Raw genomic sequence first — 144179 nt, 5'->3', positions numbered from 1 at the left:
ACTGTCAAACCACCGAACAGAGACATAAAGTTGTTGGCCTTGATATTGTTTTTGTTGTTTTGACATAGCCTCATTATGCCTTTATCGCTAACTTCACTTAGCCCCAGCCCTCTCTGTATTTTTTAATGATTTTTAACAAGATCTATTTTATGTCTTCTTGGTGCCAATCTTGAATAGACCCCCACAGCCACCTCTCTATTTAGACAATAGCAGGATTTGGGAGATACGGTTGCACTCAGTCCAGTTTTTATGCTCCTTCAGTCAAAGCAGAGTAGTGTTGACCTCGGCATTGCTGTGCTCGCACTCGACACTGGCCTCAATACAACAGGACACTCAAATATGAAACACCCCGCTGTGTACAAGACGTCTCTGTCCCCTTCGTCTGTCACTTCCACCTCTTCCCTTTCTGTCCTTTGTCTCAGTATTTACAGTGGATTTAAAGCAAAGCTACCACTCATTCTGAAATGTGTTGGTTGCCATCATTTAAATTTTGCTTCAGGGAGAGCTCCGGGCAAAACACAGTTTCGATATGGCACTGATTATACGCCTGTCAGTTATAATTATTATGAGCTGGAAAGGTGTCATTAACTTGTTTGTAATAACTGACTTACTGACTTACTTTGCATGTTTTCACCAGAGCAGTTTAGCACAACAAACAAGCATGACGAAGGGTAACAACGACTCAAAGTTACATAGAAGTCTGGAATCTCCAATAAAAACCAGTGGTATTGTTGTTGTTTATTTGCCTGACAGTGATTCAGCAGTTAGAGTCTTTGTTTATTAACCACAGCTACACTGATCACAGCGTTAATGACAAAGAAATCGAGTGCGGCGGAGGATTTACTGACAGAGCAGTTTGTCAATGCTCAGATAAATCAGAAGTCTTCGTAACATAAGACTCATAGCTCTTGTTTACTTCTTCCTCGTAACTATAGCCCAAAATACAAATTCTCCCCTTCCGAAAAAGACAAAAGAGCCACATGAATTCAATTTAATAGAAAGCAAAGCAACATGGAAATGAATCATTGATTATGTTCTAGCTATCCTTGTGTAACGTTGTGGACATTTCAGCTAAAAGGGGACAACATCTAAGCAACAGTAAGACCTGGAGGTTAGCTCCGGTGCTCAGCAAGATCTAATAATAGATACTCATCTCAATAAATACTAAAGTGCATTCTGGGTGTGGCGCAATTCACCGTGGCTTTGACGCTATTGGCTGAGGTATGCCAATCCCCTAGATAGTACGATGGGTAGGACGTCAATGGGCGGATTCAGAGTTCACATGAAGGCTAAGGCCCCTAATTCACCACAGACACCGCTTATTGTCTCCAGTAATGACAATATAATTATAGTGTGTTAGATAGAGTGTCGTCTGCGTCCAGGGAGAACAGTCACATGGCAGCTATTCGGCTATTTACACCCTGCCAAGTTACTTAATATAGCAATAGTTAACCAACCAAAAGGCTTTTAAGATTTAGTAGAGTAGTGAAAAAGTAGATATAAAGAGTAGGTTGTGGTGCAGGATTTGGGTCAAACTCAGGACTTTCACCCAGGAGACTTGGGTTGGAGTCCTGTGAGAAGCTTATTTTTACACTAAATTGCCTTTTTCTGTATTATTATTTCTGAACATAGCTCATTGTTCTGATTTGATAGGCAGTAACTTTTCTTTTTTGGTTCACTCACAGTCTCATTTCCGTCAGAAAGGCTCTAAAATCCCACTGTGCACTACCTGCTCAGTACCAAACAGCAGACCAAATTAACTTGTGAATTTAGCAGCTAAAGAGCCATAAAGTGGGCCTCCAACATCGACACCATCAGGAAAAAGGCCCAGCAGAGGTTGTACTTCCTGCGCCAGCTCAGGAAGTTCAACCTGCCTCAGGAGCTGCTGATCCTGTTTTACTCCTCTAGCATCCAGTCTGTTCCTCTATCACTGTGTGGTTTAGATCGGCCACCAAACAGGCCAGAAACAGACTACAACGGACTGTCAGGTCTGCAGAGAGGATCATTGTTGCCAGCCTGCACTCCATCCTGGACTTGTACACCTCCAGAGTCAGGAAACGGGCAGGGAAGATCACTGCAGACCATCACACCCTGGACACAAGCTGTTCCCACTCCTCCCCTCTGGTAGGCCTACAGAGCTCTGTACGCCAAAACCACCAGACACAGGAACAGCTTCTTTCTGCTGTACATCACTCTGATGAACACTTAATCAGACATTCTGCACTAATACCTTTTTAATATATATTTATATTTATATTGTGCATAGTCCTTAAATGTTTATGCTTACATCTGTTCTACTTTTTTTGTTGTCCTTGTTTTTATTTTTTATATTTTTCTTGTTTATTTGTATATTCTGCGTATGTACGTGGAGAGTCAAATTCTTTGTATGTGTACGCATACATGGCCAGTAAAGCTGATTCTGATTCTGATATATTTGGAGGAGCTGGTGGAGACCAAACACAGAACTAAAACTAAAAGAGAGTGAATATTGGACTCATGTTCATCATAATGTTGCTCTGTGTCTATTAGATGTGTAAATATCTATTCGCTAACATGTAAGCCATAAACAAGTTTTTAAGATAACAGTTTCAAATTCAGTTTTATCAAAAGCCAATGATTTAATAGTTTATTGTATGTATTTGTCCTTCTGCTGTGTCTGTTCATGTGTTTTTTTGTCCTCTCTGCTTTCTCATGCAAAAGAGATCTTGAACTCGGTGCGATTACCTGATTAAATAAAGGTTATATTCAGTCTCACAGCATTTCGAGAAGGCACTGAATACACAACTACTCCCACTCGTTTTGTCCTTTTCTAATCTCCGAGTTTCACATGACACCTTTTCAAAAATACCACATCACATTGGAACACGTTGTACCCAGTGAGAACTACCACATCACGAGCAATATCAGTATGCCGTCTTATACAATCAGCTTTGCAGGTGCTGACAGCTGCATGACAACTGCATGAGTTTATATAACTGCTTGTTTTGTTTTATAAGGTCATCTAAAAAGGGTTCACAAACTCCACCCAACCCAGAAGTTTCTCAATCCATCAGGGAGCTAAAAAAGAGAAATCATCAAGCTGGCGTTTTGCCCGGCACCAACATTATTCATAACTAACTACTTCAGACTTTCCAGGCTGCACCAAAGTGTGTGATTGCATCCATAAGCGGCCATGCCGCTGGTTCGTGTTCTCATCTCCATGCGCAGCAATGTCCTCGACACACCTGGAAGTAATTTGCGAGCAATGTGGGCTCTGATGAATCCGGAACACAGATTTAGATTTAATAATCCAAATTGGAGGGATTACAGGAGTGGAAAGACAAGTGCGCCTCCTTGCCAGGCTTTGCCTCGTCTTCGTTTTTTACCCCCCTCCCCTGCACTACCACCACCACCATCATCATCATCATCACCACCATCCCTCCACTCCCCTTCCTCCCCACTACACTCTTCATTGACCCTGTGGCCCCTCCCCCACATCACTCACGGGTCATCAGTAAGAAGAAAGGGGGATTTAACGGCTAACTTGGCTCGGGAGGGCCCATGGAGGTGGGGGCCAAACACGTCTCAGAGAATTCCAATCTTCAGCTGACTACCCCCCCCCCCCCCCTTCCCCTCCCTTCCCTTCCCACTGCGCTTTTCTGTTCCCACTTAGCAGCCGAGAGAAAACATCTACCCTCATTTTTTGGGGGTTGATTATTGGGGCTGGAGAGCACGTCTGTCAGGAGTCCACTGATGAGGAACAGAGGCGCCAACTCTCTTGTAGACACATGGCGAATGATCTGTGGGGGGAAAATTACTTAAAGCAACAGTTTGACATTTTTGGGAAATACGCTTATTCACTTTGTTGCTCAGGGTTAGATGAGAACTTTGATACAGCTTTCATGTATGCAGACCGGGGTGGTGGTTCCCTTTTTTAAAAAGGGGGATCGAAGGATGTGCTCCAGTTTTTGGGCTATCGCATGCTCAGCCTCCTCGATAAAGTGTATTCTAGGGTTCTGTAAAGAAGGCTCGGACTGAAAGTCCAACCTCAGGTACAGGAGGAGCAATGTGGACTCCCTCCTGGCCATAGAACAGTGGACCAGCTCTGCTCTGGATGGGTCCTGGGAGTTTGCCCATCCAGTCTACATGGGTTTTGTGGACTTGGAGAAGGTTTACGACTGCGACCATGAGGTGAATGGATGAATCATGAATCAACGACATGAAAAGTGTTCTACAGGCCAACCTACACACTAAAGTTTATGCTACCACAGCTATCAAAATGTGCTGCTGAGACTCCAGGAAGTTACTGGTATCGGCCAAGAAATAGCCAAGAAATGCCTCTTGATTACTACACATTTTCACTATACAAACAAAAAATAATGTGTTCATTTGTGAGCTTCAGAGGTGCTGGAGGTGGTTTTGTTACCTTTGGGCAGACCCAAGCTAGCCTTCTCCCCCTGTTCCCAGTCGTTATGCTAAACTAAAGAGCCCCTGTCTCTAGCTGCATATTTTTGGAAAGACATAGTGATATCAATCCTCTCATCTAACGCTCAGCCAAAACCCAAATAAGCATATTCCTAAAAATGTCGATGTCGTCGTCTAACTGCCTAGTTAAAGGTGCCATCGGAAAATCAACAAGTGACAATACTGGCTGGGCAGAATAAGGATTTGAGGAGTGAAATTAGGTTTTGTTGTCAAAGAAAAGAGACTAAAGGATTAAAGGATCAAGCAGGAAATCACAAATGCAATCCCATCTTTTCTCTCAAGAGCCTCGTATCATCCATTGAGAGGGAAAGTCATTGGTGGGTATTTGTTCCTTCCAGGACTCCTCAACTCACTGCTTCACTTCTGAGGCAGCGCTTACAAGGCCGAGGCGGGGGATGAAACGAGAGAGGGTCTTGTAGAGTTATTCTTTCCTGATCAATAACGCTTTTAAACACTAATGCATGCAGTGGAGGCGGACTCAATTTGATTGTGAAGCTGTATTTGAACATGGCAGGAAGCAGCATCAGCACATCAAAGAGAGGCTTTGTGAGGAGAGGACAAGATTAGGACCTCTGACGCAAGGATGGACCCAGCCAAGAGGAGGCCATGAATACACACACACACACACACACACACACACAGGAAAACTGCTCCGACACACAAGCCAACACACTGCGAAGGCATTCAATCTAATTCCACATTTTCCGTTAAGCTTTCATTGGACGTATACAGGCACAACTATGCAGTGTCTATGTCTGAAAGATGGATGATGGAGTCATAAATCACTCATCACTTTGTTAAAGGAATAGTTCAACGTCTTTTTATATGCTCAGTCATTTTCCTAAAACATTACTCGAACACTATTTTCTGCTGAGGATTTATACAAATTGAGTAGTTTCTGGCCAACAATGGAGCTCACACAAAGCGATGAGCTAAAGTAATGCAGAAAAACAAATATCTAAATATTTTTGACCAAATACCTCAATATCAATTTTGCGACAATATTGTAGGGTTGACTATTAGTGTTTTCACAAAATATTTACCTACAACTTTTGATAAATATTCATCAGTAATGTGGGTAGAGTAAACTTTATTCAATTACACAACAATGAAGATCATTTTGTGAGAAATACTGCAACATAGACACATTTAGACACTAAAGAATTGGGACATTCCACCTTTTGATAGTTTTTTTTTGTCATCAAGGACATCGCTACATTATGAGGTCTTTATGAAACAGCGTGTATCTCCGCTTCACACAGTTAGTGAGGTTACACCTACGTTTAACAAGGCTGATGTTGTCATTTGATTTGCATCTGTCATGCCACTGAAACTGTGTCAGAGAAAAAAGAAGAAGAGTAAAAAAAGCACCTGGCTGAACAAAGAAACACAGCCCCAGGCAGGTTAATGTAGTGATGTATCACTGCTTAATATTCATTTCATACAGAGAAGTGAAAATATATGCTCTGCTAAAACAAAACAGAAACTATCCACACTCCAACACATTATAGGCACTTCTCCTCTCCTACTTACCCTCCACCCCCACCTCCTACTTTTACGATGCCCTGCTTCCTAATAAACTTTTGTGGTGTTTGGAATCCATTAGGAGCAATATCCCACTTCTCAAAACATCCTGGCTCATTCTGGGGGAGTGGAGCAAGGAGACGGGGGAGCCGCGGGAGGGGAGGGCCTCAAATTTCCATTTCTATTGAAGGCAGACTGAGGGGGGATTTGAGCACGGAGAGCAGGGCTGCAGGGCCGCTGAGCGTAAAGTCCGATGGTAAAGAGAAAGAATGTCATAAGGGAGGATCTCAGAGGAGAAAACACACTGCTAGCAAGAAATGTTTCTGGAAAAGTAACCATTGGGTACAAAAGTATCGGTTTTTTTTTAGTAAACAGAAGCTCCATTATCTTTGTTTTTGCCTAAAAACACAGTGAAATGTCTCTAAATTAAACAGTAAAGACAGAAACTATGATTAAGATATACTCATAGACAGGATCAATGATACTGGCTTGTTGCAAAAGCATACACTTATAACACTACAACACCAAACTGTTGAAAGTATTTTCAGACTAACAGAAGCCACATGGAACAATGAAATGTTCCTCAAATAAAACAAATGAACCGTGTAAGTGTTGAACCAGTCATTCAGTTAGTAGTCATAAATCTGTTTAGCACCAGTTAGCCAGGGAACCTTTGTTTTTCAGCGTAGAGAGGGTTGTTGCGTTTCTCAGTAAAGGACAATGAAAAGTGTCTGATTTCAGAACAAAAACAAGATGTAAGTACAACTTCATTGCCAGGGACACTTGCTTTAAACAGTTTTTAAGGATCTGAGAACGTATGCTTGAAAGAACTTTTACTTTCAATTCTTCCCTTTATCATCTGCCTCTCTTTCCATCTTCCAATCTACAGGTGTTGTCATCGTCAGCTATTACTCATATGTATTCCCCCCCATATCAGTTCTAGTGGGTGTTATCCAGCTCCAAACAAACCTTTAATCCAATTCAGATAGCAGGCACTCAAGTGTCGCAACAATTGTTCCCACAGTGTGAAAGTAAGCCACTATCTGAAAGACACAAGAGCGGCAAGACAAATGTGTGGCCGAGTGCCAGCCGGGGGAGGTACTGGAGCGAGGGGCCTGAGATTACAGACAAAGCAGGAGTAAACAGTGCCGTCAGATAAAAAAACACCGTCGGGTACTGTTAACAATAGTTCTTTCCTGGCAGGGAGCGTCAACAAAGCGCCTTCCTGTATGCAAGCCCCCTTGCATGCGGCCTCACTTCCTGTGGATGCTTCGACATGTGGCTCGCCGCAGACGCATCAGCGCTGACCGACCCCACATGCCATCCGACCTCTGACCCCCTGGGCGTCTCGCTCTCACACCACGCGGGGTGGAAGAAGCGTTCAGATCCTTTAGCAATACAGCTAGTTCTGCAGAAAAAACGCCCCCTGGGAGTGTTATATTGTCACATCAACCCATCTCCTAGGAATGTGTGAGATTCATGAGATGATTAAGAAAAAACACAAAAATATCTTACTTTTTTTTGTAAAATACTGGATAATTTAACTTTTTTGAGCCTCAAAAAAGACATTCAAAGCTCATAGACATCTGAAACATGATACGGAGCTCCAGTTAGACACTGCTTATTAGCTTCTCAAGATTTTTAAAAATACAATCTTAACTTTATCGGGGCTGTATTAGACATTCTGTACATTAACATAGCTCCAATACTGCGGTTTAAAGCTGATAACCTCGCTCCGATCGACAGCCTCGTCACTGAAGCATAGCACCAACCCTCCGGCTCCCAGTCAGGTAAACCCTGTGAGCTCTTTAAGCACTGTAGTTTGCATTGTTAGCACTGTTAGCATCGTTAGCTATGAGCTGCCGGCTCTTTGTCGACATGTTGAGAAGCATTCTGAGTAGTTTCCGTAGTTGTCAGAATAACGTTGAGTAAAAGGTGCAATACTTGCCTTTGACATGTAGTCGAACAGAAGTATAAAGTAGCATAAAATGGAAACTTAAGTACTATTACCTGAAATTTAAACTAGAGTGAATGTACTGTAGTTATTTTCCACAGCTGGAAAACAAACACAAACATTCCCACGAGACGTCTATATCATCGGGAATTGTCCTCATTCCCACACCCACTCATTGAATCCTGCGTTACTCAGCTGCTTCAAAACAGCACAAACATCTCGAGGGGGCAAACAACAATCGAGAGAAGAAATTACGGTTCAAACTGGGTAACTGATTCATTATGTTTGTCTTGCTTTTATAAGTTCTGGCAACACACACTTGGCTGAGGAAAAAGCATATTTCTGGATGGCACATCTCTGTGGACACCAGAAAGCCTCCTTCCTTTTAAATCAAGACTATAAATGACGTTTGTGTGCTCCACGCTTTTATGATTTCAGCTGGGGAGGGGGCTGAGGATCATAAAAAGAAAAGGAGAACACAGGGCTTGTGGGTAATTACGGCGCAGAGTGGTAGGAGAAGGGAGCGTTTGGGAAAGACTCGGGGGCCAGATGTGTGAGGAATGTTCTGGCTGCTGCAGCGTGCAGAGGTGGGTGGATGGATGGCTGGGTGGGTGGGTGGGTGGGGGGAGTGAAGACCAGTCGAATAACACAGCCTGCAGATCGTTAAAGAGCTGTCAAGCCGCCAGCGTTCTACTGTGTATTTCACATCATCTCGCCGAGCGGCTCCAGCCTCACCTTTCTGCCTGGAAGCGGTGGAAAGAAACTAAGCACATGTACCCAAGTACTGTAGTCAAGTATCTATTTCATACTCCTTCACTACATTTTAGAGTAAAATATTGCACTTTTTTAGCCAAGCTAGTGGTGCTGATCTAGGGATGGCAGTCAGTCTGTCCAGACTGAAATATCTCAACAACTGCTGGATGGATTAAACTGAGATTTTCTAAGAAAGGTCATGGTCCTCAGAGGATGATCCTCTTACCTAGCATCACCATGAGGTTGACATTTTAATTTGTACCACGAATTTTGAGCAGTTTCACCAAAGAGACATTTCATCTAAAACCTTCTCAAATGGTTTCATTTACATAACTGGTACCACAGGAGTAAAATAAGCCTGTAGTAAAATAAATGTGTACAAATTTGTGTAGAACTCCATTAACCATCCCACGACCCCTCAGATGTGTATGGTGACCCTCTGCTGGGGGTCCGGACCATAGGATGGGAACCACTGAACTAAATTACTGAGTTCTATTTAAAGCAGTTCACACTAGCTCCACCACGAGCAGCTTCATCAGTAAAATTCACATTGATGTATTGTATTTAGAGTTAATCTAAAAATGGCGTAAATAGTAATATACCACTCACAGGGGACATTTTACTGAGTACTTCTACTTTTGATACTTTAAGTACATTTTGCTGGTAATACATCTGTTATTCTCTTTACGTAGCATTTCGGTATTTTTTACCAAAGTGAATGATCTGCATATACTTCGGCAGACAGCTGCATCACCGCAGCCAGTCCTCCTCAATCAATTTGAAGCCACAAGAAGCTGGGCATGCATTCATACAAGTTACCCACAATGCACCTGGACAGCTCAACCTGCGTCACAGGCAGATAGTAAGAAAAAAGGGAAAAAAACCACCCTCCATCTGCTTCTCATCATCCTCATCCATCTCCTCTTCCACCACCCCCCCCCCCCCCACCCCCTGTCATACAGACTCTTTCTCCCTCTCTCTGTTTCATGCTCTGCCTCTCTAACTCATCCAACACTCCACCGCAACCTCTGGTGCTGTGGAATGGATAAATAGGCCACAACAGCTGGGTCTGACTCCTGACCAGGACCACCCCTCCAGACCTGACCAACACCACTCCCTCTTCTTCCCCACCACCACCACCTCCACCTCTCTGAGTCTGTGCCCACAAGGACAGAACTGAGGGAAGTTTTCCCCATTACTGGCTCTGTTTACGTAATTATTTATTTGCCTTTTATATTCATTAAAATTCATTACCGGAGTTTTGATAAATGAGCGTTCAACCGCTTCGACCTGAGCTCATGAAAGGTTTTGTTTACAACTGCAGTGAAAAAAAAAAATCCAGGTTTTGAGTTATGACAGCTCTACAAAAATCTTTTTTCCATGTTCCTACTCCAGTGCTTCAGGGCTATACACAAATATACCCAAAACGTACATGGTTCAAATAAATTCCTGATTGCGCCTTTAAGTTGGGAACGTGTTGTTTGTTCAGCTGCTGAGGGCCTCAGAGAGAAACCCGGGGAGGCCGCGGAGAATTCATACCTTCCATTCATCACAGAGGAGAGGGAGCGGGGGGGGAGGGCAAAGAAAGAGCGAGGAAATGAAGAGACAAGAGTGTGTTTTTTTTTTCTGCTCTGCTGAGTAAGGAGAGAGGAAAGCTCAGCTTTCTGACAGCTGGGCTGTGAGACCTCTGCTCGACTGATTGACTGCTTATGCCTCATTCATGTGACCGTTTTGTACAAAATCACCCTAGATTTCCAGCAGCATTGTTTTCGAATCATTTCAGTTGAACCCTCTCAGTGAAGATGTGTCGTTTTCATTTGTCGAACACTATTCAGGGCGATTCGCACATGCAACAACGATTTGTTTCTTTCTAATATAATTTACCTGGGAAAGACGCTCATTTGCATTCTTAGAGTTGGATTAGAAGATCGATACCACTGTCATGTCGGTGAACAAAGTACAAAACTGGTAAGTAATTAGCTTAGCTTAGCACAAAGACTGGAAGCAGGGGGAACAGCTAGCCTGGCTCAGTTTCAAATAATATGCCAACCAACATCTTTAAATCTCACTTATAATCACATTATTAGTGATCACATATAGTTTGGGTTTTAGGAGTTACTTGATGGAACAATTTTGGGTGCGGTGACTTCCTGGAGTCTCGTTATTACAGTGAGGTTGCTAGCCAGAGCCGGTCTCGTAGTTGCCTCCAAGCTCCGCCTCCATATCTAAAATGTGCCCTGTGGGGATTTCTTGTAAATGTTCTGCATACATTCAGTGTTACTCAGCAAACACATTGTGTGCACCTGCATCGTTTACGTCCATGTTCCCTCATTGGCAGTCTTCTTCTCGTCTGCCTTTGTTGGGGCATTGCTGCGTTTCTTGGCACAGTGTGAAATCAATGGCGAGATTGTGTATCGCTTCACGCATGTTCATGTGCATACGTGTGCCTCTTCATGCACGTACGACACAAACAAAACAAACAAAATGACGGCATAAGTCATAAAAACACTACACCATAGACGCTACTAGCTGTCAGGAACTCTACGGAGCGCCATCAACACAAAGATATGGGAGCAATATTGATCTTCAAATCAAACTTTTATGGAAGAAAGTGAGGGTTCTAATTGTTGATTGAATGATGACTTGTTCAAATTCTCACATTTGAGAAGATGGAACCTGAAAACATTTGGCATATTTGCTTGATAAATGACTTCATCATTTAACTTGTTTATTATTATTTTTGTCAATCCTCATTTCAATTAAATGACAAATCAAATGTCAGTACTAACTAAAGCTGTATGTGCGAAAGAAAATGTCCCAGAATAAACAGAAACAGGAAGCTGTGAGGTCTGAGTAACGTCTGGTTATGGAGTCATGCTAACGTGATGTACATGGACCATCTGGGTACTTACGGGAACCATGCAGTCTTCTTTACCGTCTCTCTGACAGCTGTTATCATCAGAAAGTAGTCATGGTATGTTTTACGGTTTGTTACACGTCAGGTTGTTATAGTGCAACCAGAACATACAAAACCAGAGGTCTTCTTGCGATGGGATCACACCAGCCACGAAGCCAAATCGGTTAATAAGGGGCGTAAAGTGTTCCACAACATGTACGTAATGACAAAATCTGTCCACAGACAGACAGACATGTCACCTGACACCTGGCAAAGTACTCAAAACAGCTTCTGTGGTAGTTCCCGGTACAGTAGGTGTATCCAGGACAACGTTTTGCCACAATGACACACACACACACACACACACACACACACACACACACACACACACACACAACAATGAAGACAATACAGTCGTGTTATTGCAGATGGTAAACTGTCAATGCACACAAGCGGTGGATGACTAAACCAGGCTGACTATAGCTTTACTGTCGCTATGAATCAGCCTGAGCTGCATCTCCACTCTGCTCCCACTTCCCCAGTCATGTCCGAGGCCATGCCAGAGCCTTGCTTCATCCTGTTGTTACTCACTTCAGTTGCACCAGCGCTGCTACACACAACTGTCTCATCAGCACTTCTCACTTCCTCAAAAGTTTGAAAAACACGGCTGGATGGCTGACTTCGGATCAGGAAGAGCGCAGGCTTTTGCGGTCAAGGAATAATCCCAACCACGTGAACCACGCTGTGCCTAGAACAGCTGTGAGCTCTGCTGATTCAACATAATACTAACGCTGTGGAGGGATTTTTATTTTATTTTTACCATTTGACTCTGTCTGGAGTAAAATATTTTGACATAATCACATTTGCCATCATACCAGCACCCGTCAGAGTACCGTTGGTACAGGAAAAATAAGGAAAGGGCGGGAAAAGAAACCAGGAGAGGTTGATTTGAGAGCCCCAATAGTTTATTTCCCTCCATTTTCAGGGGCTGAAATTTCAGCCTCGCTGTGAGGAGAAACTCGAACCGGTGGTCCAGCTGTCTACAGACTGCCGAGAAAAAAGCCTCAGCCGCACACGCTCTCCCAGAGCCGCTCTCCCACCCTTCCCCTCCTGTCTCAGGTAATCAATGGGAAACGCACACCCAAACACAACATAGCATTGAGAGGGATTGGGACGAGCTGTTGTGACAGAGGCCCCGCAAACAAATCTGTCACTTGGCTGGAAAAACCATGTCCCCGGTTGTATGTTTTCTGTTCCTTTGCTTGTTCTCACTCCACAGCTAGAAAACACTGATAGAAGGCCAAACAAAAAAAAAGTTGGTGTACCTTCACTGTAATCATTGCGCCATTTATTTTCAAGTTCAAGTGATGACATATCGTCTTCATTTTCCGTGTAACTGATTTTACATTGGACACCCAAAAAGACACCTAAAGGACTAAAAACCTTAATATGCAATACAAATAAATATTGCAGAGTTGAGTGTTTGAAATGGGTCAAACCGTCCATTTGGGGGTGGAAACAGACTTCTTGGATTTTCAAACTTGACGCAACAGTTTATTCAAGCCTAAATCAAGAAACCGACTTCTGAGAAACATCTGTTTCAATACTTTTCTTTTTAGTTTGTCTCACACCCCCCTGAATGAAAAGTATCAGGCCAGGAATCTTCTCTTCCTTTAAAACCCCGATAAACCTGCCAACAAGCCGAACTAAACTTATACAGCTTTTATCAAAACTCCTGCTCCTCCACACGGAGCATTTTCAACAACTACTTTCTCTGCTTTGTTTTAAAAGTAATGGCCTGAGCAACTCTCCTTTCGTTCCTGTATCTCGCACAGAAGGAAGGAAGGCCACTCTGACCGCACAGTGACTCACTATCGACGTCTCGGTCACACACAGGGAATTAGTGACCTTGGGCACCGGACAATGAGGAGTTGTCTAAACTTGCTCGTCTTATCAGTCCCCTCTAGCAGTCTCGTAGTCGTTATCTGGGACACTTATCAACAGGCTAACTCTCCCACAGCCTTGTACTCTCCTCCGCTGACAGTGTTCTGGAATCTTGAATTCATGGTGCTGTAGATCGAGTCGAGTCGACTCTTTCATTTATGCCACGCTATTTATCTTCCTACACTTCTCACATAGGAGAACTGTACACCTGCATTTTTTCCTTCTTGTAAATACAGATGGTCTTTTAGTCTGGCCGAGTACAGTCTGTACTTTCCTTCAAACTAAACATCACAGAGGTGCAGGACATGTGCAGAGTTTAAACCTGCATTTAAAGATTTTTTGGGCCATTTGGGGGGGGGGGGGGGGGGCACTGAAAGCTGTAAACACAATGAAGAGATATTATTAGCTTAACAAGTTGTTATGGCAAAGATGTACACATCCAGCAGTCATGGAGCACAATAGCATTCATTTGGAGTTGTGTTTGTGCCCAACTGATGATTATTAGTCCGATATTCACTTTGTGTTGGTCTCCCTAACAACCCCTCAGTGAAATATCTGGCACTTTAGCTGATAAATGCTCCACTGTGTTCACAAGTTTCCAATAGCGTGTTCACACCAAACACCCAAAAAGTTTTGGCGAGGCCCAACGCAAACACATGGACGCAAACACATTCATCCACTTGAGTTGAAATATTGAAGGTTCATTGTTCAGCTCTAGGGTGGGGGGGGGGGGTTGCTGCCTGGATGCTGTTGTTGTTATTGTTGTTGTTATGGACCTCAGTGGTGGTAAGTGATCAACAAGTGCCAGAGCAGAGTGAAGGGCGGAAGAGCGTTCAGGGGAGGAGGAACAGGGCTCATGGGCCAGCAGATGTTTCAGCTTTTGGGTTTTGGCTAGAAAAGGGCAATTAAGAGCTGCTCTTAATGAGGCTGGCAGCCACCCCATAAACTGTCTGCTTCAGTGAAAGAGTTGCTCATTAGACGGAGCTGCCCAGAAAAACGCCCACCTCCCCCCACCACCTCCACACTTACTGGAACAGGAAGTGATGGATCACACATTTGAAAAATTGTATGCTAGCAATGAACAAAGTTACTTTATTCCACGTCTGGCTTTGCTGACAAAATCCTATGTGTGTGTGTGTGTTTGCTTGAATGTGTGTCCCTGTGTGCCAGCATGTTTGTTGTGCGCCAGGCCGAGTGTGGTAATGATGCACATTTTCCATGAGGTGGGTTGCTGCGTACCCTCCGGCATTAAGATCCCAGAGAGGCCGGCTGAACATAACTGATGAGAATGGCGACATTTAAATAGCAAAACGTCCAAAATAGACCCCCTTATGATCCAAAGATCTCGTTTTTCCCACCCTCAATTTTTGTGCACCATGTATTTCTAATTTGACTAACAAAGAGCCTGATGCAGACCACGGACAACTGGAGTTGTTGGCTTACGGCACAGCTGCTCCGCATAGCAGTAAGACACAAATACAGTGATCGTTTTATCTCTGGTCATCCTCACGCTTCCAAATCACATGCAGGGACTTACACAATGGTGGAAAGTAACCAAGAACATTTACTCAAGTACGGTACTTAAGTACAAATTAAATTTCCACTCCAATTACTATTCGGGGGGCAATATTGAATATTTTTAACTCCCCTACATGTATTTGGCATTGCAAGCTGTAGTTACTAGTCAAGATTTTGCATACAAAACATATGAAGAGCTTAAAAATATGATGTATTTTTACAGATCAAACTACCCAACCCTTGTATAAAATTAGAGCTGAATCAAAACTCAATAGGCCGAAAAGGAAAACTAGATATTTTTCATATACAAATGCCCAGAAATGTCATGTTCCAGCTTCTCAAAAGTGAAGATTTGTTGATTTTCCGTGTCTTAAATTCGATTTTTTTTTTTTTTTTAAATAACTTTGAGGTCTGACTGTTGATCAAACAAACCGAGCAATTTGAAGGTGTCACTTTGGAATCCGAATGAAAAAAGTCTTAAGTTGAGTACTTTTACTTTTATCATCTTAAGTACATTTCAATGCAGGACTTTTACTTGTTAAGGAGTAATTAGTACTTTTATTTAGGCAAAGGATCTAGACACTGAGACATCCTCCACTCTCACGCTAACTGGCGTGGCTCGTCCCCAGACCTGTCTGGCATCGGGAGCGCTCGGCACAACCATTCCTATTGAGTCTTGACAAAAAAAAACTAGGTCATTCGCAAAGCTCTCGCTGGACACGCGCAGTGGAAAGAAAATAAACGGGGAGGTGAATGGAGCTCGACTGGAGGTGGACGAGCTTCCTGCGCAGGCCAGAGAGGGATGCTGAGAGGGAGGTTAAGATCGTGCCAAGTTGTGATGAAGTATTGCTGTTTCTGTTATTCGCTATAGCTGTGGAGATAATCTTGCGTCTGATATTCATCGTCTTTTCACTGTTCCATATTTTGCGTGTGATGTGGCTCTCCGAGTTTCCTTCTGGTGAGTTTAATAACATTTATCTCTTCTTATAAATCATGCAGGAATTCCAAATCCCATATCTCTTTCATAACGCACCCCCCCCCCCCCCCCCCCCAATGATCTCCATAGTTCTTGCAAGTAGGCCCTGGATAAAGTCTGATAGAAATTAGGCTTCAGAGGACTTTATTAAAAAAAGTCAGTCACAACACATATGATCTGTTGTTCGCTTCACGCTGAAGCCTAAATTAAGTTTGCAGCACACATGTTGTTGTCATCACCACTAAGACCGAGCTTGTAGAAATACCAGCCGAGCAGGAAGTGAAAAGAAAAACCCTCAGATGAGAGACAGAGGAAATCAGGTGACTGGAGCTTTGTTGTTTTTTTGCCTCCCTCATAATGCTACAGTAGAAAAAGACTCTGGCTTCGAGATAGCTTATTAGTTCCGAACAAAACGGCACCAGAAAGCTCACGCTCACACCTGAAAGAGACGTATCTCTCTTTACTGAAGCTCTCAGTCAACAGTCCGTAGAGTTATGGAATCGATCCCTGCCCCCACATCCTCCCTGCGCATGAGCCCGAGGCGTATGTCTGCCAGATGTCCGAAGCAAAGAGGGGGGATATGAAAGGGCTGAAGACTGCCAGAGGTGTCTTATATCGGAGGAATTATTATCCTAATGATATAACATAACACATGCCGTCAGTCCCTCCAGGAGTAACAAACCCCGATATATATATTAGAGCCACGTACCTTTCATTTAGCCGACCCTTTTTGGGAAAGCAGGAGGAGGAGGATGACGAGGATTTTCCTTTTCCAACCAGGACTAACACACCGTCAGTCTGTACCGGAAAGTACAAAAAAGATAACTTTTGAATCAAATTTTTCCATATACAAAGTAGTATTTTCAACATGAAGTTTACAGACATACAGAGATATAGAGCGTTAGAGAGAGACTGAGAGATATAGTGAGAGGGATAGAGATAGAGAGATAGATGGATCACAAAAACGAGTGCAAGTAAGACGAGGAGTTGTTGTAGATGATAGTAAATGTAATGTCTTTGTATGGTAAGGTGCTGCGATCCATACAAATACAACACATTTACTACCATAGTGTGGTTAACTATGTCAATTAGTTAAAATTGTAAATTAGATAGATATGAATGCAATATTGTAGCCAGTAAAAAACAAAACAAAGAGCAAAAGGGGAACAGCAGTCAGCTGATAACTCTCTGTAGTTTCGTCACACACAGTGATTTGACACACTGTTATAAAATATTGATTATTGACGCTTTAAATGCCGCACCTCTGATTTAGGTACGAATGAAACTTGTGAAGCTGGGAGCTAAGTTTTACCAAGAAGGATAAATTGTGTTTCTGTGCAATCGGAGTCAAACTAAATGATCCTCCCAACAGACTTACACAGGATGAGCTTCATTAAATGATTATTTTCACTATCAATTAATCTTCCAATTATATACTTGATTTCTTGATTGATCGTATGGTTTAGAAAATGTCCGAAAATATGAAGAAATGGCGATGACAGTTTTAGTCTACGGCGGCATCTGGAAGTGTCTTGTTTTGTCTGTCCAGCAGTCCAAACCCAAACATAGTCAGTTTATTATTATACAATATCATGAGAACCAACTCATTTTCAAAATTTGAACCAGAACAGAAGGTGTCGCGTGTGAAGTTTTGGCATTTCAACTCAACTAATTGATTACTTTTGAGAATGAGACCAAGGGGTCTCAATGAGAGTACTTCTCTAAATAAAGGTTATATGATAATAATCAGCTAATCATTTCAACTCCAAACAGGACTTTACTTGGGGCAGCCATGTCAGGCCCCAGGCTCAGAATTTCACTCTGGGTTAGTCTGATAATTGCCCAATAAAGCAATACGTTTGGGCCCAAGAAAAGCCTCCACAAACCCTTCTTATTCAGCTCACACAAGCTGAAAACCTCACTGATAACATCAAATAAAAGATGCCTGAAATCTGTCCTAGGCCTTGTGTGAGTTCTTGTAAACTATATACATGTGGAGAAACCCGATCCAGTAACCTGACTGGAGTTGTACCATGTAGCACATATGTATACAGACCCTGCTAGATGGATATCTAGCCCTCAGCCCCCAGAGCATTTCAGTGAATAGATGAGGAGGAGGGTAGACAGTACCTGACATTTACTTAGTACTGCAGGATAGACAGGCCATTGTCTTTCCTGAAATGAGAAACTCTGCTGAAGAAGGGCGAACGGGGGAGAAAGAGGGTGGTGTCAGACAACCTGATATCAATCTAATGAAATAATAGCGTGCTCTGATGTGGATATCTGGGATATCTAGACTTTATACCCCATTGACGAAGTCTTTCACAACCTTGGGAAGCGTAGAGACACAAAGAGGGTGAAATAGTGAAACGATGCAATGGAGTCTTGTGCACAGACTCACTCTCACTGCCTCAAAAAGGAGATGACACATGTCAAAACATTTAAAAAATAAATCCCCTGAAAGTCCCGTAGATGTGACCACAGATAGAGGTTTCAAAGGTCTGACCTAAGTGGCACTGATGAACTTTGCGGGCCTAAATGCCACTCTTCCTGGGGGTTGTTTTTCTGATTGTCTGTCGATAACTAATAGAAATGTAAACAGCCAAAGACAGAGGGAGAGAGAGAGAGAGAGAGAGACAAACGTATAAGGGTAAAGCCAACAACACAAGCTGTCCTCCTGATCCGTCCCTGCAGTGTCAACAGCCTGGATCACTTTCCCGCGTCCCTGCAGTCAGCCAGACCAACAAAAAAACAAAAAAACAGAGCACAAACCACTCAGCATCCATCAGAGAGAAAGAGGAAGGGAAAGAAGAAGTCGAGAGCTGCTGAAAGGAAGTGAGACTGAGGCCAACGGAGCATCTGCTCCAGATCCTTTTTAGTGCAGTTCGTCCCCTTCTGTTTGTCCATGGGTTCAGGAACACAAGCCAAACAAACAAACACACAGACACACAAAGGGACGCTCAGAGATGTGTGTACACCCAGAGAGAAGTTAAGAAGTCAATAGGACACCGCTTCATATCGTATTGGGGATTGTCTTAGCGGCTCGTCCAGGACAAATAATAAACGGGACTGACACAAATCAATGTTATCTTTTCACTCGGGGGGGAGGAAGGAGCGAGCCAAAAGAGCCAAAAAAAGAACAAAGGAACAAAAAGGAGGAGAAAAAAGGAGGGAAGGGGAAATGAAAAGCCCCCTTCTGACTCGCAGTGACCCACATACATTTGCCCAGCTTTTCAGTGGCTCTCTCTCTCTTGGCAACCGGCAGCCTCTGTGAAAGAATCCCAGCGTTCAGCCAAAGGCAAAGCCCATGTGAGGGGAGGGAGGGGAGGAAAGGATGGCAGAGAGAGCGAGAGACAGAGAGAGAGAGAGAGAGGGAGAGGGAGAGGGAGGTGTGGACGGGTGGACACAAGACCCCTCCTCCTCCCACCCTCCACCTCCTCCTCCTCCTCCTCCCGAAGGCCTGTTGCTCCTGGCGACCGGCGCTCAATGGATTCCTCCAGATCCAAGAGGCCGAAAACGCACAGCATGCAGTGCTGGAAGAAGACTCTTTATTCAAATCCAAGTACTGACCCGACACTTTAGAAATCCTGTGTTCTGTGTTCAACATCTAACAAGTGTTATCAGCAAAATGTACACAAAGTATCAAAAGTAACTTCTTAAGTTCTGCAGAAAAGCGTAGAGCGTCGATGAGCTCGCCAGTGGGACACACACACCTCGGTATCGATATCACTTTAAGGGCACTGGTACTAGTATCGTCGTTTTTTAAACAATACCCAGCCCTAGCTGTAATTTATGCTTATTTATATATTACATTAATAGATAGTGAACTCTAATGCATAAGCAGCATTTTATTCTTGCAGCTGGTTGGGAATAGAACAGTGGTTCCCAAAGTAAAAGCTGAAATCTGGGGGGTTCTGAGATGATTCGTGGGATAAGAAACTTGTACCCTCACTACAACTTGAGATTGTTGGACAATATTTCCTTCTAAACGAGTTCTGGAGTAAACGTAAAAAGTGGCACGGAGTGGAAATACGTAATGCCAAACTGTAGGTTGGCAGAATAGTAAAAACGTGACACTCAACTTCGACTTTCATCACTTATTCTGTACATTTCTACACTTCACCTTCATTTGATCCACGAGGAAGAGATTGTTTGGCACACTGGTTGTCTTGGTGCCGAGCAGCAGCTGCAACCAGCGAACAAACTGAAAGAGACCAGTAGAAGGTTTTTAATAGGGTGTTTGATTGGGGTGTCCAGACTTGTAGCCTAATGATGGATGAATGCAGAGCCTTCTAAGCGACAGTGACATAATCAGAGAGCTGTAGGTCAGCGAGTGACAGCTGAGTGGCTGTGGCCGAGCGGGAGAAAGAGCCCTTTCAGCCCCAACGCTCACGGACGCCGATCCAAGTTCATTAGCAGTCAGACCGGCTACAGGGCCCGCTGCAGGCTTCTCCAAGCCACACACACACACACACACACACACACACACACACACACACACACACACACACGTATCAGCATGCAAAGACACACCGAACATCACATAACAAGCAGCTTTTTCTTCTTAAAGAATCAGTTTTTGTTCTTAATGGTCCAAGGCTGTGATTTTTCTCCCCTTCGCTCGCTTTTTTTTTTTTTTTTTTTAATGGTTCTGGCAAAGCGTTTTATCTATAAACAATAAAAGGTTGGGGCTAAAACATTTTTCTCTGGTTTGGCCCCTTCACTACTAATCATCTATACACTCTCCCCTCTTTTCCTGCCATTTAGCGGCGATGGAGCCAAACCCGCAGCCCAACCAAAGAACCTGATAGTCGTGGAACCCATGCAGCTCCCCCCCACCTTGGAATGCATTTCTGCTGCGCTGCACTTTTCACCATCCAGCAGGGAATGGATGCAAGATTCCCCCCCTCCCAAAAAAACCCACCCGCACCCACCCACCTACTCAGACACAAACACACCACCACTGGCATTTAAAGAAAATGCCCTCCAGACCTCCTCAGGCCTACAGTTCATTCCCACACAAACCCACTGACACCCAGTGGTGGAAAGTAACTGAGTACATTTACTCAAGTATTTTACTTTGTATGATACTACTTGTACTTCACTACATTTCAGTGGGAAATATTGTACTTTTTACTCAGCGACATCTATCTGACAGCTGTAATTACTTGTTACTTTACATGAGAAACAAAATAAACAAACAACATATTGTAAAAGATTAAACTGGTGGTTTCCAACTGTTTCGTCTTGGGACTTCTAACATAAAGCTGTGTTTAGTTGTTTCAGCCGTCTTCAGTGTTGTTATTTCTTCTTTCCTGTCTGACTAATCATCTCGTGACCCTGCAGATTTGGATTGGCATAACTCCTAGTTTGGGAACCACTAGTCTCGACTAAGCGCATATAAAGCAGCTAAAACTAGTTCCACCTCGACTAACTACAACTGAAAAATGCTGCTTACCGATTGTTGCATCAGTGTTAACGATCTGATAATGTAATATATCACACACTTTTACTGAAGTAGTATTTTTGAATGGAGGACTGACTCTTACTTGTAATTAGTTTTTTCGTTGTTGTATTGGTACTTTCACTTAATAAAAGCATTTAAGTGCTTCTGCCACTATACTGCTGACATCCAGTCTCAGGGTTTAATAGTGCACATTAAACACACTCATACAAAGCACCACAAACACTCACACCCTTCTCCTCATGAATGACCACAACTGAACAGGAGACAAATTCCTCCCCCATCACACTTTTCAGCTTCCCCCCTAAACCGCAGCAGCGCTCATGGAGAAAACGACAACTTTGGCCAGACATCGGTTCTGGCCGTTCCCCCTCAGCATGTGATCTTGTGTTTCAAAGTCAACACAATGTGGAGGCCGCTTCGCCTACAACCCACACACACACTCTCCCACCAAATGCAGCAGATCCTCTCCGGTGCATCTTGTTTGATTCACTCCTCCCACCTTATACTGTACTCGACTCACTTCTTCCATCCGCCGCCTCTGACCCCCACACCTCTCTCTGCGAGTGGGCTCGCAAGCACGTGCAGTAAATTGGTGAGCAGCGGAGGACTCTGGAGGTGTCGGCGCTGAAAATAACTCAACTGAGCGAGCTAACTGTCGGAGCTTTGAGAATGGAAAATGGGAAAGCGGGGAGGGAAGAGAAAGGAGGGAGGGTGAGGAGGATTAGAGGAAACGAGATGAGAGGAAGAAAAAGAAAAAGATAGACGAAGAAAGAGGAAGGAAACAAGGAAGATAACTAGAGTGTGACCTGCATCCTGACAGTGAAGCCCCCCAGTTCCTGTGGGAACTATTCTACTGCCCCCTGGTGGTGCACAACAACAATCCCCCCCCCCCCCATTGACCCCCCTTTAAACACACCTCTTTCCCACACTACAGTAACACCATGCTCTCCTTCATTCACTCTCTCTGTGATGACTCAAATTATACACCGCACTCGCTCTGTAATTACATAGACCCTAATGTGTATCCTTTACACAAAAGAGACAACTCGCCCACGCTCAGGTTCGAGTCGCAGGAGCTGCAGTGTCCCGGCCGCGACCAACGATGACGACGACGGGTTTCCACACCCTGCCACTCTATACGCTTCACGTGCTCTCGCCTGCAGTGCAGCAGATTGTTTCATAAAGACATCAACTAGGTTACGACCTGATTATACGATGCAATGAATGTGGAGGCAGAGAAAATATGACACCCAATCTACCTGAGACTGTTCTGGGGTCTGGGGCCCTGGGGCCTGCCATTGTGCCATGGGTGTGCATGTGTTGTACAGTCACTTGAGTGTGCGTCTTGGATGTAAATATGTGAGAAGTATTTGCAGTGGTGTATTTTAACAGGATATAATGTAAATGTATCCAAACAGGAATCACACTGGAAATGGTTGAAAGTCTTTATAAAATCTGCCACTGAAGACGTTTTTTGTCCGTCACAAACCTGAACTTCACTTTATCTTTTATCTTTTACTTAACTGTGGCAGAACCCAACATCACATCTCAATAAGTTGGATGTTACAACATGTTTAACTCATCAGAATCTAGAGCCAGTGGAAACAGACAGAATATTTTACTGTAACCTTTGCCACTCAGCAAACATGCAACTGTTCCGTTTGGTTAGCTTACAGCTACAGGCTAGTGGTGTCGCTGTAGAGATAGCAATGCAGAGCAACACTTTGGTCCAGAGTGAAATATGTCGTCAACTATTGGATTGATTGTAATTGAATTTGTTAGACATTCTTGCTGCCCAGAGGATGAATCCTAATGCTGATCTCCTGCTGACAGACAATCTATACCTTATGACTTGAATGCTAACTTATTCACATGTTAGCTGTGAGCACATTAGCATTAAGCTCAAAAGCCTAAACACAGCTGCCGTCCCAACAAGGGGGTGCAACAACTGTGTTTGGTCGGTATGAGCTGCTTGTGACAATTGAAAAAAGCTCAGTTATGTTCTCCTTTCAGGTATTAAACATTAAGCAAAGTTATGTCCACTTTAAACTGTTTGCTGAGTGCATGTAAACACAGTGACTATGAGAAATGTAGCATGATGCAACGATACGGTCTGATTTGTTTGGCGTTGCAGAATCAGAATCAGGTGTATTGTTTTGCACATACAAGGAACTTGCCTTGGTGTTTTGGTGCAGTGGTGCAACCTGAGGCTGAACTATGAATCAGGAATCGACATCAATCTGCCTCAAGCTTAAATCCAGCTTGAGGCTTTGAGAAGCCGAGGAAAGCGAGTGTGTGCTGAGGCAGAAAAGTCAACCAGATGTACGTTTGCCAAACCAACCAGTTAGTCGTCCTCTTTGAAGCCTTCGCTCTTGCAAAACCAAAACACGCTGATTAAAAACACGTCCAACAAGGCATGGTTCTCATCTTTGCGCAGCTTGTCCAAAACCGGTCGGTTTGGCAAAAAGTAGGTCTGGTCAACTTCCCAACCTCAGAAAAAAAAAAAAAAGAAGAGAACACGTTTTAATGGAAATCGAGTGCAGTGGATGAGTGTGTACAAAGCGTAGACCTCTGTCTTTTCCTTTGGTGCCACCCTCAGGCCAGAATTTACATTTGTCGCCCTACTGGTGGTAAAAATCTAACTTAGAAACAGAATTTGTCCATCTAGTCTGTAGCAACCATCAACAGCCTTACTCTACATTACTATACAACTTTTGACACAAAACTCTGAAACTTGGTGTGTGTGTGTGTGTGTGAGTGTGTGTAAAGTGTGTCCGTCTACGTACAGTAGGTGTATCTCATAGGTGCTGGTGTGCTTAAACAAGTGCGTGTGCTTCCTCTGGGCCCATAAGCACGGTGAGTTGTGCAGGTTACGGGCTCTGGCTGCTGTTGGGGGAACATAATGGTCTTATTGACTCAATCCCAAGCTCTGAACTGCCAGCCCGCCAGCTTTGTGAGCGAGCTGCGTGAGCATTATTGTAAAAAGGCCTTTAAAACCGCGTGTGTGTGTGTGTGTGTGTGTGTGTGTGTGTGTGTGTGTGTGTGTGTGTGTGTGTGTGTGTGCGTGTGCGTGTGTGCGGTGGTGATGAGGGATTTGTAAAAGGAGGGTGTTTGTTTTTACACCTTTTCTGAGGAAAATTAAAAACACTGGAAAAAGCTTGGAATATACTGTGGGTTTATTCACTTGTTGTATAAAACCAAGACAAAAGAAACATTTTGCTAGCAGGCTTAATGGAAAACCTAATGAGGAATTACAGTTTGTATTCCCTGTGTGGTTGCTTGTTTAATTGGTTGCTGCTGATGTAACTCTCGGGACTCTGCAGAGGTCAGAGAGAAACACACATCCACTGCTATGCAGATCGATGTTTTCATTGTGTTGCTTCACAAGAGGAATATTTACTGACATGTAAAAAAAACATTCCTGGTACATTACTTCTTTAATCTTCTGTATCTGTGCTGTCAATCAAAGACGTAAAAATCGTAGAATCCTTCCTTTGTATTTCTTATGAATGGTGTTCAGTGTTTTCCCATGTGATAAGCCTCAAATCTCATTGACTCAAACTAGACTGTCTGGATTACATTTCTAACCGTTTCACAAGTACCTGAAACAACACACCTCTGCGAACATCACCCCCGTGTATTTTTTATTACGCTGGGACTTTTTTTTTTTTACGGTCTAAACACCTACTGAACTGGCTCAGCGGTCGACGCAGCACATGGTCACATTTTCTCCCGGCAAAGTGCAGCACTGGCCAATAAAATACATCTAAGCACACATTCCTGGTAGATTATTTGTTTTCTTGCATGCCGTGTTTCTAGTGTTTACCCGGCAATCACCTCAATGAAAGATTAAAATGCCATGACAACTTTCCAGAGTTGTAAAATCCTGCCTCATAAGATTACAAAACCACCGCGGTGTTTTCTTCACTTCAAACTCACGGTTCTGTTAATCAAAACCCAACATGTGCCAGCGATGCCACCAAATGAACCAGATGACGCACAAAGCACAACCACAACAAAAATACAATGGCAGACAGAGTCTCACAGACAATGACCTCTGACTCATATCAACACACACTCATAAAATGTCTAGTTTATGTGCGCGAGATAATACACGGTCTTAGTGTTCTTCCTAGAATTGTCATGGATGTGTTTGGCGGCAGGGCCCGCCAAATATAAGCTGATCAAGAGTTTATAAAAGTTATATTTTCCTTCCTTAATTTCATTGTCTTCTGTCTTGATTTCCAGGTGATGTGGTGGGTCACTTTTACACCGATCTGTAGGCTTTCGCCTCTATCTTCACATTTTCAACTTGTTTTCGCTGCTGAATCAGTTTGACGTCCTGGATACATCCTTCATACACATACTCTAGTCCCTTCTTTCTGCTTCTCTCAGAAATCTCTTTTTTTGTTTTTCCAAAAGTAGCTCTGACAGTTTGACGGAGTTGTAGCGGGCGGTGGTCAAACACGACCACTTTAGAATGAGTCACCCATATATGAAGGGTGTACATAATGTAACCTTGTTGCTTTACAAGCGGTTAAACAATAACTTACTCACGCTTTACAGATCAGTTGTGCAGAAAACAACTTCTGAGTTGCCAGGTTGTAAAAAAAAACACTTTTTAGCTCTTTAATACATCAAGTAGAGCCCTCCATTCTATGATGGGAATGGTCAGAAACCAAAGTATTTGACGAATAACAATTTGGAGTTAATGGGTCACCAAAGGTCAACACTTCATCCTGTGGTCAACATTTCATGGAAAACAATTCTATAGTTTTGGAGGCATTTTGTATTAAACCACAATAGTCGACATCATGGATTCATCATTATGCTTTGTTCACACAAATGTTGAGACCAGCTCAACTTTGATTTGTAGCGTGTCACGCCCGTCATAAAAGCGACAAGTGGCGGGCGTCAGTTCGAGCTTCGTGTCACCGGCCTCCATTGAAAATGACTTGAAGCCTGTTGCTGCGTCGCTAGTAGTGTGAATACAGCATTAGTCATCATGATTCATCTTCTGGGGAACATGAATGTCTGTACAACATTCAGACTAGAGGTAAACCACGCCACTAATGTGGCTAAAAAAATGTCAAACACAAGCTTCTCAAATGTGAGGATTTGCTGTTTTTGGACTTTTCTCAATTTCCTGCTGTTTAAAGATTAAACACACAATTGGTCCCACATTAGTCAATAACGATCTTTAGTTGCGCGCGTTAAACCACAAAAAAAGATCAAATAGATTTATTCAACACTGCCTCCCTTTTTCTGTCCTATGGTGTAAGCGTAATAATGTGCTCTGTGATGTGCCGCTATTGAAAGCAATGAAAGGACTTTGCAAACTTCCTCACAAGAACTGTCATGTCACGTCCTGCCAGTAGTCTCACACATACACGCCGTACACACGACACACTGACACAGACAGGTGCACGACCCAAACAGTCAGGGTTGGTTGTCTCCCCGCCATCCTCTCTGCCTTATCTGCTTTTCTTTTATCTACGTGTTTAACAGCTCTTAACATTTCACATCTGCTCCGACAAACTCCCATAAACGCTATCAAATGCATTCCGTATCAAAGACAATCACCCGCCGTTGGTCTGAATAAACAACAGGGCGAGAAGACTTTGGTCTGAATGAGTAACGGTGAACTGAGGTTAAAGTACTCCAAACTAAGTCCCAGGAAAAATCCGGGGAAAGTACCTTTAACCTGCTGAAACTAATCCATCAACAACCTATTCTTCTGTTGTGTGCCGAATATGAAACACGGGGGAAAAAATCCTTGATCTCATCGTAGTGAACATGTATCTTGAGTTGCATGAATTCCTTGTCATACTAGACAAGTGTAAATCAATCTCCGAGGCATTTATCGACTTCATAGTGAGCACATGTGAATTTCTTTAGCTGTTATTGAGACTTTGGAATTAGCTTACAGAGGCTCTCAAACTGTCCCCAATGACGGGGCCACACACCCAAAACGCATACAGACTGCAATCATCGCAGGGTTTCCCAGGTTAGGAGGGGTCCAGATGGGCTGGGGGAAGCTCAGATGGGCCGCATTCTTGAGAAAACTTAAACCTGGCAGAACATTTTTTTCAGATACGGGTGGTCTGCCAGTGTATTGGGGGACCGGCGAGGACGTAGAAAGGCACCAACTGTCGGCGGGCAGCGATGAGCAGACATCAAAAGGTGTCAGGCGTGCGGTGGAAAGTGACCCGCGGTCCGGTCTGGCTCAGTCTGTCGCCCTCAGTACCCCCCGGCCTGCCGAGATCACAGCCGCGCTGTCACAGATCCGCCTCGCGTTGTCCCGGAGGACCCGCGCTCGTATACATTCACATTCCCAGCATCCCCAGCCAAGGCCACATTGTGGCACCTGCTGGATGGGAGCGTGAGGCGTGTGTGTGAACCCCTGACCCCGTGACCCTTGTAGCTCCAGTCTGGCCCTGTCCCTCCACAGCTACAGGGGGGGGGGGGCAAGCGATGGAGACAGAGCGCAATTCAGGGCCTACAAGCTGCTGTGAGGTCCGATAGTGAAGCTCCGGTTAGCCCTGCACTGAGATTATTAATTATTATTCTCTATATATTTACCGTTGACCGATACGGAAAACAGAAACAATATCTACGAGCTGTAATTGGTCGTTCCTCGTCACATGACATGCAGCGTGCCACAGTTATCATTGTAAACTGCTTTACTATATGTGCCACCAAATGACATTTAAAAAAAACTTGGAAACCTGCTGTGGACTTGCAGTGGAAGTTTGTATTCCACTGACGCTCCACTGATTTATTTTTATTCTTTAGAATAATAAATCAAAATTAGAGGCTGACACGAGAACAGGATTCTGTCCAATCAGCGTTCCCACTCGGTCCTGCTGGCTTCACAGTCATTGTCTAGACCTGGTAATCTTGGTTCCATGTGAGCCATGTGACCAAGTTGTTTTTCAGGGAAATTAAAGAATGAGCTCACTGATGAACTCCCAGACAATGAGACAAACCTGCTACCTCATCATCATCCAACCCTCAGACGGCCATTCACACAACTCACTGCCGCTTTTGTTGAAAACCTGCAATTCCAGTTTGCACAACCTCTTTTCCAACTCTGTCACTTGTCAAAGTCTATGTGTGTGTGTGTGTGTGTGTGTGTGTGTGTGTGTGTACAGAAGAAAGCAATCACTGAACGTAAAGCATGCTGACTAAGAGAGGTCAAAAGCAGCTCAGGAGAGACAAAAGGGAAGCCCTCAGGTAGCGTTTCCACTGTTACATCACAATGGCTGTGAACTCTGTGTGCTGTCTGGCCACTGGCTCTCAGCCAATCAGTGAGCAGGAGGGGAGGAAGGGCCTGCCAAGATGATGGATGAGTATTAAGACTATTAGGAACTGGCACTGATTCAGAGAAAGAAAGAAAAAACAACACACCACACACACTCACCTAACAGGTTAGATCATGCCTCTTGGAGATTTCACGGCATTTTCCAGTCGTACTGCGCGTCATGAGAGAATGTGACACAGATAAAATACAGGAATGAGTCGGAAATAGGCTTTTAATGATTTACTGGCAGCTGCAGTAGTAAAGAGTGCCCTTGTCTTTTAGTATGTTTCATGGTCATAATGTCAGCCATAACACAGAGTATTAAAGTTGTGAGTTTAAGTGTTATGTTGCCTCGGTGTCCCCGGCTCTGGACCACTAAATATATCAAACTTAAGTTTTGGAGTATTACGTTTGGAGCTACATTCAGGGTACAAAAGTTCAGGAGATTTTAACAGGATCTGTGGGTATCAAGTTGGAGCTTTATCGAGCTATAGACTCTATAAAGCTGATCATTTATTAAATCAATGAGTGTTTTACTGTTCTTATGGATATTTGTGTTTATGCTATGGGTGCATCATTTTTACACTAAATAAAGAAAAATATATCATGACAGTAGCAGAAATAAGAAATGAGCTGGAGACAATACCATTATTATATATTATCATTAAATCAAGGTACTAAAATACGTCTATCCATTACCCAGACTGCAGCATTTTTCATGAGCCGATGATGGAGAACAGAAGTATAGAATACATTATACAATCCGTACTTGCATTTGTATTGATTTTCGGGGCTTTTTCCAAGCACACCTGAGCTATGACACCGGCCGTTTGTCATAATTACACCTGACGGTGGAAAACTTTTGCTGTCAAACTCAAAACTATCCAGCAACTTGTGCTGCAGTCACCTGCGAGCGATCACTCATCTCCCTTCTCCCGTTCCATGAAACACACACCTTTACGCACACTTCTGAACACACCGTAGCAAACTCCCCGTCCACAGAGGGGCCATTCTATCGCCAGACGCTGGCGTGCAAAGCTGCAGCAGAGCACTATTTTCATAATGACTAGAGAGATTCGTAGAAAGGGGGGAGGTTGTTGTGGGGAGCAGACATGATGTAAAATAACTTAACTGCTTCATAAAGTGCAACGGGGGAGGAGGGAGGCAGGCGAGGAAGGGGGTAAGAGGAAGGAGAAGCTCCCATGAGGACCTCAGTCGGACTACACAAACCACGCTGAGCTCTGCGCCAAAATCAACATGACACAACCGAGCAGATGTTGTTTTTGTTGCTGCCATTTTTGCTACTTGACCCTCTTTGTAAACGGGCAACCATGTCCAATCATTTTTAGCCTGATATTGTTGCTATTAGTCATACGTTAAACCCCCTATTTAGCATTTATAAGCAGTATAAAGATATTTAAGAAATAGCCTATAACACATTATAATGCAGTTTTAAACATCATATTATTAAGCGTTTATAATTATATTCATTCATAAATGGTAAATGAATAAATGGCATTTAACTAGCGGCTTTCTAGTCTTCCTACTAGTGCTCAAAGCGCTGTACACTACATGTCAACATTCACCCATTCACACCTACATTCACACACTGTTGGCAGAGGCTGCCATGCAAGGTGCCACCTGCCCATCAGGATCTAAACTAATCCACATTCAAACACCGATGGCTCGGCCTCTGGGAGGAATGTGGTGTTCATTATCATTGCACAAGGACACCTCCACATGCAGCGGGGAGGAGCCGCCGATCTTTCAATTAGAGAACGACCCCAATGAAGCCAGGAAGTATTGTTTAGTTAATTATCGAGGCTGTCCTCAACCAAAGAAATGCTTAGTCGGCTAACACTCATTTGATTTTGTTGACTCATCGATCAGTTGATTTAATCGACGGATCTGTAAAACTGACTTTCGCCACAAAGAATCACAGAAAAGCACCATTTTGCAAATATAGCCTGCAAATACATATCAAAACTATTCATCGCTGCTGCAATGCGAATTTGCTAAAATAATTCAATAGAAAGGTCAAATAGATCTGTGCAGCGAGAGGACAAACTACTGGGAACCTCTGCGTCTGTCAGCATCTGTCAGTCTGTCTGAGGTAAACTGTTGTTTAGCCTGTAAGCTATTCTATCGAGTTTCCTTTTAGCCAGTGAACTTGTGTTCCTTCTGGTTACTTAGACTGTATGTCTAGGGCTCTTATTGTGAAAGGTAAGTTGGTAACTTGGTTGAAAGTAACAAAGTTTGCAGTCTTGGTTTGGACCACGGAGCCTCCGTGTTGTTATAGTGTACATTTCAAATACGTCCGCTCCTCACAACGTGATTGGTTGATGCATTTATTCACGATACACATTCCGGAGAAAAATAAATAAATCACACCAGATTTTTTTTCCACGTAGTGTTTGCATTCTGTGTGAACGTTCTCATGACAAAAGAAAACGTTTGAAAAAAATGAATTCACATGTGAATTTATGAGAAAAACGCCCCCGGTGTGTAAAGGCCTTAACGGCTCACCACCGGCTGTATGAAGGGGGGGGTTACACAAAGCATTACACCCCACAGCGCCCCACGTCAAACAAAGACGTCTCCGTCTGTGACGAACATGACGAGTGACAGCTCAGTATACTGGCCTGATGCCAGCTACAGTACAAGCTGGGAGAGCAGGAATAACCAGGCAGCGCTCACAGGTGGCTCTCTGCAGAGGTCAGAGGGGGCCCGCAGCTTAATGTTGTAAATATCAGCTGTCAGTCCACACATCAAAGTAGCCTCTCTATAAATAAACGCTGAGTGTGCCCCTTATGCTTTCTGCTTCACCAGCTTGAGAGGGTGGGGGAGGCGGAGCGGTCGGGGGGGTGGGGGGGCTAAACCACAGAGTAGACCCGAGCCGGAAATCACACTGTTTTCCTTGACTCTCAAATGGGGGCTTTTTTTTTTTTTAAACACACCAAATGGTTGGAAAAACAAAGGCTACGAAGGTGCAGCATATTTCATAATAAGACGTCATACTGCAGCCCACCTGCACAAACAGCAGCCGCACTGTAGCCTCCTGTACAGCGGCTCGCCATGCACACGGCAAACGAGCCCCTCGGCGGTTGGTGCAGCGGGCCGCACCGTGTTTGGGCTAACGCACGTTTCGCATATAAAACTGAAGTTTAAACACTGACAACTGAAAGAAGCAGTTGGCCCGGCTACGAGGTGCAACGCTCACCCACCGAGTTAAAGGCACCGGCTGAAACGGCTGGAGTGGTGCGGTTGAGATGTTGATGCAAAGTCTCAGACACGTGTGCCTGTGCTCAGTGGTGGAAGACACATTCAGACCTGTTGCTAAAGTAAAAAGTACCAATACCACAAGACTACTTAGGGCAATGGATTTTACTTTTGATACTTTAAAGCTATAACCAATATTTGTTTCTGTCCAGCCCGAAACTTTAATGTTTTGGTTCACTCTCATAGTATCGTTTTGGGCCACAGCAGGCAGCTGTTTTCATAAAAAAAAGATTAAAAAAACAACTGTACACCACCTGCTGAGCTCCAAACAGCAGACAGAAACATTTGTAGACTAGCTGGGGAACAAAGTGAAGCATTTAGCTGCTAAAGAGAGAGAGATATCCCACGGGAGGTGGTGGAGACCAAAACAGAGCTTAAAGAGAGTGAATATTGGACATAAATGTATCAGGTGCTTAGAAACTGGACAATACATCAAACATCTCATCGATATTGTGATACGAGACTAGATATCAGCTTAGATTTTGGATATGTAATATCATAACATGGTATGAGTGTTGTCTTTTCCTGGTGTTAAAGGCTGTATTACAGGACTGTGATGTCATTTCCCAAATTACCAGATTATTTTATCTGTTCCATTATTTGCCACATTCTGATAATTATTTATCAAAAATGTCATTGTGTTAATATTGCACCAATTGTCAACCCAACAATATTTTCACAACATCGATAACGAGTTATTTGGTCGTAAATATTGTGATAATTGATTTTCTCCATATCTAATAGAAACACGATAACGATAACGTTGCTCTGTGTCTGCTCGGTGTGGACAGTGAATCCTGTATCATGGTCCACAAATCCCGGTATCATGTCTTTGTTTCCACCGCCCCCAAGTAGTCAATAAAGTCAGTAAGGGCAGGTTTAAACACCTTACTTGAGGAGATGTACTGAGGTACCCTCCACCACTGTGCCCATATTGTATCCACAGCTGAAGTAACAGAGCTGGAAGTCTATTTCTATATCAAAAGCACCATCAGGTGTTGCTACACCTGGGTAACATAAAATTGGTAGGTACAGAGGCAATGAGCCAATGAGAGCAAACAGAGACTCAAACACACACACACACACACACACACACACACACACACACACACACACACACACAGGGCCAGTCACTCAACCTAATGGCATCCTGAAGTTCCTCAGGAGGCCTGTGTCAGACTCGGTCACCGCCGCCGCCACCGCTGGCCGCTTTGGAAGCTTCACATGGAAAACACAAACACTTCCCTCTACAGGCGAGTCATTCTCCCACAGGCGGGAAACATGACGAGCGGGTGATGACCGGGGTCGGCTTATGCAACAAGAAACCCCTGTAGTTCAGCCCGAGGGGGTGAGCGGTGCAGTTAGATTCTTATCTGTGCTTGTTTGAATTATGAAACACTGTGTGTGCACACATTACACGTGCGCACCCGCAGCTGTCATCAGTGTAAACAGAGAGGCGATGTGACAGTAATACCGTTAATTACAGTTCGGCAGTAACTTAAAGATGACAGTTTGCTTGTAGCTGAAGCTTATTTGTTCCCAGTGCTCCTGACAGACCTTAGTTACACACAGAGGTAGGAATGAGCGGGAAAAAAACGCCCCTTCTGGCTGCTGTCAGTTGAACTCTTTGAACTCCATTCAGTCTATAACATCGTTCACACATAACCGGGACAAACAGTATCTACAGTATGTGATTGATCACTCTGCGTTTCTTTTGTTCTCTCACAGAGATAAACAAGTGCCGAACTGTTTTTATTAATGTGGGCAGATTAAATAAGGCAACACATCCAATAGTTATCTAAAGATGCCGACCTCATGGTGGTAAAAGAGAAGATAAAAGTGTATAATCACAAAGGTCAGGTGTTTTTCATCTGGGAATAGTTAATGTGGGCACCTACTGTACATCTGTGCTGATCCGTCGAGTAGACGTTAACTTAAAACTAACTTTTTAAACGTGCTGAGATGAAATCACACACATCAAAGTGTGGAGTTTGAGTTACATACTGTTAAATGTTCCCATCCTACCTCAGCCAGCAGATAATTAAATAGGACTAACGGCTTTTAATGCGAATAGACATAAAGACGCATCGGTAGCATCGCAAGCCAGTCACTGCAGCGTAGGTGGTCAAATAAACATCCAGGGTCATGTTTACTGCGGAGAAACAGCAGGAATGAAATGTGTCGTTCAGAAGGAGCCAGTTTAACAGAGCCAGCCTCGGCATTTGGATCCCATCAAAACCAAACTATGATGACGTTAGAATGTGTTGAGAGCAAGGATTCCCACTTCAAAGTAGGGAGCGGGGCTCCAGTACAGTGTGGCGTCTGTTTGAAGCCTAGCGGACCATGTTAAGACGCAACGCAGACTGGGGCCCTCGGGCCTGATGGACTGAGGGGAAGCTGGCATCAGCTACGCTGGATAAATAAGACACTCTGATCATTGCCCAAAAACTTGCATCTGAAAAGGCCAAATGGAAAGGAGGCTGGACTTGAGATTAAGTGGGAATGACACGTGTGCACACACACACACACACACACACACACACACTGAAGCCCTCTGAAGGAGAGGAAGGAAAGAGGTTGAATGGGCCCAGGGCACCGAAAACCCAGTTCAAGCTCCTCCTGCATCCGTACCCCTGGACCGCAAGACGAGCAGCAGCACATTCATTTGAATAACTGCTCTTATTTTCTCCCCTGCCAGCAGCCATTACTGTAATTCAAGCTCTGCCGCGTACCTGGAGAGCAGAGCGGCTGTTAATAGTCCTGCAGGAAACGACACGAGGAAGGGGACAGGAAGGATAGTCAGTGGTGGAAAAAGTACCAGGATCCTTTACTCTACGTTACAACACATTACAGTACATGTAAAAAATACTCGGTTCGTGGTAGAAGTCCCCCATTGTGTGCATGTAACTCCAACTTAAAAGTCCAGAAGAATTACCAACAAAATGTACAAAAAGTACCAGTTTTAACTACTTTATTAATCAGTTTGGTAGCATGGTTGTAGCCAGGGATTAAATTAGTGAGGTCCAGAATTTATTTTTCTTTTAATGGATAATATTAAGTGGGGGGACAGGAGCGTAAAACACTTCATGTCCTGCATTCTGGTGAATTTTCATACACCAATTTATGGTGGAAATGTCAAATTCGTTCTTCCATCCACTTGGGTGTCGTGAATATTCCGGGTTGGGTGCGTTGATAAACAGCTGGCGACGCCAATTAAATACAGACGCAAAAAGCACCAGAAATATTTGCCTATCGTCTGATACGCTGAAATATACAGGATGTTATAACGTCATTATTTACAGTGCAAACAAGGAATATGGAAAACAGGGAGCACATACATGGGCGGGGCGCTGGAACGTTTGCTTTTCTTGGCAGGTTCTACATTTTGACCGCGATCCGTTGTGCTTGAATGCGGCATGATTAGAAAAACACTTCTCTACCAGAGCTCTCGACTGATATTGTACAAAAAAAAGGGGTCTTTGAAGCTGTAATGTTGTTGGTGTTGCACTATCCCTCCGAAGTCCTCTGAATCAGACTGAGACTCAATATTCAATAACAGCTCAATCAAGGGATTGGTAACTCTTTATCTTCCGTGGATAACTGCTTAACTGATACTGCGTTAGAGGCAGCTGTGACAGCTCCTGCGTCAACACACTTCTATTTCAAACAATTACTCCCGCAACAAAGTACACGTCGAGCAGCGTGGGAAAGTGTCGCTCCTTCTCGTTATGCAAAGCCTCGTATAGGAGATAAGCCGTGACCGTTTTCTGGAGCGCCACAGCTGGCCACAGGTTCAAACTGTCAACATGAAAATGGGCACAAACCTGCTGCCTGTTGTTGTGTTGCTTTACATAAGAGCCCTGCCTGATAAGGTGTGTCATTTTACTAACTGGCGGGTTGAAAGCCAGACTGAGAGGTATCCAATATATGGACGATTTCCATTCGGGATCACGCACCTCAGAGCATCTCATCGTCTCGTGATTTGAGACAGGAAGTGGCTAACAGTTACCTCGGGGGAAACACCTGGCCAGAAGAAAAGGTCGCTTTTCAGTTCTGATTTGTCGTAACACAAGCAGTGCAGAGAGTCGTATAAAACGATTTAGGTAATAGATTTATTTCTATTTTCTCAAAAGACTTTTACTTTGGTGATTTTCTACTTCTCTGTAATTGTGCATTTGATAATAAAGAACTTGGAACTTGACTTTAGTCCTGTGTGTGTTTTCCCTGTTGAAGAATCTTCAGGTAATGGCATGTATATACTGTATATAAACTGTGTCAAGATACAGTTAATGAGCGTCACATGAGAGGACTTACCAGCAAATACAAAGTGAAGCTCATCACGGGGCACCCTGCTGGGACAGGGAAGCTATTCCTCCAATGTCTGTCTTCCTGTGTTTCCTGTCTCTGTCAAAATAAAGGCATGAAGCACAATTTTTTTTTAAATCAATATCATGATCAGGAAACAAGATTACAATTTTCATTACCGACCCCCTCCAGACATGTTTTGCGACAAATAAAAGCACGGAATAATATGATTAAATAATATGATGACTTGGTTTTTTGGGGTTCCACAGAGTTCAATTAACTGGTTATAATTAGCTAAAAAAAAAACATAAAATTACATCTACACTTTCACCCTCATTTAAAGTAAAGTTCAGCTGTATACAAGGTGTCTCAAGTGTCTTGATCACACTGGACCAGTTGGATTTGATGTAACGTCTGGTACATACGGTGGATGTCTAAAACTCAGATTTAAGGAGAACACAGAGAAACTTTCCCTCTTCTGCAGATAAATCTGAAAACCTTCGTGTCAAACTCTGCACATATACAATATTCTGCACAGTCAAACATCACAGTCATGTAACCAAAACAAAAATGCTTTTTTTGAGTGGAAGGGGATTTAAATTCAACCCATGTAGAAACAAATTGTTTATATTATATCATTCTAGCGTTGGCTACTTTGATGGGTAGGCCTGGCATGAATTTACGTCAAATAAGATGAGCTAACTCCATTCTGGAAAAATAGTTTGCCAAAAGTGGATTTAGGTGGGTTTAACGTTGTTCGTCATCCTTGGTTCAAAGGGGTTTCAGAAGATTTGCCTCACCAGCACAGTACGGTCAGGAGGAGGAAGAATAGCGCGTGATCAGCGAGCCACTCTCCCTCCGCTGCTGGTTCAAACCCTGACTGCCAAAGCAGCCTACATGGGGGGAAAAAGTGACGGAAAAAAAAAGGCCGGTGTTTTCCAGCGGGATCCGAGCAAAAGACCCAGACTCTGTCCAAAGCTGTGAACGCATGGATGTGTTTCGGCAAAGGGCCTGACGCATTCGCTCATTCACACGTCAAGCAAGTTTCCCCTCAATGGAGGGCTCTCTGCTCGCTGGCTCCGATTCAGTGGAAATGCAAATGTTAAGGTCTTGCCTTGATTTGATGGAACAATTCATTTTGTCAGCCCCCCCCCCCCCCCCCCACCATGACGCTGTCACTCGCCCCGCCACTCTCCAATGCCAACCTGATATTCATCTGTCCGACAGACTTAAAAAACACATACATCGATCCCTCACACCTGCACACTCAGTATCACAGTACAAATATATCAAATTGTACTAGAGTTCAAGGACATAATAGTACGTCTTTCATTCTGTATGCCAGGGCCACGCATGTACAGGCGTCGTTCGGCTGGTGTACAACTCCTCCTTCCTGCAGTAAATGCAACCTTTGCTGCCATTGTTTTTTTATCTTTTAATCCATGGACGTCTATACATTAGTACTTCCTGTTAAGGAAACTGTAAACCTGACACTGAGAACAATGAGGTCAAACAAGAAAGGCCTTGTGAAACTTAAGCTTAACACACATTTCCCACACACACCCAGAAGATAGTTTAACACACACAACAACACAACGCACTCGCAGAACAGGCCCTTAAATCGGCCTTGGGGAGGACACTTGTCATCTCCACAGCCCAGATTACAGGTTGCGAGTCTCCATACTTGGGAGTGCGAGTGACTTGATTGGAGGAGGCGCGACGGAGACACCGTGCCAAATGAGGCAGGGCCACAGCAGGTCCATGCCATTAGTGCAGCTGAGCGCGTTGAGTGGACACACCCTCACACAGGTAGGTATAGGCAACGCTTCTGTGGAGGGGGCCCCGGGGCTGCAGGGAACTCACAGCCAATTAAAGGATTTGCAGAGACACGTAAATGACCGAGATTCTCCCTACCTGACGAAAGGTGCGGCAGCAAGACAGGGAGGTGGTGGAAAGTTCTGCTTGAGGCTTCTGCTGAAAACAAATGGAAATCTGTCATCAAAGCATTATTCAAAATAAATGAGTTGCTTTTTTTATTATGCTTAGGCTGTCATAATGCTGTCATAATTGCATGACAAAACTTTAAATATTGACTAAAATGAGAGGGCATGTTGGTTCACATGAAACCGTACAACTGGCCGGCATATTAAGTTATACTTTAAACCAATCTTTGTCCCATCTTAGAAAGCCTGGTCATAAAAACAGCTTACTTAACAAATACATCTGTAAACACTGACTGATGACTCAGGATCAACTCGTGTCCTCGTGCTGTATAAACACAGCTGCTTTGTCTTTTCTGGTGAAGAAGAGCCATCATGTGGCCAAATGAAAGTCCTGCAGCTGTAGATAGAACTGCCCGTGTGTTTCTCTGCAGGAGCAGCATTTCATCATGTCCAATGGACGGATTTGAGGGAAGCTTCATGCGAGTATTACGAGATGTTAATATGCATGTACATCTAGCGCTATCATCAGTTCAAAATGTGTCCAATACTTTGGTTTTTGATCAAATGAGTTACCAATAAAACTAATGACATTCATATCAGCCACAGCTGTACTTTGGGTTTGGTGCTTTAGCGCAGGTAAGCACGCCAAGAATGAGCATTTGTTTCAAAGCAGCACTGTGACTAAATCTCAATATTTCTGCTCAGAATAACAAGTGCGAGGGCACACCAGCAGTCTAATTATTTGTCAGTGTGTATTTGTAATGTTCATCAACTAGTGATGTCTAACTCCTGAGGTCTGTTCCTCTAACAGATAGGCTGTTTAAAACACTTACCTCTGCTCTGACTTTAGTTTCAGACTCATTGAAGACTTTTCGAACCATTTGGATGAAAATATTTGCGTGTTTTTGTTGCGAGTTTCCAAATTGCAACTCTTGTTTCCAAGCAAGGTAGCCGACGGGCCGCCATCTTTGTTTTGATGAGGAAATAAGGGAGCACTTGGGGAAACTCATTAAAACTTTAAAAAAATACTTATTTTTAGAATGAAGTATCTTCTGCTGGTTACCCCTGTAAGTCAAATGTTTGCTACTATTGAAGGCAAGTAATTTAATCATAAAATAAGATACAGACATAATAGGTGTAAATATAAAGCCATCAATTCAGTGATGTTCGTTTGTCTGAGGTAACATATACAGTATATATACACACGTTTATACATATACATATATACATCTTGCCCAGTGACAAACCTCATAAGGTAGTAGCCTACGGTGTTTTACAGCGAAAAGTTTAAATGGTAAAAGTTTTTAAGGTAAATTTAATAAAAGTAAAAGTTTTAAAAGTAAATGTTTACAGTGAAAAGTTTAAATGGTAAAATGTTTCAAGGTGTCGTGTAAAACGTTCTCAAAGCTGTGTAAAATGTTAATAACTATTAAACATTAACGATCACGCATTTAGGTATTATTTTGTCATTATACAGACTGACCAGTGATCAGCGTCCCTGCTTAGTGATGCAAGTGGGTCTGTATCTTTCATAGGACACTAATAAATGGGCTGAAATGTGTCTCTGTAAAACTCCTCATTGCCCCCGAACACTTACCAAACTTATTTTGCATGTTCGTTGCTCTTCGTCTCATCAGAGTAGTAGGATGAATTAAAGACATCGGCTGCACACCAGTTCTCATAATATAGTTTATTTGCTTTTTAAAGAGAAAAGTTAACGGCCTTGAGCTTGATAATCATTGCTGGGTCAGAAGCCTCTATTGCTTTTAAGCCTGTTGATTCACGTGTGAAATAAAAACACAGTAATAATAAAAAACACAAACATGTCCTTCTGATTTTGATCCTGAAAAGGATTCTTGCCCTTTTGTGTGTCGTATTTGTTGTCCAAGTTCAATAAAACTTTTGTTTTCCAGCTGCAGTTTCCAATGTATCCACTGGGTGGCGGCAATTCATCTGTCACGTGGAACAGCTTCCTGCCGTCCACCCTCTGGACCTGCAGGGGAGGCAGTGAGGTGGAAACACTGCACGGCCATCGCAGCAACAATCATGAAGGTCACACCTTTACGTCGTCTAGTAGTGTTGTGGAAACATGGATTTGGATGTTTCTGTTTTTTGGGCGGTTTTGTTGCATAATTTCACACAAAAATGGGGAAAAGCTGAACAATTGTCAGCACAAAATGTTGTGATTGAGTCAAACAACATAAACGGTCGTCCTGAGGAATCAGTCCATGTATTAAATCGATCCTCTGGTACCTTGGAATCACTGCAAAGAAGGATGTCTCCGACCTGTTTTAAGCTTGATCCAGTAGCACCAGCGATTTATGCATGAGGGTGAGCGTACAGTCCATGATCTTTCTCCTCACGCAGCACAGGAAGTCTCAGGATCAACATTAAGGAAATGAGCATTATTTGCGTTACACGTTTCCACCTGCTTGGAGTACCAGATGCCTGAAGTTAAGACAAGTTAAAAATGCAGTCACAGTTTATCGAACACTACCTGAACTGTTACAGTTACACTTGTGGATTGTGTCAGATGTCAGTCAAATATCACAGAGGTCATTATTCACCAAGGAAACAAAAAATGTTGTGACTCACAAATCACTGGGGGGGGGAGGAAGAAATGAGCAGCAAAGTCTGATAATTGTGTCAGGAGAAATGTTCGGGTTTCCTTTAATTAATTCATCACAATATGCTGCATATTTCCTTCACTCACTTGTTAAACTAACTGGGATGCTAATAAAGAGAAGGGTCATGGAAATTCTGCTGAAAACCTGACGGCCAACAACAATTTTTTCCACAATGTGACGTTTGCAAGAAACTTCAAATCAAGAAACCTGACGTGACACCTAAACAATTTCTCATTCTGTGTCACTCAAAATGCAGTATTGCTACTTAGACGTGAAAAGCTTTTCTAAATTATTATTTTTTAAATCTGAGATTTTTGGTGCTTCATGCTGATGCTCACGACTCATGATCATTACTAACAGAGAAGCGCCCCTGCTATTATGGCAAATGGACCGCATCTATTCAGCGCCTTAAAAATCCCTCACATTAGACTATACACACACACACACACACACACACACACACACACACACACATTCATACGCAGATGGTGGAGAAGCTGCCATGCAGTTTGGAGTTCGGTGTCTTGCTCAAAGACACCTCAACATGCCGTCAGGAGGAGACGACCGGGAATCGACCATGATAACATGGCGGACCGGCTCTGCTTCCTGAGCTACAGGCTATATTATATTGGAAGACAACTTTTTTTTCATGCATTTGTTTTACCAGGCATTGTGGGTATTCACTGAAAACATTCTTGATAATGAAAGGTGACCCGCAAAGCCTCAGGGTGCGTGGTATGTTCTTAAAGAGCTTTTTGTGGCTACATTACTACAGTACTTTGAATAAGGACAATATGTTCATTTTAAAAAAAGAAGGTGTTAGAGCTACTTTTTTCTTAGGATTTCTATGCAGCAAGCATTCTGCTTTCAGATGTGCCCTTGAAAAACAAACATATTGTTCTTGAACTTGTTCCTTCAGAGGGTGATAGCACTTATTTTTGCAACAGTATTTTTTTTTTTTTTTTTTTTTTTTTTTTTTAAATATTCGGAGGTCTTTGCAGTCCTGGGGAAAGGAGATATTGAGTCTGGGTCGTTCACCTTGATCTCCTTACGGTCAACCCCACATGGAAATGGTTGGGTGCGTTATGAGATCCATATTGTGCCTCTGTCGACAGCCGGGAGCACAGTGAGTGATTTGGGTGTTTGAAGCCTCAGTTAAGTTTGGTTTTCTGGCTGTTCTGATATTCAGTACACCTCTGCACACCAGCCCAGTGGACATAGTTGTCTGTTTGTCTTCCCCCCCATACGGTTAGTGGGGGAGAACTGTTTATCAAAAGTGGCTGAGGAGGGTATAGGTGGTGTAGCAGGGTGCTCGGGCTGGTTTCAGATTGTGTTCTTCCTTCATTCATTCTCCTTTAAGGCAGCCGTTGGCATCATTTCTCGTCCTCCCTCCTCCCACAGTTCCTCCAGCATCCAACTGACGGATTGACCAACCGTCCTCGGGCCCCTTGTGCAATCGAAGCCGCAGCGTTTTGCGGATGACCAAGCGCTCCACGATGAAGGAGGCGCAGAACCAGAGCACGGCGTACTCGGCCGTGATCAGTCCCATGAAGTTGTAGCGGAACTCGGAGTAGTCCCAGGGGCAGGCGTTGAACTGGCGCAGCAGCAGCCCCGTGCCAAACTCCCACAGGTACGTCCATAACGTGTATATGATGCAACGCAGCAGCACGCGGCAGCGGCCGCGCAGCTTCAGGTACATCTGCTCCACGATGAGGATGCAGGTGCCGTAGATGAAGAGCGCCCACACGCTGGTCACGCCGGGGAATTTCCAGTTGCAGTTAACCACGAACTCCCAGGCGGCTGTGAACATGACCTCACAGAAGTAGCCGTGGATGGCGTAGAGGTACCAGCGGGACAGCGCTGTCAGAGGTACAGAAGCCTCTGGGGTTTGCATGGTCACCATCCTTCCTCTTACTTTCACGTAAATGTTTCCGTCTCCGATAATGCGATGCAGGTCTGAGGAGAAAGGAGCAAAAGGAAGGTGTAAGAACGTGACACAAAGGCAACACGGTACGATATGTCAACTCCATCCAACTTCATTTAAAGTTCATGAAATCAAACCGCATTTTCTAATTTCATGCTCAGTATTTTTTCTGCAATAGACATTTAAGGTGTTTACTCTTCGTAATATCTTCTCTGTTCAAGTTTTTGTTTTCGTTTTAAGTGGCGGACTCCGCCATTTCCGCGTGAGGGATTCACAGGAAAAGATGCAGCATGTCATTTCGGTGCAACTTTCTCATTGGTATCAGCCTCGCCATCTCGCTTTATTAGGTTCGTGTGAATTTAAAATGAACGTCCTACTGCTGCTGCTTCACATTAAAAGCATCTAACTGGCGAAACATAACGGTGACGTTTGCTGTGAAGAAGCCACAGGAAAGGCAATGTGTTTGTTAGTGTGAACCATGATTGACAGCAGCTTGGGTTTAAATATTGCAATCAGCTTTGACCATAGTCAAAGTTCAATTAAGGACAAGGCAATAAAACACTTGATTGGCATAAGGAAGATGAAATTAGAGACGGCGGAGCTTCAGAGCACTTTCCTCCGCCTTCCCTCACTTGATGCTATTTACTGACTGACTGAGTCTCTTATGTAACGTATAGCTTTATCATCTGACTGCCTACATCATGTGCTCTTTTTCCAAAGCCGCACACAGGCTTTGGTGTCAGGTGTCAGGAGGCCCACGCAGGGTTGGATTCTTTCTCTCCTCTATTTATCACATCGCCAGGTCTAATAAAAAACACTGAAGGCAAATCCTACCGAGGAGTTCAAAGACCACATTGGTTGAGAAGGCCGCTGAGTGTATATCTTCTACTATACAAAGCCTCCAGAGGAAACCGTGTCATAACAGCAACCATTATACAATGGATCATAACCGCTCTGTAAAATACAAGCTCAGAGAGAGGTTAGGAGTACAAAAGCCCGTTTGAAGAACAAAACCCGATTTTTTTTTTTTGGCTCTTTTTGTCTTGAAAGGCTGGCTGAGGCCCAGAGTGGTTCCATGGGGGATTAGCACATTTCTCCCAAAACAAGGAACAAGGGTTTGATGTGAGGGGACTGGGCTACAGCGACGGACCACCTGACCTCCTTAAACCCCTCATACCATCTTTTCACTGCCTGCCTGAGAAACTCTCCCACTCCTCTCATCTACCCAAGCAAGCGTGGGTCAAACTGTTATTTGTAAAAAATATTTTGAGCACAATGCTTTATCCTGCGAAGAGAAGTGGATACAATAAAAACGGTTTGCTACAGTAGAACGCCTAAGATTAGTTGCCTGTTATAGTAAAAGATGCTAAACTTACGTTTCCCTTTTAAAAGGAATATTTTACCGGTTTGAGAAATGCGCTTTCGTCCTGAATTAGAAGAGAAGATTGACGGCCGTTAGATTAGCTTAGCACAAAGACTGGAAACAGCTAGCCTAACTCTGTCAGAAGGGGACCAAATCTACCGAGCAGTAGCTCTAAAGCTCACTAATTAACAGGCTATATGTGACATTTGTTTGGTGTTTTGTTCGTTTGTCCCATATCTCACCTGAGGATCACAGGTCTTTGTTCCGCACTCACATGCTCACTAAGATGGAAATTATGAAAAATAAGGAATGCAATATTCAGCCGTGAATAACAGGTAAAGCTAGGTCAACTGGAAATGTTAGTAGCTTCATATAGCAAGAAATAATTTCTCACTGCAAGTGTTGACAAAGTCTAGGTTTTTCTCCAACACAACTCCCTTTTTAGGTGTGTAAAAAGGACTTGTTGGTGAAATTGTTCTTTAAAAATGTTCAATTTCCATAACTCAGTAACTTGTGTCATCTGCTTCTTGTCTGTATGTCAGATCCATTCTAACAGAATATCGTGATGGCTTCTTAAGGCCTCTCAGCCTTTGTCAACACAACCGGTCAGATTACATTAAAAATCCCTCGCATTGTTTAGTGTGCAAAGGCAGATTTGTTTTAGGTCTTGAAACATGAAGCGAGCATGTCGCAACAGAGCAAACAGGTTCTGGTGAACACAGATGAAAAGAGTGAATGAATGGTCACTCTTTCAACACATTTATACTTTAGTGAAGCGACACCTGAAACCAGTGCGACGTGTCGCTCGCTGGAGACATGAATGAGGTTTGAAATGTGATCCTAAAGCACAGGAACGAAGAATGAAATGAGGGTTTTAATAATCTCAAACCATTTACTGACACACCATCATACAGTGATGGAACCGTAAGACCCCCCCCCCCCCCCCCCCCCACCTGTGCTCTCTGTGTGTGTAATCAGGCATATCGATTGACTTGTTGCCTCAGCATGACCCCGTTCACACACTGGGTGCTATTTGATTCTGTTGTTGTTGTTGCTGTTGTGGGATACCGCCCAATAACCCGCCACCCCACCAGCTCATCTGCCCAGTGTATTGATCGGCAAGGTTCCTGCCAGGAACGCACTCTATTGAAAATCCCTCTACGGGACATCACAGTGTGTGACGGTCATCAGAACGGCAACCGTGACAGAGCCGCCTGCTTTGTAAACCGCGGGGAGACGGAGCAGGATGCTGTCTGAACTGAAAAGGGAGGGAAGTCGAACCGCGGAGCGTCAAGGGTTTGTCTGAGGACACAGAGGGAAGACACGTAGCTGAGTGTGTGTGTGTTTTTGAACGAAACATAAAGGGAGAGAGCGACAGAGAGAAAGGGAGTGTGCAACAACAGTTGAGCTGAGGTTCAAAAGAAGGCTGACAGGTCTGTCAGTTAGACGCTCCTCTGACAGCAGGTACGCAAACACGAGCAAAGAAATCACAGCGATATGAGAGTCAGCCAAGGTTGAATTAAAACAACAACAACAACATAGAGGGGCCTTTACTGTGCCGACAGCATGCTGACAGCTGTGAACTGTGACTTCTTGATTAAATCGGAAACCTGACCCATTGCTGACCTCACATTATGTCACATTATGTTCATGTCCGAGGCCTACGCAGACTTTTGGAAGGTCACTTTGGTTGGATGCGGCGTGGCGTATAGAAACCAGCAGCATCCAATGCGGTTTAAGTGCCAGTGACCAAGGTGACATGATGATGGAAACAGCAGCCGCACTTGTAGTCGCTAGTCTTTGTGAAAATACTGCAGGTTTGAGCCGGGATACTGACGAGCTGTCAGGACGGCGCAGAAACAAGTACACCATCTATAAATCGGTTGATCGACAGACTGTTATCAAGTAAAAATGCTTTATATTTTAAGGTTCCAGCTTCCAAAATATGAGGATTTACTGCTCCTGAGCAAATCTGCTTCTTTGTGCGCGTGGTGAGCAATCGATCGAGTGATTGACGAGAAGTGCGCGTCAAGTGAGCGCAGAAGTATTTTCCGAGGCGGCACAAAATAAACTGATCCCGATGAATCGCAAAGACGGATCAATTACCCCTGAAACAGCAAGCTGGCTCTAATCCTAAACAGCATCACACGTCCGCTCTATCTAGAGCAATAGAGATGTAATACCCTTTATGGCCCAGATATCCTTGATTTATTTTTGTTGTTGTATTTTGTTGGGTGGTATGATGCCATAATGATGCCGTATAATGACAACCTCGGTGTTGAGATTGTAAAAACATATGTGTGATAGACAAATTATGAAGAAGTACTTATTTCATTCCCCTGCACTTTAAATCCAGATATTCCCCCAGAGACACAGAAAGTACTTTGAGTATCACAAACAAGAGAGCTGGAGAGACGCCACGAGGGCTACGACTAAAAGCCTGGGCGCAGCACAGCCAACAGAGCCTCATATAGCTTCATAACTTAAGCATCCTCTATATCCGTGGTGGGGGAGGGGGGCTCTGTGTGCAGGCTCTGAAGGCTTCAGATCCAAAAGGTTGATCTGTCACCTGAGACTTATAACTCGTTGTCCTTAACATTGTATAGCAGATGTAAAAGTTATGATATGACGTGATGAGCTTTAAAAAGAGCTGTCATGTCGCTGATTCAATATAGCGGGTTAGCATCGGGTAGCTAACTTTATCAAACAAACCAGGTACCTGCCAGACGATGTACTCACTGTATACAGTAAAAGAGCTGGGTTTTACATCAATAATAAAGGCAACGCTTTCGCAAAAGAATAGAACAAAAAAAGTGTAAAAGCACCGATAGCACATCATCAATTTACAATATTAATAGTGTTGTGTGCTGAAACACACCATTATTGTTGTGACATTTTAATATTGCGTTATTAAAATGTCACAATATTTGACAATATGTCAGTCCCGCCCAGTGCCAATTACCAGCTGGTTATTCATCTATAAATAGTTTCTAAATGTAATTGTATCAAGATATATACCTCTATGTGATGTGTTACATATGGTTCTATGTCCTGCTGTGAATGTTTGTGCTTGGGTGTGTGTGTGCATGTGTGTGTATTCTGTGTCTTTTGACTTCTAGGTGCAGCTCCCTAACGAGTGATTGATGAGGATGTGGTTTACCTATATAAGCACCTCCTTGCTCCGCCCTCTCTCTCTCTCTCTCTCTCTCTCTCATCTGCCTGGCACCAGACCCGGGTCTGCAGTGGGATTTGCATACTACAGTTTACTTGTGTCCTGTAAATAAACTGGCAGCTGTGGTTGTTTTTAACATAACTTGGTGTTGTGTCCCTCCTATGTGTTGCGACTCCCGAGCCGGTCGTAACATGATGGGGGCTCGTCCGAAGCTCAGTTAGCCTTAGGTAATTTTTTACTCCTAGACTTAGTTAGTAGGTTCAGGCTGATGTCATCACTTAAGGTAGAGTTTTTAGTTTTTCTCTTTTTGAGCTTGCCTGGTTAAGAAAGCCTGCGGGTGTTGGAGAGACCAGCACCACTTTATTGTTTTGGTGCGGTAACCCTGGGGTGGCCCCTGGCGTGCCCGGGAAAGCCGACGACTAGTTGAGGTTTGAGTAGAGATTTGTTTCACATCAAGTTGTTTTTGTGATCTCACAATGAAGTCTGATTTTCAAGAGATCAGTGAAGGTCCTACAATAGAGCAGCTGGCTCAATGTACCAAAGCCCAGCTCATGTCTGTTGCAGAGCAGTACCATCTTGAAATTGCTCAAACGTCCCTTAAGAAAGGTCAACTTGGAGCTAAGGTAGTCACTGCACTCATTGAACAGGGAGTATTGCCCCGTCAATCTAGTCAGCTTGATGAGGAGCAGGGCTTACATGTGTCTGCAGGTTTAACTGTTGGGAAGACGGAACACGTAATCTTGAAGTCTCGAGATGCTCAATCTGTACGTTTGCGAGAATTGGAATTGCAATTCAGAATAAAAGAGCTAGAAATGGAGGCTAAGAGAAGAGGTGAGGAGGTTTGAGATGGAGAGGTTGAGACAAGTGCATGAGGAGAAAATGAAGGAGCTGGAGTTGAGGTCAAGAGCTGAAACTGAGCAGGCTAATTCCTATACATCTAGTCCTTGTTTTGATGTAGCTAAGAACATAGCTTTAGTTCCTCATTTTGGTGAGAAGGAGGTAGAAAAGTACTTTTCCCACTTTGAGCGTGTTGCTACCACCTTAGCATGGCCTAAAGAATTCTGGACACTACTGTTGCAGTGTGTACTGACAGGTAGAGCTCAGGAGGCTTATTCATCTTTAACTCTGACCCAGAGCTCAGATTATGACATCGTTAAGGCAGCCATCTTGCGTGCCTATGAGTTGGTCCCTGAGGCCTACAGACAGAGGTTTAGAGGGTATTGTAAGGTGGAGAAGCAGACATTTGTGGAGTTTGCTAGAGAAACGGAAATCCTCTTCACTAGGTGGTGCACATCACAAAAGGTTGTGACCAAGGAGAAACTTCAGCAGTTGATTATTCTGGAAGAATTTAGAAATTGTGTCCCTGAAGTGGTGGCCACCTATCTGAGTGAGCAAAGAGTGACTAAAGTGGAGGAGGCTGCTGTGCTTGCAGATGAGTGTCTTGACTCATAAAACAGTCTTTAGTGGCGAGACTAAGAGCTTAGCCTCTCCTCACAACTTTCGTTTAAGACCTGGAAGCAATGGGTCTCCTTCAGTTCCCATTAGGATTTGCTTTTATTGCAAAAAGCCTGGTCATTTCATAGCAAACTGTCATGCTCTCAATAAAAAGTCAGAAGGTATTAAGCCTGTAGGGCTAATGGTTTCAGTACCACAGCAGTTGCCCTGTGTAGTGGGTCCTTGTCAGACCAATACAAAACACACTGAGCATGACTCCTTTGCACCATTCCGTATGGAGGGTTCAATAGCAATTTCTGATTCTGAGAAGCTCATCCCAATTTGCATCCTTAGGGATACAGGAGCCTCTCAGTCCTTGTTTTTGGCAGGAGTTTTGCCTCTCTCTGAGAAGACCTCCACTGGTAGCAGTGCTTCAGTCCAAGGATGTGGGATGAGGTGGCTTAAAGCCCCATTACATGTTGTGTATTTGCAATCTGGGTTGGTTACAGGCCCTGTCGTGGTGGCGATTCGTCCCCAGCTTCCTTTAGGGGGAGTATACCTGATTTTGGGTAATGATTTGGCTGGAGGGAAGGTGTTTCCTGCTCCCATTGTAGTGGATAGACCAACAGGCTCCGTAGTTGACAATTACCAGAGTGCTGATCTGTCATCTCGGGTGCCTAAAGTCCTTCCTGCTTGCATTGTAACTCGTGCCCAGTCAAGAAAGTATGAAGATGTGGTGAATTTATCTGAAGTGGCTCCACCTGTTGACAGTCTAGAGGCTGATCCTGATCCTTCTGAGTTGCCTCAAGATAAGCTGTCCACTAATGCTGTTGGAAATGAGTCTACTGAAGTTAAATTGACCTGTCCTGTCACTGTTGGCAAGGAACAGCTGATAGCAGCCCAGAAGGCTGACCCTCCTTTGGCCAAGTGTATGGCAGCAGTGTTGACTACGGATGAGAGTGGTACTACTCATGCCACTTTTACTGGGAGGTTGGTATCCTCATGCGTAAGAGGGTTTCTTCTGTTGATGATGACAGTGAGTGGAGTACTGGTTGTTTCTGGTTCCCACAATGGTGACATTGTAAGGTTGATTGAGCAGCGTGCAACGGGAAGAGTCCAGATGCAGCCGGAGGTTCAATACTTAAAACAGCATGGTTTTGGATGACACCCTTATGGCTGTCATCTTAAGGAAGGGAGTGTTACGTATGGTTCCATGTCCTGCTGTGAATGTTTGTGCTTGGGTGTGTGTGTGCACATGTGTGTGTATTCTGTGTCTTTTGACTTCTAGGTGCAGCTCCCTAACGAGTGATTGATGAGGATGTGGTTTACCTATATAAGCACCTCCTTGCTCCGCCCTCTCTCTCTCTCTCTCTCTCTCTCATCTGCCTGGCACCAGACCCGGGTCTGCAGTGGGATTTGCATACTACAGTTTACTTGTGTCCTGTAAATAAACTGGCAGCTGTGGTTGTTTTTAACATAACTTGGTGTTGTGTCCCTCCTGTGTGTTGCGACTCCCGAGCCGGTCTTCACAGATGTACAATAAAATATACCATGATGGAAGATTTTTTGACTGCTGAATCTGTTTTAATTGTTTCTTTGGCCCAAGGAATAAACACCAACATCAACATAAATAAAAGAGTGTATAGGGTTGGTGGTACATGACCAACGATAATCTGTGTTTGGTTTCACAGTATCAGCCAATGTCCTGATATATTATGGCTGTTGGGATGAAGAGGAAAAAGTGTGTTTGTAGCAACTCTAATTCTTGTGTAAGCATATACTACAAAATATACTAGATATATATGAGAAAACAAGTATGATGTGTGGGGGGAGGGGGTTTACAAAGCCACCCGACATGCAGTTCTGATGAAGCACACTGGCAGCTTGTCAGTGTCAAGTGTCCTTTCTGCTGATGTTGGAACTAAAGCTAAACTCTGTCATCTCCACCTTCACATCGACTGAGAAGTCCACATGGTGCTTTATCTTTGGGAACACTGTGTTGCAATCAACTCTGACTTGTAATCTTTTCGTCCTATAGTTATCTCAGCTGCTGCTGGGGGAGGGGGGGAGGTCTTCTGCCATACCTCTTCTTCTTTCTAACTGTCCGTCAGTCTTCCAGTATGTCCGTCTCTTTATCACCCAATAAATACCCACTAAATTACCTTTAAACAAACTGACCTTTAAAGTTCAAATCTGCTCTGAGAGAATCCTCTCGTTCCCTCTCTTTCCTCCCCCCACACACTCATTACAGCTCTTGATCTCCTTGCAGTTTAATGAAAGACCCTAAAACAGGGGCGCTAAGCCCTCTGTCCTGAACAGCATGTGGGTCATGCGCCATAGATCAGAAATCTTGGAGCAGCTACAGAGAAAACAGAAGATTTTGGTCATCGCGTTGCAGTGGAGATCTACGCCTCTAATGGAAGGATGCATGCGCATGTTAATCTGTTATCAGACAAAGAAGCTTATAATCAATCGTTGCCGATGAATAATTGATGCTGGCTGCTCTGCGAAGGTTTTAGGAACACAAATATTTCAAAAACAAAAGAGGTTTGTCTCCTGCTTTTAACAAAGTGAAATATTTAGCATGCTGTTACTGTTGTGTGTGCACCCAAAGCTTAAAAGTGCAGAGACCTCTTCTAAAGCAAAGACATATATATATATTTGATAAATAAAGGAACTTATTTGGTCATTAAAGAGCTGTGACTAAAGTCAGCATGTGTCCAAACCCTAGAAGTATGGTGTGAGGTTCATTTCTAAGCCTTAGACATATTGTTGTCATTTCTATACTGCAATTTCATGCCAGTTATTAGCTAATTCACATATTTACATGCCAAAAAAGTGAGTAAACTACTGAGTCAGTGGCTGCATATCTTTGAACTGTTCGGATCAGCACAGTGATTTGTGATTTCCACATATTCCCACTCACACACAGGAGCATTTTGGTTTGGAAACTTTCCTGTGCCTCAACAATGACCTTTTATGTGCCTTTAACCTGCTGTACAAATGTGCATTCCCATCATACCCTATACGGTCTGTTATAATAAGAAGCAGGAACTGAACAACCTGCATGAGTGCATTAATACTATAATAACTTAGACCAAGTGTCCACACAGCTGAGGTGGGTTGAATGTTGATGTTTTTTTACACCAGTGCTTCTGTCATGGGGTCGTTTTGGGATTCCTCGCTGTGAAGGCTGGTGCTTGAGTTATAAATAGGTCTATAATACAGTCGGTGTAAAAACAGAGGGAATAAAGGCAGCAAGCAGCAGCAGCAGCAGCAGGGATTATCTCACCCAAAATGATAGTGAACTGCAGGCCTTATATGGAATAAATCAATCCAACCCACAGCACCTTTTTTTTTTGCATCCATAAATGTGATAAAGAAATGTTATCAGGATGGGAATGCTCTGTAGATAAAACTGCATGGGCTGCAGTTACGCGAGATAGCCGAAGTCATCATATTTTGTCCCTGGAAACTACGGGCCAATGCGCAGACTGCTGGGACTCCGCTGCAGCGTCAGCAGCAGTGCGGTACAAATCAAGGCCGGTTCTGAGCACGGGCACGAGGCCATGACACCCGGCTGCTACAGTATAACCACACAGACCTCTACACACTGGCCAAGTGGAACTAAATACTCTGCTTTTTATGAAGGAGACATCAGCTACCAGGGCTCATCATCGCCTCTATTACAACGTTCCTTTTTAGCAAAAGTAGCGTTGTGCTGATGTGTGTTCATGACATGACGCTCCGAACCATCGAGAAGCTTTGAGTGTGCCGAGCTCTCGTCGTCACATTTAACTGTTGTTGGCACAGATGTTGAGACCAGTGATGTGACTGGCTGATAATGTAATAATCACCACAACCACTGATCTATAATCTCCTTCACTTGGCTCTCTTGCATGACGTACACTAATGTGTTCATTCTTAAATCATACTACTACCCACAGCAGCAGGAAGGAGTCCGAAAACTAGGAAATGAGTTGACTGCACTTCCGGTTCACTCGTATCGAAGTCAATGGTTTTTGGTTAGATGTCTGAAATAAGGTCTGTGGTTAACATAAACTGAGACTACAAAACATCATCTCGCCGACTAGTCCGCATTTACAACCTTGTTGCGTGTACTCCACTCGTCTGCAGCCTAACGTTGGCTTTGTACTTCTGCCAAACGCATTCAGGCTTCAAAAATCAAAAAAAGTAATGTTTATCTTATTGAACAAAACGTGTGAGTATCATAACGTTTGTTTGCAGCAGAGCTTATTTCCTGCAGCAATCCAAGATCCAATGGAGAAATCCATAAATTGGGAAACGATGCCACCCAAAATCATTATTAATTAAATACTGACTGTACGGTCTAAAACACCCAAGAAGCCTAATTCTCCTTCTCAATAATTCATTAAAACTCATTAAATAATAATCATAATAATGCAATAATTAAGATCAGTGTATATGATGGAACAGTGGCATTAGATGTAGAAAGCCACTTGATTACTGTACACAGCCTGCCTGTACTCAATGGGAGATAGCCCCCCCCCCCCCCATTCAGAGCACTGTAGACCCGGGCCAGGTAGACTCCTCGCCTTTGAAATTTGACGCAGGGGACTTGGAAACACGTTTATTCCTCACAAAGCATCTTTGAAATATAGGAGGCACAATGACACACACACAGGTTACTGCTAGTCACTCTTTCTGAGTTTATATCACCTGTCCTACCCATAACAGGAGGAACAGCCCAGCTGTGCATTAAAAACATGCCACATGAAGAGGAATGCATCCTTTATTCTAACACTATGTGCAGCTGTTTACTTTGCAGTAATTACAATTAATTGAATTTGGGACACAGTTAAAAATGAAAGAATAAAGCACGCTTGTAAAGCTGCCAACTTGCAAGCAAACACTCATTAATGATAACCGGACGCTGTTTTCAACCTAAGGCTGGGTAAATTAAGAAAACACACATTTGAAATCACAAAGCTTCATAGATACGTTATCATAAAAAGCCACGCTAACATGTTGTCTTATATGTCGGCTCCAGCAGATGGACATGAATCATCCTCAGAGCAGGTTTCATTTCATTTGTTTACCTTCAGATTGAGCTCAGCGGTGTCTCCCTCAGCATGCAGGCCGGCGGATGAAACACATCACCCGGGGAAATTGTCCTGGATGTGACGGTGGCGGTCTGCAGCTCGTCTCCTTCCTCCACGGTGTTTCTGCTGTCCGGTGGAAATTGACACATTTTACTTCACTGCCGCAGCAGCAGCAGCAGCCGCAGCAGCTCACGCTCAGACAGACTCACGCACGTCTTGCATCTTTGGTTAACCCTTTCACCACCGACCTCCACGCGGGTAGTACCCTGTGCTGGAAGTCCCCTCAGTCGGTCCATGTGGTCCAAAAGTAACTAAATGCCTCCACCAGCCCCTCTAAAGCGTATTAGCACATTATATATCGTCTGTATGTTTCCTTCTCCTTGGAGTTTCCTGTAATTAAAATATATTAATGATAATGAACAAATTTGGTATCCCACTAAATAAGGTCGCAAAAGCCAGTAAACCATGAGTAAAACAGCCAAACCAGAAGTTATCATCTCAGCTCCAGCCATGTAGAAAACACAATAAGCAGTTAAACTGCTTTTGGTGACTGTGTTAAATATATAACAGTCATATTGTAAAATTATTTAATTATTTTAATGGTAATTATTAACAAATTGTAATGAAAAAATTACCTATTTCATTAGTTGATACTGTGTTTTCCTCTTCTATTGCCAGTTATAAACTTGATGGACAATGTTTCCCTCCTATTGCAAAATAAAAAGTAATGCACCACAAGAATCCCCTTTAAAACAGGTAACTGCCGTCATTAACACAATTTGCTGCAGGTGCCTGCGCCAATAAAGCTGTATACTTACAGAGTGTGCCTCACTGTCAAGGACGCTGATACTGACTTGAATTTCCAGCTAAAATATGTTAAATTCACAGAAAACTCGCACAATCGAATCATTTTTCACTATTGTTCTTACATTTTCAAAGGCTTCCTGCTGTTTCCTCCAAAGTTCCAGACCTGTAAAGTGATCCTGTTTATTCTCACTGGGCTTCTTCCAGTGGGATGAATATGTTAAGAGTTTAAAGAAGAGGCGTGAACCTTCACACATATCCAGTCACACAAGAAGAGGTGACACCTGTGCCAAAAATAATGTCTCCTCCGGCTTTGTATGTTTAGAAAGAGCCAGGAGTGGTGCAGCAGCCTGGAACCCCTTTGCCAGTATCAGTGTCATTAAAGTCAGTGACATCATGTACTCAAGACAGGTGCTTTAGTCATGTGGTGTGTTACAAACAAATGCTGAGGTAAGGACTCACCCCAACACCTTCCTGCTAATTCTTTCTTGAGTGGCGGACTGAGACTCCTTTCAACCCGCCGCATCAGAGACGCTGGTGCTGTTTTCACCTCCTGAGTCTGTGTGTGTGTGTGTGTGAGTCATCATGGCTCAATGTGGTCCTGCACACCTACTGTAGTGGAAACTATGTCAGAAGCAAGGGTTGAGTTCTTTGCCTGTGGACAGATTCTGTCACCGTAAGCGTGTCACAACCACGCAAGGTGCAGTTATGATACTTTCCAGGTGTGTAGTTGAGATCAAAATGAAGGCCAAGTTCATAAATGGGTGTGGTCCGAGCAAAAGCATCAGATTTAGGGGGGTAGGACGTGAGGAATGACATTATCTGTATACTCACATCGAACGGTGGAGGTAGATACTAAAGAATACCTTACAGGCGCCATTTTCCACAGAACCCCATAAAGACAGGAGGGGTGCTCCCTCTCAATCATTAGGTTAGCTATCGGCATCGCCCTACGGATAAGTGGACTGAAAGAGAAAGTAACAGCAGAGAACATTTGTCCATGATTAAGCACCAGTGGATACGATAAATATTGACTTTCTGCTGCGCACACACAATCTTAAACTAAGCCTGGACTAGAACATATTCAGATAAAAGCAGACTCTTTGCGTACGTGACAGTTTTAGACGATTAGAGAGAGTAACAGAGAGAAACCGCCAAATGACATGTGTGCAGGATTGATTTGATGAATTGATTTGGATTTTATGAGCTTACAGCAGTGGAGACGGGCGTTTGCGGAGACTTTGTTGATCCTTTTGAACTGAAAGTTCTCCCCAGTATTTAAGCTAGTAGAAATACCAGTGTAAAAAAAAATACATTAAACGCCCTGCATTGGAAATGTTACTTGAGTAAAAGAACACAAGTATTGGTATTAAAATATAAAAGTACCCATGTCCAAATAATATATATTATTGTGTTATTACTATTATTGATGCATTAATGTGTAAATCACTTTAACGTTGCAGCAGTTAAAGGTGGGGCTAATTTTAACCAATGTAAATACGTTTACCTGCTGGTAGCTTGTTAATAGTATTATCTTGATCTAGAATATGACGTTGAATATATTTTGAGACTAAAACCAGCACACTGTCTCGGGGAAAGTGTTGATTTTAATCCATTCAAAAGCACATCTAAGCGGGTAAATATGTTCTATATTACTTCTTAAAAACCGATAAAATACTTTCAAGTAGTAATATGTTTTATCCGTTAGGTCTTATCTTATTATATTTAATATAAAGTGCTGCATTGTTTTAATCTTGATTTTCACATGTAAAAGTACATTTTAAATAAAGTTTACGACCGTTTCCAGGTCAGGAATGAAGAGTCGAGCTCAATATCTCAATGGGTGGAGATGATACAACAAAAATACCCGTCAGCAGATGTGTTTTTTCGACATTTGTATATTTCCTTGTATCGACCTATGACTGATGTTTATATCAAGACAAGCTACTACTGAACATAAAGTAAAGATAAACACATCGACAAAATGACTGGACATGAAAGCAGAACACATTCTTGATTTTTGGTTTGTTTTTTTAAGGTTGTTACAAAACATGGCTGTGTTTGTCCACTTTCAAATACTGATCCTTTTTTTTTTTTTTTAAAGGTTCAAAACATAATAAAGCAACGTGGGATGGGATTTTGCATAACACCCTGTTTGCATACCTGTGTGAGTAAGAAAACACCTCTCACCTCTGTGCACAGACACCAACAGAAGAGGGGGGGGGAATCAAGTCTCTTTTTTTAATTACATTATCTAAGCATTGATGCATTACTTGTGAAAAAGGTAGAAAAAACAGCAAGTCTTTCTCAATAAGTTAAACCTCTCTGGCCGAAGAGCGGGGCCGGCTCACAAAACAGAAGATTTCCCGAAAAGCATTCAAATTTATCGAAAAACAAAAAGACAAGGAGTTAACTTGTGGCGCTGAAATAAAAGTCGGTCTCCTTGTTGAATTTAATTTGTTAAAAAACAAACAAAAAAAACACAAATAGAAGATGCAAGTGGCTTATGTTACAGTCCTTCCACCCTCCTCCACAGGGCTCTGCAAGCAGGTCTCATGAAACTTCACCAGTTCCATCGTTTGATCGACAAACAATAAGCGGAGTTATAGTTGGTAAAAAAAATTATAATAACAATAACAATAATTACAATGACAGTAATAACGAGAAATGTAAGTAATAAACACAGTCCTGTACAGTCAGGCTCATCTTCTCATCGACCACAGCCAAAGTGATCGACTGCCGGTTGGTCTCCAGCAGCGCGACGGACCCACGCCGACTCCAGAAAGGTGAGCAACGCTGGCGTCTCCTCCGATGCACTCGCCGATGGTTTGTTGGAAAGTGCCTTTCCATTTCATGTCACCCTCTGCTGCCAAGAAAGACACAAGAGGGACGTGATGATGAGCCAACGTAGTCAGTTTATCCTAGAGACCACGGGGCCAAAGTAAGACAACTACTACAGAGACTCACCTCACTGGGGTTTGTAGTTTGTGTTCCCACAGAGCGCTCAGTCCAGTTCATGTACCTCGTCCTGCATGGAGACCGAGGGCCGCCCGGCTTCGCTCAGACGCTTGGCCATGATGTCCCACTGTGGAGCCAGGATTTTGGATTTAGAGCCTGCAGAGGACGGAGAGAACCGGAGATGAAACGACACACAAATCCTACCGAGTTCACTACAGGATCAACTCTTCTGCCCCCTGGTGGCGCCATAGAGTACTAATTTATGTATTTGTGTGTTTGCCTTATTCTTTGAGCAGTCGAACTAGGTAATCGATTTCCACTACTTGCATCTGTCTTTTTGAGAAATATCCAATAAACAGCGAGTAAAGAGACACTTCATCACCAGTAGGAAGCAGCAAATATACTCAAACAACCAGCAGCCGGTATTTAACATCCACCAGCTCACAATACATTCAGCAAATTATCTTCATAAATTCATTATCATGTTGTTGACAATCTGACTCTGTAAACGCTATATTTAAAACAATTTAAATGTCATTCAGCCAACAACAACCATTGAACATTCAGCAGCATTCCTCATTATTTTACCCCATGTGCTCTGCTGCACCTGAGAGGCCCAACGGGGCTCATAATGAAATAAAACGCAGACGCAGCTCCAAAACAAAGCACAGCAGGTGAGAGCAGCTCGTTCATAGGTAATAAACAAGAAACTAATCAGTAAACGTTAGAGTTACTAGTGGGCAGATTTCTGAACAGAGCAGAGTTTCCTACCGTTTCCAGTCTTTATGCTAAGCTACGCTAAGCACCTCCTGGTTTCTAGCTCCATACTGGGGCACAGACGATGTCTCCACCTTCTCTCAGCAAGAAAGTCTGTCACACCTTAAAGAAAGGAATCTCTGTCTGTCTGTCTGTCTGTCTGTCTGTCCTTTGCTTATCACCTCGAGCTCTCATCCTGCTACACTTATCGGGTGTTTTGTTGGGGACCCCAGGACGTGCAGCGTCGAAGTCGGTGCAATTTGGACGCCGACCCGTTCAATATGAATAAACAAGCGCTCTGTGCAGCAGCGTGGGCGGGGCTTCAGTGCTCTGCATCTTTACACGCCGCGGCTCGTTGACTGCAGCACACTTTTTGCTGGAAGCTGGATAAACTAAAGTTACAACCGAACTCTTCTTCAGTAAACCCTAACCCCAAACGGGTACGACCTAAACAGGCACCGCGCTAGTTTCCCAAAGATGTTGACCTACCTTTATTTTTCAGGTAAAAAAAAGGAGATAAATTAGCTTCGTATGGAAACAACGACATCTGGAATAAACTACTGCAACAAACTAAATAACGCAAAACATGTTAAATACTAATTAAGGACATAAAGAGGCTTCTCCTCCACATGTAGAACGATGAACGGGATACATTGGTGGGTTCAAATAAATAAAGTAAAATCTAATCCCCAATACTTGCTCCTGGCTGCCTTCCAACCTTAATCTCCCCCTGGTGAGCTATCCCAGCCTGGGCCTGAGGTGGGCTCACAGACCAGTGGAGATGCTCTCCCTCAGGGTACACTTACCAAGCCCCCCCCCCTCTTCCTCCTGTTACCATGACAACATAAGACTGTAGCCTCCAGCTGAAACAGCAAGGCCGATCCGATCCTCCAAAAATCTCCCTCTCTGTCTTTCTCTCTCTCTCTCTCTCTCTCTGTGTCAGTCTGTGTCGCTGGCATGCTCTCCCTCTCTTGATCTCTCAGTCTGTCTCTTCCCCTCTCTCATTCCACAGGGGAGAGGGAAAAGTGGGACATAACCCAAAAAAATAAGAACCCCACTCAAACTCTGTTCACCCTCCGGCGGAGGATCTGAGCGGTGTGTTGTAGCCATCGAGTGAGCCGGTTGAGCTCAGCTTACGTTTTCTTGAAATGTTTAATAATCCATTAAGAAGCTTTAACATTTATGTGTAATGTGACGCATTTTAGTTTGTCTTAATACCGTTAAACACATTTCAGTGTGTTTAACGGTATTTTCTTTTTTTTTGATGGCTTTTTTGTCATTTCAGTCTAATTTTAATTATTTTAACAGCATTATTCACTCCAATAATTTCATACATATGACCGACTGACTAAAGAGTCGAATAAAAGCACATAAATCAACATAGAAAAACTTCAGTTTCAAGTAATTTCCTTCATAGAATATCATTTTTTACATCATTTATCAAGCTCATGTTCAACTACAGCAGAGATTTAAATCTAATGAGACGTTTTAAAGTTTGCGAATATTCTATAATAACTGGAAAACAACAACAACAACAACAACACACTGTAGTCTCTGCTCTCACTCACCATCCAGCCCGTTGTGCTGTTCGTAGCTGCGTTTGCCCAGGATGGTGGGGGAGCCGTTGTTGAGGATGGGGGAGGACTTAATGGGCGTCAGGCTGCCTGTGGAGATGGACGCCCCACGAGGCGGAGGGTTGGGTTTGGCTGGACGGGGGTGTGCTTCTGCAGGGGAGAGAGAGTGAGAGAAGAGGGACCGGGAAGAAGGGAAGGGAAAAAGTGATGAATAAAAAAAAAAGTCGTTTTATCCGCCCTAGAGATGTTTACCTTCTCTTGAATATAACTGGACTACATGGCAGTCGGCTCGCGGAGCTCAAAAGCCAAAATATGTATTGTTGAATTTTGGGTGAACTGTCCCTTTAACAATACCAAGCAACCACCGTTTAACAACACTAAGAGTCTACTGCCATGCTAGCAGCTGAGGCTGAGCTAAATGCTAACATGGTCAAAATAACAATAGCATTATGCAGATGTTGTACAGCTGAGGCTGATGGGAATGTCGTTAGTTTTGCAGGTATTTGGTCATAAACCAAAGAATTGGTCTAATCAGCATTTTGACCCGATGATGGCGCTAGAGGAACCGTTAAGGAACCACCAAAGTTATTACAATTCAGCCTGAGGAGAACAATGCATGTACCAAATACACAAAACTGTCCATCCAATAGCTGTTGAGCCATCTAACCGCAAAAGGAAAAGTCAGAGGATCACCAAAGTCAGTCGGCTCCATCATCTGTGGACCATTACTGTGCGTATGAAATGTTGTGACCGGCTTCTTCTTACCTAAATACCGAACCACAGACTCCAGAGGTTTACGTTCCACAGCTTTCAGTGGCGACTGCTTTTTTGCCACATCTGGCAACCGCAGGGCACCTGCAGAAATCCATCGCAAAGACAAATATGGTGAATAAAAACCCGAAATGGATTACACAGTCCACCTGAGAGGACGAAGACAAAGGGCCCTTACACTCTGCCTTAATGGCGGCCATGTTGACGGGGAGGTAGGGGTGCCTGGCTAGATACCGCGGCCTGATGATCTCGTGGCAGAGGCGACGTGCCATCTGCGTCAGGCCAGTGCTCTGCAGGAAGAAAGCCTGTTTCGTCTTCACTGCGAATTTGGGGCTGCCGCTGTGCCGCAGGGGCAGGCCGTGGGGGCTCTGTGGGTACAAACAGATCCACGGTAAGCTGTAACGTAGAGCAACGTGCGTCTGTGGGCTCTGGATTCGTTGGCGCTGGTTGGAGCCGACTGGAATGCTTCCCAAAAAAAAAAAAAAAAAAAAAACAGCATCCATTCAGCGCACTGGCAACAGACCAGCTAGTGCAAAGTCATGTAGTAGCTCATCATTTACAGCGATACGTATACCCGTTCAGAGTGTATGTGGTACTTCCTCTGGCTTATTGACACAGTACACACAAATGGTTACGCACACATCGACAGTATTTACACCATAACATGTCATCGGGGTTACTTGTGAGGACTGTGATCTGTGATCTCGTATTAACCGTTAATGCTAGAAACTAATTTAAGGTAAAGCATTAAAATAATGTTGAAAGCATTGCAGTCGAGGGTTAATAATCCAACGTTGATAATGTATTTCTGGACCCAAAAAACGACGTTGGTGATTCCAGCTTCTTTAATGTGAGGATTTGACGCCTTTCTTTGTCATGTATGATAGTAAACTGAACGTCTTTGAGTTTTGGGGTGTCGGATAAAAAATGTGTGTGTGTGTGAGTTTGTACCATGCTGCTGCGGTTGGGTCCAGGCCGCTCTCCATCCAATCTTGTGGGCATCTTCAGCCCTCCGTACTTCTTCCAGTAGGTCCAGCATGAAGCGCACAGGCGACATTGCATGTTTGGAGGTCCCCATGAGTACCACTGGTAGGAGCTGCTGGCTACACACACACACACACACACACACACACACACACACACACACACACACACACACACACACACACACACACACACACACACACACACACACACACACACACACACACACACACACACACACACACACACACACACACACACACACACACACACGAGAAAGTGAGTGCAGGGTGACAGAGCAACACACGTATAAAAACATGCCCACGATGGCTGATAAGCCACATAATCATGAACACAACCTTTAATCGTTCATCATTGAATCAACTACAAACATTTAAATAACGCTGTTCTCTCTCCTCACCGTTTGGTAAATCCAATATCAAATTAAAATGAACTAGTGAATGAACGCTATGGTTTAAGTTGGGGGTTAACAGTGAGAACATGGGTTTGGATGTTAAACTAAAAGGACAGCTTGGTGTTTCAGCGTGTTGGTAAAATTCCTGAGAACAACCTCTCTTCGCCTTGAACTTTTAGATGTCAAAACAACAAGTCATCGACCCGGATTTATGTTGTGTTGGTTGTTTTGTCTCGTGTATTTAAAGGACTGAGATCTTAAATAGCACCTTTGAGCAAAAAGGAAACAAGCTTGTGAATTAGTACGACGGCGTTTCAATTATATAACTTCTTAAAGGTTCTGTTTTTCGATGCAGCCCCCTTTAAATACGATTGCAACTGTGAAAAACCAAAGCAATGATCCTAAGTTCATCGTGCCCAATTTAGCAACACGTACTGGAATCAAACAAATCATTTTATTTTGAATTTCAATAAGCAAAAGAAACAGCGGCTGTTGCGGTTACATTGCGACAGCAGTGCTGAGCGACTTACTGTAGCAGCTTTCGCAGGCTCTTCCGAGGGCAGGGACCTGCGCCGAGCCCGGGGCACCTGGGACACCTGGGACACCCGGGACGCCTGGAATGCCTGGGACGCCTGGAACGCCTGGGACGCCTGGAGGTCCTGGGACCCCTGGAGGTCCTGGGATCCCTAGGACCCCTAGGACCCCTGCGATCCCCGGGACCCCTGCAACTGCCGCTCCATTCACCAGAGCTGGTTTTACATTGTTACTCAGCTGGTTGGGGTTCGGCTTGTTACTGGAGAGGCGCCACAGAAACAGGGAGAGGGGTCAGACCATCAGAGACTACACCGGTCAAAGAGAATATACAACATTCACCAGCAGCAGTTCTACTGATGCTGTACGGAGAGCTGGCATGAATACTGACTAACTGAAAGAACAGTGGCAGATGTCCAACTGTTAAAACACAACAGATGTTGCTGTAGAGGGTCAAAACAACCGTCTCTCCATGTGTTCAGATGACAAGAGTCGCACACATGCACTCGTGATAAATGTAATTATTTGAGTCACACAGAAACTTGGAGGTACTCACTAGTTCGGGATGTAGACCTGCTTCAACTTGCTTTCTGCCTCGGCTGCTTTTAATCGTTTCTGGAGCAGAGACAGAGGGTGAGGAGGATGAAGAGAGCAGAGGAAGAACAGTGGGATCAGAGAGGCGTGCTCCAAAAACACCCCCCACGGATTGCATTGATTCTAAGACAGAGTGTGGAATATTTTTGAATAAAACTGACTCATTTCTAATTTGTTGTACATTTTAATTTGGAGCTTCCCTGATGACAGAATACAGCCGAACTGTGAGAAAAAGGAGTATAAAAAGAAAAGAAAAGGGAATTGTTCACCAGAAAAGAGGGAGGACACTAAAATCAAATGTAAAAGAGGATATATACAATATTCCTTTTCCTTTTACTAGGGATGTAGATCGGATGCAAACTAAAAGGTCGTAACAGTTATAGAGCCATAGAGAGAAATACAGCCTGGTTTAAATGACTAGATGCCAATGAAGAGTTCTCTTGAAACCTTGATGTGAATGAATGTGTTTTACCTGCTGTACATATCTGTCTGTGGTCTTCCACATGTAGTAATACTCAATAATACTCGTCAGGGACTTCCACGGCAGCTGGAGGAGAGAGGCCACAAAATACTCGTTATTTCAGTGGAGACGCTCGTAAAATGGTGAGAGCAGACCAATAAAGAAATATGTGCTATCTTCTGACTGTCGAGATGCTTTTAAACAGTGGATTTAGCACTCCCGCATGAATATACCAACGGTTTATACGAGGAGATTCCTTATCTAAATGACCTAAAACAACTAAACAGGCCACAAAAGCTGCCGAGGTTGAAGTAGCGCCGTCGAGTTGCCTCTGAAGAAGTTTTGAGAGTGAAAACTGAGCCGTCAAGTCGAGGCCCCACCCATAATGGTGGCGTAGTCCTGTTGTTTGAGAGGAGGCCTGGGTGGAAACCTGAGTGAGCGGCACTGACGGCAGACCACCACCAGGTGGTGGAGTGATGCACACGGCGAGCGCTCAGCACAGTGTGCAGCAGTAACGTCCTCTCTCTCACGTTTCTCTGTATAAATGCTCATTGTGCTCCGCTTCAACGTGTTCACTCTTTAGTAAAGAGGCTGGCTGCAATGTGAGCTTGCAAGACCACTATTGTGCTTGAAAGTTTCTCCATCTAAAGTCAGCTAAATAACTTAAATAAGCCCAAATGACTGCGACATAAGGTTAACTCTAATTCTGTGGTTACGGGTGCATTGAATACCTATTCCACACACCTTTAAATTAGACCATAGGCGCTACACTTTCAGTTCCTTTTATTTACTGCTTCTGCTACTCACAAAGTCCTGTTGGATGTCGGTGAAGTCTTTGCCGTATTTCTCGAGCGCCTCCTCGAACAGGTTGGCCTCCGAGGCGCTCCACTCCTCCATTTCATCCCTGCAGAGGACGGGCCCACCCTGGGGTACCAGCGCTGCGATGGCTCGGGTCATGTCGTAGCCCGTGGCATGGAGGGTGTCCATGGCGTGAAACTAAACGTGCGATAGAAAACATGTCATTTGAAACGATCGTGCAATTTATATTCTGCTGACTTGTTGGGAGGATAATAACTTGTATCATTTGTTCAGTCCGTGGAGCTTATATGCAGCCCCTTGTTCAAGGCGTACGGGTGTGTGTGTGTGTGTGTGTGTGTGTGTGTGTGGCTAGCTAGAAGGCCTCTCATCTATGTTTTATATATGGAGGATAAGATCTAGGGCAGAATAGACCCACTAGGCTTCTGGGGGCCCCGTGCTTGTTAAGGATAACCACAGACTCAACAATCACAAACAGAACCACAAACACACGTTAACACGCATGTGCGCGACAAGCACAACTGCTACACTCTTCACCTACGGCGGTGCGATGCTGATTTAACCCCGAGGCCGCTTTTCATGCGTGTGGATGTGCGAGTATCTCACCAAGGTGATGTCTCTGGAGGCTGCAGCAGCACTCATGTGCAGACTGGGCTGCCGGACAGAACTACTGCAGTCCAAGGCTCTGGCGAATGTACCTACTGACCTGCAGGACACAGACATGACGCAAAGAGAGACACATACATATATTATTTCTATAGAAAAATAAGCTTTCAGTCATACTTTCACCCTCTACATTCAGTGATTGAGATAGTTCCCTCCGAAGGTCTTTTTCTGAACCACTTATGCACAAAAAAATAAATCCAGTGCTTCCTGATAAAATATTCAGTGTTGTAGTGTCGCAGCAAATTATACAACTCCAGCCAATTTGCACGGAGATAAAACCGCTCGCTCCAACAAAGAGAAACGAAGACGACCAAATGTTCAGAAGAGTTTGTGATACTTTAAAGGAATAGTCCGACCAACACGTCTACCAGCAGCTCGCTAACCCGTTTCTGAGCGGTTAAAAGAACGCGTATGTCGATAAATCTGGTTTGATTTCTATCCAATCAAATTCACAGACATCCCCGTTCTGACACAAAATGATCATTTGTCAGCTAAACGAGTTACGCCGCTGTTAAGTTTGGCTACGTCAGTGATGGCGATCGGATTTGACAATGACCTCAGAAAAAAAACACACAAGGCCAATAAAAAGGCAGAAAATATCTAAGTGTGTTTGCAGAGCGTCTGTCGGTAAAAGATGTAGCGCCACTTCACCAAAGTCCACAGCAACTATTGTCGGGACTTTCGGGGTTGATAGCGGTCTGTGAACAGAGGAAGTAAAGGAGATCAAAACAACGCTTTACTAAACAGACGAAGAAGGCCAACGCAGCAGCAGAGGCTTTGTTTTGAGTGGCGCAAATCCTAACGAAGCAGACAAAAGGCCTTCACCGATGGTGGGATGGGACGAGGACCATAAAGCCCTTCACCGATGGTGGGATGGGACAAGGACCATAAAACCCTTCACCGATGGTGGGATGGGACAAGGACCATAAAGCCCTTCACCGATGGTGGGATGGGACAAGGACCATAAAGGCCTTCACCGATGGTGGGATGGGACAAGGACCATAAAGGCCTTCACCGATGGTGGGATGGGACAAGGACCATAAAGGCCTTCACCGATGGTGGGATGGGACAAGGACCATAAAGCCCTTCACCGATGGTGGGATGGGACAAGGACCATAAAGGCCTTCACCGATGGTGGGATGGGACGAGGACCATAAAGCACTTCACCGACGGTGGGATGAGACGAGGACCATAAAGGCCTCCACCGATGGTGGGAAGGGACAAGGACCATAAAGGCCTTCACCGATGGTGGGATGGGACAAGGACCATAAAGGCCTTCACCGATGGTGGGAAGGGACAAGGACCATAAAGGCCTTCACCGATGGTGGGATGGGACAAGGACCATAAAGGCCTTCACCGATGGTGGGATGGGACAAGGACCATAAAGGCCTTCACCGATGGTGGGATGGGACAAGGACCATAAAGGCCTTCACCGATGGTGGGATGGGACAAGGACCATAAAGGCCTTCACCGATGGTGGGATGGGACAAGGACCATAGAGGTAAGACACAAACTACAACTTCTTGGCCACTTTCGTTTCGTCAACTTAGCGCTCAGAGGAAAAAGGTTGGAGTTGGGGGAACGTGCTTATTTGCTTTAATGCGGCGACATCGCTCTTAGATACGAAGCAGGAGCCATGAGACGGTTAGCCTAGCTTAGCATAAAGTCTGGAGCTGTCTGAAGGAAACAAATCTGCCTACCAGCACCTCTAAAGCTCACCTATCGCACACGTTGTTTTCAGCTGTACATGATCAGGTTTGAAATTATGTTTTGTGCAGGACTGTTTCTTAGCCAGAGAGCAAGTCACTGCCCCTGAATTAAGCAGCTAAAATTCACAAGATGCATGATAATTAATGCGCTTTGGGGCAGATTGTTGTTACCTTAGAGCCAGGATAGCACGGTTCCCTTATATCCAGTCGTTATGCTACGCTAAGCTAACCATCTCTTGGTTGAGGCTTCATACTTGGCATATATACTCGCTACAAGAAAGCTTATTGTTTGTATATTTGTTTTCTTTTTTTGATCATTTGTATGCTGAAGCACTTTGTGTCGACTTACCGAGCAACTACTAAGAACTGGTCAATCTGTTTCTCGGTCAGTGAGCTGTTGGGGTCAAAGACCTTCTCCTCGAGTTTCTCCAAGTCTCTGCCATCGCCCTCGTCTACACACAGACACACAGACACAGTTATTTCTCCTATAGACCTCTACGGTTCCTTATTACTCATTACTAGCTCGTGCAAAGCTTGAATGACACCACGGTTGAATAGGTGGAGTCTGTCGAGCTGCCAGCCTGCAAACAAACCAGCTGACATGCCTGAGCTTCAACACATGGAACAGAATGTCATTAACATGGCTTTAATTAGAGCGCTCGGTGTCCCCATGGTGCCCAATTGCAATTTCAGAGGTTTTCCCACCTGCTAAGAATAAAATTCTGGCAAAACACTGAAACCCTAAATATGGCAGGAAAATAGTCACATTTAAAAGTGCTGAATATCTGCACACAAGGTCTGGAACATACCCTTCAGACTGCTAGAATCAAAGTTATGTTGGACATTAAAAACGTGTGTGTAAGGTATAATAAACAGACATCAGTCGAGATTAAAATGAGGCCCACATTTGCATTATGCATCAGCTTAAATTAAACAACATTTATGACACTAGTTAGCTAAACTTGTTTGGCCAGGAACCTAAAAACTGTTGAGTGTTAAGTTTCAGGTGTTCCTGTGCGTTCATACATACACACGTGTCTCGCATTGTAGTAAGTTACTGCCTGATGCAAGTGTACACGTTATCCTGTATTAGGAGGAAATGGGCGCTCTTAGCAGTTGTTAAGCAAAAGCAACAGTAAGCTCTCCATCCTTTCCATACCCTCCAGGTTACAGGAAAATCATCACGTATACAGCAAAACAACAATAGTTTGTTATTCTTAAAGCTTTGATTATGTATAATCATGCTGCCACACTGCGATTGCCATTGAAATCCAGGTTAATCGTTTTTCTTTTCAATAACTTGGCGGAGAAAAGGCCACTTAAAGTTCATAAAATGTTCCTGAGAATTGCTAAAAAGAAGAAATATAATAAAGAGCCCTGCAGGAAACCGTTAATGTGCTACGCTGTGAATAAGCTTCTCTCGAAAAAAAATGCCCCAGATTTAAGTTTAAGTATGATGTACCTTCTTTCAGGAGGTCGGTGATGTCGGCCTGGTACTTGTTCCCGACGCGGATCTCCCCCTTATCCGCCAGCAGAGTCTTTTGCTGAGGGTCGTATACCAGCGAGTAGAAAAAGGCATCCTGGGAAATACAGATGGCAGAAAGGCGTGAGGATGGTATGAAAGGAACAGGAAGCGAGACGGGCAAACGGAGAGGCGAAAGAGAGGAGTGTATCCGTGTCTGCGCGTGTGTGTGTGTGTGTGTATCTTCCCCTCTGCTAGTCTCTCGTCTCCTCATTACTGTATGTGAAAAGAACATTCTGGGTCAACACGTTGAATAATTCATCTGGAAACAAGAATCTCTTAACTCATAAGTCTCTCTCTCTAACACACCTAACCACAGTTTAGAAGGCCGCGTCCTGTTATTTTAGCATGAAGCGCCGGTGGTACGCACCTCTCTCTCCAGGTAAGACTTCAGGGCTTCCGTCTCGTTCAGCAAAGTCACACAGCACTTCCCCCTGGAGTCCAGAAAGGATGTAAGGGAAGGAGGTGAGGAAGGAGAGGGTTTAGACACGGAGGAGGGAAGACAGAGTGAATAACATGTGAAACACAGAATAACAGACTGAAAGTCTCTGGGGATAACACGTTGCATAAGCGCTACCTTGGTCTAACTGTCTAAGAGGATACTTTGATGTAGGATGAATCTCAGAAACTGCAACGATGATGTCTGAATCCAAATTATTTACCAGCCGAGTAGTCGCACCTCTTCTAGCCCGAGGCAAGCGCGATTCGAGGGTGATGAACTCAAAACACCTCGTGCAACCTGCGCCGCTGCAGCAACACGGGTGTTAAAGTTAGAAAATCAGGTTTGAATTTTTGTTTTTTATTCCAGCAGATGTCAGTTTGCTCTTCCTGCCACTGTTCAGAATGTCAAGTAATGAGGTTGGAATGATTAGGTGGGTTTGCCTGGAGCCTACTCACGAGCAACGGCGGTTCTATATGTAGAAACAGCTCACCGCTGACATTTAGTGCTCAACGCGCACGCTTATAATATTATTATTCATTTATTATTTCATATCTGGGGTTTGTGAGACTGAAAGCTGACTGGCTCCCGAACATCTTTCAGCCGTCATACAACCTCATGAGTGGCAGATAATGCGAGTGATAAGGAATCGATGAATAATCACGTCATCAACTGACGTTTTTACAGCCGCACGCACAGAATCCAAAGAGGAGGAATTTGTTTCATTTATTACGACCATGAAAATAGAACAGAAGGTAAAAACAAAACTTGTATTAAAACTGAAATAACTCTGAAGTAGTTATTAAGTAGAAGGTTAAGTAGACAAACTGTTTCATTCAGTCTCAAGGTTCATAAAAAAAAAAAGATATTTAACAGTTTTATTTTCAACATTCAGTTGAATTGGATTTCAAATTTTCTATGAAAGTAAAGTTCCAAAAAATGTTTGCGTGTGCTTTCAAGTGTAGTTCTCAGAAGTCTAGACTGAAAGTCTACGGGGAAAACACGTTGCATAAGCGCTATCTTGGTCGAACCGTCTGAGAGGATACTTTGATGAAGGATGAATCACAGAAAGAAAGACAAAAATATATATAAATGGGCAGGTCAGACTTTTGAAGGATCGTGATCGGCATCTCTGATTAGAGATGAAAGTAGCATTGGCTGCTAGATCACCATATAAAATGTAAGTTTACGGTCAAAATGAGCGGTTTTTATTTAAGTGAAAAGAACTCTTGACAAGCACTTCCATGGGATGTTTTGATTTGGAAAAACTGGGATTTCTGGACTCAATAGTAGCCCCAAAGGAGTAGCTTCATTCACAGCCTGGGATTGGTATGCGCTATCAAAACTGTGCCCTGTGGGGGAGAGAAGACAAACTGAACCCAAATTGAAACGGATACTCTGGCGGCGTAACACCGGGGTGTTGTTACAGCAGCGTACCTGATGTGTGTGGCGGGTAAAGACTCCAGTTGGCGGGACAAGAAGAGCTCTCTGTGTCTGAGCTGGTGTTTCTGTTTCTCGGGGAGGTCGGCCATCTCTGGATTCTCCATCTCCTCCTCCAGCTCCCCTGGGTGGCAAAAAAGGGTGAACGGTCAAACATATACCCATTGGATGAGGAGGAACAATGATGTCCGCAGGGAGAACAGGGGAGGGGGGGGGGGGGGATGGCCACAAACAGTCTGAGATGTACAACAAGCTGGTATAAAGGATGCACACTTGATGAACCGGAACATTGAGTCCTCGGGGAGGACGACGCTCGCGTATACATTCAGATATTTTACATAAAATCTCACCGATTATGTCGACACCTTCAGTACGAAAAACCACATCTGGCCACGGCTTTCTCATCCGATCCTGCGGTTCTACCTCATTACAAATAACGTGTTCCACACTGCTCGGGATTCTCCACCATTTTAATGCCCCCCAGCTGTGTTTTCATTATACGGTTACTTGGGTAATCGTCTGTATTTCAAGCGTTAAAAGACGACTAAAAACAACCTGAATTGAATGTTAAAAAAAACACCAACCCAGCGTCCCCTCTTGCATTTAGACCAGCAAAAAGACACAGCAACCAAATGTAAAGCTTCCATTGAGAAAAGGTCAGCATTTGTTTCTTGAAGATTGCACTTCTATTGCCTCTCAACGTGGTGACGGCTGAGCCAGTGCACAAGAGCTGACAGTGTTTACCTGAGGGTGCGTGCTAAGCTCCTGTAATGACGCCATCGCCTATAACCGGCGTACGAAAGCATGCACAGCCGGTTCAGCCATGACAACAGAGCAAAGAGGAGCTCAGATTACCCCCCAATGGATAAAACCATTGGTTCAGCCAAATGACACCTCTCCCAAAAACAAACAAGTGATCACACTCATGCAGAGGGGTTCAGTTTTATAGCCCCAGGTTCGGAGATATCGGCATCACACATTTCTACTGTCACCCCGAAATAATAGAGCTGAAAGGATTCTCATGAGTGATTCTAAAAGCACTCGTTTCTTTCCAGAGTCACAGTTATTCGGGGCGATCCACAGACCCCACAGTCAGAAGTTTTTATTAGAACCAATCTCTACCCGTTCTGTGGAAACAGGGACACTACTTCTGGAGAGATGTCCTCGCTAAATATCTGGGTTTTGTTGTTGTTTTTGTTACAGGGCCCCATAAAGAGGACAGACGTAAACAGATGTGTGTTTGTGTTAAAGGGGTGATTCGGTATTGCACTTCCATAAAGCTGAGGAACTAAAAGAATCTTAAGAAACCATCCCGACCTAAACGAGTACGTCTTCTAATCTGCATACATCGCGTCAGTAACGCAGACCTCCTGCTATCATGAGGCTTCATCACGGTTATTGTTTCACACTTGAAGGAGCAGAAAACATTAAACTGTTTTCACAGGCTGAGTAGGACTCCACTTGACTAGTAAAACGGACTTTTGTGTTGCTCGTGTTATTGATTGAGCTAATTTCTCACAAGTCCGTCTCAGCATGTACGGCATTGTATCTCGGAGTGCTACGACGTGGATCCTCTGAGGGCTTTCTTTTATTCCGGGTGTAACCTTGGACTAACAGAATCGATCGAGAAAAACAGTCCTCGATAATCGTCCAGGAACGGACGGAAAGAGCGACCGCTGAAGGGCTATCAGCCCGTTCGAGTAGGTCACGTGTCCCGAGTCGTCTGGTAGGCAACACCTCCAACGCACACTCGCTTCCTCATTTGTGGATGAGGGGAGGGGAGGAAACGAAGGTGGCAGGGGGAGGAGAAAAGAGAAGGTGAGCCGGACGGGAAGACCGATAAAACAAAGACAAACAGAAGAGCACAGAGGGAGGAAAGTGTGACAAAAGAGATGAAGACAGAGAGACGTAAAGGCAACGAGGAGGAAGAGGAGCGATAGAGAAATCAGCAGGGGGAGAGCGAGAGAAAGAGAGAGAGACAACCAGCGAGAGAGTGAGTGCAACGGAGAGAAGGAAGAGCAGTCTGTACGTGCTCCAATTCATTTGGAGTTTCATTAAAGGAAGCGAGACAGAAAGAGGGAGACGGGGAGCAGAACAAAAGCAATCAAGGGATTTTCAGGAGAGGAGATGTGTGGCCAAAATCAATAAGTACTCCTTCACTCCCTCACTCACTCACTCCCTCACTCACTCACTCAGCCCAGCAGACGCACCATCAGTGCCCAGGCAGAGCACACACACATAGCATGGGCCTCGCTCCATCTTCTGCCATGTAAAAGCAACAAAATATGGACTGAGATTATTAATATAAAGGAAAACAAAACACAAGATTAAAAAGGGAAAAAGAAAGAAGTTGTGGGAAGTTGAGCGGGGAGGCAAACATGAACTGTGTGCGTTAGCGAGGCCGCTATGCATGTGCGACATGGCTCAAACATGTGTTGTGACATGTACCTTATTCTCGCGTTGTGTGCGTGTACACGTGTCCGGGTAATATGGAGACAATTGAATATCACGATATTATTTTGACCAAATACCTCAATATCAATATAAAACGGATCATTGGTGCTTTCGCAAAATATTTTACAATGAGATTGTTGATGAATAATCATCAGTAATGTGGCTGTAATGACCAAGTGGGTTAAAGCAAATAATAAAATATATATATATATATATATATATATATATATATATATATATATATATATATATATATATATACATACACACACACATTTTCAGGTTGATGTTCCAGTATTTCCAGCTCAGCGACTCATAATGAGCTCTTCACTGGTAGTGATGGTGGCATTAGCATGAAAATACACAATACGGAAAAACAGAATCAAATTGCAAAGGACTGCATCATTTATTGGCCAAACAGGCGTGAAGAGGAAGTAGGTGTGAGCCTTACACAAGACTCGCTGCTGAATAAAAACAAGTGTAGATTTTTGTTCACTTTTTGAAACGTTGGAAGAAAAATGAACGACAGCAACTCTTATTAATTTATGCAGGAACTGTGTTAGAAGAATAATGGCATAACAGCACAGAGGCTCGTTCGTTTTATAGCTACACAAAGGCTCCAAAGCAGAAAAAGATCTCGACCGGACAAACGTACAACTGTAGAGCAAACACTTTACATTCATTGATAAGGGTTTCCTCCAGCTGCCCAGCTGACTGCAACATTCGTCTCCACTTCTAACTTTTAAAAATCGAATGTGGTGCATGAATCGCTTATCGGCTGAGCTCAACCAGACAGATCCTGACATATCTCATCTCATTTGTGTAGCAAGACTAGCTTTCTTATCATCGTTAGTGGGGTACTTTATTGGGACGGCAAACAGTTACGATTTTTAACAAATGTCCCCGGCCGGACGCAAACTGGGAACGTTTCGCTTCCTAGTCGACGCCTCAACTACCACTAAATACGAGGCATTTGCTGCTCATCTGATATTAGGCTTATTAGGCTTCAGGCCTAATATCAGATTTTATAAAAAGGTAATAAGGTGTACATTGTTCAGGCACCGCAGGGTGCCTCCACCATAAAACACTGCGGGGAAACCCAGTCACCTGTGCGACAGTCAGAGCAAGCCCAGAGAATATACATGAAGGAAGCATTCAAGCGTGAAATAAGACAAACTCAGACATAAGTACCAGCTGCTGGGATGTCTTTATTTTTTGGCTGCAACAAAAAAAAAACGAGGAGGAACTGTTCTTTTGGAGAAAATGTTGATATTGTTACTTCTGTGTTTGTACAAAACATAAAATATGTTCGTCCTCTGCAGCTCTTTATGAGATGTATTCCTTTATTATCCTTGTAAAGGGTTTTTATTGTTGAGCTTTTCTTCATCCAAAATGAGGCTCTACATCTGTACGCACAGATCCATGAATTTCCACACACACACACACACACACACACACACACACACACACACACACACACACACACACACACACACACACACACACACACACACACACACACACACACACACACACACACACACACACACACACACACACACACACACACACACACACACACACACACACACACACACACACACACACGTTATTATGCAGTGGGACATCAGCTGCATGGCTCTTCCAACTGGCCCATGGCTGAGCGTCCTTGACTAGCAACTCAACTCCCCAACCTCAGTCCTCCTCCGAGCCAATCTCCTGGCAGTGCACCCACACCGTACTCTCCACAAATTGCCTCTCCATCTCACCTGTCCCAGCCAATTATCAATTATTGATGAATGGGTCGCCTTACGGGGCCGAGGGACCGCGAGGGGAGGGGAGGGAGCAGGCCTGAGGGCGAGGAGAGCACGAGCAGACCGTTATTACCTTAACGAACTGACTGCACCTCTGTGTGTCCGTGTGGTAATGAAAGGTCTGCAGACAGAAGCAGACAGCTACATGCTTCTGCTCGAACATCAGCCGTCACAAGGAAACCAACAGATCCCAGTAACGCGGAGACATCTATCAAGTCAAATATCATCTTAACGTGGTCCTGAAAGGTGCATTACGGTATGTGTGTGCACAGTAATGTGCATTCTCTGACCTTACATAACCATCCACTAAGAACCCCGATAAAAAAGTACCGATCGTCTTACTCAAAACATGGCCGAGATATGGTGTCGAGATATCGGTTTGTCGACGTTTAGTAGTATTTCCACCTTACACGAGTTCACTGTGAACACTGCGTTTCTCCAGTCACAGCACATTCCACACAGGAGTAAGAACCAGAGCAGCACAGTCGGTAGGAAACTAAACGGGACAACAAGTGCCGATCGATTTTCGTGTGCGTTGTATTTGGGTTACAATGGGACTCTAGCTGACAACGTGTCCTCTCTGGAGGTACAGCTCTATAAGGAAACGATGACAACAAGAGAGAGGCAGTAATTAAAACGGCTTTTCTGCACAGTTTTGGATTATGAGGTTAATGTGACCCTACCATTTGAATTAACGCATCATGCTTCAGCGACCTCTCCTGAACATTGAACTCTCCTTCTGATTATTAGACGTACATATGTCAATTGGTGCGTTTACATGCACTCACAGGAGCATTGCAGATATTTCGTATTGCAGAAAAATGGTCAGGCTTGATGCAGCAGAGGGCGAGGTATCCTCACTGGATCCTGTACACCTCGTGTCGCAAAGCAAATGTGTCTTTTCGTTCGACGCTCTGGTAAATACCAACGTCATTCAAACTCCACATTTGTAAGGCCGGCTTTCCAAAATTCCAAAACCAGATAGCATTCGTTGACATCTCAAAGGATCATTTCCCCAGACAAAACAAGGCTTCCTCCCGAGAACCAGAGGACAGTAAACAGCTGTTTCCACAGGCTGAAGAGCTCGTCTCATGAGCTGGGATTCCCCTTAAAGTAACCACAGTCAAATATTCTTAAACGTCACGTAAACAAGAAACAGAAAGTCTGTCATTGGGGTGAGGTGGTAGTGCATGTACTGTATGTAAACAAAGTGCAACAGTAATCAGATTGTTGCGCTGAATGTAAACCTGGTCTCCTCTTTCCTCAGTGAACCTCATTTCTATCAGTATCCTTGTAACCAAAATCTATGTAGTTGCAAAAAGCTGCAGCACATCGAGGTGTAATTTAGCATAATTCACCCCTTTCTTCCCTGACAACCAGAACAAGTAATTACATTTTTTTTTTTTTACAAAATTCAAACAAAAAAAGACCAATAAGCTGCAACAACGGCATGAAATCTCTGTTTGTACGATAACGAGGCACAACTGTGTCGACAGGAGGCGAGGATGTTGCCTTCACTTTGTAATCGTTACGGCTGATCAGGACGGTTCATAAAGCTCCGCGGCCGGGGATGCAAATGAGAAACTCATCCTCTCTTTGTAGGACGTACTTCCATAATGACATTTCATCGCCTCATGATAAATATAGAGCGCTTGTGAGGCTGCTGCCGGAGTAGAGACAGGGAGACTACGAATGATTTCACTTATGAAACGGTAATAAAAGCATCCCGATAAGAAGGGATGTGACTTGTGACATCGGTGTGTGACCCACTTTGGAGTGCGAGCAGGAATAAACCTGTAGCTGGGATATACTACACTCATCCCACGGCCAGCTCGACTCCACTGCTTCTACTTTTGTGCGTCAGCTCGCTGGCAACGCTGTCGTATATTGTTTATGGGAGCTAGGAGCCACATTTCAAAAATAGAAAAAAAAAAAAAAAAGCTTCGAGTCACGGCAAATTCAAACTGTCTGAAGGGAGGGGCCGGGGAGGTAAAAAGCCAAGTCCGCCACAGAGGGCCGACCACTCAGGAGGCTGCTTCGCTCACAGGGGGAGGGGCTAAGGCCGGAGTCGGAGGCCCCGTGTGCCCCAGTGCTCAGAATCTCTGCAAGCAAAATATTTGATCAATGACTCACAGCAGACACACACACACACACACACACACACACACACACACACACACACACACACACACACACACACACACACACACACACACACACACACACACACACACACACACACACACACACACACACACACACACACACACACACACACACACACACACACACACACACACACACACACACACACACACACAATTAAATGTACCCCTTCAGCGATTCCTGTGACAGGGCCCAGAGCTAAGACCTCAAGTCCATCATGCATTTAAGAAAGACATGAACACAAACACAAGCATGTATGCGCACACACACAGACACACGCACAGGCTGTAGATACGGAGACGCAGACAGGATACAGCCCACACCCATGCGGTGCACAGCCATACCTGCCATGCATTTTTTACATGTTGCAAATGTCTGAAAGCCCCTTACCGAACTGCAGCTGGCAGAGCTCAGCCCAAAAAAACCAAGAGGGCTCGATAGGAGCTGCTCACACAAACGTTACTGCACTCCCACCGCGTCTCATCAATAATATTATAATTCGATGCTGGGTTTCTTTTACCTGCATGGGATTAACGAAAAGGTGCAACGAAACCAGAGGGATGGGTTCAGCCACATTGATTGTAAGTTACATTTTCATGTTTACTGAACACTCAAAAGACACACACACACACACGCACACACCGTTTTCTTCCTGCATAAAAAGTGATAAAGCAGCATATGTATGAACGCGCACACACACACTGAAAATAATTACCAGGGTTTTTCTTGCATAGAAAATTAAGAGGCCAACGCCTCTGTCACATTTCGTCCCGCCTCCAACCCTCAACGATACTCTGACGAGTCTTCAACGCCATCTTCTAAAACAAAAAAAGTGTTGCACTCTTTGGATTTCTGTCATTTGTAACTGAAATTGCGGCGCCGTGCCGATGTGGTGGCGCTGGACTGTAATTAGCAAAGTGAACCGGAAAAGGAGACGCCAACACCGCCAAAGGAGGAAGAATAAAGAAGTCCGTTTGTTCACTAACTAAATTACACCGTCAGTCATTGCCCCAGCAAAAACAGATTGCTAACGAAAATAAAAACACTCTGCGACCAATCATATGGAACATAGCAAGCCGATGAGGTCGTTATTAGTCTCCTGTTCTTTGCCGTTTGATGTTTTCATATAGTTTTTTTTTTTTTTAATCGCCAGCTGGCGTTCATGAACATGTGAGCCTCAACGTCGTCCTGTACTGTGACGACAACGTTTACGCCGCTCAAATGGAAGAAAATATAGAAAGTTAAGTTAAGTGTCCCCCCTTAATTGAACACAAAAGATCAAACAGACATCTGTAGATAACGATATTAGTTCATTACGAAACATCTGGGAACATGACTGCCACACTCCAATAAGGGGGATTTAAATTAGGAAGTAAAACGATCCAAATAAAAAGAACCGGCTGTCTTACAAAATGCTTCAAAAACAGGAAGATATCTGCTATTGTGTAAATAATATTTTGCCCGTAGACTCAAAAAGTTTTAGATATTCAGTATATCAGTATAATGATGATGAATTTAGTACACTTAAATATTACTTGCAGATGAACATTTGATATCCAGAGAGTCACATTTGAGACCCTACCACCTGTAATAATTTGACCACAGACGGTCCGGTCTAGGCCTTAAACTAGTCTCGTTTCCCTTCAGCAGGCGGCGCCCTCATCCTCCGTGGCTGTTTAAAAACAGGTAAATATTGTTTATTTCTCCACTCATAAGGAAGGCTACTACAACACCCTCCCTGAAGACGCTCAGTGACACGAATCAAACATCCTCACGTCCTACAGATATTGAGCTTTTCGACAAGTGCAGACCAGATCTTAATGCGATATGACGCCATGTGAAGCCCCGACTTCTCTTTTAACCCTCCTTGTTTTGAGCCAGAAAAAAAACAACTTGATTACAGACTTTCTTAAAGGGACACACACACACACAGTGTGGTCCGACCGAACAAACAATCCCGCCATCGACCCACCCATCCCCAGGCCTCATACACGTAAGCTCGTGCAGTCACACAAACACATGTGCACTCATTCAAATAGGACACTGGGTGGGTGACACACACACACACACACACACACACACACACACACACACACACACACACACACACACACACACACACACACACACACACACACACACACACACACACACACACACACACACACACACACACACACACACACACACACACACACACACACACACACAGACACACACAGTCTAGTGGGTGGTTAAGCTCGTCAGGACTACAGGGTGACAGCGTCTCCACTGGTAGTGTGACAGCACTACTGACATGAGTGCTGGAGTGAGTAAAATCAAACGCTGCTTAAATTAACAAACTTTTTCAACATTAGCCTGATCCATTTTTGTTTGCTTTGAAGTTTGTTGGTGTGTTTAATGAAAGTTTTAAGTCAGATTGGGGGGTACTTGAGGCCAGACTGGACACCAGCAGACCTACTCTGACCACAACCAGTCTGTCCCCATGTAACGACATAGAAAATGTTCATATTGCATTGTGCAGTATATTCAAAGTGAATCATGTGGCCTGTTAAAGATAGGGCATCAGTAAAGCGATGCAGGGTTTAAACTTCACAACTAAACGGTCTCTTTTTGTGTGAACACCATACAGACCAGACACTGTCCCAAAATGAGCGCCGTTATCCTCATTTGCACGACTCATCGCGTCTCGTCCTTCACCACGAGGACACCCGTCTCGCTCCGCCACCTAATAACACTTTTGCCATTATAAAAACGTGGTCAGACGACACTTACTACGAAATGCTTAATGTCAAGCACAACCTGGCCTTTACACGCGATTTTGGTGTTAGCAAGTCTGCAAAAGACAATTTTAAAAAGGAGACGTCAGCCACCATCTAACAACAGAGCGTCATGAAAGACTCAAGAACTGTTAGATCTTTGTCACGATGCGGATCAGCAGAAACAGATGAGCAAATATAACTTTTGGAGATTCCCCGATCGTTTTTTTTTTACAGCCGATACCAATTTCTGTGTCGTTTTCATTTGTCAATCACTTGTAAAGCTGTCCAGAAAACTCATTTCAACTGCTCTGAAGTCAGCGTAAACCACCATAAATGTGAAATGTTAGAATCTGGCAAGCGGCTTTGGTTATTAGCACGTATAAAAGTAATTATTGATATTAACAAAATGATTGACAGTCAAAATGTCAATCGTTTAAGTACTATTCCACATTTATAGAGTGAACAGTTGGATCCGAGCACTGACCATGAAAACCAGCCTACAAGCAACAAACAAGCACATGGAGGGGAGTGTGTGTGTGTGTGTGTGGGGGGGGGAGAGACAGAGAGAGAGCAAGATGGCGGACGTAGTCACGTGAGTGGTTACACCATGCAAGGCTCCACAATGGCGGCGTGGCAGCGATTATTCAAAGGGGGGGTGTGAGACACACAATGCTAACGTTAGCAGTTAGCTCCCATGCTGCCAACGTTACCATCGCTCCTCCTGATGATTTCAACACATTTGTTGTCCACTGTGTAGCATCATCAGGCATCGATGACGATCTCTCCGTCGCATATTTTCACTGAATATCAGCCGATAACGATGGGCAGGGATACTTTATTTCACACTAAATGGTCATTATTATTATTGTGTAATTAATCTGTGGTTCACAGGAGGATCCGTACGGATCAATTACGGTCTGTTGCACCACTACAGATGGTAGGATTAGAGAAAGTAGACAGTAAATTATATACACACACTGAGGTGAGCAGTGCCTTGAAGGCATCATTTCCCACGGACCACCGGGGAGGCGACCTGGACATTTAAGAATGGCTCTGGCCTTTAAGAGATTCACTTTTGTCACCTGTGTCTTCTACCACGCTCTCTTTTACCACTAACCATCTTAAACTCACCATCTCCGTCCTTCTGGACTTCTGTGTATTACCCCCCCCCCCCCCCTCTCTCTTGTTTATTTCTTAAATCAATCACGTCTCGCTCTGAAAAACATCCTGGTGCTCGTAACATTAAAAGGCTGCTTGAGGTCCAAGTGTGCCTGCTGCTCCAGATACTGCAGTATCTGCTCCGAGCTCTGGAGAACGGCACCACATTCAAGCACGCGCTACACACCCACGCTTCAGAGCGCGCACACACACACCCGCACACGCGCGCGCACCTCGTCATATTGATACTCCCAACAGATCGAATGCCGTCTGCAATCAGGCCTGTCAGAGGAGGGGCTGCTGCAGCCTGGACTGATTCTTTCAGCTCGGTAACTGTGCACAGAAAAAGCCAATGTTGTGCCCCCCCCACCCCCACCCCCCGATGTGCAAACAGGCCGTACAGTCCCACCAAATCCCAAATAAGAGTTGTGTTTTCCGGTTGCTGCAGGTACCATAACTTTGCAGTGTGGAAAATAACTGAAGGAGGGCCGCCTGAAAAGAGCCGGGTTTTCTTTTTTTAAATCCCACCCCCACCCACCCACCCACCCCCCAGTCCTGCGTGTTCTTCTGGGCTGGCTGGGTTACGGTCGGTCACTCACTTGCGTGTTTGTCTGCCAGGGCGATGAGTGTGCCGGAGATGTCCCTGCGCCGGTAAAAACACACCACTTTGGCCTCCACGTTCCCATTGGCTGTCTGCGAACCAGAGACAATCGACGTTACCACGGCAACAAGTGGCACACACACACACACACACACACACACACACACACACACACACACACACACACACACACACACACACACACACACACACACACACACACACACACACACACACACACACACACACACACACACACACAGATGAAAAACCCCATAGATGAGGCTAGTTCTTAACTATGGCTGCAAACAGTGTGAGACAACAGCAATTCTCCAAAATCACAGAGTGTTGCAGTTATCAGGACGGTGTCATTCATTCCTAATAACGCTACATTCACATGTTGACATGACGTTTTTCATTAGGAGCTGCTCGACTATTTTCAATCAAACAAAAACGGGGTAAAATAATTGCTTCTTTTTTTTTGAATAAAAGCAATAAGGCTCATTAAGAAGATGATTTGTAGCTTCTTCTGTTTTTTTTTTACTCCATGCGCATAAGAGACTGAATAATAGAGTAGGAACGGCAATATTGATTAACTGTGGTTCTGTAAAGTGTTATCATATTTGGATCTTGTTATAGGTCGAGCATATTGGATTAGGATCTCTCTCGTGACTCGCGGAGGATGGATGAAGGAGAAACACAGCCAACATGTCGGATCTCTGTAGCACTGCAGACTTTCTACTTCTCCAAATCAGCGAATAATTAAAAATCCAATTTCCACATTTCTATGTTTGACAAATGGTGCAAGGAACGAGCAAAACATAATATCCTCAGTTAGGATTTTCTTTTTTTCTTCATTTCTAAATAAATGAAGGAGGTTTTTAATTATTTGTTTTGTTTAGATTTTGCTCTTTTGTCGAGTGTCGGATTGACATTTTTACTAAAGTCAAATGAAGAAATATTCTCTTTGTGCAGGAAAGTTACTGCAAACCTGACTTAGACTACAGGCCAGAATGAAGCAGAACATAATGCAGGATAACAAATAAAGAACTGACGAAGGTGAACAGATGTATATTATATAATAGTCGGCACTATGACGGGGAGTAAAAGGTGTAAAAAGAAAAATAATTATGATCATGAAATGTATAATAAGCTGCAGAAAGCTAAGCTTTATAAAAATGTAAATCGTTTTAAATCACTACATCGACTGATTAGATTCAGTAAGTCAATGTCTTTTTGGTGATTCTTTGACAGTTCAGTAAAATCACAAAGTAAAGCACAATTAAGAGTATGATTCCTATTTAGCATTGCCATTATAAATATGTATATGTGCAAGTTAAAACTGTAACCCGTCTGCCCAATTAAAGCAGAACATGAGAGAAGACGATGAGAGAGGAACTGGGGGCGTAACGAGTACACAACACGAAGAATGCTAAATATTCACCTGCGCATACGATACGTCTTGGGCTTTTATTGTGAAAGGAGGAAGGGAAGGAGTGAATCTGGTGTGCGCTGCCTTTATCAAGGCTGGAAGGACTAATACAGTTTGCCATCTTGTTTCGGACGACGGAGCCGTGTTTCACACATAACGTTTCACACGACGTGATCGGTTGATGACTTTATTTATTATTGTTTACCTTCATTTAATCAGGCAAGTCAAGTGAGAACCGATTGTCATTTACATCGACGACCGGCAACGGGAGGAAAGACAAAATAAAACGCAGATCCATTTGAAAGCTCAGAAAAATCGACCCCGTTGGGAAAAGATGCTGTGTAATAACGTGTGCTTATTTTATAATTCTTAAGAAATATTAAAGTTAAAGACATTTAAGTGCACATCAGCAACGTACTCATCAGGCTACTGGCTTTCAGTTCATCGCTTTCCCGTAGTTTTGAGCAGCTGGCAGTCGTCGGGACTTTCCTCTAAACTGTTCTACACTTTGTAAACGTGCATCTCGAGACCTAACGGAAGAGAAACTCAAGAGATCCCAGAGGAGCAGAGCGACTGACAGTGACGGGCAGAATAGAGCGCTCACTCCGAGCTCTGCGTCAATCACACTAAACAGCCTCCGTATTATCCGGCACGGGGGCGGAGACAGCGGGCACCTGGAACTAGTCCTCAGAGACGGGCCTCTTTTTCTGCTCCTTTGACTGAACAATGAACAACATGGCAGGCTGGTACCTAGCAGACGGCACCCAGGGCAACGTCAGCATCACACTACCGTGGTGACGTATATCAATAGTGTTTCAGTGCAAAACATACACATGTTGCAACTCTATTGTCCATTATTTTTATTTATTATGTTCTTAGTATATCAACTGGCTGGTCAAAGACGACCTTTACTGTCGTATACGACAAAGAAATTCTATCAAATTCTCACATTTCAGCAGCTGAAACACAGTATCCTTTGATATTTTTCCTTGAAAAATCACTTTACGGATTGATTATCAAATGAATTAATCAGCTAATTATTTCAGGTCTACACTGGACTAAATCTTAAACCTTTTGATCATTCACACCCTGAATTATATTCAACAATACGGTTTCATTAACTGCACTGATCCTGAGCCTCATAACGTAAATAAAACAAATGTTTTACACAGTATTCATATTTTTCTTACGCCCTGATAAAAAGCAACCTTTATATTTAACAGGCCGGGATGTATATCCTAAAGAAGCCTCCAATTATCACAAAAAGACCAAAACTTTATGATAACTCAAGAGGACATTCTAGAGAAAAGAGAAGATTTATTTAACACTACAAGCCAAATGTCATTTTGTTATGCTTTAGGGATGCAGTTAAGATCATTTAAAAGATATATAAGGTCAGATATATAAGGTCACTACTAACACTAACAAATCAGTGGTACGGTTTAAGACAGAGACGTGATGTACGGCCGTCAGATCTGTGCTGCGTTCAAGTAACTCACCTTGTTCAACTCCTCTATCCTCCTGATCAGCAGTGGGTTACTGGACGAGTTCTCAAAATAAACGTAATCTGCAGAAGAACAGCACGAAGGAGGAGGAGAAAGAGGGAGTGGGGAGAAAAGAGCAAAGAGAAACGTCAGTCAGCATTTCGAGGTCATCCAAACGCTCAGGGTGACTTCCAGTTGGACCGCACTATGACAGCTTAATAAGTCAACACAGATACCCCCCTCCCAAAAGTTGCTTTAACTCAATCAGGTTCACTTCATACACAGGAGATCCAGTTGAAGTTGGGAGGTCTGACTGAATGAGACGTTGACGCACCGACACACAATAAATCGGGCTCTGCTTGGAGCTTTCCATTCAGACTGCAGCCTTGTACCTCCTCGTGCTTTCTCTGCCTTGTTACCGCCGTTTGCATGCACGGTGTGTCTGTATTCGTGTGGGTGCGTATGAGAGACTGCACAGGCTTTACCACGCATGTGTGACTTGACTATGCATTCAAGTGTGTGTGTGTGTGTGTGTGTGTGTGTGGCTCCTGGCACCGCTCCAGGCCCGTTGGAGGCTTAGCTCTCACCAGGATGTCCCCACAGGCCCCGGTCTTGGTAGGGTGCCTGGTCTTAGCCCTGCATGTGTCTTGGCTGAGTGCTGTCAGATTATACCCCACACTTGGTTGGCTGCCTGGAGCTATCCTCCCTTCACCCTGAACCTCACCCGCCCATCCCCCACCCCCCCCCCCCCCCGGGGGCCCCCTCGTCTTCTTGACCGAGGAGGACAGAGATCACCCCGAAATTCCACCAGCGATACACGTCTGACTCTGCTTTAATCCCCGCACCTCCTGTGTCGAAAACTAACTTGGTAGAATATAGACTTGTACGCTGGTTGACCGGACGTACATTATACGTACGTTACACATTCTCTGTTTCCAGCTTCTCTACTTGCTTGATTTTATAGTGAATATTCTTGGATGTAGTACTCAAGTCTGGTATCAATGTCTTGTGTAATTATTCGGCTCATCGTTTTGACTGTAAAATGGTAAAACTAATTTTTTTTTTTTTTTAGATATAGATAGATTATATATATATATATATATATATATATATATATATATATATATATATATATATATATATATATATATAAATAAATTTCCCAGAGGGGGACATCTTCAACCGTCAAAAACAAAATCAGTTTACAAAGAAATAAAAGAGAAAAACTACAAATCCTCACATTGGAGAAGTTGGACCAAGAGGTTGGTTAGCAGAACAGACAATATATCCATTATAATAGTTATTTTTCTGCTGATAGACTGTTTCAGCTTCAGTCATCACCTCACCGGTCTCCTAACTTTGTGAGTTGTAATCACAACTTCAGAAAACAATGAACGTAAGGTTGTAGAATTCTGGTAATATTCAAGGTGGAAACATTCTATTGGAATTAAACAGTTACCTTTAAACTGTTTTACAATCATCATATACATACATACATACATACATACATACATACAGTTACATATATTAAATTTGACTCGTTCAAAGCATGTAGGACAAGTGTGAAGTGTGACAAACCTGAGGATCAGTGTCTTAGACAGTAAGAGCCGGGGATCGAACCTCGTGGTTAAAGGACGACCCGCTCTACCTCCCGAGCCAACAACAATCTACCTTCCCATCGGTCTCGACTCAAACGCAATACTGCTCAGACTCGTCTCAAGAGTTCCTCTCGACTATACAGCTCTGACTTTGACGGTTATTCAGACAAAACAAGCAAACGTGAAGACATCGCTCTGAGCTCTGGGAGACTGATCGGCGTTTTTAGTTTTCACTTCCTGACAATTTAAAGACTTAAGAATTAGTTTCACATCCGAACTATGAATATTAAACATTATGCTGGCTGATCTCGTATCTCTCCACCCACATGCGTCTCTAACAGACTACAACGCAAAGCAGCTGATTCTGGGGTCACACCTTTGACTGGAGAAACCTTTGGCTCCACTCTCCCTCTCTCCACCCACACTTACACCACTGAACACAACAGATTCACACCGATTGTAAATGTAATTTATCTCCAATTAAAGTAGCTAAAAGTAGGGACCCTATGAAGTGAATTAAATAAGATACTTCCTAATGTGATCCTGTGTTTAAAGATAGAAGAGCGTAACACTTCCCCTCCAGGGTTAACTAAAAAGCAGCAGCAGTAGTTCAGAAAGCGCGTCAAGTGTAATTTCAATAACAGCTTCTTCATGCATCCGCACCGACTGCTCGACATCGCTACGAGTCCACCCGTCACCCCCGAACAGCTCGTTACCAGACTCCGCTGCCACCGGGACGTCTTCGTCCCGCTGCTGAATATCAAACAGAGCCAACGAGACGCATAAATGAAGATATTGTGTGCCGTCGTTTTCTAAAAACGTGCGAGGGAAGAGAGGCAGCCGGAACCCGGGGGTCAGAGGTCAGAGAAACCGGCTTCTGACCGGTTGTGATGATCATGATCATGAAAAGGGAGTGATAAAATGAACCGTTGATGATCAAATATATTTTTTCAAACAAGAATTACAAGCACAGGATGCTTCTCGCTCTTCAGATGTGAGGTTAAGCTCTAATCCAAGCAAACAAAGAGCATCTTTTGGTGTTCTTGCAACAAAATTTGCAATTTGTAGATGTCACATTCAGCAATAATTAAATGGGATGAGCGAGAAAAGACCTGGTAGATAAAGAGTGATTCCGATTTACGTTTAGATTATTTTAGATTATTCTGTGAAATGTCTCGAGTTCGAGATGAAATCTTCAAACTTTGAGTCATTGTTTAATGTATAAAATGTGAAAAAAGTGAAAAAATGGCAGCGACAAGTTTGCAGAGATCAATGTGAACATCCTTAAATTAACAAAAAAGAAACAAATCATCTCATTTTAGAAGCTGTAACCAGTACATTTGGCCTTTTAGCTTAATTTAACAATACATGGTATTAAAATAGTTCATTCTGTCAATCAACCAGTTGACTAATCGCCTCACGGTTTCAGCTCTAATGTGAACGTACGTATTGTAACTGGACACGCTGGTATTAATAACAACAATAAAAACACATCCTGGTCACATGAAAGGTAAATAAGAGTGTTGAAGAGAACCCTGATCAAAAAGTATCTTCACGCTCAAATACAAGGACGGGTCTCATGACAAACCGCAGAGAGAAAATGTTGAATTTTCTTCTTCTTCTTTTTTTTGCGGCCTTCAACGTCCGCCCGCTCTGAGGGACCAATTAATCCAGAGCCAGAATGCGTCATGACCATTTCAAACTGAAGCAGAACCACATGTCAAACATTCACTTTGGCTGTGGGGTTTGGGTGCGATTCCCCTCCGGCCACACAGCGAGTTCTGTTTTTATGTGACGGGAGAACGTCTCCCGGTGCATTTTGGCGCCACTGTGAAGGTGGGGATACTGGGTGCAGCTCGCCGACTTCCTTTTTTTTCCTGGCTCAGACTTAAAGTTACCAAAAGACGGAGTTCAAGCCGCGTCCCCTCCTTGCCGCCTACGGCAAGAAAAACACAAATCCGGTTAAGTGACAGTCAAGAGTGGGCTGTTTGGAGTGTTTGGAGTTTCCACTATGTGAGGAGCTGGAGCCTGGTGGAGAGCGAGCTGGAGAGGAACTCAAAATGAGAGCAACAGAGAGAGAGAGAGAGAGAGAGAGAGAGAGAGAGAGAGAGCCTGTAGGCACCGAGCAGCGTCACTCAGTCTCTCCATTTTCCCATCAGCCCTCCTGCCGCCTCAATCCGCGTATATAACCCCCCCCCCCCACTACCCACTCTCCATCCCCCGCTCCCGGTCTGGCAGCCAATCGGCGAGCTCCGGCGCCTTGTGACGTCGCAGTGCAGTCGAATTGTGCGTGAGCCAATCGAGGCGCGTTACCGAGCCCCAAAAGAGAGAGAGAGTCTGCTGGGCTGACTCAAACCAGGCCAGAGAGAGATAGACAGTCAGACAGATAGACAGATAGACAGATAGTCAGATAGATGCGGTGACGAGAGAGAGAGGGGGAAAACATGAGATAACTGATGGGCCGAGCAGAAATGTCAAGTGGGCGAATGAGTTAGAAACAAAGTTAAATTAGGATCAAATGCCTGAGACGATAAGACGAATAAAAAAGGAATGTTGGTTTACATTTAAACATACGACACACACACACACACACACACACACACACACACACACACACACACACACACACACACACACACACACACACACACACACACACACACACACACACACACACACACACACGCACACACACACACACACACACACATCAACACTACGCACTTACATGTCAGTAAAACTGATGCACTTTCTATATCGGTCTCACGAGGTTACCGGGCTTAACTGTTCATTTGGGACGTTGTAGAGGGTGCTTTCCAAAAACCTGACCAGGAGAATTCCAGTATGTCACCTGTACCTACTTAAGAAAACAAAAAGTACCACATGTACGAGATGCATGACGGACAGTGAGGCCGTAAAAACATCTCTGTATGGTTTGGCATCTTGAATGGAAGAAGTATTACACGGTTTTGTCTATGCCGACACTTGTGAAATGTCTGAAGATAAATCTAAAGTTTTGCAAAGACGGTTGTTTAATGACATAGCAAGATAGATTGTCACCTTAGTGCAATGGTCAGAAACCCCGTAAGGTTTCGCAACAGGGAAAAGAAGCTCCGATACAGCATCAAGAGCGTTACCGCCCAACATTTGGAGATCACCCAATTTAGAGAATCAAGACTTAAGCAATACCACCCCCCCCCCCCCCCCGCCTTCGCTGCTACGCAACACACAGGAAGCAAACAGTCAAACCTAATGGGTGCACCAGTTCAAGCAGGCATGGACACAAACTGGAGGCATCGCTGGCAGAGCCAGCTCACAGAGCACTAGAAAGGTGCAGCATGGTCTGGGTGCCAATATCAGAGCGGAGTCATTTTTTTTACCAATAGAAAAAAACTTTAAGAAAACACTTAACAAAAGACGCCAAACATCTCACATGCATCACTTTAAAAAAAATAATGTTGATACAATCAGCTGCACAGGATGTTTGCCTAACAAAAAAAAAATGCTAGTATGAAACTACACAACTTAAATTACTCAAAGGAAAAAGTACAACATCAAGCATCTAGTGCCAAATGTATGTGCTTGATAGTTTTTCTCTGACTCCGACAGTCATGAAAAGGGCTGGAGCGAGGAAGGGAAGATGGAGAAGCAGGAAGTCGGAGAACGTGAACGTCCGCCCACATACCCCCACACCCCACCCAATGCACGCACGCACACACACACACACACACACACACACACACACACACACACACACACACACACACACACACACACACACACACACACACACACACACACACACACACACACACACACACACACACACACACACACACACACACACACACACACACACACACACACACACACACGTCTGTCGGGATTACGGCTCAGACCGTCGTAGTACGAATGAAAACGGTGAACGTCTGCTTTCAGATTACAGATAAACGTCTTTCACTGAACGCTCTGCGACTCTGCGTTGGCCTTGGAGATAATCCACATCGGACACCATGTCATGCAAAACAGAAAATATGCCTTTATCATAAATGTCAGCGTTAATTAGTGATCTTTAAAGCAGAGAGGGATTTTTTTTTTTTTTTTTATCTCACAAACAGCGACTGCTACTTCACTCCCATCATGCATCTGTCTTGCACCGCAGCCACCAGTGCAGTTTGCTCCAATTCAAAATGTGATTGTTCAGCAAATGTGCGTAGGGTTATACACAAAAACCTCTCCCTCAGACAACTACTTTAAGGTGGGAAAGACGACTTCTTGAAATTGAAATATCCGAGGTGGCGAAGACGCCACGAGGCCAGATAGCCTGCAGCGAACGCTGGTAACTGTGACGGGTGCATGTGCAGAAATGAGACGACGGGGACACTTGTCATGCATCTGGCTAAATGATCATCCTGAATTTGGCAGGATGGCAAGTCTTTAAAAACTTAACTCTGCGAGTCCACCCACCAGACCTGCGAGAGAGAGAGAGAGAGAGAGGCGACTGCCAGCGTGGGAAAATTAACACCAGCCACCAGCCAAACAAAGTGTGAGCACTGTCAGAGTTTGTAAGTTAGTCAGTTTGTATATCAGTAAACATTACAACACCTTTCAGCGGGGTCTGAATCATAACTGGCAGCACGGAGAAAGTCCTCACCGGCCAACGGCCAAAAGAAATGTGAGCACGCGCGACAAAAGTTTGTCACTTTTTTAAGTTAGTGAACACATTTAGCACATTCTGTACAAGAGTTGTCACACTTCCAACAGCTGGAGTTACAGTATGTATTCAAAAAGGATAGCTTCACAAATAGTCAAGATTGTCTTAAAACAATAGCCGGGTGCTCGTATGAAGCAGGTTTCGCTTGCTGTGATCATTCCTTCTGTTTATACCGGCTATCAAGAGTCCTGTGCAAAAATACATGAAGTTTATCTGAAGTTAGTCTTTTTAGTACTTAGTGTTCCCTCTTTGTGTTATCATCCCAGAAACACTGAGGTGGATCCGTTACTGTGGAAGATCCCCACTTGATTTGTTTAACTAAGGCTGCGGTCAGAGAGACAAAAGCCCCCCCCCCCCATTTGTATAGGAGCAGCACCACATGGTTGTCCGGCAAAAAAAATTTGTTAAACCTGGCTCAACTTTTGTCCCAACATCCCGTCACCCACCCGGCACCGCGTTAGCCAATCAAATATGTCCACTCTTCCCCCATCACTTACATTGGAAGTACATTAAAGGATCTTTTAATGGCCAGTATGAACAGGAGGACTGATTAAAGCAGTTTTAATGTTCACACTATTGTTTGAACACAGACTTGAAGAGAGTCATTTTTGTGTGATCACGTTTTTTTCGTGACACTTCTGTGGTCTAGAGCACACTATCTCTGTTCTAGCCTCTCTTCCCTTCGCACCATTTCGATGATAAGACTTATAACATGGCCTATACTTGGTCACCGACACTTTCCTGCAGTAGCGCTGCAGGCGCAGGAAGAGCGGCGTGTGGCCTGCAGGATGAAAACAAAAGACATCGGGGCCTACGGAGCGGAGCCAGCTTTTGTTCACAGTTCAATCAGAAGGGAAGTCGTTGCTTTTCCAAGATCATCCGGCATTGTCTTACAAAGTGGCGGCCATCTTTCCAAGGGTCCAGCTTTGTTCTGATGGCGAGTTGAACTAGTCTCAGAAGAACCGTAAGTCAATTATGAGACTTATTTTTGGCCTAAATTCTGCTCGTTTTTTATCTACATTATTATTATGAGTGTGGGGAAAACTATTTAATGGTTTGTTTATTCAGTAATGTGATTTTAATGCTTTGTGGTTTCAGATTAGTTTGGGTTATTACACAATTAGGCATATTCATAATGTTTGGATTTTGTCTACCAAGAACGGACAATAACACGCAGGTTAATATGATCTCAAAGAACAACTCGGTATGTGGTATCAGTTAGTTAATCCTAATTTATTCAGGAGGTCTAACTGAGAACAAGATCTCTTTTCTCCAGCATCACGCTCAAACACATACATGCTAATTAAAACACAAATGTTATTAGAAATATGAGCTAGTAAATATTTAAAGTATCTCAGAGGAATGAGTGTCTCCAACTTCAAGCAGCTCATTCCAGCAGAAAGGTGCCCACAAAAATGAGCATTACAATGCCGAGTCAGAAAATGATTATTATGCGTGTACAGAGTAGATAGCAGTGGGCCTGATATCGATCCTTGAGGGATCCCTTCATCAATAACAACAGTGTGAACTTGTGATCAACACGCTAAAAGGCCTCGGACAGAACTACAAAGAGCGTAGAGTGAAGCGAGTTCACAAACGCCATCAACAGTTGCAGGAGTTGTTGCTCTGACCAGACCTAAAACCTGACTGCTGCCTCCAGGAGCCCACAAAGCTGTCAGCAGACCTGTGGCTCTAGGATTTGGGATGGAGCAAACAACTTGAAAATAGGTTGATAGTTGTTTAAGGTATTAATGTAAATAGTTACTTCGGTACAGGGCCAAAACACACCACGGTAAAGCTACGAAGTAGGCCGACAGGCGGGGAAATCGCACCAATCACAAATCTGTACTGTTTTCTACAGATAAGATGTATAAGTTCAGCTGGTTCTCATCTCAGAGTGCAGAGATGTGCTTAATTCAGCAGTATTTGGCTGATGAAGTGTTAAATTTCTGCCTGGCTCGGGAGATAATCCTGTCCTCATGCAGGTATAGGCCGCGTTTCAATTTGACTAAATACGAGGGCTATGACGTTCACTACCAGCTATTCCTGACGTACAACATGCCAAGGGAAGTCAGAGCATTCCTGCTTCACGAGAGAATGGTCGGCGATCGCATGTAAATACATCTGGAGAATGAAATCAGTCTCGCTTTACCTCCATCTCCTTCTGACGTGCACATACAGTTTAAAAAGAAGTATACAATTTGGCTACTCAGCTATGAACATCGGACTTATCCTCTTAATAGTTACACCTTCCATCTACTACAGTGTACGCCTGTCATGGCAAACCTTTATATGATTTTGGTGCACTTTTTGAAAGTGAATTTTGAATATAGAACATTTTACCACTTCTGTTTTTCTTTTTTTTTGTGCGTAAAAGCATCGGATTATGGTCCCATCATTTCTTTTGTGCTGTTCAGTCCTTTCTCAAAGAACTATGGTGTGGCTGCAGTAACTATTTTCACTCAGTACCTACAGGACATGAATCAGAGCAACAGAAGAAGAACATGAGTGGGAAGGGAGAACAGGAATCCTAATGAGGTATTAACTGGAGGTGCTTATGCAAAAAAAAAAGAAAGAAGAAATAACCCTGTTTAAAGATTTTAAATGCATCTTTCAGCATGCACCAAGATTCTTATTCAACTTTTAAACCTAGTTCCTTCCTCTTCACTTTCTCTATAAAAGCATCTACTTGCTGCTTCCCTGCACATTTCCCCTGGGTTCCTGCAGGCTCGTGGGTTACTCGTAACGCTGCTTGTTGTGAAAGAGTATCCAGGTCAATAGTTGAATGGCACGCAAAAACTTTTACAATACGTTCGCCCTGCTACCTTAAATATATAGAACACACAATGCATCACTTCAGACGCATCAGCATATCGAAGTAGTAGTTTTGGGAATCATCGTTAAGTTGGAACAAAACACAAAAGAAACGAGGGGGGGGGGGAATCCAGCAGTACTCTTCATCACCATCCTCCTCTTCACCATCATCATCATCATCATCTGTGAAGCACAAGGCTCTTTAGCTTTAGGGAAATAAAAGAAGGGAAGGAAAGACGGACCACGCTCTGTAAATACCAGAGACCCGCGGCGGATCGTGGCGAATCCGCCATAAAAACAAGGTTTTAAAATGTCCTCCCCACCACCTCCTCCTTCTCCACCACCACCACCTTACCTCCAACCCGGTACATGTTCGCGGCCATGACTGCCCCCGGTCCCTGGCTTCCTCTCCAGGTAGAGGGGTGGCTCTCTCTTCTCTCTCGCGCTGCCGGAGCTGTGTTAGCACTGCCGCCGCTGTGTGTTGGAAAATGGTGGATTGATCAATACGAAACAGACTAGCCGAGGGACCTTAAAGAGACAGTACACCTTTTTTTTTTTTTTTTGTTATAAACCCCGAAGTTCGGCAGCAGTATTCGGTTTGGGGGGAAAGTATTGTCACAAATAACAGATTTCATTACTAGTTTACTGTTTCAACCGTAAACTACTAGTATGTTTCAAAATGACGCTACGCCACGGTCTTTGTTGGAGTCCCACACGTGACGTCACGGACTTATCTTTCTATATCCCCGTTCACTTCACGTTAGTTACTTAGTTAACGTTACCTGAGTAGTAAATCAGTACGTTAGTCGTGTAGTTGCTAGTTTAGATGATAAATGGGAGGAAAATAATAGTCTCAGTTTTTCCTGTGGATGTGAAATGGAAACGGTTTTACTTTACTGCCATGATGTAGCACAGAAAGTGGCTTAAAACTGAAGCAAATAGTGTGATTTCGACCTATAAGATGTTACAAGGTGGAACTCTGGTTGTACACCTGAAGATTTTGCTAATAAAACAAACACACCCCAGAGTTGGTGGATATTAAAACATAAAATACTTACCTGTAGCTTGGTGTATCTAAAAACGAAGCATCCCTGTCCCACGCTGAAAACCAAATGCTATGACCCCCAAACCCCTTAGCTCAAGAGGTTCAGGACCCACCAGGGGAGAGGGCCCCATGGGGTTGAGAGGAATAGGCTTATTTATATTTAATTAATGCAAGAGGGGTTACTAAACTCAAAGGTTTATCACCAACCACTGATTGATGATCAATGACTATATAAATAAATGATTACTTTACAGATAATGCCTGGCCTAATTGTTTGGGGCACACACTTTTGTTTGTTTATAGTTGGTACAAAATGTATGTGAGCTGTCTTATGTCAGGGTATTTTATATTTCATAGTAGACCCGTTTGCTTTTAAGCTGTCTACAATTTAATTTGGGATATTCATGTGACATTGGAAGGATTACTCCTAAATTGAGGGTTTTTTCTCATGACGAGAGTCTTTAAATTTGCTAAATTTCTTGGTTTTTTTGTGCATTTTCCTGTCAAATAAGGAATCACGCTGGGAAATTATTTGCATAGGTTTTATATATTAAAACAGTGTTCTATAACTCATAGTCACACATATTCTAGCTCTATAACTGTAAAGCAAATAGTTGCACTACATTATGTACTCAGAGTGCAATGAGGGCAGCACAGTGACTGATGATATGCTATTATGGGATACACATGATTCTGGCAGCATCACAAGCAGGTGTGGGACTATCAAGCGTAATATAACCACCTACCTTGTTAAATGTATAAAGGAGGAAGGATTATGTTTGGCAAAATTTGACAAAGAAAAATTTGATTTTTTTGTATTGCAAAGACCAACACAGACACTCTCCTCAAATATTATAAGATTATATTGCAGTATATAATAATAAAAACAAATATTTGTTAAAAAAAAAAAACACAATAATACTGCTTTTGTTTTCAGTAAAAGCTGTCTTATAACAGAGATGCAGTAAGACAAGAGAGAGAATATATTATATAGTCTTTTGGAGATAGTTGTTTTATTAGCTCAGTTTTCATTGTGGACACAAGCGTGGAGTCTCTGTGCTGGAGGAATGCTGTGGTGGAGGCTACATCTGATCTATACCATATGGAAGCCTCAATTACTGTTTCCTAACACAGGGGACTACAGTCTGCAGTCACATGACCGCCATAAGCCAATGGCGTGCACTTACAGTACGCACTCCTGCTCAAGTGTGCAGTCTTAATGTTGGAACTGTGCTGCATTGGAGGGATCCTGTATTGTTGTCTCGGGGCTCTCTTATGAAAAAGAACGAGAGAAAATATAACGAATTGAAGGATATTTTTCAACGTCAATGTGCAGAGAGGGAACAAAACTAACTATGTTGTGTTGAAGAAATGAAAGAGCATTATTACCCGATGGGTATTTATGCATATTATATATGTTTATTTCCCAATTTACAGTATGCTGCTCATTGCTATGTGCAACATACGGTGTATTTCTGCATGAACACATCCATTATCTGTTTGCATATTGCTGCATGCTGTTTAGGAAATTGCTCCCTGTTTTACACTTTATTTCATATGCATACCTCGCTAATTGACTTTTCTTTTGGAGCAATAAAAATGTAGTGCAGCATATCCGAGTGAATCCCTGCACAGTGTGTGTGTGTGTGTGTGTGTGTGTGTGTTACCGTACAACGACACAAGTGAGCTGTCTTCCAAGCAGTTGAAATGTTCCTTAATGAACTAGGAGGACAACAGTGCCAATACTTAATATGGGATTAATTTAAAAGCGGTCAACAATGTGTTTGGGAAATATGACTACTTTCATCAGGAGTGTTTGTTTACTTGGCTGCTTGCTGCTGTGCAGATGTTCTTCTTTGAATCAGATGTTCTTCTTTTTTTAATCTATTTGCTCCTCTGCCAGATGTTTGCTGCAGTCAGTAACACAGGCAGGCGAGCATGCATGCAGAACAGCATACATTGCAGGTGTTCTCCCCGAAGAATCTCAGTCAGTGGAGATGGATCGAGACGCAGAGCTTCTGCAGTCCCGGAGGATGACCTCTGATGGCCTCTCTGCCTTTCTCCTACTTTCTCCCTCATCCTCTGTCAGTCCTCCACTCCTCCATGTTACAGATACATGCACAGGAGAGACAAAGAGGAAATCAATTAGGCCCGTTTCCTGGCAGAAACCATTCCATATCTTTGATTGTGCTTCCTCGTTTGTTCTCTCACTGGGGGTTGTGCTTGGATCCAGGGACACTATGGGAGGTAGAGCAATAAAGGGACTATTGTTAAGAGTGCTCTCTCCTACACACTAACTATACATTGGTGTATTTCTGTGTTAACAGTGGAATAAACACCAGGATCATTTTTTATTACGGAACAACACCTGTGACAGCGCTCCCCACAGAGTCACTGTCAGCCAGGTTAGTCACAGTTATCTTTTATACAGTCTTCGTTTGGCAACGACAAGCTCTGACTCACGCTCCGTATGGTGAGATCAGCACCTCCAACTGAACAGGCATCGTTGCAGTTTAAAGAAAACACTCATCCGAGCTGAAGTCTATCAAGTCACACAAGTATAATTTTTGGTTGTCTGTCTTGACTCTATACAAGTCCTGAACGTGACAGCTCTCTGTTGCAGACGTCATTAGCGACTAGCCATGTTTTTTCACTGCTCTGAAGGCTTTGACACGAGGCAGCGACAACTCTTTTTAATTGGGAATCTCAGCTGCAGGGGATCTGTCTAACAGATTTCACAGCTTAAAATATCAGTAACTGAATAGAAGCTTTCACAGGACATGCAGCTTGCATCTATCAACATCAGACTACAGGGGGAGCTATTGTCTTGCTTTTGTCAAAATGGGCAGTTGAGACAAAGAAGTTGCTGCTTTAAGGCCATGCACAGATGGATGCGATGCTATCCATAATCGGTAACTCATGAAAAACACACATTTGAGCTCCAAGACCAGTAAGAAACCATCAACATTTCTAAGCACCAGATGCCTAAATGGAAAAACAAGATGCTTCGAGTTGCACCTACCTCATCCCACCAGCAGGGGTCATCACTCACATGGCCTGGTCCATTGTCCTGAGTTGTTCCCCCAACAGGGCAGTGATCTACTGAGAGGGAGGAGGAGGAGGAGGAGGAGGAGGAGGAGGAAGGGGGGGGGGGGGGGGGGGGGGGGGGCACTTCAGTGAGTTATCATGAATTCTGGGACAATGCCAGTGAGTAGCATCAAATTGACTGTAGACCTCGAGGATAACATAAATCAAACGTTGTCACCGTGTCCTCATTATTGTCTCTCTACCAGAGTGCCAGAAAGCTGCTTTACAGTGTATGTTGCTTTTTGGAGGTCATCTCTCCGTCTGTCATCTGGTGCTGCAGCCATGGCTTGTCTGGAAACACCCAGCCGCACTTTGAAGGCCTTACAAGAAACCTTGGCCCTAATCCAAAGGGATTAACCACACTGCAATTGCGGGTTATTATTGATACTGCAACCTTCACAAGAATGAAAAGCGGAATAACTATCGCGCTGAGACGAAAAGACTGTGTCAGATATGGATGCAGGCGGTTGAATATGTGGCACTCCACATACGGGCCTGGCCCCACCTTGTAAGGGAATCCGGCCGCCATGTGTCCACCCTCCACCGCAGGGTCATGTGCCAAAATGCAAGGAGCCACCAGACGAGAGAGAGCTGCACATATTTTGTGAAACAGCTGGTGAAACGCCAAATGTGTCTCCATCTTCAGAGAGATGAGAGGCCCTGGCACTCAGTGAGAGGACTGTGCCATGTGGGGGGAAACCCACACAACACTGAGACATGAAACCGGAATCACAGGAATGGCAAATGGCATCAGAAAGTCACGTCTTAAATTTCCTTTCCAGCAAGAGTGTTTGTCGTTTTATTGGCCAAGACAATCGGAGCTGCACCAGCTGATGTCAAGACGAAGATTCAGCAACATATATGTCATGTCTGACCCCCGAAAATACACACATGCACGAACTCGCATGTACAAATATATTCAAACACAACCTATTAGATCGCTGAATGAGCAGTATTGGAGATAGAGGTGCTATTTTATATAACAAATAAGTCAAGATGCAACTAAATGCTGCAATGTCTCGATTTAAAAATGTGTTATTGTTGAAATGAATCATGAGTAAATCATTTTATGCTTTGTGGTATTCAGATGACACACAGGAAGAGCCAGGTATATATCATCCAAGTCAAAGACACACTAAAGAGGGCTCTAAAATGATGTCTCATCGGGGGTTTAAATCATGAGTGAGTCTGAGTGCTGCCAACCAAACACAAAACAAGCTGCTAATTTCATTCTAGTGGTCTATTTAGAAATGTCACCTTGTTTTGGCTCCTGCTCTCTCTGGAGCCTCCACAAACTTGATTAGAGCCTGTAACGTGACACACCCTCAGGCAGTTATAGCGGATTAACTGAGTACACCTTTTGTTTACACTTCCAGTTGTCATGTCAGTTTGAACAATGCCGGAACGGACGGGTGTAAATAAGTGCACGGTAATTAGCTTGAAGGCTGTTTAACGAGAGTGTGGGATGTTTACTACGAGTGTTTTGAGACATTTATTTCACAATAACTAGATTATTGGTATCTAATTAGTGCTAATGTTTTGCTAAATTAGATTCATCTTTAGTCAGCGAACTAAAAAGTCTAAAAGCACCTCTCTGAAAGCAAGATAGATATCTCTTTGTTCTTCCAGGTTGTTAAATATCATTATTATTATAATCATGATTATCATGACTAACATTATTGGCATTATTATCATTATTTTTTACTATTTTTATTATTATATCATTATATTATTATCATTTCTACACCCAATAGCATGTAGTATGGTTGATTGATGTGAGAAAACACACCTGCTGTGCTTGGTGTACCTTTCATGACTAAAAGCGTCACACAGTGATGTGAGTAGAGAGAAAGAAACGTTTAGCCGTTTTCATCCTGCAGAGAGTAGATGCTGTTCTGGCTGCATGCTCACCTGCCTCTCTTAAAGGCCCCTACAAGCACCTAAAACAGGACCCGATCTGGTGTTTTCCATCGCAGCACCGCATGTTCAGAGGGTCTAATTAAGAGCTCAACTGGAACAAAACTTTTTTTTTATGTACCGAATGTGACCATTTAGGTTTACTGCGTAGGGCAGCTATATGAAATGAAATGTCCCTGCCCGTGTGGAAGAAACAGGGTTTGTCTAATGCTGAGGTAAAGAAAACGTTTCCAGGGCTGAATGTTTTATTATGAAATGTGGGCTCCAGAGAGAGAGAGAGGGAGAGAGAGAGAGAGAGAGAGAGAGAGAGAGACCTTGTCACAAGTGATATTGTTTGTGGACAGACTTCGCAAGGGAGTGCCTGTCAGTTTGAGTACACATGTGAAAGAGGAGGCCGTTTCTCTCGGGGATTTCAAGAATCATTTGAGATACTTTTGACGTCAACTGTTGTTACAACTTTGAACCAGTGGCGTAGTATATATATATTTCACCTACAATGTGTTGGATTTTACAATCAAATTAGTTCCTTATAGGCTTTTGTATTGGGGAAGAAGAGAGGTACCTCACTACCATATGTTGTATCGTCACATGACCAAATAGAGACTTAGATATCATCGTTGCATTTACGTTCATGTCAGAAATACCAAAGAAAATAAGAAATTATTCATTGAATTGAATCAAGCATATATTTTTTCTTCATGAACTATAAAACATTTCCAAAACCCTGTATAGTCTTTGAAGAACAGTTTTGGAAAATACCCCTATTCACATTCTAGCTGACAGTTAGATGAGAAGACTGATACCAGAGTGGTATCAGTCTTCTTAGCTAACTCTCTGCAAGAAAGCAATTTAGTGTATTTCCCAAAATGTGTCAAACTCTCACTTCATACATCCAAACTGCATGATTGATACAGCCGACCAGTTGTCAGTTCTGCTGACTGATGCTCAATGAGAGATGTTCACACAGCACATTCACCACGGATACATCCGCTGAGTAAGATGGAGTCTTCAGGACGTATTGATCATTAATCCGTTTCACTTCAACAACATGCTGCAGCACAAACAGAAAAGCCTTGATTAGTCAGACATTCGACTGACTGCCCCAGGGTCTTTAGTGTGATTATACATAGGATGTAGAAAGTAAAATGTTCTCACATACTGGTTTAAATAGCTTAACAGAACATGTTTAGTCACCTTTAAATCACCTTAAAGTAAGTATATGATTTGTTAATTATCCTCCTTATGATATTACTTTAAATAAAGACTCATGAGTTCATGCAGGTTGTCTGTATTTAGAGTCTAACTCCCATGTGCGTTAAAGGATTCCCTCAGAAATGATAAGGAGCTCTGAGAGGGAGGATCACAGGACGTCATGTAGATAGAGACATAAAAACCTCTAAAAACTTCTGCCAGCTGCCTCTACCACACCCTCCCTCAACACGCCTCAGGGCCGCAGCACATGTGATGCCAAAAACCCTCGCCTCATGTTGTAAACAAACAAATTTTTTACGACAGATTTATTGAATATATACAGATTGCACCGGCTGAAAATAGGCTTTTAGATTAGACAAGGGAGCAGTGGAAATGCATAAGAGTGGAACCTCGACCAACAGTGACCGGTGAAGACGTCTGCCAAGTAAAACAATCCACCCACATCACTAAAAACGGCATTCAGTGGAATATAAACACCGCACATTCCAAGTGGGAGTAACATACTTCAAAATTGACTGTCAACGGCTAAAGAAAACACAAGAGCGCTCTCCCGTCTCCACTTAGAAATACTGTAAAGGAGCCACAAACAGACTGTTGTTCTGTCTGTAAAAAGCCACCCCAGTGCTGTCAAAAATACCCACTGAGTATGTAGACCTGATGGGGGACTGAAATGGACAATTGGCCGGACCAACAGGGCCCCCAAAAGTCACAAGTGTAGTGTATGTCAAACAGTTTTTTGGTAATTTGATTTATTGAAAATAAGTGAGAAGATTTGCACCATGAAAGTACAATATCAACTGAGACCTGTCCTGTACTCTAATTCTTGCAGTTGATATTGTGCTCACATGGTGCATATTCTAAAACAATATTGTATTTAATCAAATCACCACAAACTTACACGATAGTACAAGGTTAAGTTTGATTCCATTACTTGTTGCGCTGGATTTAAGTTCATATTTTTGTCTTAAAACAATACACCTATATGTGGACATTGAAAGCAGCAATGGCTGAAGTACTTCAATACAGTTGTAAAGTACTTGTACTTTACCTGAGTATTTCTATTTTCTGCTACTTTTTACTATGTGATAACTTAATTTACCCAATTAAAGTGATGTACATGTTAATTAATCAATCTAATGATATATTATACATTATTCAGAAAAGGGCCTTTCTGCTTAATGTGTACTTTTGGTACTTTAAGTATATCTTGATGCTAATACTTTTGTACTTTTACTTAAGTAAAAAAAAAAATGAATGCATGACTTTTGCTTGTAACAGAGTACTTCTACACTGTGGTATTGCTATTTTTAGTGCAGGATCTGAGTACTTGCTTCAGTACTTCTACTAAGGAATGGGTGTCAAAAAAATATTCTTTAAGCAATTTGAATGTAAGTGATGGGAAACCAAATCTGCTGCTAACATGAGACTTCAGCTGTCCGAGCTTTTCAAATATAGCACGTTCATAGCCTAAAATCTGCTCTTTGTGTCACTGCCCCTCGACCACAGATCAGCAAAAAAACACATTTTGTATTTAAGAGATTGAAACGTATTTTTGATACCAATTTGATTTGTCATCGAAAGCACTTAGTGTGGACACGCTTATTGGTTGTGTTTACACATGTAGTATGAAGTGTATATGTTGTCGGAGCTGTCTAACACCTGAATATCACTTGATGAAGGTCTACCAACTGAAACATTGTGATTAAACACAGGACAAGTGATCATTTGTGGGCAGGACTGCTGGTTTACGTTAATCCGTTTATTTCAATGATTGTGGCTTACAATGATAGTATATTATGTGGGTAATTTGTAGTAACTTGCTTGTATCATGGCTAAACAAGAGGACAGCATCCTGTAAGGAGACCCAGAGAAAGAAGGCAGATAAAACCCTGTTGTCCTCTCGGTCTTATCCAAAAAGATAAGATCTGCTGTCTATTAAAATCTCCCTGAACACTCAACATATAGCTTATCATCTGCCGAGACAGTTTAATCTTACCCCTGTCTCCTCGCAGAGCTAAACATAGGCTACTGTTTCTAAAATAATCACCACTCTGGAGCGTGTGCGAACGTTTTCAATAATTAATTCAGGCTCTTTTATTCTCCCTCTTACTGAAAGACACGCACATGCAGATCACGAGCAGTCCATACAAACAACTGGGCTCTCACATTTTCAGAAATACCACAGCTGTCTGAGAGCTTTTAAATGACGTGCTTGTCCACTTTAAATAGAGGCCCCAGAACCCCTCAATCGGGCCTAAATGTACTGGTCGCCTCTCTCCGGCTCTCGTGCCCGCTGGCTGAAAGAAGCAGCCGGCTGTGGTGTTGGGCTGGGCCCTCGCCGGCCGTTCTGTGGGCTCCCTCAGAGTGAACGAAATGTCACGTGGCTCATGTGGATTAGCCTGCATTTACATCTGTGGAGCCTGAATGTGTGAGTGTGTGTGTTAGAGGAGGGGGAGGGGGGGGGGGGGGGGGGGGGGGGGGGGGGGGTGTAGGATGAACAGGAAGGAAAAAGGAAGGAACTGAGGGAATGTCGCTGTCTGGGGTTAAAAGGCAGCTATGGCAGCTGTTTGGCCTTGGGCCTTATGTAATGAGTGTTGGCGTGAGTGCTGTTTAAAACAGGTGTGCAGCTGGAGTTCATGAGACGTGGTGGACGAAGGGTCGAGGATTAACACGACTAAGGGCTCGGAGTTTGTTTCCCACTGGGATCATGCATACTAGTCATGTAAAGACTTATTACTAACTATGAGTGATGGGCTCCTGATATAAACACACAATTTCTGACGAATTCAGAGCAATTTTGGTGATTTTTACATGATTTCTATATTTTTTGTTTTGTTTTCTTCTAAGAAAATCAAGACGACATTCCACGTTAGCTTTAAAACATTTCAACCGAAGGCAAAGTTCCAAGGGGCACTCTCACTGATTTGAGAGACATGTTTTAAAAAGAATAGTCAAAATTGATGCAGCAGATGTTGAGATATCCTGGCTGGTATTCTCAAGCTCAGACATCACTAAATCCTATAAAATCCTATTATGCATCTGAGTACCGTCTTTGGTTGGACTCTCCATGTAAATGAACCACAACATTCAAGCTGCACCCCCACAGTTCTTAAGGCAAGCTTTCTGCAAGAAAATAAATTTAAGTGTCAAGCTGAACTGAGATACCCTGATGGCATCATCGGGATTATTTTATCTGACTAAAGTGAACTAAAGCTGCACAACCAACTGTTTTCACACGCTGAGTGGTTCTCCTCATGACGAGTGAAAAGGTCTTCATGTGTAAAAATGGCAGAGTGCTCCTCTGAGAACACTTTGAGATAAAGAAAAGATTAGGATGTGTCACATTTTTTAGGTGCTTTTTCCACCCTTGTTTGCCTCATGGTAAGTCTGCAAAAGTAAAGTACTAACATTCCTTGCAGCCCTTAGGACCACCTCCCTCTTTTCCCGCCGTCTATTCCTGTCGTTCCCCCCGTGGGGTTTGGATGCTTGATCTGGGTCTGAACCAAGCACCAGGTCAGAAAGTAAAACTAGTGGCCTGGATACGTCCACTGCAGTCTCACCGGGGGATTACCCAGACTCCTCAGAAGCATCGAGTCACACCGCCGGAGTACGAGCCTGTCACGGGCATCTGTTCCGTTACCTGTCATTCAATTTTGCTCCATATATCCACAACCTTGAAAATGATTTTAAAGGCTTTTAAACTTTCATTTTCAAGGAAAGGTTTTGCTGATAGTACATTCTCCTTTTCATCCTCACATAAATGTTATTTTATATTACAGATAGTGGGAGTAATACACCCTTCCTCTCATCTTCATCACATGTGTTCAGTGAGCCGAGGATTGCTGAGAACATTGTCCTTTCACTTTCAATCTCCTGCCTCCTCTTTGTCTCTGTTTCCCTCTGTAGTGTATTTGACCTCCTCCTCTCCTCTCAGCAGGTTTGAGTCCGCAGCTGAACTGGCAACAAAACCTGCAACCACAGCAAACAACTCGAGGTGAACGTGAACTTGTGTGCTCTGTGATACACACACCGAGAGCGCTGAGGCGGGAAGACTCTCTACTCCAAATTTACCGCGAGTAGGAAATGCTGAAAAACGCTTTACTTGAGCAGTCATGCTGATCAGGGTTGCCCCATAAGTTGCCCAGTGGACAATCTGGCTGCCTTCGAGAGGCCGTTGAGACCGTTGAGACCGTTGAGTCTCAAACTGATACAGTTATTTTCTTTTTAAACAGCGAGCTCAGAGATAAGGAGGAACCGGTTACAGGCATGCTGACGGTTGTTAATCAGCCGGGACACAGATGTGGGAAATATCAGAGCGTCTGATGCTGGACCAGGACCTGCACTGTGTCACTATGGCAGACAGACCAGACAGCACCCATGTGTGAAAGAGATGACCTCAGTCACTCCGAAGACTGCCAAAGTGGAAAGAGACAGACAAACTGTTGCAGGAGCTCATAATGCCTTTTAATTAGTCATCACAAGTGAATGCAAACCACGACATGTCAAAGTGGATTGTGAGACATTCAGAAGCTGTTTCTCTGCTCCGCCTGTCTCCAGTCAGTAGGCCCATTTTGTCACAAAGCCAGCAGCCCTCTTGAGAGGAAAGTCGATCCACCCGAGCCACGTTTCAGCGTCGTCCTTTGCCTAAAAAATTCCTACGTGTCACTCATTCTGAAAGAGAGCATTGTGATTCAACCAAACTCCTACTCCTCTTGTGGAAAGAGGGGGGGGGGGGGGGGGGGGGGGGGGGGGGGGAATGGGAGTGCACGTGTACCCTGCACTACTTGCTCAAAAAAGCTTTCCCGCCTGGCCCTAGTGTGGCCATGACAAGACCACAGGCTGGCTCATAGAGAGAGAAATGCTGCCTTCATGTGCTGCTCGTAAAACATCCAACTTGCAAAAAAAAAAGCGATTGATTCTAAAGACCTGAGTATATGCTTGAAACTAATTATGTTGTATTATATGTTAGCCAACTACATCTAAAGTGTTTATAGCTTCTCTCAATGACCACACTTGGACGCAGTAAATCGTAACCTATAAAAAGAAAGAGAAAACCGGAACTAGCTCAATAGCTAGCAGCTAAAGCGCTAATGTATCTTGAATGTTTGCTAGATAGCTGTTTGAAGACTACTACCACAACAATAATATTCTAAAGAAGCAGAATGAAGAAACAAAAACAAGCAACTGACGTCCCAAACCTCGACATTAACTGTCAAGTTTTGACATTTCCTACAACACGTGAAGGAGACACGAGGACTGGTACTGTGACGGGAGGGGGGCGGGGTTATGCAAATGAGAGAGCCGTAGACTCAATAGATGCTCCTGGCTTCTGTAAGCGGAGCGCGGACACTTGCTGCGGAGAGAAGAGACGGAGAGAAGAGTAGACGCCGCTCCGGACAAACAAAACAGATCACTTTCACTCGACATCGCAACATGTCTTCAAAGTGCCCCAAGTGTGACAAGACGGTGTATTTCGGTGAGTGTTGCACGCTTTATTTGTTCCCATCTTTTCAAATTACTTTTTTGGGTCATGTTGGTTATCTCGCTTCATTAAACCAAAAGATCGGTCTTTTGTTTTTTGGAACAACGTGTTTCACAGTTTTTGATAGTCCCACATTTCATGAATAGTGTGCCTATTCGGATACAAAGCAGTTCATGCCCATTCATTGAGAAAAAAAAAAAGTCTACGTTTCACTCATTTAGAATTACAGAATTTACATTTACTTTTCTAATTGAATTCTGAATGTATGCATGCATGCACTTTTGCCATATTCTGTGTTTTTAACAGTATCTCAGACAGTATACAGTAGGATATTCAAAGTATTTGTGTATTTGACAGTCTAATATTGGCTCCATAAAGATCAATATTGCTTTAAGCTCTTATGTTCAGTGGTGATGGAAAAAACGTAAACCATTCCTACATTTCCCAAAAGATTTTCTTACAGAAATAAAGCTCATACCATTTCTTAGATTAGGCATTTTTTTTAGGGGAAAGAGTTGCTGGCAGTGTAAATGATTCACAGAGTTAAACTTTGGGGGGAGGGGATCAATGTAAACAAAAGCCCTAAGAGCAAATATTTCAACAAATTCATGTTTTTTTTACAACATGTAAAATGCTTTTAACATACGTGGGAGAAACCAATGCCGTGTCTGCTCTCAAATTCGCAAAACTGGATAAATAATGTATCTTATTTTGACACTGATCTGTGCCATTTTTAATTTGTTGTGTTTGGTAAACATCCAAGCTTGGCAGTTGGCTTATGGAGGCCCTCGCCAAAAGTGCAGAAGTGCTGAGATTGCCCACTCACGGAGGAGCACGGCAGCAGCTGCGTCACTGAGATGAAAACATGTCAACATGCATCTTTTGCATCCTTGTAAACAAAGATTGAAAACATGTCAAAATGCATCTTTTGCATCCTTGTAAACAAAGACTGAAAACATGTCAAAATGCATCTTTTGCATCCTTGTAAACAAAGACTGAAAACATGTCAAAATGCATCTTTTGCATCCTTGTAAACAAAGACTGAAAACATGTCAACATGCATCTCTTGCATCCTTGTAAACAAAGATTGAAAACATGTCAACATGCATCTTTTGCATCCTTGTAAACAAAGACTGAAAACATGTCAACATGCATCTCTTGCATCCTTGTAAACAAAGATTGAAAACATGTCAACATGCATCTTTTGCATCCTTGTAAACAAAGATTGAAAACATGTCAACATGCATCTTTTGCATCCTTGTAAACAAAGATTGAAAACATGTCAACATGCATCTTTTGCATCCTTGTAAACAAAGATTGAAAACATGTCAACATGCATCTCTTGCATCCTTGTAAACAAAGATGGGGATGCAACAGATTCACTTGGGCAAAGAGTCACACTTAGTCACAGTGTGGATGATGGCATCATCATCTATTTACTATTAACAGATGTTTAAAGCGAAATAAATGCGCACGGATAAGAGCAAAGCAGAGGATTAAAGGAGCACAGGTCATGAAGATAAACAAAAATGTCCGTCTCCGTTTCTAATCTGAATATTCCCGATATTCAGCGTATTTCTAGGGAACGTGCTGCTGCCCCGTTTAATTGTGAGTGATCCCGTGTTTACGTTCGGCTGCATGCTGGGAACAGAAACATTTGTTCTTCGACGCTGATCTTTTTCTACACTTCACAGCGCACATCAGAGCTGTCACAGGGGTCAAAATCAATTATGTGAGTGCATGGCAGTCCTGTTATGTAACAGGAGAGGCAGCAAACACCACAGCTGCTGCTCATGGGTCCCGAGAGTCGCTGGCAGGCAATGAATATCTGTGCAAATAAGATTTAATTTCCTCCAATACAGATTTCATGCATCTCTGAGTATTCGTCTGCGCAGAAGATTTAATTCGCTGCAGCGAGTGAGTCACGGCTCCTCTGTGATGCGTGTTTTTATTTTTACGTAACATACTGAGATCCGTCCTGGGGGAGTTATTTCGAGTTGGGGGTGGTGTCTTATTGGGTGGAGAGCGCCCAGGGGCCGAGTCGACTGTAAGGATGATGAACGGGTGGAATTAGCTGCACACGTCAAACCTGGGGAGGATGGAGAAAGTGAGGGAGGTTTTTATGACAATATTAAAGTCTCAGTCATTGCAAGGGAGGCTGTGAAACCTATGACCAGGCGTGGGAGAGGTCAGGGTGGGAGAGACGTTCTGCCTGAGCTGCTGCCCACAGCCTGGAGCATCATCATTACGGCCATGAAGAATTCAGATACTTTAGAATGAGCTCAGCAGCTCCACCGACATGCGTCCTCCTCTCAGATACTTGGCCCGAAATCCTTCTCAGGTCTGCAGTTAAAAGTCCCACAAATGAGGGCGTAAAATGTTTCTGATCTACTCCGAGACATGTGTTCCTGATAGAGAAAAGTGTCTATTTTCTGTCCTATTTTGCTTTCTTCTTCTTCTTCTTCTTCTTCTTCTTCTTCTTCTCCTCGTGGTGGTGATTAGTGGTGTAGCTGCATGGAGCAGTGATCAGCCCACCCTGTAGTTACCCACCTGGTCCTCCAGCTGCTGCCCAATATTGGATTTTTTCAACACTTGACTCTCTTTTTCTGTAAGAAAAACCGACAAAACAAACGTAATTTCACACGGCAGCGGTGAGCCACAGTCTGTGACGGACTTTTTTATTATTTTCCGTTCGTTACTTTAATGAACAGCAGTTTCACGGTGGTGGTGATGGTTCAATTTCATCACCACTAAGTGCACGTTTTGATTGTTGCTGATTCGCTTTGCTTCTGCAGTTTCAGAAAACCAAATAAATGGCACCAAAAAAAAAACGTTGCTTGTTGCTGGTGTTTAAAGAATGTGAACGTTTAACTTTTTAAATGTAGGGTTGGCTGGATTACAATTCCCAGAGTCCACATTGGGGCGTCACATCTGTTAGTTCCTGTGGAACGGAGATGCCTAGAATACATTAGGGACTACTGGCTGACATGTGTCAGGCCCCAGTGGAAATACATTGTTAGCGTGTGATGGAGTCCATGCGGGACACATCGCAGCATGGCTCACTAAGTCTCTCGGCTCCAGACCCGAATTCAGCTGAGCGATCCAGCCACGTCTCCTGTGCTTGACAAATTGGAGCCATGCATCTTTTGTGCAGCAAAGTGAATAAACGAGAAACTAATGGGGCTCTGCCGGGAGTTTCTCTTTCTCTCTTTCATTCACTCTGGCTCCTCTTCGGCCACTTGCCCTTCGCCTCAGGCCCCAAATTCCTCTTTCCTCAACTAGAAGGACCGGGGTGAGATGGCTCGCCTTTATTTAAACGGGACACTCTCAAAGTGCCTCATGCATTATAATGAGAAACGACATCTCTATTCACACAAAGCTCTTTCTGTATCTGCGCACGTTCGTTGCCTCCAGCGAGGCAGAATACCTTCATCCTCTCAGCCTGACGAGACGTTTCCCACACACCTCCTTTTTTACCCCAAACATCCACACAATGCCTGTTTTTTTCCCCTCCTTCCACTCTCTTCTGTCAGCGCCACAGCGCCCTATTTTCCACTCGGCTGCCCAGTGGGCTGTGTGAAAGTGCCTCCTCAGTTACGTAACATCATTTCTTGAGTTGTTGCCTCCCGCTCGCTGACATTGCGTAACCTGCCAGCTACTGTGCACCAGTCACTGAGGGCCCTTTTACAGAAGCACAAATATGATCCCCCTAATGGAGACGGCATTAAGCTCGGTGCTGAAAGTCAGGCTGCCCCCCCCCCCCCCCCCCCCAACACAGGTGAAACCATTTCACCCGGCAGCACAATGACCTGTTGCATAACAGCAGGAGGAACAAAGTTGTCTACTGTTCATCCAAATGTCTCACACTTTAACGTTATAATCATTAACATCCTCAAGATTTTTATTAAATCTACTCTAATTTTTGATGTTATTCATGACCGCCATTTATTTTACAGGCTGATGTCTGGTCATGGAAGTTTTTACTGGAACCATATATGACAAAAAAATGATTTTCAGATTGCAAAGATAAGATATAAAGGTTTTGTAAAAAAACGATTTAAGAGTGGCACACAATCCTAAACTGCAGCGATAGCTAGGATCCTACTTACTAAATTGTAAACAATGATAATATACATTTCTAACAGGTATTTTATTTGAATTTATTTTGAACAACATTTAAACAATGTTTCGCTCACAATGTAGCATTTTCAGGGACGCCGTTAGTCCCTCGATCCCTGATACCTACGTTTTTTTTGGGGCGATTTTGGCATCAACTTTGTTCAGTCGTATTGGTTGTCGTGACACGTGTAGTCCACTACGATGCACAGTGTCGACTAGTCGACTATTCTGTGAAGCCACGAATCCAAAAAACACACTGTCAAATTAATTGGTGTCGTGATTATTCATTCAGCACGGCTCGCAAGTTTTCGCCATTTCCCGTTGGGCGACGAGACGAACAATGGCCTCGATTTGATCTATTTTTTGACGGCCTGTTTTGCGTTAAATACTGTGAACGTGAAATTCGAACAGAAAATTTGTTTCCCACGCACAACAGAAGACAATGCATTAATTGAATGCGTTGTGGCAGACAACACTAGATTTCATTAGTTCTGTTTAGTCAGGCTGTGTGTATTTTAGTCACCTTCTTCTTTATTAAAACAATGTGACAGGATGAATCCTCTGCTGTAAACAGATACACAGGTTTCTGACAAAGTAGTTGAAGTGGTCAATACAGTTGTCATTTCGAATATTAATCTGGGCGTCCATGTTATTAAAAATCACTTGCACCAGTACCACCAGTAACCACAGCTGCTGACTGGAATGTCAAGGATTAGCCTATAATTTGAACTCTTGATATTTTTTTTTTTTTTTTTTTTTTTAACTCTTTCAAAGGGAACTACTCTAGTCGAACCATGTGCTCATTTAGTCACGGACGATTCCTGTCATGTGATGTCTACCCCCTCAAGGGCTGATTATCCAATTACATAGGCTACATCTGAAGGTGCCTTTCTAGTGATACAGTCCCCGCTTCCTCCTTTGAAGACATGGGCCACTACTCTGTAAGCTAGTCATGCAGTTCCTTTTTGAAGTCCCTGTAGCTCGGGACACGGTGTCCTGACTGGTTAGAGATGAGATGCAGTGTGTGGGGCGAAGCAGGCCCAGGGTGTTTGGGGAGGGGTGCTTTGCCCCGCGGCTCCTCTGACCAGCGCAGACAGGATGCGAGTTAACTGCGGCCCATTTACGTCAGCCAGCAAAATTCACGAGGTCGGCCTCTTTGGGGGGGAGGAGGGGGGAAGCCCGGGGAGGAAACCTCGCCTTGGCTGAGGCGACAGACGAGGCGACAGACGACCTCCAGAGCTACGTTTTGCCACGGGGTTGCATCAGCCACAGGAGGAGACGGATCCAAACCCATGTTTCTTTGTGGCTCTTTAGCATCCCCACCCTGCCCCGCAGCACGCCGACTCTGCACAAATCAATTCTAATGTTTAACGCACCGCTGACGGGGTCCATCTCACTTTCATCAATCCCTCACGACCAGCAGAAGATGAGCTTTTAAAACTCTTTTTACTCACTCAAGTACTGTGCCATTTAAAAAATAAACGCCTTGTTAAGAACAGATGGATTATTAACGTGAAATTGTGTTGAATGTTTACACAATAAATGTACAAAAGCGCTTAAATACTTGACAAAAATTAAATGATCTGTTTTATAGCTTTCCAATGTGAGGATTTGCACCATTGTCCCGTCCTTCCATAAAGGACACTGTTGTAGGTTGAGTAGTTTGTTTACTGCACAAGCTGAAAGCTCCTTCAAAGTCACTTCCCTGGGTGAGGTCGAATGCCCCGGGTGTGCCTGACTGAATGGCGATTGTCTTTTAAGTTTAGTAAAAGGTCACAAGTCCTCGGAGGCGTTTGTACTCCAGAGAACAGAATAGAGAGAGGATGCAGAGAAGGAAACACAGGCTGCTTGTTTTTTCCTTTCGTACATTTCTCTTGAGATACAAGCCTTTTTTACTGAATGTACCTTCCATGTGTGGGTCCTGCTTTGCCTTCTGGGCCTCCAGTCAGTCAGGTGTGTGGTGTTTATTAGGACGTGCAGTTATCACACTGCTGTGACAAAAGCCCAAAACAGAATAAACACCCGCGTGGACTCAGCTGTCGCTTAATGGATGAAGGGAATGAGGAGGAGGAGGAGGAGGAGGAGGAGAGGGGTAGCGTGTACATGTGTGTTGTGGATGGTTTTATTGTAGCACGAGCTGAACAGATGGGTCCACGGCACCAGAGGGTACAACAGAACAGAACACAGCCAACCGTGATTTACAGATGATCCCAATAACATTGGTTACATCATGAGCACTACGGAGAAACTCCAGCTTACTGATCCAGAATATCGTTATAAACTGTACCTTTTTATACATGAATGAGGTCCTTGATGATTAGTATTTAACCTCGTGCTTCATGATAGTGAGTTACATTTATTACATTTAAGTTTTTTTTTTTAGCTTCTGTTCTGTGACTCATTCAGTGAAACTGAATGTTTGAGTAGTGTACAGTTATAACAGGGATTCGTAGAATTTTATTGGATCGCTAAAACGTTTTTAGAGTTCAGCGCGATACGGAGCTACAGAGGAACGTGGCGCGAAACAAACCTCCCCTGTTGCTTAAAGTGTCAGAATGATTGATGGATGGATGTCATGATATTAGTGGTTGAAATTGGTTGGTTTACGTATGGAAGATAAATGACAGGGATTGTTATCTAAAAGGGTTTAAAGGACATTTTTCATTTAGTACGTCGGTATGTATATTTTGTCGAACTGTTGTTTTTGTCATGAGAACGTTCACACTGAATGCGAAATAGCTGTAATTTCTGTTTTTCAGCGTGAGGTAAATTTTTTGGAGCTTTTGCACTGCGAATATAGCAATCAACCAATCACAGTGTGTGGAACCAAAAGATAAAGATAAAAAGAGCACCCATGGGAGATTTCAGAGCCCAACCCCCCTGTCGTGTTGCATGCTGGGAGTTCAGCTGTATAAATGTTGTTCAGTACTTGTAGTGCTTCTTTATCTCTTTTGACATTTTAGAAAGGTTGAATTTCCTTCTAACATTGGGGGTGAATCTCAGTCCATCACCAGCTCTGGTGTTTGGGTGCAGCTGCCCTGTCGCTGTTGATAATTAAGAAACCATAATTAAGTCCTTTTGGAGGAATTGGCTGTTAATCTTTTCCCCTCTGAAGACCGCTCGTTACAGTTCTGTTGCTTAATGTTCTGTCCAATTACAGAGTGTTTTGCCATTTGCTGCTCCTCTTACAGGCCGTCTGTACACGGAGCCTAATTGGTTTCAGTCTTAATAAGATCTGAAGTGTAAGTGAATCATGTCACAGAAATAACGAAATTAATAAAATTATAACCGGCTAGAAGTCGTCTGATCTGCTCACTGGAATATCACATGAGTCATTCGCTTTCAAAGAAAGTACTTGATACCGAATTGCCGTCTTTACCAGTCGCATTAGACGTCTCATGACTCAAATTTCCCAGGAATAAAGTTAGACCCAACTAAGGATTTCTGATGACTGCCCTTATCAAATGCTCTCTTAATAAGTATTGGTGTTATGGGCTGACATCATGGATAACATGTCATCAGAAACGTAGAAAAAGCAATTTTTTTTCAAAATGAAATGCGATCAAGTGAGGGAAAACGGTGCTTTCTCATTAGTTATGGTCTTTCACAGACGTTCAATGTCTTTGCGCATGAACGTTGACCCCAGTGCCGTATATAGTGTGAAAATGTCTGACCTTATTAAATCAGAAAGCATGAGCTATTCGCAATTTAAATGCTTTTTCCAATCACGTAAAAGCACTGAAAACCTTGACTTTTAAACGTCACTGTTTAGATGAGATGTTACCCCTTAATTTCCTGCCAGTGGCAGCGCTAACGCTGTCGTAATGCCTTTTTTCGTTGGGCGTCAAGTCAAATATATATTCTTTTGAGCCTGTTTGGTAATTTCCTGGCTCCAAATCAACCTACCTAACTGTGCCGAGGTGGGTGGAGGCGCCACAGCTGGGGTTGTGTTTATGCACATCAGGGGGCTCAGTGTGCAGCGTTTCGGTACTCGTATCGACATGAAATTGTGTTTCTTTTTCTTCACATCTTCTCAGTAACGCATGCTCTAACAGCATGTTGTTGTGGCTCAAGTTGACTTGACGAGCACAAACACGAGAACCTTTTCCATAATTACAAAAGCACTTTCAAGCCTCTTTTCCTTTGATTAATGTTCAGTAAGTCAGTGAAACAAACAATCGTAAACACTGACGCTGAATCAGAGCGAAGAGGAGTCAGCAGCCGGCTGTCTCGGTGATTTAAAACCATATTGACGATGCAATCAGAGAGGCCGACCGCAGACTGAAGAGCTTAGACCTGGAATTCACAAATGAAGTTAAGCAGCTTACAGTGATGCAGGTATCAATCATATGGTTCTGGTGCAGACCTCTCTGACCAGCACACCTGCAGTAGCATCGTCTGTCAGTCGGCACTTTATATCAATATAAAAAAATACATTTATTACATTTTTTTAGAGACACAAAAGTCTCACAAATCCAGATGTTTTCTGGATCTCTACAACCTCTGATTTTTATATAATTATTGCCAAAATAAAACGGGCTCCTGAGCCGCCAGTCATCTGCTGAGGTTTGCCGCTTGTTCATCTTACCTCTACTACACCGGCTTTTAATGCAACGTTTTGTCAATTAATCAGCACCTCAATATTATGGCATCTTATCTTCAACAAAAGTGGATTTCCATAACCGTGAAATAGTTGAGCCGAGGTGGTAAGCCGCCCAGATTCTGACGTATCTCGTTTGGCGATCAATTCAGTTCGTAGGTTACGTCCTAAAAAAGTCACACTCGCATGAAATATATGGCGTTGGCTGTTTGTGGAAAAAGTTCTTATTTGATTTGCTTAATCTGAGATATACCTTACAGTAGGTAGCAAAAACGGACACAAACGTCAGGTGAGAAGTTCTACGAACTCTTCAGCAGTGATTTCCCAAAGCAGTCCCACCGTTTGCATTAAACCACGGGGGAATCCTTTGTTGTGAGCTTTTGAGTGAGACCGTCGGGAGAGAGAAAGCAGATTGGCTTAAAGGATTTGGCACATCCTCATCGGTGTTGACAATTTAAATGTGACTATCCGGAGAGACTTCCCTGTGAACAGGAGCTTGTTGTGTTTACACAAGTGGGTGCATTTACCCTCAGGTTGTCTCCGTGATGAGGTAGAGGAAGACTTGGTGGCATTTCAGTCGCCTCATTTGTGCCCACATGTTTACTATTTTGGAAGACAAAGAACTATCTGTCGGCCCATTGTTGCAGTCACTTCAATTTTTCTTTTTTTCCTCTTTAATGCATGTGAAATGTCAACTTAAATGCAATGTTTTCTGGCTTTATTTCAGCAATGGAGGCGATACAGTATGAAGGATAATAAAGATACAGGCTCACATTGGAGCTGGGGGGGGGGGGGGGGGGGGTTATAAACATCTGGACCAGAAGCAGATCCCCTCCACCTCCCCCACTCTGTAACTTCCACAACACATAACACACACAGACAGGGCTCACCCCTCTTATAATAACAACAACTGCCCTTTAACACGTTGTTACTACACACAGAGAGAGTCACAGGATGAGGACATACTGTTTCCATTCATATCTGTCTGCTGGTGTAACTACAACACTGAGTGCGAACAACCGAGTGCAACACTATGAATGACTTTCAGGAGAGGAAAATGTGTAACTCGTATTTAAAGAATATCGTCTCGCCCTCTCTCAGTGATGACCAGTGTGGCCAACTATAAACACACGTGATTTCTGAAGGTTCTGTGGCCATCTTCTGATTAAAGAACAGATTATTGATTTTTAAAGAATGATTTATTGTCGCCTTTTTTCTTTGAATAACAGTAACTTTAAGAGTGATTTAACGTTTCCGGCAGTCTGCTATATCAGCATTCCTTTGCTCTCAAGTGTTGATGGGAGGTCATGCACCCAATCCTGGGATACTCTCCAGGGCCTTGTTATTGGTAATTCGTCTCAGCGTTTTTATAATTGACAGGGAGAGTAAACGGAAACCTCTGCAGGGAGTAGTTGGATCTCCTAAAGCAATCCCCAGAAGCATTTTTAACCCATGATACCCGTAACATCAAATCAACTTAACTTTATGATTGAAAGAAGGGTATTCATTTGGTCAAAGGTGAAAAGAATAAACTGACGCATTACAAAAAGACACATCCATAAAAGGAACCGTACAATACAAAGCTGAAGGGAGGTCTCAAATAAAAAGCATTCGTTTGGTTGTGTTGTGCTCATTTGGCTGGTTTGCTTGTTTTTTGTGTTGTGTGGTATTATTGGAGACAAAAGAGTTGAAAACGTCTGTTTATAGAAAATGAAATGAAACATTTTTTTAATGCAAGAATTTCAAATTCATGTTTTCCTTTTCGTGACATCCATATGACCATTTGATTTTGTTTGGGTAAATGAGTTCATTGACTTCCATGCCGTCTCAAATCTCTGATTTAATTTGCTTCCCTGACGCAGGACTTTTACAGGTTATAGTGGTACATATGGGAAAGCAGCTAAAGCCAGGAAGTAATCGTCTGTATGTCTGCATACGTGCTGTATGCATGTGTGTGTGTGTGTGTGTGTGTGTGTGTGTGTGTGCGTGAGTGTGCGCACTTTTGACTGAGGGTATGTAGGAAACAGACTCCCGTATCCGTCCATTTGTGCCCTGTCTGATAAGAGAAGGTGTTTCCTCTACTGCCTCCACGGCTCCTTGGGGTCCATTGTGTGGAAGCAGCGGGGATTGTATTATTGGAAACAGTATAATTAGGGCTCCTTTGCTTGTCTGGAGTCGGTCTGGGAGAGAAAGGGGACGGAAATGGGGTTGAAGGGCCGTCTGCAGCAGGATGGGTATACTGTAAACTGGGGGGAGGGGTGTGTGTGTTGTTTGGAGGGGCGACACAAAGGATCTGGGTTGCATGTGGTCACCCCCCCGCTGCTCCAGCTGGACTGGGACTCACGCCACTGTCTGTCTGTCCCACAATGACATCACCACTGCATCCTGTGGTGGTGCACAGGCATTCCCAGTACGCCCTCCCCCTCCCCCCCCCCCAGTCACTCAGTTGGCACGATGACAGGATTTCCCTCCAAGGGCGCAGCAGCCCAGAGATACAGCACAAGCTAATGATTATTCTGCAGTGTGAAGCAACGAGAGCACGTCATTCCTCTCTGCGATGAGCGATTTGAACGCCACTTTATAGGGCGTACAAAGCGCGACACAATCGACGGCCGTTGTTCGTAGTGATGTATATAAATGCTGCTTTATGTGAGTGTTTGCACTCACCCCCCACATCTCTTTTGTCTTTTCATTTGCAGCTGAAAAGGTGTCATCCCTGGGGAAGGACTGGCACAAGTTGTGTCTCAAGTGTGACCGCTGCAACAAGCTCCTGACCGCCGGAGGCCACGCTGAGGTCAGTAAGACACCAGCAGCAACGGGACAATACTGTCCTCTCAGTATAGTAAATGCATCTGATGCTAATCCATCTTCTCCAGAGCTGCAACTACTGACGTCTGAGGCACTTTACTTCCATTTCATGTCTTTATACTTCTACTCCACTACATTTCCAAGGGAAATATTGTACTTTCTGCTGCACAACTGGACATTTATTTCAAAGATTTAGGCACTTGTTACTTTTAAGATTAAGATTTCACACGTATGATCAGTGATGAAATCACAGTTAAATTAAACTAAGGCTATTAAATGTTTTCTCACATATTGCATTAGTAATAATATTCTAATAATTATGTACAATGAATAAACCATCATGAACCATTTGCATTCTGCAAAAGTACAAGTGTCTTTACCTAAGTTAGAATTTGAATGGGGGACTTTGAAATGCTGTATTTTTAAATTTTCATAAGCAATTAAATGTAATCGTTTATTTTTTATTAATCGATTAGCAGTTTAGTCCAACAATTTAATAAAATAATAAAAATGCCTATTACAGTTTCCCACGATGACATCTTCAAATGTTCTTTCCGAATAATGTGATTTACCGCTTCACTCTCTCAAACAGTCCACAGTCTATTAACAGTCTAAATGAATCGTGACATTTTAAAGGAAAACCAGAAAAGAGGAGATATGGGTTCTAACTCTGTAACTGGGCCAATGACATGGACTCCTTCTAGTCTGTATAGCTGTGTGTGTGTGTGTGGAGCACGTTGCCTGGGGTGGGAGTTCACTTCCCACTGAGGCCATTCATGCTAACATGATCTGCACTCAGTGATGCTGTGAAGCGCTGTGGCTAAAAGTGTCAACCAAATGGCTTTATGGGCTTTTCTCCGTTAATGCATGTTCTACTTTGGCAGTGCTTTTTCTAGATGAAATATCGGTACAGTCGTGTTGGTCACGCAGGGTCGAAGGCCAATAAACTCTGTGCCGTTGTTTCTTTACAGTTCAGTGAATGTGTTGGTGAAATCGAAAAAGGGGGAAGCCAGTATTGACTTATTGAAAGATGGTCTTTACAGTGCGTCCTCAATGAAAAACGAACTGTATCGCATGTATTTGTTTTTAAAAGTTCTAGAAACATGCAGGCACTGCATGCAGGGCTAGTTTGTGAACTATTGTAGCTTGCGAGCTAACCGCTAACATGCTAGTAGCCACCTGGGAAGATGGTAGCATTATCTAGTCAAAACAGCTGCGTCCTTTACTCCCCATGTTTGTTCTCAGGCGTGTGCATAACGTATAATTTTATTGAAGAAGGGGATGTTTTGGTACCATAAGGAGGTTAGATAAAAACAAAAAGGGAATGGTGCCACTCGGCTAATAAGCAGCTTCGTTCCCCAAAAAAGTCAGCACCATTGAGACGATCTTCTATCGGTCAACTTTGGCAGTCAATTTTATAGTTTGTTGAACTTTACCCTGATACCCTTTTGTTTTTAAAAGCTGGTGTGACTGGGCCTTTACACTGGAGGAGGGTCTTTCAAAGATATGAAGTTATTTCCTTTCATTTCACTTCATACAGGAAATCGCTGAGTCCATGCCTTTTTTTTTTTCCTGACTTGGTTTGTGTCTAGTTGCATCTGTCAATATGAGTCGTCCTTTTGGGAATCTTACCCCCCTGAGCGTTGCAGGCTGAGTTGCCTTTTTCCTCTCTGTCGCATAATCACACGTCTCAACATAAGATGGATCCCCTCCGTTCGTGACCCAGCCAATGATTCAATTCTTACCCTCTCTCTGTAAATGGGTAGAGTCTCCCGCTCCTTTTTTTCAACTCAAAGAGGATGTGATCTCAGCGTCTTCTGTACACAAAAGCAATTTCCTCGCAAACCCCAAAGGATGCCGTTTAATCTCTGCAGTCATCTTACAGTAACGTAGTCACACAATCTCTCTCTCTCTCGCTCTCTCGCTCTCTCTCTCTCTCGCTCTCTCTCTCTCTTTGGACTGCATCCAAATCCTGCCCCGGGCTGCAGCACCGTGCCACGAGTCTAACTTTAGTTGGCAAAAAAAAACTCAATACTTCATCATCGTCATGGAAACACAGTGAGGCTGAGAGACGTTGCATATAAAAAATAAAAAAATAAAAAGATGTAAAAGGGACGGTGTTGGGGGGGGCGTGTTTTGATGTCATCTCGGGACCGGTATGCAAAAGGTGACGACCTTCCGAGAAATTCTGATCGCTTCTTTAAAAGGAGTCGGGGGGGCAGGAAGGAGCCCACTGTGGCCGAATGAGGGCAGCAGCTTCCCGAGGCTGGTGGCAGAGAGCCAGGCTTGAAAAGACAAGGTGACAAGCCTTCAATGTTGACCCTAAAAGATCTGGACTGTACTTAATTGCAGACCTCCTTCTGCGAGTCGCAACACTGTCAAATCAGAACGTACGGACGTGACGTTGTTGTGGAACTTAATCTCAAGTTATAAAGATCTATAAATCCCAACGGTCATGAAAAAAGTGTTTCAGTACTTTTTTCTGAACGCTTTAAGAACCTGACACCTACATTACCCACAATGCAGCTCAATCACCGACAGTTTAGTCTGAGATTTTGGGTGTGTTGTGCTAGTAGCTAATGTAGCAGCATGCTAGCCTCAAGCGGAGATGAGAAGTGAGCTAGAGGTCTGTTAGCTCACTTATTTCTAACTCCACACCCACAGATGCACATGTGCAGTAGTACCCTTCTTTTAAATTTGGGAAAGATATATATTACACAAAAGTGTGTTTATGTTCTCCAAATGTATCTAGTGAAATATACTGGATCACTTCGTTAGGCCTCTAAAATATCCATCAAATGATACAACTCACAAAGGAAAAACAACCGTTAGGTTGAACTGTCCGGTTTATAGCTATAACTTGAGAGCATCTTTTAAAAGCTGAACCTTGTATACCTGCTGGGCAGCAGAGCACAAACACCTCCATTCTGGTCTCCCCTACAGGGACTGAATCCCAGCTAAGTGAGTGAGTTTAGGGTTGAAGCGACGGGGCATGGAGATGAAGATGAGGTCAGAAAAGAAAAGATGGGAAAAACACATTTAAATGTCAGGATGTGGGAAGTGAACTTCTGGGAAGCGAGTGGGCTGAGCAGCGATGGATAATCCATTTTTAGGGTCCCTCACAGCCAGAGCCACAGCGGTATACCGTACAGCAGACTGTTAACAGACCACTCGCTTCACTTGACAATGAAGCCCTGTGTGTCCAGGCCTGAGAAAGTCATCAGTGCTTAGTCACGGCGGCGGCGGCCAGACCTTCATGGATCTCATAAATGTCAAACAGGAAGTGTGAGAGGAGTGCGTTGCCGCAGTACCAGTAGCTGATCCTGTCGTGGTTAATGCATTATTAAAAGGTGAGAAAGCAAATCGGTCTTTTGAGGAAAGCTCATGTGGCCAAAGCAGAAGGGATTGTGGGTAGTATGTCCCCTCTGCAACGCCAGTTTTCCCCTTGCCACCCAGGCCCTGGCGTCTTGCCCGTGGCATTTGCTTGGTTCTTCTCTTCTATGGGCATCGGGCTCTGGACCAGTGGCCACCCTGGCCCTCAGCCCTGATCCCAAAGCTGGTCACATGCTCCTGCACTGACCGCCACATACCCAGCATGCATCAGCAGCAAGCCATCTATGTCTTAACACTGACCCCTCAAGTGGCGGGCCTTCACGGGGGTAACGGAGACGTAGGCCGCACTGAAGTGTGGCGCTGGATTCATCAACAGAGTCCTGACGACGTCGTCATTATGTGTTGAAATGAAAAAAAAAAAAAAAAGAGGCTTGTTTCCGTTTTTGGACACAAGCTCTCCATCTCCTCTCCAAAACCAAAATACATGATGTCAGAAAAAAGTGTGAAGAATAGGACTTCTCATACATGTCGTGGTTGCATTTTCCTATTTGCGTCATTATGTTTTAAAATCTTTTTTAAAATCCTTTTCATGCCCATTGAGTCAGTTTGTTTTTCTGTCTCTCCCTCAGCACGATGGACGGCCCTACTGCCACAAACCGTGCTATGCTGCCCTCTTTGGGCCAAAAGGTGAAGTACATGCAGACTAAATATCACTTATTTATGAATAAATACACATTCAGAGGCCACTTTATCAGCTACATCAGTCCAATACAACAGCTCTTCCATAACATCTCCGCAAACCTCCACAAATATTCAGCTTGACAGAAATGAGTTAATTCAATTATGTTTATTTTTTAGGCCACAGTTAAAGGTGGTGTTGCATTATACTGCATAATACACTTAATAAAATCAATACGGTGCATAAGTTAATACGTAAAGAAATACATTACCAACATGTATTCATTTATTCCTTTAATTCTGAATGGAATATCGACTTATTCAATCATTTAAGCTTGTATCTGTTAATTAATACATTTATTTCTGTATGTATCTATTGATTGAGTCATTTTTAAGTCTTCCAAAGAGTTGTAGATTCCAGACTATTTTCACACATTGCTAGTCAGTCATAGTATTTCTAAATACAAATCAACTTATTTATTTTCATACTGATATTGTTTCTTCTACAGGCGTGAACATCGGTGGCGCCGGCTCTTATGTGTACAACACTCCCGCCAACAACAACCCGTCTGCCACCAGTGTGGATTCAGCCCCCAAAGCTGAGGAGAAGAGAGTGTTCGCCCCAAAGGCAGCGTCGAAAGGTAGACGAGGAAGGGTGTGTGTTCCCACTGTGTCCGTACTGGGAGCTGTGGCTCCATCAGCAAGTGTTAAATGGAAGAAGCTCGTCGATAGGGACGTGGTTTCGGTGCTTTAGGTCGGAAGGAAAGCTGCTGCTGACTCAATGATAAGAACGCCGACACACACAGTCTTTTGGGACTTGAGGAGGATTTTCTCAGACGTGTTCGATCGTGTGTGTGTGTGTGTGTGTGTGTGTGTGTGTGTGTGTGTGTGTGTGTGTGTGTTCTGGGAAATCCCTGTCAGCAGGAACAAAATAATCTTATCAGGTGTTTTGCAATTTCTCTCCGCTGTGCAGTTTTCAGTCAGTGGCTGTTTTCGTCTCACTTTGTTGTTGAAGCCAGAAAACTCAGCAAAGATTTCGGATTGTTTTAACCTTTCTGCATTCAGAACCTTTCAATGTGTGAAACAGCTCAACCAGATAACGGGAGATCTTTAGAATCTTTTAAATAAATAAATAAATGGATATATAAACTTTATTTAATCAAATAGAAAGAGGAGAGAGGGGTGAATGTCTTTAGGTTTTGAGTTCTGTGTGCTCACGTGTTGTGTAGGATTGAATCTGTGTGCTTCTATTTTGTTTTGTTTTTGGTGAATATGTGGGGAAAACGTGTGTAACATGTCGGTTTCATGGTAGAATACAACCAAACCAGTGTCTTTGCCTTATGGCGCCACCTGCAGTCCCCAGCACAACACTACGTGTTCACTAAACGTTCATGATTGGCTGTTGAAAGAGGGAGTGAATATGAAGTGTTTGAACATGGCAGCCACAACAAATTGGCTAAATTAACCTTCCTACATAATTCCTTCTTGAAATATATAAAAGCTGTTTAGTACTTGGCTCAAATTTTGTGTGTGTGTGTGTGTGTGTGTGTGTGTGTGTGTGTGTGTGTGTGTGTGTGTGTGTGTGTGTGTGTGTGTGTGTGTGTGTGTGTGTGTGTGTGTGTGTGTGTGTGTGTGTGTGTGTGTGTGTGTGTGTGTGTGTGTGTGTGTGTGTGTGTGTGTGTGATGTTTCAGCTGCTGGCATCACCACCTTCTCCGGAGAGGCCAACTTGTGTCCCCGATGCAACAAGAAGGTGTATTTTGGTGCGTATACTATCACACTTCTACAGAACAAGGTGAAGGGTGAAAAAGGTTGGAGAGTGAAAGGTGTGAACTTTGCAAGTGGTTGCCATGGTGTCTCACAGGTGTGTGTGTGTTTGTCACAAATAGCTGAGAAGGTGACATCACTGGGGAAAGACTGGCATCGGCCCTGTCTGCGCTGTGAGAGGTGCAGCAAGACTCTGACTCCTGGCAGCCACGCAGAGGTGAGACAAAGGAAGTCGGTTAAACCGCTGAAAAAGTGGTGGTTTTGTGCCGGACTGCATTACAATAAGAGGTGTTTCTAATATTCTGCCCGTCCTCGTGTCTGTAAATAGAAACACCTCTCGATATAACGTAGTCTGGTACAAAAGTACAATTTTCACAGCCATGTGTGTCTTTCTCATTACACCTGTAATCGATACTCAATAACTAAACGCTATGTCACAGATACATAGTAAAGAAAACATATGAACGAGTGAATTCTCTTGAAAGTATATATATATCACAGGGCGGCACAGTTAATCAAATATGAATCTTGATCACAATAAACTGTGTATTACTCATTTTGGACCCTTATTTCAAGTCTTATTTTGATGCAAAGGTCTGTACATTAGCTGGAACAAGACGGGAGAGAAAGCAGTGCTCTGTTTATTTGAATGTGAAAGAAGCAATAAGAAAAATGTTGTCCCTAAAATAAATGAATTGCGATCTCAATATTGATCAAAATAATCGTGATTATCATTTATATACCAGTAAATGAACCCCCTCCCAAGAACGAGAAAAAGAATAGTTAAAAAAACATACAAAGATAAGATAAGAGATAAATGAAATAAAGAAAACAAGAGGACGACAGAAGACAAATGGGAAATCAACACCTAATTCATGTCATGAAGTTAACAGGACATTCAAATGTCTCTCTTTGTCATTTTCAACCGGTCTGCCTGACTTTTTATGGGACAGAAAACATGATCTTATTGTGTTGATGTTTGTATTTCTTTACGTTGCAGCATGACGGCCAGCCCTACTGCCACAAACCGTGCTATGCTGTTCTCTTCGGGCCCAAAGGTAACCGCTAGGGGGCGCTGTCCACCCACCAATTATCAGCTACACTTGAAACAGAATGTCTGAGCACTCGATCCACGCTGCACACAATGAGCTTGTTACTCAAGAGTTATTTCATCACAGCGTTATCTGCCACACAGCAGCTTGTTGAGGAAAATGTTTTTGCAACCTCTCCTGCTGCACCTTTCTCTCGCTCCTCTCTGTTAAACCCTCCCCCCCTCCTGACACCGTCTCGCTCTCCCTGTGGTTTTTCCAGGCGTGAACACTGGTGGTGTTGGCAGCTACATCTATGAAAAGGAGCCCAGTGCAGTGACCCAGCCTTGAACCTTTTGTCCCCTCAGCTTCATCCCTCTTCTCTTCACAACACTGACCATCAACCACAGTATTATTCGTAGCCTGTTTTCTTCCTCCCACCTGTGCGTTCATACCTGAGACAACCGGCCTTCTGATCCTTTTTCTCCTCGACTCTGACCCGCTCCCAGCTGACTTAGCACCACGAGGAATGATTTATATATGCATTTGCTCCGGGAGAGCCACATCCAGCATTCCCACCAGGTTGCTACAAATGATTTCAACCTTTTTTTTATTTTTATTTTTTTGCCATGTTTACACATTTATAAATATATGTGAACATATTAAATGTCACCACAGTTAAATACGAGGGTCTTATATTTCAATGTTGTACCCTGAAAACCGTGCGATTGTTTTGAGATGACGTATGTTTGTTTTGGGAAGGTTTGGGAAGGTGCATTGTGGGTAGAGGTGCAGCGCGGTGACAGCCGGAGGAATTTCAGGCAGTTGCCATATTTGCATTTTGGCTGCCTGACAACATTCCTGGGAAAAGGTGGGACATCTGATCTCTCAGGCGACTGTTACAAGGTTTTCAACACATTCATGAGGCTGTAACATGAATTTATTTGACTTTTGAGCATTATGTTAATAACCTATTTAATGTCAAAATCTGGATCATGTGCTAATAAATAACAAAAACGTCTATTTTTAGAATGAGGCAGAATGGGGGTGAAGCTTTGCTAAGGGAGGGCTGTGCTTTGCCAGAACAGAAACATGTATTTATAGCTTCGAATCAAGTCCTTAAGTTAATTAGCCATTGTACTACTACTACTACTACCCTCTGTGTGATTATGAAGGAGGTCAAACAAGGTGACGTAAGCTGTATAAATCTCTACGATCAAGATCTTTATTGTTTATTTCAAATAAATAACACTGCTGTTATTTTCCTAGAGATGACGCACTATTTGAAGTGTTTCTTTGTTGTTGCCATTAGCAGGAACAGTAGCTTAGCTTGTAGAAACACTGCAGACAAGTCATTCTGTAAGAATGTGCATCGTAGTATTAGTGTACGACTGTTACTGTGTTTGTTTAATACCTGTTGTACATCGTAGGGCTCCGTGGATGCTGCAGGGCTCACTGCAGCCCTGCAGCGTTCCTCTTTTTAATCCCTCGAATAAACAGAAACTCTTCATCTGTGTCGTTGCCATTATTGTTTCACAGAGTTTTTAACTCCCTGTTTCTGTTCATGAATTGCAATAAACAAACTAAATGTCGTGTGAGCTTGTGGATTTCTTGTCTGATTAAAGTAAAACAATACAATATTCACGCCCAGTTTGACTATGAATACCATAAACTCCTTAACGGTACAGTTTCATCATTGAGAGCTGGAGAAACTAATGTGTCACTCCTCCAAAAAGCAGAACCTTCAGCGAGCTTTTCCCTGAATGAATCACTCGTCTCATTCATCTCAGGTCGGTCGTGACTGTCATAACCGTAACGCCGCGTGTTTTATGAGGCAGAAAAGCACCGATACAATCTGCATGTGTGAAAGCTTTAAGGTTACACGAGGTGTTTCCTCCGCTAGGCGTACACCGCGCATTAGCTGTTTGTCTTGGTCACACTTTACTTTATAGGTGCCATGATGTCGTGATCACTTCCTCTGACAAGTTTCTTTTTGTGTGAATTATAGGGGAAAATACACAAGGTGGTCAGAGAGTAAATAACTAATTTATTCGAGTTTAAGAAAAAACTATATTACGTAGTTGTGTTGAGCGTGCTGTTGTTACATTATGCATATTGAATAAATGATTTATAACACATGATGTAGTTGTACACAGCTATAAGGACATTTAATGTAGACATTTTATATTATTACAACAGTATTGTCCCTCATTCTCCACTTATGGGTGCCTTCAGATGGATTTAAAGTTGTTGACGTACAATAATAAAAGCTTTTTGCACACAACTACATTATAGTGTTTTCTGCAGGCTATTTGTTAAATGCTTACGTGCTAAATAGGGTAAAGTAAACTAAAAGTTATAATACTAAAGTAAAGTATTTCCAGAGGAATTTTCTTAAAAAAGGACTGCTGTTGATGGTTAGATCGATGTAAAACAAATCGCCATTAAACACAAAGTAGTAAATGTTAATCACATTACTAGAAAACTTAATTCTCCACACTGGTTGAATGTCATGCTTGTCTGTAATTTACAACTACAAAGACATACAGAACATGTTTCACTCTTGTATGTTCAGCTGATCTGCTGTTTACTGACTGAAAACTTTTGATTCTTACAGAGCGAATAGTTGGAATTAATGACAAATTACATAGAAACACAGGAACACAAACTGTGTTACTCTTTTTTGGCTGTTGGTACCACATTATTATTATTATCTTTTCATTTTGTTCACCTGTAAGTGCCTCATGCACTGCAGAGGTGGTAAAACAACCAATAGTGACAGGTATTTAGAACTGGATTATCTTGCTTTGTTTGAGGCTATACGTGATACTCCGACAGTATTCAGGAACCTGAAGGAACAATGACTGTGTTTGAAATAGACCGGAGGGTGTTAGCTTAGTTAGTACTCTGAGGCAGCGCTAATCTCACTGTTTCTCATTCCACACATATGTAAACATAATGACTGACAGCAGGGAGACGGTTTCAGGTAATGCAGTTTCGGTAGCTTCTCTCTCTGCACACGCGGGCTTCACAGTTGCACACAAAAATCGAAATCGAATTTCTTTGTACCGCTGTCTACTGGGCCGCACCCGGGAAACAGTATGGTTGGGTGGATACCAAACAGATGTCAGTATGTGGCGTCACACGGTTGACCTATTTATTGTTTTCAAATCAGTCACTCACACACACACACACACTCACACCTTGGACTGACTGTGTTCTTGTGATGTTGACTGCCAAATGAAACCGTCTGTTGCCGTCAAAATTAGACACAAATGGCTTAAAGTGAAAACAGTTGTCTCCACCTGCAGGATGTGTGGCCTCAGTAATGAAGAGTGAACAGCTTCACTTAGCTTTCAGTGTCTATACTGAATGTGGAAAGATTGTCTCCTACATTGTATGTTAAATTCTGTTCTTTGTTTGCCAAATTTTGGATTTATTGTATTCTTTTTACACAGCTTTGGACCCAATGAGTGGAAATCAATTCCTCTTTTCCTTTGGACCATTTCCTCTTCACTGAGGGGAGTGAGACTTTGTCTCACATCATAAAACAATATTTCCATCATCTACAGTTATTCCCTAAATAGAAACTTGCATACTGGGGCTGTGAACGTTCCACGGACTCAACCCATCGACCAGATGTCCGAAAGCTTCAGCGAAGTGACCGAAGCAGCCGTATCGGGAGAGCAGGAGAGTAGAGGTCTCTTTAATGGAACCGGTCTCTGTGTGGATCTCTTTGTCACTTTCTCCATCGGTAGACCACTCTAACATGAAGCAGCGACTTCACATGTCCAAACAGCTTATGGCGAAGACTTATCATGCTGAGGATGGGTTGAATTTTTTAAAAATGAGATGATTTTGTATCTTTAAACCTAAAATATGCTGCAACAATTACAGTTTTGGGGGGAAAAAACATCCTGAGATATTATTTATTAGGAGTAATGCCGTGTTCACGTCATATTGGATGGATGAAATGAGAACGATTACTATGTTTCATGAAGACAGTTGAATGATTACAGAGTTGGTCTTGTCATGATTAATATACTGTGCTCTGATAATACGACATATCCGTTAAACTCATTTAGAGTGAACAACAGTCTTTGGCTGATGTGAGGCGTCCAAATTTGTTTTGTTCTCAGGCACGCATTATCGTGATTGCGACTTGGATGTTGACGTGAACGCACAAGTCCTAAACTCATAATTACGATAATTACCATATGGCACGAACACAGCCTTACACACAAAGACCGGTCCACTGTTTTGACTGACAGTTGCTTGGCAACATGAGCAAACAACACACCAACTGTGAGTCAGATTTTGGTTCAAATCCTGATTGGTGCATACGTGACATCACTCTTTTTTTTCTGAATGAGTCCTGCCCACTTTAAACCAGCTAAAGGGAACTCAAGACTTAAGCAAAACTGATCTAAATTTGGCAGAACATATTGTGTTCACGAAGGATCCCGTCTCTCATAGTAAGAAGCTGATTGAGAAAACAGTTTTTCTTTAAATAAACTGTGCATCCTCTGCTACAACATACACAACACCCAACTCTCAGAGGTCGGGTGTCAGTCGGACCCTGACGCTGTGAAGCAGCTGTACAGAGCTCTCTGGACTCTGGATCTCACCCATGTTAGCTTAACTTCAGCCCCCGTCAGGTGCAAGACAGACAGCCAGGATACCGGCAGACTGTTTTCTTTCCCCCATTCAGTTCACCACGCTGAATTCATTATCGAGGCGCCCCCTGGTAATTCAATTACGCTTATTGGGACTAGCTAATCATAAGAAATTTACATATCACTTAGGGTTTTTCCAATAGCCATTGCTCCAGTCAAAAGGCTAATTCAGCAAAACATCTGATGGGAGGTTCCCACTTGATAACATAAATCACACGTGTGCCATCACAAGCTTGGTTTTTGCATAAGAACTCAGTCTGGCTTAACAGTACAGTTACATCAGATCCTGCGTATTAGTGAAAGGCATCAGGGGCTTTATAACCATTGTCCTCATCACAGAGACAATGCCATCTGAATGCACATCCTTCCACTGCCCCTGATGGTTTTAGCAAACCTACAGATCCTTTTCTTTCTTTTTTTACACGTGTTATGGGCCAGTTATCTGCACGCAGAGTCGGTGAGAAGCGGATGTGAAAGTTTAATCACAGAACAGCGTGTCAGCCGCTGCCTCCTCCTGCTCTTTACATCCTCCCTGTGGCCGCGACAGCTCAGAACCTGCCTGAACTCAGCCAGCTGGATCTGTATTTCAACATTTCAAATGTGAGGAGTGTTGCAGAAAAGCCGAACCCCAGAACCTCCCTGCTATCCCAACGGCCCAAAGTAAAAATTTTAAATCTACCCCACGCAAACAATCGCTCAGCACAGGTGGGCCGTCTGCTGTTTCACATTGTCGAGAGCAGCAACAAAGAGACATGAAACCGTGGCAAGCTGCCGCTGTCCGGGCGTGAAGCCAAAACCCTCCCTCCCTGTTGTCTCCTACGCTCTGAATCCTCTGCATCCCGCTCTCCCACTGGTCCCTCAGGGCCCCCTCCAGCCCACGATGAAAGGATTTTTATCATGCTTTTGGTAAAGCGAGCTCGTTTTTTTTTTTTTTTGCACAGATATCGGTAACTCAAAGAGACCAGCAGCCTTTCCAGGTTATCTCACACTTTCAGTGTCTGTGACACTACATGGCAGAGGGCAAATTGGGGGGCCGGTGACCGTGAGGATAAGCTTCGTTTTGGCTCAGTCCTGGTTGAGCCAGCCAAAACATATCACAGATTAGTTAACCGTGTATACAAAGACGGTCCCTTTGATTGCAAATCCAAGAGCAACAGTGGAGCTTTCTGCTGTCATTTATCTGGTCTGTGGAAGTGGACCTGGTCAGGACAACTAAAGAGATAAAACTCAAAGTGAGATTATAACAACATGAGATTTAATTACTTGTGATAGTCAAAGTATGCTTGTGAAGCTGCGGCTGAATTTAGATGTTTCGCTTGGAAAATCTTTGATTCAATTAAATCACGTTAGCAAATAGAAGCACTAAAGTCAGTCTCACCTCTGAAAATGTGTGCTTGTGCGTGTTAACATGACGTCGGATCAGTTACATAATGTTCAGCCACACCCTTCAGACGGGCAGGAAGCAGCTGTTAAACCGATCACATTTCTCATCATCACGTCTGTCATAAGTCTTTTCCCTCTTTTGTCACCTTTTCCTGTTGTTCTGCTCTTTGCTGCAGGTTTCCACTGCACATATTTAATTCAGTATATATATATACACACATACACATACATACATGATCTGCAGGAGGGTTATTGAGTGTCGGGGTCAGAGGGGAATGATGGAGAGAATAAAAGAGATTAATTTGGAAAAAGGTAGTGGCTTCGGTTGCCAAGCTTTTTTAAAAAGGAAAGTTGGCAGTCCATTCACCTTTTAGTATTTTGTGTAATTCTGTTGGGCCAGTTGGAAAGCTGAGAGGGTGCTAAAGCAGGGACGAGACAGCACAGAAAGTTCTGGTGAGACTCAGTCCAAGAGTTGTAGGTGGGCTGCTGCACTCAGATTCGACATCCTTTTATTAAATGTTCATTGAAAAGAAAAAATGGTCGGCAACGAGCAGGAAATATGTCTGAGACAAGTAGAATGTTTTTGACACTTATTGGCTCTCATTGTCTGTAGGGTCCATTTAATGTGAGTCACAGTCCATCAGTACCATCCCAAACCAGAGTCTCATCAAGTGGGCGAACACAAAAATATGTCTTTAGAATACACAAAAAAATAACTCTACAGTTGCTTAAAAACAGCGCAGTGTCATGCTTCTAGTCAGATAACAACAATTAAAGCAGAGAGACAAAGTTAGTGAGGTAGCTATTGTAGCTGGTGAACATAATGGACCATTTAGCAGCTAAAGAATTAAAAGTAGAGTGAATATTGGATGCCAAGTGGACACAAGCATGACTCCAAATTAAAGTTAATGCTGACCATATCATGTTTTTGATGTGATACTACGTCAATGTCGTGTTTAGGGCTTGATAGGAAGGATGAATCAAGCAGCTAACATGTGAATCTGTGCACCAGCTTGATATGAATGTGATTCTTTCACCACATTGTTATTGCAAAAAACAGTTTGACCCTTAATCCACAAAACACCATTGAGTGAGAAAGTAGCCCATTGAGTAATGCTGGAGTTTGCATGATTGAATGTCTGTGAATGCAGCGGCTGTCATTAGTAGCTCCACCTAATTCTTATCTTGAATTGAGCTTGACGATAAAAACAATGACCTAATCACCGGGGCCTGGATTGACTGTGCACACAAACATGCCCAGAAAAATGTTGCACAAGAGGGACATTTAGCAAACATTTAGCTGCCAATGTGTTCTTTCTCATTTGCTTGGTACATTTTGATATTTCAGTTCACATAAATACAGTCAGGCCTGCATCGAAGGACACGCCCGCTGTCGTCACAGCCACTTCACTCATTGTCGAGTATCCGGTAAATGGCCAAAGCCTCTCTGTGTACAATGGACCCAGTGTGCAAGCTGCCAGACTGAGATGGAAAACAAGTATGGAGGGGTGCTGAGCTAAAAGTGCTGCAAGCAGTTTGTAGTCACTTGTGGTAGAGAATGAGAGATGACAGGAATGTCAATGAGAGGAGATGATAGGTAGACCTCCTAGCAATGCCAGCCCTAAAATGTTGCACCCAAGCCCCAAAAAAGAGCGCTGGGCTTTGCAGCTAATTTTACATTGTGGCCAAACCGTGGAATCGCAACTTTAAGGTCGTCTGAAAATCAGTGATTTTTTTTTTCTTTTTTGGGTAAATCAACTTTCCAGTAAGAACATTTATAAATCGCTCTTATTTAAATCAATAAGTCCTAAACGTTCAGAATCCAGAGTAATTTCCCGAGGCATAATGAACTGTTCATGCTGTTCATGTGTGTGAGCTGAGGACTGGGAGGCAGAGTTAAATGTCTGCTCTGTAGGCCCCATGGATGCAGAAGATCCCGGTAAATTTATACCCGTCAGTCAAACTTGTTTTCTCTTTCTACATCCATGTTTGCACCGTGCATTTTACAACTTTTAGAACTTAATGATATAAATAAGGGCTATACATGCGTTTCGTACTGGGAAGTTGATTTCCCCCCCCCCCAAAAAAAAGGTTAGCTGCTGATTTAGAGACGTCTCTTTCCAAACGGCATCACCCGATGAACCACTATGGCCACTATGTAAAATTGACTTCACTGCAAAGTTTGCATTGCAAACACTCTGTCTGTGTGCTTGTGGGTTGCACCTCCAAAATGAACTGCCAAAATCACATGCATCTACATTTTTGCAACTTTTAATAGCACAGATATGCAATATCAGTTCAGTTCAGTTTTAAAATCTGCGCTTAAGCCATGTCTGAGTGCAAATAACTAAGACAACAGATGGATCATGAACCAGAGACAGTCTTAAAAGGGTCTCAATTCTGCACACTTCAGCCTGCAAAGACCCCAGCTGTTGCTCTGATATTAATTCACAGACTTCTGCAGCGGTCACAGAGCGTTCCCACATAGTGTAAAGCCCACCGCAGGGACCCTCCAGAGCCTATATCACTTGGGAAAACATTTTCTCTGCATTTGCCTTTTATTTGCCTGGCGAGGGAACGGAGGCATGTTTGTGTTATGTGTGAGGCGGTTGTCAAGGAGACCCGGGTTTCTCAGACGAGCGGCATGCCAAGTTATTTCAAACATCTCTCACTTTATCGAATGATTTGGAGAGCTTTACTTTACTGTTAAAAACACATCTCCAAGCGGAAATTACTCCATGATATTCTCAGCGGTCGACAGAGAGATCAGACACAAACGTATTCTACTCCAGCTGCAAACATGTCTCAAGATTCATACTTATTATAGGTTTAACATGTTATTAGTGATTGATTATTCACTGGTTTGTGGTTGGACAGGCTTGGTGGCATTGCAAAGAAATGTGACTCAAAAATCCCCCTGCCACAAGAACCTTTATTTGATTTAATCAAGGAAAACCACAAGATATATATGGTTCCCTCCAACAGGAAAGAAAGTGGTTTTGCACTAAAAGATGACACTCTGCAATGTTTAGGAAACTGTCTTTTAGAAGATGTGTGATGAGCGTGGATGATCTGTTCCTATAATTACCATGTTATACCGTTTATGTGTTTTATATGCCGTCACTTTCGAGGCTGCCAAGCTTTGGATTTCCCCACGCTGAAGCGTTTGGGTTGTAGTAAAAATGGTTAATAAAACCCTGTATGAAAAGTGTAAGGAATGGATCAAACAGTGCTTTTATCTGCTCTAACGTAAGCTGCAAACGTTAGCATGTCCGGCTACCTAGCTGGGCTACCTACTGTAGTAAGCTAACGTTATTTCCAAAGCCAAGGAGCATATCATAAATGAGTCTGTGGGGTTACATGTTAGGTTAAAAAAAAACCGCAACAACTAGTTATGTATTATTTTCCCACTGTGTGGAAGCTAATTCTAGACGCTATCATAGCTAAGCTAACATTAGCTAAGCTAACATTAGCTGCTTTGTTTAACTTTTTATTGGATTTGGGAAAGTTAACACCCGCAGCAACTGGAAAATCTGCAACCATTATCACTGTACACTGCACATGTGTCTTTATTAGCTGTTTTACTGTGTGTTGTAACAGGGACGAAACCTGCCATTTACAAGGCTGACTGGAAACCCTGGACACCAGTTCCTCCAGTGCAGCAGCTCAGATACAAAACAATGGTTCAAAAAGATAAAAAAAAGAGCTCCCAGATGTTAATATGATGATTATGTCATCAATGAAAAGGAGCACGTATGCACAGTCAAACTTTCCGGGACAATTAAAGACACCACGATGGATCCAATTTGCATGTAAGGCTTTGTCAGAACCCATTTGCATCTACACCCACTTCAAAACACAACTCGGTGTCTGGAGCTCTGTTCAATGCAACATCCAGATCCCTCGCTGAGATACAGCTCACACAGGGGCCAGAAGTGGACCACATCACACACGGCAAATATAAAATCTACAGCACCGATTTGGAAACAGGGCTATCTTCATCCAGATGAACGAAATAGAGTCAGAGAGGGAGAATGGTTTTCTGGAGGTCAGCCTTACTGGTCTGCGTACTGTCAGACCAGAGACTAAGAGCTTGAGCCTTGACCGCAACGTAAACACACTCTGGGACTCGCAGACGGTAGTTTTTTCTACACAAAAACTATGATCCTCGTGTGTATGCTTCAAATAATACAGTTTAAACCCTCCCATTCATTTACTGGTCTTTGCCGCCATTTTTAAACGGGCTGACGAGAACAACAACAATCGTAAACAGAAGACCACAAACGGTGGCCATGCGCCATACTTGTGTAAATAAATCTGAAAGCACACGGTCAGAGTCAAGTTTCCACAGATTCTTTGAAACTGTATGTATTACATCAGGATTAAAATGACATATAAACTGCTCCGTGTTTATGGATTTGAATGAGATGGTGCAGAGGGGACAAAGAAACAAACTGTCTGAATAAAGTCCCCAGTTTCTTTTATATAATGCAACCGTTGCCAACTCTGGCCAGCTCTCTACAGTATTACATTTCTCAGTTGTTGAACCAACTTCATGAGGTTTCATGGAAATACAGACAAAAGAACAGACGTGCACATTTGAAGATTAATCACTCTCCAGATGCTGTCTGAAGGAAAGGCGTTTAGTCATGAATATCATGAGATCTATTTTTTTCCCCATTCACTCAATAGATTCTCCAGTTGCACAGAGGATACTGTACAGTGGTAACTGTCCAAATACCAGCATTCCGTCATTTTGGCCCACTGATATCCTGAATGCGGCATGTGGGAAAGTGTGATAGAGCGGATAAGAAGACTATTATACTTCAAACAAGAGAATTTAGATAATCTTGTAGATGTAAGCATTCCTTTGGGGTGAAATCTGAATTATTTAAGGACCAATAATGGCTTTAATTATGGGTGTTACAGCACATGCAGCTGCTTCATTAAGTTGCTATCAATGCTTTGATTTTGTCAGAGTCAAAACAAAACAATGAATGACCTAATGTGTTTATCTATATGGTTATAAATACATCCGTCCTGAGTCTCTGTGATTGTAACTGTACTTCTGCGACATTATGAGCTTAATAAAGCATACCATTGGTTTTGTATCATTCTAATAAAATCTCAGTTACCGAATGACCATGAAGTCATGCTCGAGTCAAATTTATAGCCCGTCACTGTTCACTGTTCCTGCTGAGTCTCTTTAGCGTGACTTACGGGGGAGAAGGAGAGCACAAGCATGAAATTTTGTGCACTTGATGAATCATTAGTCTGGTGATTGATTTGAAGTGGCATTTATGTGGCATTTACAGGATCAAAATGTAACTATCCAAAGCTTTTTCGCTCGATGATTGCTCACAGTGTTCAGGATTTAAGTGCAGTTTCAGCTGAGACGGAAACCAACCATGAAGCTTTAAAAATAATCAAAAGAAAACCGCTGTGTGATGAAACTCGGAGCAGTGGATGAGGCAAGCCACTTGGATTGGTGGGTTTCTGCAGGAGCAATTTCCAGACCTGCCAGCCTTGTGAAAGTATGTGTGGTTATCCCTCCTTAAAGCCAAGTAAACCATTGAAGAGGCAACTTCCATTCTCAATTATTTTCCCCAAAGTAACAACCTGTCTTTGAAGACGACTCAACTACTTGAAAGAATAGTTAAAAATTTGGCAAACAGACATTTATTTTCTTGCTAAAAGTTAGATGAGGAGATCAATATCCCTCGTCTGTGCATTGCATTACTGTAACTGGAGCCAAGAGGTAAAGCATAATACTGGAAGCAGAGACTTCCCATGAAACCATATCTGGTTGTTTTTTTGTGTACAGAACACTAAAGACATACCATAAGCTTTAGTCAGAGCTGGCTAGCTGTTTCCCCCTGCTTCCAGTCATTATGCTAAGCTATTCGAATTGCCTCATGGCTCCAGGTCTATATTGAATGCACAAACATGATTGTGTTTGACATTTAAGTTTTCACAGTTGGCAGAGGACAGTACCGCCACACAGTGTTTACACAAACTATAATAGCAGCCATTCTAACAGAAGCTTGATGTCTTCTTACAAATAGCACTCAAAGGTTTTGGTCACCATGGCAGAAGCATGCAAAAATTCAGAGTAATCTCCACAAAGTCCGGTCCTGAGGTCCATCCTCAAAGCCCAACGTGGCATCATGTTGCCAAGTGTTGCACGAGACGCATTAACGAGCCATCTTTTGTCCAAGTCAAAGCCTGCGAGCCAGTCCAACATGTGTCCACCGACTGTAAACTTTAACAAGGTCAAGAAATAGAAAAGAAAGCAAGCTTGTAGCTGAAATAGACTGTGACAGTTCTGACTCTGTGCCAAGTCTACAATGAGGTGACACGAGACCCACTGAGTTCCTAAAAACTGACAAATGAGTCTGGATCTAGCAACTGCAAATCCCATGTTTGCTTTAAGGCGTCGCCATTTATGTTCCAAAAAATATTGAAATATCTTTGCTGACTCTTCTTGAACCTTTAATGGGCCCAATGGTGCTGGAATAAAGCAGTGTGAGTTGGTATCGCGGCCAAAATAGGGCTTCAAATGAGCAGAAATCTTAACACATTCAGAGTTTTGGAGGTACCAGACGGAACAGGTGCTAAATAACAGGACCGTGGTGAAGAGATATTTCACAACTTTCAGTGGAAAGTGGCTTGATCTATATGGAGGTTTATGGAAGAAGGCTGCTCTGCTGGTTTCAGTGAATGAGAGTCGCTTTCAAGGCTGCAGAAGAGAGAAACCTGATTCACTGAGAGCAGAGGTTGCGGAGGCCAGGGAGCAAAGAGGGGAGTGTGTCTTTTGATCACTTATTGAGCTTGTGGAGGAAACCCACTCCAACCCAAACAGAGTGTAAATATTTAGCCAACAGTGTTGGACATATTTCTGCTGTCTATTTTCTCCTTCACTGAACTAAGTGGAAAAATCAAAGCTCTGAATCGCAATCAGAAAAGCAGGCAGAGGGAAAAAAGATCTGCATGGCAGGCTGTTTATTAAACAACGGGTGGTCAAGCAGTGGCAATAGAAAAATATACAATTATATAACAAGCCATTTAAGCTGCATTCATTTATCTTTTTTGGCTCCTTTGGTGCAGGTCAACACAAGCACAGCACTGAGATATTATCACCTTGTAAAGTTGTTACGGTGTGTTAACAAACAGATATGGAGCAACATTGTCATTCATTTTGATTTGCTTTTGTGTTCATCTGATGAATGCAAATCCGATATTTACTGTTTCTGGTCTCCACCGACTTCTGAGGAAAATATTTGTCTCTTTAGCTGCTAAATGCTCCATCGTGTTCACCGGCTAGTTGCTAACTGTATCTGCCTGGTGCGGCTGAAATGCACGCTTTGTGAGCGGAAGCAGCAAACAGGAAAGTTGTGGGCTGTGGGCCCAAACACTGGGATGAAAGACACTGAAACACTGTTGAGTTGAGGGGAACTGTGGTGAGTGATTAATAAATAAATAAAATAACATTAGAAGAGCAGAAGACATAAGAAGCCAGTTTGCAGCAAGAAACACTTTAAATCCGTGCTGCAAAAACAAGAATACCACTAAAATCCAGTAAAACATGTTCGACTGCATTGCTCCACAGTCTTACTCACTCAAAATAATATCCCACTTTCAGTCCAACAGACTTTTTATAGAAAGCGAATTGTCTGATTTCGGAAAATTGGGGTCATGCTCTTTAGAATAAAACCCTAAATTTCATCCAGCATGCCTGGCTACCTTTCAGCTATAATGAGTTCCAGCAAAGGCTGTTGAGAGTAACTTTAAGGTGGTTTTGTAAAACTGTGGTTCTAAAATCAGCAGAGAAACAGGTTCGGAGTTTGTTGACAAGGAGCATGAAGCCAGGTTATCACGAGGCACTTTCCGTCAACAAGCGAAATATCAGACTCTGTAAAAAAAAGACGTGAACGTGGAGCTGCGATCCAGAAAACATACTTAGTTAAGAGTGAAAAATGATGTTTCTCTCTCAGTCAGAAAACAAATAATGTGAAGCGGGTTACAGAGCAATCAATAGGCAAGTATGTGCAACAAATCTCAAGGCACAAAATGAGGCTCCGGGGAAAACAGCGAAGTTAAATACTGTGGCAGTAAAACCAGATGTTGATGATTTACAGACACTCCTGGGTAAAATATATGATCTAACGCATCCAAGAAACTACTTCTTTTATTTGAGCACACGTCCAATTTTCAATTAATTTTATTTCGCCATCCTTGCATTGATTAAAATGAGACTCAAAGCAAAGTCGATCGTAAGCATCACAAAATGGTCAAATTATTTGGCACTTTTGGCCTTATTGATTGAAAATCATTGTACAAAAACACTAACTAGGCTATCGCACATCTGGCCACGCTGAGAGATAGGGCAGGTTACTACTGTAGCTGATAGCGTAGGTGATAGCGTGAAGCCATTTAACATGACATGCTGACGTTTACAGCTTACCTTTGAGCACAGCAACACACTTTTGACCTAATCCACGTTATCATTAACCAGGAAGTATAAAGACTGCAGAAAGTCACACAGAGTGGAGGTGGATGGGTTCATTTATTTGTCACATAAATTCCTTACTTTATTAACGTCACCATAGTAGTTATTTTAACCAAAATCAAGATATTTTCACAATCTTTTCCTAAACCTAAAAAAGCAGTTTTGTTGCCTAAAACCTAACCAAGTTGTTTCCTGTGAAGACAGAGATGTATCTTGAAAAAGACGGTATGTATGTAACAAGCGGAAATTGACAGTTGCTGGAATTTAGGAAAACAGGAGAAATCAGGAATATCTATGTAAGATATCTACATACGAACTGTTGTATACGTTCATACTCAAGTTTACAAGTATACAAAAAAATATGACGCGTGTCCTTCTGATTTGATCAATATCTGTTTTCTTAACCAACCTGAAGTGACTTCTCTTTGGTGTCTGTAAAAGGAAACGATCATGCAGTATCCTCAGAAGCATGCAGCCTCAGCCTCTTCATTTCCTGTTATTGAGGAACTCGCAGTTGTCATAGCAGCGGACACAACCTCCCCCACAAACAATTACCGCGGTTGCCAAGGAAATCACAGCTCACCCACAGTGTTTATTTACTTGACCTTTCTGTTCCTTCTGAATAGTTGAGCCTGTGCCAGGTCCCAGCATTAAATGGGCCTTCACCGTAGCAATTCGACTGGTTTTATGGGATGCTTCTTTATTGGAAAACGTCTGCAGCAATGTTTTTCTCTTTACGGTGCCCAATTTGGGCTTTCCTCCCTTGACCGTTCCCATGAAGATTCAAATGGTTGACCTGTTCTCACCCCGACCAGCCGTGTTTGTACAGGAATCTGTGTAAGTGTGTGTGTGTGTGTGTGTGTGTGCATGAGAGTATTTGTTTTGATCGAGGGGCCGTAACTGAAAGACATCCAAGTCAAACACGGCCTGAGCTCGTCTGCCATCTCCGGCTTCCTGCACAGACGGTCTGAAATATTGAGGTGACACTTTGCAACCATGGGAAGAAAAGGAAACACAAAAGTACACAAAACCTGGCCACAAACGTGTGACTACAGGGTTGCTCTCCCTTCTCTTTAAACAGAACTGTGTTCAATGCACGTTTATCAGTATAGTACATTGAAAGTAATCTATATAAAAAGCATGAAATTAAACTTTATGACAATATCTATGGTCAGCATTTTGTCAGCAATTCAATATATTTACATTCTGTGATTATTTTCTGTTTTACTCATTTTCATTGTTTCACATGCTTAAGAGATGTGCAGGATATGAAGCTTGAAAGCAGTGGTGGAAGTATATTTACTGTAGTACTGCACTCCAGCACAACTCTGAGGTACTTTTTCCAGCGACTTTATACTTCTGCTCTACTACATCTTAGAGATAAATGCTGTATTGTTTCTCCACAAAACTCAAGTTACTTTGCAGACTCAGATTAACATGTAATCGACAAATAAAGATGTATTGTTATAGATCAAGATAATACTTTATTGATCCATGGCAGGAAATTCACAAGCTACCCAGCAATAAATAAAGTAATTCAAATGAGCTCCACCTTAAACACACATTAAAGTGATGAAACCATTAAAGCATCAATATGGATCATTCTGCTTAATGTGTACTTTTACTCAAAGTACATTTTTTCATATTTTGAATGCAAGACTTCTACTTGTAACGGAGTATTTCTTCACTGTGGTATTGCTACTTCTTCCAACTCCGCATGAGCATGAATTTGGCTCCTTACCATTCGGTGCAAAGATGTGATCGACTTCCTTGCAGCAGCTTTCTGAATAAGCTGCTGACCTGTGGAGACACCGTTACAGTAGTTCAAGTTACTGCTGCAACAGAGCTGATCAGCAGGAGATTGTGGCCACACATGGCAACATTTCCACAGCACCGGCAAGCTCACAAAATCCCCCCTGCGGTCATTATGACACCAGGATTCACTCACTATTACAACACTTCCTGCAGCCGTGCACCGAGTATCCTGCAAGGGGCCAAAGGGAGCTGTTTGCAAACCCTAAGCACGTCCAAACAAGCTAAGTATAACTCAGCAGAGGGCAGAGACATGATGAAAGAGGTAAAAAAGCCTCCAAGATGATGTGACGCAAGACAAATGACCCCACACACATGCAGCGAGCTGAGTGATGCTGATGTTCAGGGCAGTTGAGGGAAATCTTTATGAAAGCGTACAGTGTTGTGGTGTGGTTATGATTCAGGTACATGTCACACCATTTTAGGTCAAAATACAACACGTACATCGTCCATGGCATGGATCATCAAGACCTTCTGGAAGAGAGTTCTTCTTCCTCTGAATGTAAAGGTATCATTACAGCCCTCACTGACAACAGTCCAGGACCAATCAAGTCTTTTACCTCTGATGTGGGGATAAGTAATCAATCTGGAGATGATGAATCGCTATCAGCAATCAAAGCACAACAGAGCACAGACGCTCCGGTGTTTCCCAGTTCGACTGAAATCACAGGAAAATGAAGGTGGAGCGTGAGGTAATGGGAGCATCAAAAGGCGAGCAGAGATAAGAGTGCAGACAGCGGCCTCGGAAAAACCTGGAGTATGTCTGAGAGAGGAAAAGTGTGAGAAACTGAGAGACCCTGGTAGGAGAAGTTTTACAAAGTAAAGATATCAATACTTGAGTGGAAAATACTCAAATACATGTAAAGGTCCTGAATTTCTGAATTTTGAATTACATAAAGGTAAGAAAGTAAAAGCAAAGAATGCATTCAAGTGTCCAAAGTAAAACAAAAGATTTTAGCTTCACTGTCTGGTGAAACTGTTTTGTCTCCGGTTTCAGTGATGCTTTCCAGTCAATAAGATAAATATACAGCGGCGAAAAAGATAAGAACATTCTGGAATGAGGGCAGAAAAGAAGGTGGGACTTAAGAAGGGAGAGAAGAAAAACTATGAGCTGAAAGATGCTAAAATGCCCCAAAGCCCCAAATGCTGCAGATCGTAGTAGCATGTGAATATACTGTGTCCATGCAGCATGCATGCATGTGCAGTATGTGAAACTGAATACAGATACAATAAATGTATGTGTGTGTATACGCTTTTGGGGGGTTTCCAGGTCTGTGAAACTGATGACTCAGCCGCTCTGACAGCATGCTTCACTGAATGGCCGATTCTCCGTCACGGCTTGTTTTACTTCACTCCCTGAACGTGTTTGCTTGTCTTGTGCTTTGCATAGACGCTGATCCATCACTGTGTATAATTACAGTGCTGCTCACATAAACTCAGCAGAACTATTTGTACAATTAAAACTTACAGAGTGGAGGTTATTTATGATCCGTGGCAAGAAATGTATTGGGCTCATTTTGCTGCTCTGCAAGTAATTTCAGACTTTCCTCCATTAATCTTAAAATCGAGGGGCTTCTCTAATTTTCCTATAATTTCCTAAATTGATGCTCGTGCAATTCAAACGTCAAGTGAAATGTTTACTCTATTCTCGAATGTGAAGTACATTCACAGCGAGAAGATTTTTTTCCTTACAAATATGGATATAACAGGCTATGATGTCATGCTACAGAAGGTATGGCTCCCAAAGGGGAAACGTACTTCAGAGCTCACGGTAGCTGCTCTTACAGTAGCTCCTCTGTGTTTGAGCAACAGAACTCACAGGTGAAAGGTCACTTGCACAATCTGCATGAGTTTGAATGATGTAAATGGAGCGCACAAACAAAAGTAGTGTGACCATCCTTTTTTAGAGGCAAGCATGACATCATTCTTCAGTCCCATTATTGGCTGCCAGATACCAGCCCTCTGTTTTCAGTCATGAAATAGTTTAACCTTTTTATATTGACTGCTTTAAAAACATGTCAATGTGCTCTTTAGATACATTCTGGTGACTGTGAAGCTGAAATGTATCGCAAAGCACTGCAAAATAAAAGGGAACAAAATAGACAAAGCCTTCTAGGCTGCAAACTAAGCTATATGAAACACATGTTGTACTCAAAAGCTAGCTGCTTGACCCCCTCTATGGTGCCTACAATCCAGTAAAACAAAAGACTGAATCCTATAATTATTCATCTATTGCCCAACATTTGTCAAATGTAACCATCTTGAGTCTAAAAGGTTGTGGAATCTAAAAGATTTTAGATTCTAAGTCAATTAATGACCTCCGTGTTATCACTGGTTTGAATAATCTGCTAGACTTCACGTCTCTCCTGCAGACCGTGCACATTAACGTCTTATTCTCTGCGTGTATCCCCTGTACTTGATCAGCGATGTGGAACATGAAACCTACCTCCATCTCCATCTCGTCTAATTTAAGGGAGGAGGCCCGATCACTGCGATATATAATTACAAGGCAGTAACGGAGACACATCACAACCTCGCCGGCTGGACCAGAGCCAAAGCCGACCCGGTGGCACGGTGCGGGCCACTGAGGCGAGACCCTCGGCTACCTGGGTGGCTGGGAGAGATTAGCTCTCTGATCTGCAGAGGGCAGAGCTTCTGCCTGGCATCCAGAATTTATTGGAAACCATCCCATCAGGAAAATTACAAGGCGGTCCTCTTTGGACTTTGGAGATTCTCCCCACGCAGCAAAACCTGCAGGTAAATCTGTCACTGTAGGTACATCACTAGGCTGAATCGTTATTATTTCATGCGATCGTGTTGTACTTTCCCACAGAGTTCCAGCCCAAAACCAACTCACTGACAATGCCATTACTCAAATCATGCTGCTATTGTGGCCAAAAGCAATTTTGAGTGGTTTTCTCTTTCTTTCTTTGGACATGTTGGCCACTGCTTATTTGGTCTTCTACCAAATAAGACACTGTGGAGAAAAGTAAATCCCTGCAGTGTCCTGCCTGAGACAAGATGTTTAGAAAGCTTTCACTACAAAGATATTAATCTGTGTGTGTTCATTGTGACTTATTGACTTGGAAAATGGAAATGCGCCTTGCTGTGAAAATGTCATCTCGATCAGCTCAATCAGTCAACATGACAATGCCTCCGAAAGCACCAACGGCCTCACAGGATCAGCCTTTTTTTGTTTGGTTGCCATGACGATTTCATTAAAGAGCTCCTCAGAAGGGTTTGTTATCTTTGAGAAGTCACTCAACCGTGAAAACTTCACTCTGCAGGTGTGCCCGTATGTACAGCAGTACACATAAAAAAGTGAGCATAACAGCTTTACGACCCCACGTGCACACAGT

At 43.3% G+C, this 144179-nt stretch overlaps 3 protein-coding genes across 6 annotated transcripts; 1 reads left to right on the top strand and 2 right to left on the bottom strand.

The window, feature by feature from the left end:
- Positions 1-41392: 41392 nt before the first annotated feature.
- On the bottom strand, positions 41393-42869 carry tmem229b (transmembrane protein 229B). The gene has a single exon (XM_076108436.1). The coding sequence runs from the start codon at positions 42854-42856 to the stop codon at positions 42299-42301; it is 558 nt and encodes a 185-aa protein (XP_075964551.1). The 5' UTR covers positions 42857-42869; the 3' UTR covers positions 41393-42298.
- A 14087-nt stretch (positions 42870-56956) lies between these two features.
- On the bottom strand, positions 56957-93878 carry mta1 (metastasis associated 1). 4 transcript variants are annotated; one of them, XM_076107757.1, is made up of 18 exons: positions 93722-93878; positions 84256-84323; positions 81323-81416; positions 70367-70493; positions 68861-68924; positions 68431-68548; positions 67318-67420; positions 65200-65299; positions 64585-64773; positions 63790-63864; positions 63280-63338; positions 62723-62985; positions 61745-61896; positions 60972-61161; positions 60788-60877; positions 60017-60172; positions 57702-57848; positions 56957-57600 (listed from the first exon to the last, which is right to left on the bottom strand). In XM_076107757.1, the coding sequence occupies exons 1-17, from the start codon at positions 93747-93749 to the stop codon at positions 57739-57741; spliced, it is 1986 nt and encodes a 661-aa protein (XP_075963872.1). In that variant the 5' UTR covers positions 93750-93878; the 3' UTR covers positions 56957-57600; positions 57702-57738. The 4 variants fall into 4 exon arrangements, 3 of the variants coding, with proteins under 3 accessions (XP_075963872.1, XP_075963873.1, XP_075963874.1); XM_076107758.1 differs by having other exon boundaries at positions 56957-57597; XM_076107759.1 differs by lacking the exons at positions 81323-81416; positions 84256-84323; positions 93722-93878 and adding an exon at positions 80957-81076.
- A 12182-nt stretch (positions 93879-106060) lies between these two features.
- crip2 (cysteine-rich protein 2) lies at positions 106061-126033 on the top strand. Its single transcript, XM_076108022.1, has 8 exons — positions 106061-106103; positions 117528-117622; positions 121599-121656; positions 122157-122288; positions 123340-123408; positions 123535-123629; positions 124413-124470; positions 124724-126033. Exons 1-8 carry the CDS (start codon positions 106061-106063, stop codon positions 124789-124791), a joined length of 618 nt encoding a protein of 205 aa, XP_075964137.1. The 3' UTR covers positions 124792-126033.
- The last annotated feature ends 18146 nt before the right edge of the window (positions 126034-144179 follow it).

This window comes from Anarhichas minor, unplaced genomic scaffold, assembly GCF_050575085.1.
Source record: "Anarhichas minor isolate MPS153535 unplaced genomic scaffold, ASM5057508v1 ptg000040l, whole genome shotgun sequence".
Taxonomy (NCBI): Eukaryota; Metazoa; Chordata; class Actinopteri; order Perciformes; family Anarhichadidae; genus Anarhichas; species Anarhichas minor.
The sequence above is the reverse complement of the archived record's forward strand: the minus strand, read 5'-3'. Positions and strand labels throughout refer to the sequence as shown.

Excerpts from the sequence above, each read along its gene's own strand:
- tmem229b (XM_076108436.1), bottom strand. The coding sequence starts at position 42,856 with ATGGTGACCATGCAAACCCCAGAGGCTTCTGTACCTCTGACAGCGCTG.
- mta1 (XM_076107757.1), bottom strand. The coding sequence starts at position 93,749 with ATGGCCGCGAACATGTACCGGGTTGGAG. Across the intron at positions 62,986-63,279 it reads CAGGTCTACATCCCGAACTA|TAACAAGCCGAACCCCAACC; the intron begins GTGAGTACCTCC and ends GCGCCTCTCCAG. Across the intron at positions 57,849-60,016 it reads ACAGCACAACGGGCTGGATG|GCTCTAAATCCAAAATCCTG; the intron begins GTGAGTGAGAGC and ends CGTCCTCTGCAG.
- crip2 (XM_076108022.1), top strand. The coding sequence starts at position 106,061 with ATGTCTTCAAAGTGCCCCAAGTGTGACAAGACGGTGTATTTCG. Across the intron at positions 106,104-117,527 it reads TGACAAGACGGTGTATTTCG|CTGAAAAGGTGTCATCCCTG; the intron begins GTGAGTGTTGCA and ends TTTCATTTGCAG. Across the intron at positions 122,289-123,339 it reads CCCAAAGGCAGCGTCGAAAG|CTGCTGGCATCACCACCTTC; the intron begins GTAGACGAGGAA and ends GTGATGTTTCAG.